The 144,179-nt window shown below is 29.1% G+C and overlaps 9 protein-coding genes across 11 annotated transcripts; 4 read left to right on the top strand and 5 right to left on the bottom strand.

Annotated features, from left to right (window-relative positions):
- Nucleotides 1–7,091: 7,091 nt before the first annotated feature.
- On the top strand, nucleotides 7,092–8,990 carry LOC134834565 (protein fork head). The gene has a single exon (XM_063849289.1). It carries the CDS (start codon nucleotides 7,125–7,127, stop codon nucleotides 8,472–8,474), a length of 1,350 nt encoding a protein of 449 aa, XP_063705359.1. The 5' UTR covers nucleotides 7,092–7,124; the 3' UTR covers nucleotides 8,475–8,990.
- Nucleotides 8,991–41,730: 32,740 nt separating this feature from the next.
- LOC134835689 (translation initiation factor IF-2, mitochondrial) lies at nucleotides 41,731–44,678 on the top strand. 2 transcript variants are annotated; one of them, XM_063850609.1, is made up of 4 exons: nucleotides 41,731–41,789; nucleotides 41,845–41,974; nucleotides 42,037–42,148; nucleotides 42,212–44,678. In XM_063850609.1, the coding sequence occupies exons 1-4, from the start codon at nucleotides 41,755–41,757 to the stop codon at nucleotides 44,029–44,031; spliced, it is 2,097 nt and encodes a 698-aa protein (XP_063706679.1). In that variant the 5' UTR covers nucleotides 41,731–41,754; the 3' UTR covers nucleotides 44,032–44,678. The 2 variants fall into 2 exon arrangements, with proteins under 2 accessions (XP_063706679.1, XP_063706680.1); XM_063850610.1 differs by lacking the exons at nucleotides 41,731–41,789; nucleotides 42,037–42,148 and having other exon boundaries at nucleotides 41,889–41,974.
- Nucleotides 44,679–46,194: 1,516 nt separating this feature from the next.
- On the top strand, nucleotides 46,195–62,173 carry LOC134835688 (papilin). The gene is made up of 16 exons (XM_063850608.1): nucleotides 46,195–46,527; nucleotides 52,718–52,778; nucleotides 52,913–53,758; nucleotides 53,821–54,179; nucleotides 54,344–54,464; nucleotides 54,530–57,710; nucleotides 57,770–57,949; nucleotides 58,213–58,383; nucleotides 58,463–58,885; nucleotides 58,942–59,127; nucleotides 59,836–60,368; nucleotides 60,434–60,584; nucleotides 60,721–61,137; nucleotides 61,243–61,404; nucleotides 61,470–61,580; nucleotides 61,652–62,173. Exons 1-16 carry the CDS (start codon nucleotides 46,505–46,507, stop codon nucleotides 61,807–61,809), a joined length of 7,083 nt encoding a protein of 2,360 aa, XP_063706678.1. The 5' UTR covers nucleotides 46,195–46,504; the 3' UTR covers nucleotides 61,810–62,173.
- A 14-nt stretch (nucleotides 62,174–62,187) lies between these two features.
- On the bottom strand, nucleotides 62,188–63,757 carry LOC134835690 (uncharacterized). Its single transcript, XM_063850611.1, has 4 exons — nucleotides 63,617–63,757; nucleotides 63,318–63,560; nucleotides 63,057–63,248; nucleotides 62,188–62,996 (listed from the first exon to the last, which is right to left on the bottom strand). Exons 1-4 carry the CDS (start codon nucleotides 63,662–63,664, stop codon nucleotides 62,877–62,879), a joined length of 603 nt encoding a protein of 200 aa, XP_063706681.1. The 5' UTR covers nucleotides 63,665–63,757; the 3' UTR covers nucleotides 62,188–62,876.
- A 184-nt stretch (nucleotides 63,758–63,941) lies between these two features.
- LOC134835295 (dynein axonemal heavy chain 10) lies at nucleotides 63,942–92,673 on the bottom strand. Its single transcript, XM_063850166.1, has 56 exons — nucleotides 92,387–92,673; nucleotides 92,014–92,328; nucleotides 90,619–90,829; nucleotides 90,309–90,554; nucleotides 89,371–89,561; nucleotides 89,034–89,319; nucleotides 88,776–88,936; nucleotides 88,527–88,671; nucleotides 87,935–88,048; nucleotides 87,288–87,765; nucleotides 87,119–87,226; nucleotides 86,888–87,060; nucleotides 86,638–86,751; nucleotides 85,711–86,186; nucleotides 85,264–85,425; nucleotides 84,701–84,794; nucleotides 83,993–84,075; nucleotides 83,563–83,857; nucleotides 83,293–83,451; nucleotides 82,643–82,795; nucleotides 82,088–82,217; nucleotides 81,941–82,026; nucleotides 81,414–81,548; nucleotides 80,727–81,148; nucleotides 80,474–80,669; nucleotides 80,264–80,415; nucleotides 79,989–80,070; nucleotides 79,681–79,789; nucleotides 79,265–79,385; nucleotides 78,628–79,115; nucleotides 78,325–78,578; nucleotides 76,660–77,082; nucleotides 76,399–76,588; nucleotides 76,200–76,273; nucleotides 75,656–75,766; nucleotides 75,094–75,237; nucleotides 74,637–75,023; nucleotides 74,272–74,580; nucleotides 74,109–74,201; nucleotides 73,776–74,040; nucleotides 73,134–73,702; nucleotides 72,674–73,075; nucleotides 72,208–72,350; nucleotides 71,001–71,365; nucleotides 70,635–70,808; nucleotides 70,177–70,394; nucleotides 69,748–69,909; nucleotides 69,329–69,626; nucleotides 67,747–69,275; nucleotides 67,078–67,689; nucleotides 66,707–66,868; nucleotides 65,982–66,153; nucleotides 65,674–65,805; nucleotides 64,566–64,918; nucleotides 64,302–64,508; nucleotides 63,942–64,235 (listed from the first exon to the last, which is right to left on the bottom strand). The coding sequence occupies exons 1-56, from the start codon at nucleotides 92,671–92,673 to the stop codon at nucleotides 63,942–63,944; spliced, it is 14,214 nt and encodes a 4,737-aa protein (XP_063706236.1).
- A 5,285-nt stretch (nucleotides 92,674–97,958) lies between these two features.
- On the bottom strand, nucleotides 97,959–111,931 carry LOC134835041 (uncharacterized). The gene is made up of 6 exons (XM_063849892.1): nucleotides 111,415–111,931; nucleotides 99,463–99,735; nucleotides 99,141–99,232; nucleotides 98,969–99,079; nucleotides 98,643–98,912; nucleotides 97,959–98,580 (listed from the first exon to the last, which is right to left on the bottom strand). The coding sequence occupies exons 2-6, from the start codon at nucleotides 99,545–99,547 to the stop codon at nucleotides 98,221–98,223; spliced, it is 918 nt and encodes a 305-aa protein (XP_063705962.1). The 5' UTR covers nucleotides 99,548–99,735; nucleotides 111,415–111,931; the 3' UTR covers nucleotides 97,959–98,220.
- Nucleotides 111,932–112,800: 869 nt separating this feature from the next.
- On the bottom strand, nucleotides 112,801–117,589 carry LOC134834650 (zinc finger C2HC domain-containing protein 1C). The gene is made up of 5 exons (XM_063849387.1): nucleotides 117,283–117,589; nucleotides 114,115–114,750; nucleotides 113,736–113,978; nucleotides 113,548–113,677; nucleotides 112,801–113,338 (listed from the first exon to the last, which is right to left on the bottom strand). The coding sequence occupies exons 1-5, from the start codon at nucleotides 117,331–117,333 to the stop codon at nucleotides 113,136–113,138; spliced, it is 1,263 nt and encodes a 420-aa protein (XP_063705457.1). The 5' UTR covers nucleotides 117,334–117,589; the 3' UTR covers nucleotides 112,801–113,135.
- A 4,575-nt stretch (nucleotides 117,590–122,164) lies between these two features.
- LOC134835065 (uncharacterized) lies at nucleotides 122,165–125,591 on the bottom strand. The gene is made up of 7 exons (XM_063849916.1): nucleotides 125,183–125,591; nucleotides 123,673–123,720; nucleotides 123,235–123,308; nucleotides 122,904–123,134; nucleotides 122,764–122,848; nucleotides 122,469–122,678; nucleotides 122,165–122,388 (listed from the first exon to the last, which is right to left on the bottom strand). The coding sequence occupies exons 1-7, from the start codon at nucleotides 125,244–125,246 to the stop codon at nucleotides 122,165–122,167; spliced, it is 936 nt and encodes a 311-aa protein (XP_063705986.1). The 5' UTR covers nucleotides 125,247–125,591.
- A 1,665-nt stretch (nucleotides 125,592–127,256) lies between these two features.
- LOC134834274 (neurexin 1) lies at nucleotides 127,257–142,095 on the top strand. 2 transcript variants are annotated; one of them, XM_063848869.1, is made up of 19 exons: nucleotides 127,257–127,436; nucleotides 127,709–127,872; nucleotides 128,171–128,693; nucleotides 131,290–131,625; nucleotides 131,690–131,825; nucleotides 131,886–132,035; nucleotides 132,104–132,291; nucleotides 132,731–132,889; nucleotides 132,956–133,216; nucleotides 133,291–133,675; nucleotides 133,744–134,120; nucleotides 134,206–134,317; nucleotides 137,087–137,234; nucleotides 137,300–138,057; nucleotides 138,112–138,290; nucleotides 138,352–138,523; nucleotides 138,668–138,903; nucleotides 139,918–140,227; nucleotides 140,300–142,095. In XM_063848869.1, exons 3-19 carry the CDS (start codon nucleotides 128,247–128,249, stop codon nucleotides 141,283–141,285), a joined length of 5,340 nt encoding a protein of 1,779 aa, XP_063704939.1. In that variant the 5' UTR covers nucleotides 127,257–127,436; nucleotides 127,709–127,872; nucleotides 128,171–128,246; the 3' UTR covers nucleotides 141,286–142,095. The 2 variants fall into 2 exon arrangements, with proteins under 2 accessions (XP_063704939.1, XP_063704938.1); XM_063848868.1 differs by having other exon boundaries at nucleotides 134,206–134,326.
- Nucleotides 142,096–144,179: the final 2,084 nt, after the last annotated feature.

The following is a 144,179-nucleotide window of genomic DNA, read 5'->3' as shown; positions in this document are numbered from 1 at the left end:
TCATGAGTGACACATTAAAAATATGGATCAAATTACATCCATATCCTCTTCTTATATTACGCTAATATACAGAGATATGTGAATTTTTTGTGTTTGCTTAGATTGTATATATAAATTCATGTATATCTGTGTGGCATTTGGGGACGATAAATTTACCTACAATTGTGATGGCGAAGCACTTTGACAAACCTAGCAGTATAACGATGATAAAAATGGCTGATCAAACATTTATCACATTCATATTAACACATCATGGGAAACAAAATAAGTAAAATACACAATCTTAAGTGGATTGTCCAATCATAAAGATCATATTTCTATCAGTTATTTTATATGCAATTTAGGTGGTAATCTTAAAGAAAATTTATTAATTATACTAATCGGTACCAATCAAAACGAACCGTCGTAGAAAAAAAACTAACATACCTATATTTTTCTTCAATAGAAGTAATAAAAATTATCTATCATCTAAACAAATGTCAAACAGAGAGCTACTGTGTTTACATTTGAATCGGTTTTACCTTTCAATATATATTTTTTTATGTCTTTGCCGCTCTTCTGATATCTGATAAAAAAAACAATAGTTTTATGATTAATCATATTGTGAATAAGATTTATTTATTGATAATCGAGTAATCATATTATTGACTAACACTTTTGGACATCTACAAAAAATATTTGATTGCTATGATTTTTATATTAATTGTTCATGTGTCGGCAACTTTTTAGAGTATAAACTGATAAAATTAATAAACTTTACACTGATAAGACTTTTTGATTGATTTTATAATTTTTTTTTATTTTTATGTAATTTAAATTTCAATGCTCAAAAAATAAATATGTCACAAAAATCTACCACCAAATATTTCAATAAATCTACTTTCTAAAAAAAACAATTTTTTTCCTTAAAAATTAAAATGTAGGACAAAAAGTGCTAGTCATTCTCGTCGCCACCAGTAAATTGAATGTACCTATGTACGAACGAAAAATAAATGCATTCGTTGAATAACTTAACTGCATTTTAATGTTCATTTAATATATTTTTCTGATTTTCGTATAATATTTCACTTTTCATGTTGTTCACGAGACTTCCATGAAGATTTTCAGGTTTCGAATATTAAAACTTAAAAATTATAAAATATAAAGATTTTAAATATGTGAAAAGACACATTGGAACAGACGGACGAAACAAAAATTTTATCAAAATTAGTTTTTGAAATGCCATAGAAATTTCAAATGACAAAAGCGTAAGTAAATGACGCGCGTGTCTAACCAACGATCTGATGAGTGACTACTTGAACTACCGCTGTCTATAAATTTTTTTAGTTAATTATGTACTGGACAACAAAACATGTTTTACCTTTAAAAACTATAATTTGTTTAGAACAAAAAAGAAATAATATTATGCTCAATAAAATTCAGACACGTGACATTTGATTGAGATGATCAATTGTCATGCATTATATAGTAGAGTGATATAATTTGTCTTTAATGCATGACGATGAACAAAAATGACTATTGATATAAAAATGTAGTTTTTACATTTTTGTTTATTTTTCTTTTCTGTCCAGGTGTGTTTAAAAAAGTTTAAATTCTATCTCTCTATTCAAAATTCGACTATGAAGGATGACGGTGATGATTATGCAATTACTTAACTACCTTTGTGTATTTTTATTTTGACATGATTAGTAATTATATATTTTTTTGTTCGTTCTTATGTAGCAAGAAAAACAACAGGATTGAGTTTCAAATCTCAAGTTTATTAATAATTTTTTTTTACAAATAAGTTATTTATTCTACTTTATTTCTAATTTTACTATTTTTACTCATAAAATTTATTAAATGTTATTTTTATGTCACTGACTTAAAAATAACATTTAATAAATTTTATTTTTTAATGTTTGCAATTGAGGCCGCTCCAAATGAAAGTAAATAGTTTTGTCCAACATTTTTTAAATAAAAATGGGGGGGGGGGGGGGGGGGGGGGGGGGGGGGGGGGGGGGGGGTTAAAAATAACGGTCAATTTTTTTTTGAAAAAAAAATCAGTAATTTTTATGAAGATGGTTTTTAAAGGCAAATTCATGTCGAAATACGATTTTCAATGCAAATATTACTTAAAATTGAAAAATTTTCTTGAAAATTTCTTGAAAAAATAGGGTCAGGGCATTACTTACCGGTATGCACTACTTACCGTGATTTTTTAACTTTTATTCAAATTTTCTCGAATTTTCTATTGCAAAACCTGATGATGTTTTTATCAAAAATTGAACTTTATACCTTAATAAATAACAATGATAAAAATTTGATACATTTTATTTCAAAAAGTCTAGAGAATTTAATTTTCTTAAAATAAAATTTTCAAGAAGGCAGATTTTGACATAAAATTTTCAAAGATCAAAAAATCCCAAATTTTAATGATTTTTGTGCAAATCTTTGTATCAGATGGCTAAAAAAGCCCTTAAATTTTGTTACTCAGTAAACTAAAAACTATTGTTTAACCATGGTTTTTTTCAAGCCAAACTAAATCACGGTAAGTCAACTTCATATTGCTGGGTAGGATGACTTACCGTGATGAACATTTTTGTTCGTGATTTTCAATTTTTGTTAAATATAAGAAGTTTTAAAGCAGAAATTTTTATGCAAAATGGCATAAATTTATTGAATAATCAAAAACTAGTTTAAAAAATGGTGATTTGAATCTAATAACCCTAAAACATTGAAATTTTAAAATCACTTCAGGCTTCTTAGATCATCAAATCGATAAAAACTAAAAAATCGTAAATATTAATTGTTTTGATAAAGGTCCGTGACTAACAAGAATGGGCAATAGGTTCTTTTAACGTATTTTTGAAGGACTAATGTAATTAATCTTACATATGCACTATTATCTATTGGCTATAAGGTTCACAAGAAGAAAAATATCAAACACAGTACTAAATATTGAGTACTCATAATGCTTAACAAATCGCGGAAGAACAAAAACTCCATATGTAGTGCCTTTGACAGGCAAAGTATTTTTTTAACATGGCTATGGCTTGCTTGCAAGCCTCAAATTCAGTAGCAACTTTAGCCAGATCGCTTGCATTTGTAATCTCATTGTTAAGAAATGCATTCAAATGCTCGAGTATAATATTTTTTAATTTCTGAGCATCTGAAACGCGTATCTGGTAATGGGTTCTCTGATCTATTATATTTGGTACGACTTGCTCAGATAGCAAGACTTGCACGATATTTCTGGGCAAGGAGTAAATAGAAGCCATCTGATACAAAGATTTACACAAAAATCATTAAAATTTGGAATTTTTTGATCTTTGAAAATTTTATGTCAAAATCTGCCTTATTAAAAATTTTATTAAAAAAATTAAATTTTCTAGACTTTTTGAAATAAAATGTATCAAATTTTTATTATTGTTTAAATAATTGCAAAACCAATAATTGTATCGTAATCAGAAAGGTTTAAAGTTCAATTTTTGATGAAAACATCATCAGGTTTGCAATAGAAAGTTCGAGAAAATTTGAATATAAAAGTTAAAAAATCACGGTAAGTAGTGCATACCGGTAAGTAATGCCCTGACCCTAATGCCTTGACCCTATCGAAATTTTTAACTTTGTTTTTTATTTTGCCTTTTTGGATTTTCAACTTTTAAAATGGGGTATCGGACAAAACTATTGAGTTTCATTTGGGGCGGCCTAACAAAAAACCACGATAAATAATCATCAATTTTTTTTAAATATTAATTTAAACTCCTATTAAAGTTTTTTTTCATTTTTTTAAATATTTTAAACTATATTTCAATATAATTCATAACTAAAACAAGAGCCATAATTGAATTCTTTTTATATTTTTTCAGAATAATTTTTAAAATTAAAAAATGAAGATTTATAAAAACTTTGCATGCAAGATGCAAGTATTCACTGTGTAAATTTTGTTCAAACTAAGCTCAAACATATATTCTTAAAAAAGGTTTGTAGAAAGTTTTACATTTATCACTTTTTATATTTATTTTTGTGTTGAACTTTTAAAAATCACTTATTTTTGATATACTCGTCAATGTATCACTATTTATTAAAAATAAAATTAATTTTGCCAAAATACTTGATTCTTGTACATTAAATATTAAAAAAAATTATTTCTTTATTTAATTCTACGAAAAAGACACAAAAAAACTGGAAGATCTTTTTAGTTCGACTGTAGTTAGACAACAGTTAGTTCGATAAATTCCTTGTCTTACCACAGAATACAATCTCCTCTAAAATACGCTTCAATTTAGGTGTCACAGGGAAATTTGTTTTTTTTTTATTCATTGATTTCGTACAACGTACAGTTGTCACACAAAAGTAAGAAGGATGTCTGATGGTGCACTGGTTTAGAACGCATGTATCGGTAGGAAGGCATTGAAAAATACTCATGTCGAGATATCAGAAAATAAAATCTAACTGTCTTCTTTCTATTTCCACTCTTTTGTCTGTTTTCATATTGTTTTTTTAAACATCAACTAGAGTGAACAAAACATGTACTTTGATTCGGAAGAAACTAACACACGGAACTTTGTCATTTGTCATTTATGCGATAGTCATGCAGGGATTCACACATCACAAGCACATCACAGGGAAAATAAAATAAGAACAGAAAATCATTTATCAGTTTTTAAACAGTAAGTATGAATTTACAGTCAGATAAGAGAACCGAGGGAAAATAGAAAGCTACGTGAGAAAAAAAGAGATAGAAAATGCAGCCGCTTGATAAACAGACATCGTTGAACATCATTTATCGATTTATTCACTTAGTACCGCCTTTGAGACTGCTTGCCACCTATTGGTTAGATTTGTTTCATTCACAATCCTACATATTTCATTCATACGTATTGTCAAAAATGTTACCATCTCGCTTGAAATGGAGAAAATTGTGATATTTTCCGAACTATTTTTTTACTTTTTACTTTCTTTACTTTTTGCTCCTGCAGCCAGGGCTCATCTCCTGCACTTCGACGCCAACCGGATCCTTTGTGATCACTTTGAATGAGACCGCCATGTCCCTGTACGATGGTTTGGGGCCTGTTCTTTTTGGGAGGGCAACTGAGCTTGTCTTGGCCCATTTATCAGCACGCGGGGTAATTGAGGAATCTGGGCGACTCCTTTTGCTTCCCTGCCTATCTGGCATCTCAGACGGCCTTTCGTTGACTTTATAGGGCGCAGTGCACTTTTCCCTAGTTTCTTTGGCACTAAAACCTAGGGCCCAAAACGCTTGTAGCGTTTCTTCGCTGCCCCAGAGCTGCCGGTCAGGGTTTCTTTCCTGAAGTTGAATTCCGGACCTAGGCAGTTGCCCGCCTTTGATCCTCCGGCATTACCTTCTGAACCTAGACAGACGTCCGCCTTTGGCTTTTCAGTGTCCATCGGTTGTTCTTCTCGCTCGAATTCGGACCATCTGCTGCACAGTCCTTTCCTGTCCTTGTAAGTTGGGCTGCAAGGGGTTTAACAAAGGATCCCCGCAGAGGCTTCCCCCGACCTCCGCGGTTCAGGTGGTTACGACTCGAGGTCCCCTGGTATCGTTAGGCTCCGTTGAGATAGGTTTTAGTGACCTACCATTCAGCCATCAGCACGGATCGCTTAACATCTTGGCTTAAACACGTTAGTAGTCGCCACTGACACTTCTCCTATCATTAGACTGCGAGTTTTACATTGAAAAAAGTCGCCAGGCACCCTTGAGCTTCTCACATCCTGAGGAAGAAGCCACTCTTTGTCCGCGACTGCTTATTCAATGTATTCGCAGCTAGCCCACATATCTGTGGGCCGTTCCCCTATCCGCAACCTGTGGCCGCGTCCGGTTCCAGTGGAGCTCTGGCTTTGCTGTTGAACTCGACAACCGGAATATTTTGAAGATAATTCAAATAAATTGACTTTTGAATATTTTTTTCCTCTCTTCTCAAGATTTTCACAAAATCTTTCTCTGTGCAAACAGCAGTCATGGTAACCTTTCGAGTACAAATACCGGTACGCTATACGTTTCATTCCATTTTGTTGTCCCCTTTAATTTTCAAATTCATGGCACTGCTTCTATTCGTTGAGCCAACAAACATCATATTTGAGTGTGCTTGTGTTTGTATGACACAGAAAGTGTTGTGAATTTCAGTATGGAACAACTTTTGAGATGGCACTTGAACATGTAGTTTTTAAAAACCAAATAGTATTTATTCCCCTCTGCAAACAGTCACATCTTATTATTGAACGCTGCAGACAAAAAAGCGAATTTTTTGTTGGTCTTGTTTTATAATATTGTCATACTAACAATAATGATGATAATAAATATATAAATATTAAAAATAACAAAAGTAAAGAAAACATATTACAGTAAAAAAAAAAATAATAAATAATAAAAGTGTGAGTACGTGAAAAATAATATAAAAAAGTGATATTCTTTTTCGTTAAAAAATATTTGCGAAAATTAAATATACATATTTTCAACATTTATCAAGAAAGTCGCTTGAGAGTAATATTTTTATAGAATTTACGAAAGCTGCGAAAGCGCGCGCACATTTATCTACGTCACACATTTACCGTATGACAGGATAAAATTATATTAGTGTAGAACATCATTTTCCACATAGAAAAACCCACACAAGCTACAGGCACATCGATAAATGGAGAGCCTACGAGTGAAGAGTGGATCGTCCTTTTATACGTAGTCACACGGTATAAAGAGAAAATTTTGGATCTTCGCCATCGCCATCGAGCTACACACTAGTAGATACAACATATTTGTTTTTTCAATCAGCAAAACAACATCATTGTTTGAGTTGCCTGCAACGAGTCAATATTAACAATATCTAGTACTACACCATAATAATATAAAAAAAAGTGAAGAGTGTATCCTTTTAACAAAACAATAATAATTATCTAACAAAATATTGATATAAGAACATTGATATAGAAAATATTGAATTAAGATATTTATGCTAACTTTTAAAACTGCATAATTTATTTTTACTTACGGTAAAGAAAAATTTACAAGAACAATGAAAATATTAAAGTGACATAAAAATTAAAAAAAAAATCAATTTAAAAAAAATAAACAACATCAAAAAAATAATTGAAAAAAAAAATAAAAAGAGATATTTCGGAAAAAAATGACAATGAATGATCATAATATAAAAATGCAAAAATTATATCCTGAAACTTCAATTTCTGCTTCAAGTGCGGCAGTATCAATGGCAGGTGCAGGTAATATAAGTCCAATGACGCCTACATATAGCATGAATTCAATGGGAATGTCCGCCATGGCTTCCGTTTCACCGCAGTCAAATAACTTTGGCTCACTTAGTGCAGTATCAGCTGCGGGAATGGGCAGCATGAGTGCTGCTGCTGCCATGAATTCCATGTCGAATAATTGCATGTCATCTACTCCAATCGGTTATGGATCGATGGGATCTCCTCTGGGAAATATGGGATCATGTATGGGTGGCAGTATGGGTGCTAATTTGACATCCATGGGTGGATATTCGTCGATGGCTAATAGTAGGGAGTTGGGAGACGGCGGTTCACCAAATTCGGCCGTCATGCAACGGGTACGTGCCGAAAAACCCACAACATATCGACGTAGTTATACACATGCGAAACCACCATACTCATATATATCATTAATTACAATGGCAATTCAAAATAATCCACATAAAATGTTAACATTGGCGGAGATTTATCAATTTATCATGGATCTGTTTCCCTTCTATCGTCAAAATCAACAACGGTGGCAGAATTCCATTAGGCACTCTCTAAGTTTCAATGATTGTTTCGTAAAGGTTCCTCGTACGCCAGACAAGCCTGGAAAGGGTTCCTTTTGGACTCTGCATCCCGATTCGGGAAACATGTTTGAAAATGGATGTTACTTGAGACGCCAAAAACGATTCAAGGATGAGAAAAAAGAAGTAATACGTTCATTGCATAAAAGTCCATCACACAGTATGGATGCCATAAGTCCTGGAAAAAAGGATCATATGCATGACGATCATCATAGAGATCACAAGAATGGACATGATACACATGGCATGCTGAATTCGCACGGTAAGGATGCAGATACACTAGCAATGTTACATGCTACTGCAGACTTATGTTTAGCTCAACAATCTCATACACAGCATGGTGGTGGCTCACACCATCATCATCACCATCAGCAATTGCAACAAGCAGAGGAATTATCGGCTATGGTCAATAGATGTCATCCGTCGTTGCTAAGTGAGTATCACTCAATGCACCAACATTTAAAGCAGGAGCCATCCGGTTACACACCATCTAGTCATCCATTTTCCATAACTCGTCTATTGCCCACCGAATCAAAAGCAGACCTTAAAATGTACGATATGAGTCAATATGCCAGCTACAATGCCCTCAGTCCTCTGCCTAACTCGCATCCTGCACTCAATCAGGAGTCATACTATCAGAGTATAGGTTATCATGCGCCAGCAGGTACGACCAGCTTGTGACATCAATATCCATTAGCATAAAATAAATATAATAAAAACTACAATTATAACTAACGAGACAAGAAGAAGCGGCTGTCAAAGTATAATGCACGCTATGTTTTTTACACAACAATTCTATTCATCATCTTTCGAATAAAATATGAAAAAAAGATACAAAAAAAAAAAATAATTAACTGTAAGTACATTTTACCAACAAAAATAACACGTTACTTGACCATCTTTTTAATTCAGTTAGACCATTCATCATCAAGCAAGTGTGAAAAATACCTTTTAAAGCTATAAAAAATATTTATTCTCTATAAAAAAAAACAATAAGATGCAATGTTTTCTCCAATAAACTATCACAATTTGCTACCGCATGTATGCAGTCACGAAGTACATAAAATAAATTCATAAAATTCAATTCAAGAAGCAGCGGTACTACAACTATCGTGATCATTATTAAACGCGTGTATATTTGAATGTACTTTAACTTACAAATTTATAAAATTTTAACAAAGAAATCCACTCACAAAGTGACACTGAGTAAAATTTTGTTTTAAATTATCAAAAAAATCTGATGAAAACCATGAATCTTAAATTTTAAAACCAAATTTCACATTGAATGACGAATAATAAGTAAATCACTTCCTTGTTTATCACTTTTTTTTTTATTGTAGATAAGATTAAAAATTGACTTACATCTAAAAATGTACCTATGTGACTAAATATTTATTATCTTTAATATTATCGATTTTATCGTCAATTGTTTTTATTCATAATTTGATTTCGACCTACCCTAATTTATGAAAGATAATTTAGATCAAAAGTAGGTAAAGTTGTTTTTTTTTAATAGATACCTTAAATATTTGACTAGTTTTCTTTTTAAGGGATACACGAATAATTCAAGATAAGAAAAGATAAGCCGTCGGCAAATTTTGTCATAAAAAATATCAAGTTTAAAGAGTTTGATCAATCAAATAAATTTAAAGGAAAATTTGATCGTTGGTGCGCTACAGAAATATAATCGATCGTTCATAGAATTATTACTTGTAACATTATTTTAATTTTTTTTATCACCAATGTCACGACTTGGAAAAACTTTATGTAAAAGAATTTTAGACCAAATGCGCTAAAATACAGATAACATTTGTGATGAGTTAAAGCTACATTGCATCTTCTTGATTTTAATGTTTTACTTGTTCCAACTTCATTTAAAAATTATACTTTCATGTTTTATTAAAAAGTTGCGCTCTTCAAACGTAAAAAGCATCTTAAAAAATATTATTTCAATTATTCAATTAACATGTAACAAAACTGTCAAAAAGGTGTAAACAACTAATTTTTTAGTTTTTTAGTTTCAAAAAATAATGTGAAAGTGGTTTTAGTAATCATACGAAAAAGTCTGTTCTACTTTGGTGTTAAAATTCTAAAGTGTCCATTATATTCATTCACGTGTTCTTATTTGATTTATTTTGAAATTTAAAAAAAAAATTACAGTAGTCCAACAGTTATTCTTAATTAATACAGACAAGCAAAATTCATTGATGATATGAACATAGGTAAATAAATAATACGTATGTAGATAAATATATAAACAAAAAATTTAAATAGACTCACTTGATATAATTTTATTTAGTTTGTAAATAATAAATATTTGATTAATAATTTTATAAGTGCGAAAAGAAATACAACATTGTTTATATATTTTGTGTGTATATAATATTATTGTAATTAGGGTTTGATTTTATATATATAGTCTGATTTTTAAAAATAATACCGTTGAGTAATAACGTAACAGTAATTTCATATGAAATTCATCACTAGAATAAAACTATCAAACAGTGTAACACATTGTAAAAATGTTTTATTCACAATGGATTTGTGCAATTTTAATTTTTAATTGGCTGCTGCTTTCAAATGTTTTACCACTATAATAATTTCATTTTGAAAAAATATTAGAAACCCTATACGACATAAGTGATATTAATATTACTTGTATATAAACAATATTAGGTATTGTTTAATAATGATTGTTGACAAAGATGATCGACATTTTCTTACAAATTTTCTATAAATGTAGCGAAAAATCAAACTTTCATTAATATAATACACGTTGTAAGATACAAATTCTATAAGTAATATGAAATAATATAAATTTCATTTTGAAAATTATTAACAAAAGATCATTTAGATATACATATTAATGCTTCAAAATCCCAAATTGCAACCGAAATGGAACTCATATTATTATTTTTTTATTATAATATAAATATGTAGAGTATAATAATAGACTATAATTAAAAATATAGATTTAAAAACTAGTTGATACAAATTTATAAAATTAATATGTTTAAATATTCTTTTATTAATAAAACAAAAGATGCACAAAAAACGTTATTGTAATAATGATTGATGTAATTAATAACTGAAATTAAAGAAGGAAAGAGATTCCAAAATATTTGCACAGATTCATTAAAAATTAAGCAAAATGGTAGAAAGTATATTAGAATACATTAAAATTAATATTACTAAGAAAATTAAAACTTCACCGTTTTGTCACAAGTTTAAACAGTAATAAAATAAAAATAAAAGATTAATTATAATCTTTTAATTCAAGAAATTTATTATATTACTATTATTACATTATATTGATAAAATTGAAAAGAAAAAAATAAATGTTGAAAAAATCAATTAAAGTTCTCTTATTCAATGAAAAAAATAATGGTTTCCTATCTGAAAACTTTGAAAATAAAGCATTCTTCTTAGAGCATTTTTACAGACACTGTACTTACAACGATACTTGCTAAGCAAAAATTATAAATTGTGATTGTTCCGAACATCATATGTTACATATTTCTATGTGCCTGTATCAAATGGAATCCATTATAATAATGATAATTTATAAAAAGGTCTGATCTGTACAAAGTACCTAGATGTCATACATGTTTGTATTCGCGTATCTGGTTTCATATTGTAGGTTTATTCTATCATCATCATATCATATTTTCAAATCAAAAATGGAGGCTCATACAGGATTTGAATTTTTTTTTTGTTTTTCTGAAAGTGTGTTTGTTCCCTTTAATGTGGCATAAAAACATGCATACCTGGATTTTTGTACTATTTAGATGGATATTTTATTCAACTTCAATTTGTAAAGCTTCGGTAAAGTTTTAAAATATGCAATGTTGGAAAACATAAAATGCATAAAATAATTATTATTAAACTGTCGTAAATTTTGTATTGTTGTTAAAAATCATAGAAGTGAACTAAAACAATGGCCGACTGTAGATGCACTATTTCACCTACCAACCAACATATATTGAATTATATATATGTTTTATATTATATTTTTCGCTCTTCAAATGTTTAATGATGTTACATAGTATGCATTGTGATGTGTGTTTTTTCTGTTTCCACTTATATATATATATATATATATATGCGGTACACTCATGTTAATACAGACAAAAATAACAACAACAATATTACACATATCTTATACATAATGTTAAGTATGTATGTATATATATTTTAGCCAAACAAAAGGGCCATGCGCAAGGATATAGTACATATATGGCTGTTTTATTTTCAAGTAACTATATTTTTTAGTTGATTTTACATTAATTTTAAATTAAAATATAAATCTTATTTTTTAAATTTATTATTAAGATGATTACTTTGAAGTTGAAAGACATATTAAGAGAATTAGCACAAAATTTGTTATCATTTTTCTAAAAGCAAATGCATCACCCTGGCGTCTTAAATCTTGTGTGAACCTTTGATGATTACAAATTTTAAGTTTTTCTGTAAATAAAATTATGACGTCATTTGATAAGAGAAATCTTTGTTTAACATATCTCTTACTGAAAATGAATTTCGCTCCTTGAAAAACTTCAATATTTTGTTCTAATTGCTCTACAATTAAATAGAAGAAAACATTTTAAAGATAAACATTTTTTAAAATAAACACTGCTAAATTGGTTATTAAGTCCTAAGTAAATTCTTCCTGATACTAACACAAGCTTCTATTAATTAGTGTTTGCCTGTATTACTTTAATGCGAGACCGTCAGCCATATAATTGAATTTATTATCAGTCAAGATATATGTTTACACAAATGCATCGTAATTTATTACAACTTGAGTTATCATTTGACTTTATCATGAATATATTTCAAGGGTTTAGCGTTATTAAGGTGAGATATAAAAGTATACAGTACATGTACTCGAATCAAAGTCGCATGATATTTTATCTTTTCTTTATCTACAATAAAAAGCAGACTGACAGATAAACAGAACGAAACGCACAATATCGAAATAGTTATCGCACTTTTTCCTTAGTGGTGCATACAATGGAGAGGTATTATCTTTTATGATTTTTGTCACTTTTCTGTAAATTTTATATAGTCATATCATTTTTAACACATTTGGTCGATTTTATGACTTGAGACACACCTAAGCATTTAAATATAAATTTTTTATATGATAAATTTCAACAGGATGATTTTAGTGTATAATTTCATTTTTTTTAATTTCCGGTATGAAATTTTTACCGCATTTCGAAGAAAAAATGCGGTATTAAACTCGACTTGTCGTCCGTGTGTGTGTGTGTGTGTTCCGGTGTGCCCCAAAATTTTTTTTTGTAATTTTCAGTTTTTTGAGGACTCTAAAGGTCTGTGGGCAGCTTCTTGGACTGTGAGGTGTATAAAATTGCGAAGGGGTCATGAAGAGTAAGAAAATGTGAAGTGAGGAGTACAAAATTGTAAAATGAGGAGTATGAAACTGTGAAGTGAAGAGTATATAAAAGCGTAGGTATGTAACATCGAAATGCGGTATAGCAGGTCGTTCTTTAGACGACTACTTTCTCTATTTTTTCTTTTAATGTACCTATTTATTTTTTGTTAAAAAAATAAAAAAAAGTACTTATTTGAGATCGATTTTTTTTACTATATTATAAAAATTTACAGTCAAAAATTAAACCGAATTTATTATATAGAGATCATTGTGCTGTTTTATGACAACAAACCAATCCTTTGTTTCTTAAAACGAGTACAGACTTTCATTAATATTTAGGTACTTGTAAAAAACAAACATTTTCAATTCAAGTATATTTTAACCTATTAATGATAGGAAATTAATGATAGTAAAGTGTTAATTGTAAATATATGTGATTTTTGCAAACCAAAGATGTAGAAATGAATAAAAAATTTGTTTTTTATGAAATAATGAATACATGTAATGTGTTTCCCTTAGAATATGCAGCATAACTGTTGCAGTGGTTGAACAATAACTAGTAATAATACACGTTAAATCCTTGCACATGTTCACACTTCTGAAGGGATTTTTTTCGAAAACAAATCTCTGTTCTTGTACATACTCTATACATGATTTCATGCATAAATAAATAAACCATGATAAGGCATTCACACACATAAACCATTGAACTAGATGTGCTGACGACAATATTTATTCAAAGTATTATAATCAATTACAAATTTTATCCTTTTTTGAGTTTTAACGTTTATTCCTCGAATACATAAACATTTGCCTACGCGTGTTCACAGAAAAAGAAATGAATCGTCCTCCCCCAAAGTTATGTTGGTTCAACGTTCACAAGATTTGATACAAACCTTAGCAATTCATTAATAATAATAATACGCAACAATATAAAATGTTTGGAAAATATTTTTGAACCATTGCACATCATATCGTTTGAGATAGGGGACAAATTTGTAACATTGTGAATTGGGCAGGATTATCACCCACTCCCATTTGCCATTATTATTATTTTATTACTATTTATATTGGTGCACGCGTTAAAATTTTTGGTAGATATCTTGATTAAAGTTTTTATGAACTTTGCCGTAGCTTATAATACTATTGTATATACTATTACTGTAAATATCGTTCTGTTGTTCATTTAAGTATGTTTTGTTTGTAGCGTTTTTTTTTCAAAATAAGCAGCACATGCATTTCAATTTGTCTCTCGACAGTGATATCACAGGAACGTGTGAATTTCATTTAATGTTTGGGATTAACTAGGATCAGGATGTTTGGTGCGCACGTTCTTTGTTGTTCTTTTTGCATATTTTGTGTCACTAAGACTTTTGTGTCAGTAGAAATGCGATTCCAAAGGATTTACCTTCTGTACATTGTGTTGAATGCAGGAAAAATTAGTTAGCTTTATTAAATGTGTTAATTAAATCAAATTATTCAGCATGAAAGTCGGAAAAAGGTTAACCAGAGTAATTCTTACACAAAAAGTCTTCCTGATTTTTCAGAAGGATATTAAATTTTTGCTTGTAAGTATTTACAAACGATTATCCTGTATTTCCGTTTAAATCTTATCTTTGAGGTATTTTCGATCATTCTTGTTTTTCACTAAATTTCACATGAATGAGAATCTTGATGTTCTTAAGTGGTATTATAAAAAGAATAGGTAGTTTATCTTTTAGAAAAAAAAACTAAGGTAAGTTTATTCACTTAACAACACTAGTCATTTTTTTGTAGATAAGGTTAATATAGAAATAATAAATATTTTCTATTCATCATAAAGTACAAATTTGCTTAGAATTTTTTAGGATTTCATTTGTTTTCGTATATTTTCATTATTTCGAAAATATATGATCATTTTAAATTGGTTATACAACTCCAACAATTCAAAAAATTATTAGGAATCGTAAACATTTTTGGGTTCTCTCCTGCACATGTCGACATGCATATGTCGATTTATATGTCAACATATATGCTGCATGGAAATTCCCATGTCGACATGTAATAGTAGAAAAGGAAAAAATAATAGGTAGTTGATTTTAAGAAAAATTTAACCCAAAAATTTAGGATTTTCATGAACGCGGTTTGTTCTAATACGTGCAATTTTATTCAAATTTGTATTTTTTACTTTAATTTGGAGATCGAGAATTCACTTTTTTCTTAAATTAAATTAAATTAAATTTATTGGAATTCTTTTATATCATCAATATAAAAATTATTTTTTATTGGAAAAAATGAAGATTTTCGAAAAGAACAATGTTAAAATAAATAACAACTTCAAACAAATTTAATTTGTAAATATATTTAATAATATTATGCTGTTTTGACCAAAAAATATACGTTTTTTAAAAAACGTTGAAATTTTTAAAATCTAATCTGCATGCATATTGGCATATGTCGACATTTATGCATGTCGACCTGCATGGTTTTTTTCCATGCAGCATATTCCGAACACTAATTTTTTTATTATTGTATTATAGTTTTTTACAATTATTTGGCAATTGTGCAATTTATTATTGATTAAGCTAGTTCGAGTCAATTTGAATAAGCCTTGCATTAAGATATTTTGGTAAGAGTATTATAAAAAAATTTGTTTCTTATGTCATTAATCCATTAAAATAAACAAAAAATAAATAAATAAATAAAAAAATGCAAATTCTAAGTATTTTTCTACTGTAAAGGTATCGTTTAACTACTGTAAAATAAACAACAAAAACACAAATAGCCTGATTTTGTACAAATGAAATTATTATAAACGAGACAATAAAGTGTTGAGCATTAAATATTTGCTTGATACATATTTATATGACATATTTTGTTAAATGAAAATTCATGTTATAATAAAGTATTTAGAAGTAGTTGAGAAAATATTTGTATTTGTAGCAAAAAAAGTAAATGCGTAAATATTTAAATTTGAATTCCTATATGATAGTTTCAAAAATTTAAAGCAAAACAAAAAAAATAAATATACAGAAGGCTGGCCATTCGTAAAGTTTTTGGTAGACATAAAAAATACTAAGAAACTTATAGCAGCTTGAAATTCACCATCTTTGATTTTTGCTGTGAATCCACATAATAAAAATATTTCAAATCATACAACATATCAAGCATAAACGTGTGACGAGAATATAAGAGCGTGACCCCTAGCTTTACTTTTGGATTATACCACCCTCATCGCTTCTCCAAATTCTCCTCAAGCCAAAAATGAATATGAACAGATAAACGAAATCAAATATTAAATACATACAATGATTACCGTTACCTAATATAATTCACCCACTGCAATATGAAGCAAATCTCAGCGATGATGATGATGATGAAACGAAATATAAAAGAGGGGTTAGTACAAACATATACAAAATCTAGCCAATTACGAAAGATTTAATTAATTCTGCAATGCAAGTTATAAAGAATTGTTTTTTCTTTCTTATGAATATACAGAGGCTCCTCAAATTTACTTAAAACTTTTACTTTTTTCAAACTTTAATTTAGTAAATTAAAAGTTTTTTGTTTGTTAATAGATTCCACTTTTCAAAATATTTTATTATAAGACCTGAAAATTTTTAATAATTGTAAGTAGGTATTGTCATTATTGCTATACAAAAAAAAAAAAACTAATACAAACCTAAGCCTGACCTGTAATAAGGATTGTTGAGCCATAATTTCTGTGAAAGGTGTATAAACATTCTAAATGGCACAATTTTGATCGTGAAATACAAATGTTTGACAGTAAAACATTTTCAATCATTCTTATTTCTAATTCAGTGAAGATCAAAGAACACATTTGTAGTAAATGCGGGATCTTACATTAAATTTGTGTGAATTAAAGTTGAGACAATTAAATCAAAACCTTTAAATTGAATTTATTTGTTATTTTATTTTACAATACTAATTGTTTCGCTTTGATATCAAACGCAGGATGCCTGAATAATAAAGAGGGTGAAAAAATCATCGGTCTATTCACGCTCATTTTTCATTCTAGCTTTAGAGTTAATGTGTTAATTAAATGTATCATATATATGTATTCCAAATAACTCGTTTTTTGTCTGAAATATCACTAGCGGAAGTTTGTACAAAATTTCAAAATATTCACATATGTTGTTAATTCGGTAGTACACATCTACCTTGCTCATCGAATAAAATCCTTGCTTACAGGTTCACAATTTGCATGTTCGAGTTACTACCACAAAATCGTTTCATGCACGATCAGTTTTTTTTTATTGCCTCATATGTCACAGTTTATTTTTTTTATTTTCATCAAATTGTACATGTTTATTGTTATATAAATTATTTATAAATCAACAAACATTAACCCCTGAAAATTGTGGGCAATGAAGGTCGTGTTTTTGTTTTTCGCACATATGGATTCAATTATAACATTATTTGTGCTTAGCACGCACAAAATAAATCCACCCTCTCTTCTACACAACTTTTGAAATAGTGAAAATAAAATAATTGTCACAAATATAAGCACAGGCAATTTATTAATAATAATATTATATCGTAGGACGTTTTTTTACAAGTTCTTCTCTCTCTTCGCTAAAAACAGGGAACCCTTGAGCTAAAATATTTTTATTATATTAATCATCTACTTAAGCTACATCAAATGCATATATTTTATTGTGTACAATTTAGTTTTATACACCAAAGAATAGAATTATATTTGCGCATGATAATGAATAGCAATAATGTGCCACTTGTAATCTCAAAATAAAAGCTTGTAAAAATGTCACTCAAGATTATCTTTTCCGTTATGATTAAGGGAAAAGGCTTAAATGTATGTGAACATTTGTTCATTTTTTTTTTTTGATTCAGCATCAGGTGAATTTTACAAATTATTGTGATCATTTTCTGAAAAGTTTATAGCTTTTAAAGTTTATTTTAGATTCTTAAGAATTTATTTTAAATGATGACACAATTTTCCACACCTATAAATTTGGTAAAGAATAAATAATTATTGCATTTTCAAAACATGAAATATAGGTACAATACTTGAAGTTGAGTTGAAAAACCATCATTTTAAACAGAAAAGATATATTAATAAGCAAATATATTCAAACATTATGATCCATGTGTACCTTTTTAAAACAAATATCATTACACGAAAAAAATCTAAAAATGTTTATTTTGAGTCCATTATTTCAACCATAATCATGTACATTATTTCAGTTTTATTTCGTTTTACATTATTTTTATTTTAAAAACCTTATAAATATAAACCACAAATTATACTGTAATTTTTAAACAAATAGAAATAGAAATCCTTAATATTTATTTCAGTTTTTTGAATTGACCATCGTAAAAAGCAAATACTTGAATAAGAGAACAAAACTTAATTTTTAGTTTTAATTATTTTAATCATTTAGTCATTTTGTAAAAAAAAAAATACAATCGGTTGAGAAATTTTCAGAACAAAAAGATATTCAATACAAAATACAAATATTATACATTTGTTCAAATTAAATACACTTATAGAACAGATCAGACTTAAACATCAACTGAGCCGGCAATCGAATTTCAAAATCAGCTGCTAGGCATTTGCAGACATTGACAAATATATATAGTAGTACATATATATTTTTGTACGTAGTTGCCTTTGTAGCATTTTCTCTAGTCAATGATCCAGTTTTTGACGTCAAATTGAGAGCGATATATGCTGCATTTAAAACACAAACATGTACACTAAATGCCATTGCAACAGTTGGTTTTAAACAAAATTTTCGAGTCAGCAAATAAACCCAATTTTTTGTTTGTTATTATTATTACAGTATCTGATGTGACATAGTGGTATGTGCTATTTCATCACCAACCAAACTCAAATTCCTATCGTTCTCACTTAGGTACACCTATAGAAAAATATTTGTTCTACTACTTTTTTTCATATTATTATTTTTTGTTGTTTGTGTTTGCAAAAAATAAATAATTACACATTTAATATCATTCCTCTACAAATATACACATGTATACAAATTTATTTATGCAGCCAGACGTCGCTCGTGTTATGTTTGAAAATGAATGAAATAAAGTCATTCACTTGTTCTTCTGGTGTATTTGATTTTCAAATAACAAATAATATATAACTCGTTCGGCACACAAACGTATACACATGCACAAATAAAGTTAAACGTTTTAATAGAGAAAGCCTTATAAAAATGTAGATACCCCAAGCTAATACTTGTATTATTATTACAATGCTAAAAGTAATAAGTACACAAACACACAGTCATGTATACTTTTATTTTAAAACAGTAAAAAAAATCTCTGTTTATATACATTATTTGTGGCAGGAAAAAAATTAGAGTAACAATTTTTTCATTTTATAGACTTATACGAGGCGTACGCAGTGTATATCCTTATTCAAATAATTGGAGGATTTGTTTGGTGAAAAAGTAAATGTTTGCGTAAAACATTGAACTTGTTTTCCCAGCAAATAAAGGTCAGGAAATTTTTCAATCTAGACATCATCACTAAAGCAGCAGGTTTGTGTATAGATGTTGCCCGTACAGATATGAGTGTGATGATGATTGTTTGCTAGTGTTTTTCTTCCTTTGTGTATGCAAGCAACCGTTTTTTTAGCAAAAATCAGACAAGAAGTAGACATAATGTCAAACAAAAGCGAGAATGAGAAAATACGAAAAATATGATAATGTTGGATGCTTTAAGGTGTTTTTAGCATTTAATAAATGTACAAAAACTTACTTTGTATACTAAGGCAAAAATAAATATTCGATTATATTAACATTGTAAGTAAATTAAGAATAAGATAGATTTGAAAATTTTACATAAAATTATTGCACTTTTTCAATGTAATCCAATTTTCCACATCAAGATTAGGTAATTTTTTGATTCTCTTTAATTGACTCATCATTATTAAATAAATGAATTATTTACATTTCGTTTTGCTATGAAAACTGGTAAAAAGTTTGACGCTACATATGGTAATAATCTCGTAACTAAATAATAAAATCAAAACAAATTGATGCGAACACGCTGCATTGAACGAACCTCACAATAACAATACAAGATTAAAATTGCCATTGTTCAAGGTTTTGCCCTGACTATAAATCCCTCTTTCTTTTTATACAGTTATGCCCTTTTAAAACTATTAAATAAATACAGTTTATAGCGGAACAATGTAAAAGAGTCGGAAAAATACAGCATACAATATGCTGTAACATTTTATTATTGAATGGTGAAAAGGGATATAATACAAGGGGCCGAGACAGACAAAATAAACCATGAATAAAATCGACAATTTAAATTTTTATATGTATAATTGATATGGTGCGGTAAATTTGGTTCGTACGTCTTATTTGTGGGGATGTTCCTTTTTCTAAGGTAAAAATCAAATCGAAGCTGAAAGTCTTTGAAAGACTGACAAATAGGGAAAATAATAATAAATCAAACATTTTCCGAAATTGCATGAAAGAACATTGATTTCAGTATAAGGACTCTAGGGATTTAAACTCATGAATAGAAAATCGTAGCAGTATTAATAAAGTGAATATTCTGGTACAACAAATAGAATATACGAAAAAACTCATCAAATGAAATAAAACATTTTGCCTTTGGCTAGTAATAATCTTGGTTCTGAAGTTCGACAATTGATGAATTTTTCATTGTTGCAGCTAAAAACCAGTTATATGACTTTGATTTGTTTTGATTTTTTAGAGATGATTATTAAATAAAAACAAAGGATTAACATAAGGGATGTTAAATATTTTCTTTTGTTTTTTATTTGTGGTTTTTCTTTTATATAATTAAGCTGAAATCACCGTCGCATTTTTTTTTTTTGTTATCGAAAAATGTACTTAAACGACACTCTTGAGCCGAAATAAATAAATTTTTGCAATATAGCGCTGTATATTATAAACAACAATATAAAAATTAATTGCATATAAATAATTGATTGAGCATACATAAAATATGACCAATTAACAAAAAATTATTCAGAAAATGGTTTTACAAGCAACAAAAATTCACATTTAATAAACTGGTAGGTAAATAATATTTGTATAGAAAATTAATAATTAATTATTATGCTGAAATTATGCGTAAAAATAAAATATTTTTTTGTCGCTGTGATCTGACATAATTTATATAAATAAAAAAAAACATATAGCTATTTTATGTCAAATAAAATGACTTTAGCGAATAAATTTAATACATCCATTTTTTGTCGCCCCCTCCGATTTTGTCGAAAAAAATCAGGGGGAAAAATAAAAATTAAATTAAAAATGGAAATATTTTTGACATATTTTAATTGAAAAATTTCTGTTTACGATAAAATCATACAAAAAACAAAAGAAACTCAAAAAAGACTCTTTAAAAAGACATTTCCTAGTGAAATGTAGAAAAATTTTTTTTTAAGTCACGTACTCAAAATGATTTTTTTTTCAAAAATTTTTACTGTGGGAGATTTTGTTTAATTTTTCTTGACTTTTGAGTTCAAATTTGAAAATAATATTAACCAAAAATTAATTAATTTTAAGAACTAACGTTTAACGTCTAAAAACGTTAAAATTGCAAACAAAAATATTTTTATTTTTTTTATTTAAACCACCCTCATGGGACAAAAAAAAGAAAACATTAAATTTATTCGCGTTATCATAAAACAGGAAGGAAAAAATAACTTAATTATATCCAATCAAATTAACTGTAAAGAGGTGAAAAGTAAAAAATAAGAATACTGAAACAAAATAAAACGTGACAAATGTAACAAAAAAGTATGCCTAATTAATTAGAGCTATATCGTTTTTCTTGTCGAGTTTCCTTTTTTTAAATTAATATTCAGTCAAGAACTCAACAGAATTGGTGTGCCTTTTTCCGTAAATAAATGCTTTTTAATAAATTGATAATTGAAATTGATTTGAGAAGTTTTTTTTATAATAAAAAGTTTTTTTCTTTTTTGTCTTTAAATGTACGAAAGAAGAAGTCGATTCACCATTTATATATTAAATACGTACTTGTTTGTTCATGATAGAAATATTTTTCGTAATCTTTGGACCATAAATGTGTACAACAAAGAACTGTGATTATAATTTAAATTAACGAAATACTGACAATTCATATATGTAAGATGAGCACTATCTGACCTAAAGAAAAAAAAAATAAAGTAACAAAGAACGTTATTTTAAATAAAAGTAAAATGCTTTTATCAAAATTTAAATATTTGTCAAATGGTGATAAGATGTTGGACATCTTATCAGTAAGCTAAGATGAAAAATTTAATTAACGCTGAAATACAAAACAACTATGAGTCAAATGACAACAAATGTTAGGACAAAAAAGTTAAGTATAAATCTTATAGTATTTTAATTAAATACTTTTTTTAAATTATAATACTGAATATTATATAATAAATTATAATTAAATGAATAATCAATAACATTGGTTTCGTATTTTTATGAAATCCTCGTTAAAATGGGTTGACATTTTTTCCGAAAAAACAAAATCTTTCATTTTTGTACACTTTTAAATTTGTTAGCGCGACGAAGCACTTTGGCATAGTTAAAAACTTTTTTAATTATCATTCAAGCAAAAAATTATTTAATGCTCCACCTCTTTGTCGTTGTTATACCATTGATATACGTTCAAATAAGATTGGTTAGGAGCGCGTTGAATCATTTTGAAAAAAAATATGGTTGAATATATTTACACAATCATCGCTTAAAAATCGTATTTGAAAGAACCTAGCTTTAAAAAAATTAACTAAAAATTTATAATTAAGTAATACAAATAAAACCCTTTTACCCATTCCCTAAATATTAAAATTATTATATTATGAAATGTATGAATGGCAAGCATTTTATACTGCGCGCCTATATCAAAGTTTTCTATCGCACAGACATCCAATCCATTATAATTATTTTATGTAAACGAGAGTAGACAGATTTTTAAAGTTACACTCGAACGTGTATTTTTGTTTAAATGAATTTCCCGGACAGCCTATTCATTTTTATCGTCACACAACGGATGTCTTCTCATTCCATCCAACATACATACAAACTCATTTTAATTTAATTTTCTACTTGATATTTGTTCCGGTCTATAATTTTCATTTTGAAACTTTTTTAAAGCAATATATTTACTCGTGATGTACCTTTGCATAAGAATATCAAGCTTTCAAACATAGGAGAGTGGCAATGATGATCATGATAAAATATTTAAAATTATTCCATAAGGACGCTCTGAATTTATTTTGAACTTTCTGTCCTAAATTTTTTTTCGAAACTAAAAAGAAAGTTTCGAAATTCTTTTTCATATGAAGACTAAATTTAAAATGTTTTGAATAAAAAAAAAAATATCTTGAAAATTACATGCCGGTATTAAGTTCAGTAATTTCGTGATAAACATATTTAGAGAAGGATATCGTAAAAAAAGGAAATAATGGGTGTATTCAAGAATGCTCATCGATGGACATCAATGATTTTTTTTTCAAAAAATTTTTCATCGAACGTGTTCAAGTTAAATAAGAAGGATTTTTCGATTTATCAAAAAACATCATAAATCGTTGAAATACAATATCAAAAAAAGTCAAAAATATTCACCAAAAAACACATTTATGATGAATTTTTATTAAAAGTGTGTTGTTTTGAATATTCTAGATCTATATTACATCACATGCAACAAAAAATTCAGTTTCAACCTATTTTATACAACAAAAAATAAGATTTTTATTAAAAGTATCAAACTACTTCGTTAAATGTTTAATTAACATTTTTAAGATTTTTTTTGTAAATGATTAATAAAAAACTTAAAAAATATTATATAAAAAAATCATGATGGAAGCGATTAGTGATCTTGAATGTAAACAATAAATTTCATTTAAAAATTATAAAAAGGTAAATTTTCATGAAATATTTAATTTTTTTCTGTCCTTTAGATTTTCGACTTTTCCAATACTCGAGCCTCTTACACATAAAGATATACCTAATGTATGAATTCATTTGCAAACAATAGGCATTTTTTAAAATTAGATTTTTCAGAGATTTTTTTTTGTTTTACAAATTATTTATAATAAAAATAATACTTATTAACTAACGGTAATGCTGCAAAGTCTATGTATGAGTAAATAAAACGTTTTTTTATCTTACTCGACAACAATGCATCGTATAATTTTTTTTCAAAACGAATAACATCATTGAAAGATAGATGAAGTGAAAAGGTTCATCTAGTCATCTAGAGCATTCTGTTTTTGCTTTCGTCTATAGTTCTTTGTCAAACATAAATATTTGCATGAATGTTGAACGACTTGTATCAATCTGCATTATTTCTCTTATTCGAATGTAGGTTAGGATTCTTGTACATTTTTTTGCATTTAGCAAATCAATAGTACACTCATTTGAACCTTTTTTAAACACATTATCTGTGAATTATTTTTTTTTTATCTTCAAAGTCTAAAAAAGTTTGAGTGTTAAAAGTTTTTATGCAATTTTCAATAGGTCTATAAAAATACTTGATCAAAAAATATTTTATAATAATAGATATCTGTTAATTAAATAAATTGATCAAAAATCTAAATCTAGAACAAAAGTACACTCGCAATGTATTTATTTTTTCGGAAAAATATTCGGCAACCCAAGTCTCAAAAATTATGTATATTATATCCTCTTTTTTATTTTATTATTAGGATTTGAATACGACGGTGGTAAAAACGACAAAAACTGTCGACTATTTTCTCTTATGATATATTTTATTTGATTAAATGCGAAATTCAACTATTTTCAGTGTGTCCGCTTGATGCATCCGCAAATAGATATGCAATGCAACATTTTATTATTTGATATTGCCTACAAACATAAAGCACACTATAATGTGTGCTATTTCCGATTCAACTCGAATACAACTAGTTTTTTAGAGAGCTTGTCGTAGCTAGATAATGTTTGATTTGCTTTGCAACGTTGCTTTTCATCAGATCAAATGCAAATAATAACATAGACTCCATGCTGTGTGTGTTGTCGTCGCACTTATTCCCCAACACAGATAGAAAAGTACATGTTATCAGTGCAAAAGTGGAATAAAATAGTTTTGTATCGCGAATGAATGTAGTTTGGAACGCAAGCACACAGATGAAACTAAACAAAACTGAGCAAATAAGTGAATCTATGCAAATGTTCATAAAATAAAACGGAAAAAGTTGGGCAAAAGTTTGCTAAAAAATAAATGAACGAAGCTTGTTGAAATTTCAAATTCAGCTACACACCAGTTTTCAAAAGTTATAGAAATCTGAAAAAAACTACAACATAATACATGTTAAAAAATAAAGTTTTTGTTTTTTTTATTTTCCATTATTTAGATTGTCTGTTTCCGTTTGCGAATCTAAATATATCTCTTGTACAAAAAAATGAAACATGATGATTTTCAAACAATAAAAAAATCAAACAAATAAGCAAAAAATATTCATCTGCAACAAAAATAAAATTACAATATTCCCTGTACTCAGTGTATATGCATATTTTTATTTATGTTATCAATACAGTATTTTGAGCACCCAGTTTAATTCTTATTAAGAATATTAGGTAATATTAAAGAATTAGCAACTATTGTCTATTCAATTATATTTTGGATATTAATTCAAGGTGCTGTAACAACCATTTTTCCATAAAATAAAATAAGCACAGGAACTCTTTTCAAAATCAATAAGTTTCTTTACTCTCGTCAATAAGCAATTGGAAAGTTGGTTCGTTATTTGCCACTATTTTGTTTGTTGTAACAAATTATGTACACAAACTGAGGTGTTTATTATTATCATTATGATTATTATTTCATTTTTGTTGGTATTGTATGTCCCTTTGTAAATATTTATCCTAAACATTTCTTTTAGTTTAATAGCACAGGAAATTGCAGACAATATTAACTGCAGTGTATGTATCCCAAGTAATTAAAATCTTTCAGTCAATATGCGTGAGTATTTTATTGATAATTTCATGATTATTTTGTCCAAAAATTAACTAAAACTGTGCAAACATTGTTCTTTTTTACGCGACTTTGTAATTAAATAATTTTTGTTTTATTGTTTTGTCGTTGTTTGATCAATATTGTCCCTAAATATATATTGAAAAAAATATACTAATGTTTCTGTCAATATTTGAACAAAATGTTGATCATTATTTTGTTTATCTCACATACTTATTTTTTCTTTGAACATAATTACATTCATTTTCTATTCTTAAATAAAGGCTGAAAAAGCCGAATTTTATGTATTTTATCATTACTGATTCAAAATCACCAGGTTATAAACAAAATTTGCCAAATTAAATTATCATTCAGTATAAACGTCATTTACGAATTGCGCATCATTTGTATTGTTTGCAATATTCACAAGCAATTCTTCTTATTAAGTATATTATTTCATACATAAAATATTTACCTAATCTTCATAATCTAACAATGCTGTTATTTGCTATAATGATTAAAATATGTATCATAGATTTTCTTATTATAATTAATAATTATTTGGGAAAAAAATCGGTTTATATTACAAATTCACGATGTGTACACGATAATTACAAATTTTGGCAGATGTAAATATGTGCTTACCAATTTATCAAAAAAATACAGCAAAATAATAATTAGTACTATTAACATAATTGTTGTGATAAAGGTTTTTATATAAATGATAAATTCCTTAAATACAAGTATTTGCGACTGCGATGACGAGCATTTAAGAAAATATTGATTTAGACTTCCTTTTTTTACCACGCGCTGCCTGCTTCTGTAAGTGGATGTATGTCTTTCACGTTATCAACATCATCATGGTTGCTCTCTTTTTATGTTTACGTGCGCAGAAGAAGATAGCATGCAGTGATTTTTTTTTTCTTTTTTCACATTAGCAACATTCGTAAACTAATATTTGTATTGAATTTAGTGAGAAAGATTTCTTTAGTCATTAATTTTCCTACATAGGGTAGTACTTGCAGTTTAATACATAATAAAATTGTGTCTTATTCAGATCTACTTTCATCAAGTTTGAGAACTATTATTATTGAACCTACAAATAATATTTCCTTCAGAAAATACACACACACATGGGAGATTTATTTTGAAATGTTTGAGTAAACATTCTAAGCGACAGGCAATTTCTATTCACTTCAGAGTTCGTATCAAGTCTTAATAGAAGTGTACCTAAAACAAATTTTAAACAACATTGCTTCCCAAAATTTCAAAATGTACTTGATAAATGTTGTTTTTAATCAAATTTGCACAGATTTTCAAACTACTAAACTATAACATACTATCTAGTATTGGAATTTGTTGGTTCTCTAAATTTTAGTTAAACAAAATCGTCGTTTTCCTCATATATCATTGTCACAATCATCTAGCATGTTAGTGAACGAGGTGACAATAGATGTTTAATGTGTTGCCTGCATAAACGAAACTCTTGTGAAACGACTAACTCACCATAAAACTATTTCAAGGGCTTTAACTCTTGCGAGAATGCAAATACATACCTACAGTAGTTTTCCTCTCTGTACATTTTCGTTTTATTGCTATTATTGTTATATCAGCAAAATATAAGGAAAATTATGTTGTGCTAATAAATATTTTATACATCACAGAATATTTCATGTAATGTACATTATGTTAGTTTCTACGTTAGGTGCATAACATTCCAATGAAAATGCTTTGCTAAGGTTTTATTTGTTCAATACAAATAACAGACATTAATGTTAATGTTTAAAGAAGACGAAAGAAAGTTAATTTTATTACTGAAAATTAAGTTCAATTTTTTAATTAAAATCATAAAAATATCCTAAAATTATACTTATTTTTACTGTTTGTTCAGAGTGAAATAAAATGTCTTTAAAATTGTCGAAAAATATAATTACGTGAGGCGTTATTCGTTTCCGTAAAACATATTTCATATTTAATTGTCATTTAATTTTATATGATTAAACAAGGACCTCTTTTATTTTTTTTTTGTTTTCTTTTCATTTAATTTTTATTTATTATGAATTATTTGGTTGAAAGCAGCCCAGTTTTCGATCAGTTTTCAAATAGAAACTCGCAATTTAGATGCAAAAATCTTTTTGCAAAAATTCGAGTGTAAAAAATATTTTAAAATCGAAATTATTTACTTGTCATATAACTTGTTAATATTTTATAAGATTTACTCATTTTTTTTGCCTTCACTTTATGTCCACCAAAACGAAACCAAAGCGATATTACAATATTCAATACACATACCTATTGATTTCTATATTATTTCATTATATAAAAAGGGGTTCCGACAAAATTCACATATAGAATATATTTTAGATAAAAAATGGCTGACTTGAGTAAAATTGATGTAAAATCCTTTTTGTGTAATATAGAATCAATACAAAAGTTTAATAAAATATATGGAAAAAGCAAAGATCTGCAAACTCTTGACAAGTCATGTACATAGCAAAAAAAGATGATGCATTGCAGGAAACTTTTGCTTTTGATAATAAAATGCTGGTTCGCTATTTTGCAGGCTTATGTAGTTTGAAATTTAACGTGATTTATCATATTTTATATCCATTATTATTATTATTATTACATATCTTCACATATAATATTATTTTCTTGTGCAAACAATGTGAAATTGGAATTTTTCTTTGCAGCTATAGTGTTTCTATACACAATGATTAAATTTATCAAAGCACTTTTATACATGTTAAATTTCATTTTTGACCGCACCTTCCCTTTCAAAATTGAACCTTAAGCTCAAAGTTTTGACTTTTTTCAAAATCTTTTATGCTGTTTTAGGAACCATTGTATTGTATTAATAAGTTCATTTAATAGCACCTTTTTTCAGTAAAAAAATTAAAATTTATTATTTTTATTTTCTTTAAACGAAAGACACAGAGGAACTGTTTGTTTGTGCAGTTGTACAAACATAGAGCAAGTAAAGTTGTGACATATTCGACGGATAACATAATGAGTATATTTTACCGTAAAACTTAAAAAATTCTCAAGAAAACATTATTTTACATATATTCCATTGTTTTTGTAATGACGTCCTGGTATAAACAATACTATTATTACGTTGTTGTATGTGTAAAAGACTTTTAATTAATATAATAATATGTAATAACAATTATAGTAGTTAATGATAACAAATTTTATCAAAAATTAGCTGATGATGGAGGATATAGGATGATTGATATCTTATATTATTATAACCAACGATAAAATTTTTATTATTGTGATGCTGAGCCAAAGTGACTTTTACCTGTAAATAATGAATGATTAATAATATACATTTAATTTAATGAAATAGCAAATCGTTTCTCGGAAAAATAAAAAAAAACTAATATTTTTCGTATAAACAAACAAACTTTAAAGGCAACTGTGTCAACATTCCTTTGTCCAAGGATTCTGCTGCAAAAACATTTGAATCTTATTATTGATCTATAAAAATTCAAGTAGCGTAGAAATTGTCTTGACCAAAAAAATTTATCAATTTTATCTTTTGTGGCCTAAAAACACGCGTCGTTTATTTACCAGACAATTTCCTTCCTGTTTTAGTTTCTTTTCAAACATCGGACAATGGTTTCATCTTCCGAAAATATTCTTTTAAAAATTGAACAATTCTTCTCGGAGGCAGGTAGTGCAGAATAATAAACAGATACGGCGTGACAAATACAACGTAAATAAATGTTTTATTTTCGATTCTTTGTTGTTTCTTCTCTCTGAAAAAAAAATCAATAACAAAAGTATGAATATCATCACATATTTTGGATATATATTTAAAGACATAAAAGTTCTTCTGTTGCTATATTGAACAACGATATATTTTTACTTTTCATAAATTTTGTTATTTATTTTATTTGTCAAAAAAAAAAATACAATTGATTTATTGTTATCTTAAACTTCCCGAAATATATGATCTTGTTATATTTTGTGTAACACAACACAGAATGCAATGTTTTCAGAGGTTAATATCACTAAAGTTATTTTACGAATCATAATTTTTCTATGGTAAAAGTATCATATAAATGAATACAACTACAATTTAAGTTATAATTAGGATATTTCATGCATTGACACTTTAAATACATAATAAAATATAATGTCTTCAAGTAGTAAATAATCGTCTTTATTGTCCAGAAAGTTTTTGTTAATTAATAAGTTTCTGAATTATTATATCAGAAATTACAAGCTCGGATAACACCAAAGTTATGATTTTTATTTTTATTTTTTTATTAAAATACTTCATTCTTTGGCAACAGATGTTGAAGTGTTCTTATGTTTCACCAACAGATCTATTATTATTATTATTTTTACTCACTTATTGTTTTCATTGTATTGGATGCACTTATCGAAAGTGACGAACCCATTTAAAATATTGATATGACATTGAGGAGTCGCGAAAAACAACAAAAATTCTTTTTTTGTCATAAATAAAATGTTTAATAAAATAAACATGGAGGAAAGAAATAAAAGGGACACAAGTATTCTAGTGCAAGTTTCGTTTCCCCGTAGGCCTACCCTTTTGAAGCAAACAAACTTTCGAGCAAAAATCTTTCAAATGTATTTTTGTGTAGCATGAGATATTTTTGTAGACATAGGTACAATAAGTAACAATAAAAACGTTGTCTTGTTTGCTGCGTAAAAATAAATTAAGTATGCATAAATTTTCGTTTGAAACTTCATATATGTACTTTCCTTTAATTAATTAAATTATTTGATATTCATACATTTTTGATAAAAATAATAATGAAACATTTTGTTTCACTCTGTTTTTCATGTTATTTGTTTTTCTTGCCTTTACAGACAAACTTAGTTTACATTACATTGTCAATATACATATCTACGATATGAAAAAAGGATGATACTATATTTTATATCTTAGTAGCAGTTAGATTTAGAACTGCAAATTACTTTCAGTAAACTCTTACCAAGATCCTGTTTTCTTACCAAAAATATTACTTGTTTTAGAGTCACCCTAATTAAAATAGGTTTTACTTTCATAATACAGCATATGTACAATGTCTGCAAGCAATGTATACATAGGAATTTTTCCTTTTGTTTTTCTTTTATTTCCCTACAGAAATTTATTTTTGCATTGTTGATTTAAGTAAAAATACTTTAGATGATTGTTATTATTGTTGCTATTACAATGCTTTCTTTTCTGAAGTTGATATTTTATTTAATTGCTAATATAATTTATCTCATAAATTTTAATTTCTAATTTCACTTATCAGCTATGTCTTAAATTACGAAAGCAAGAGGTTTTTTTGGGTTTTATACTTAGAGGAGAACTCAGAAATGGAATCTATGAAATGAAAAATAATCTGATTAGTTTCATTAAGTAAAGTTTATATAAATTTCATATTAATTTTTTTTACAATTTTTATTTTAAAAACTTTATGAGTTTCATAAAATATTATTTTATGAGAATTTATATTTCTGGAAATAAAAAAAATTAACAAAAAGGCGTTCACTTAGATTTAACACTAAATAAAATTTATTTATTTATTTTTTCAAAAATATTGAAAAACCTTAAATTACAAAATTTCTATTTTATTTCTTATCACTGTGGAACAAAAAAAAAAGTACCCTCCGGAGCAGTCCGTTTTAGGGCAGTCTTAAAGTAGGTCCCGAGCTGTTAACAAATCTATATCGACCTTTTCCAAAAGTGCCTAGGTTTAGGAAGTTATGACCATTTGAAGTTTTTAAGGGTTTTCATTGACATTCTCCAAGGTAACTTCCATAAGTTGCACTACAACTTCAAAATTTCTTGTACGAGAAGATTCAGCGGAAAATTTTACGCATATTAAAAAAAAATTTATTGATTTTGGTGAATTTTTAAGGGAGTTATGGTAGTTTAAAGTCAGAAAAATGGGAATTTTTCCCAAAAAATTGAGATTTTTTGGACTTTTGAGGTCTGATGCGCAAGACAAATCAAAAAATCATGTAGCGTATTTGAAAGGGCATAAAATTTACTACAATTTCAAAAAAACAACCAAGCGGTTTGGTTGATTTTTACGGATTTTATGATAGAAAAACGAATGAAAGGTCAACAATTTTTTTCATCAAAAATGTACATTTCTTCAAATTTTGAGGTCCGATTCGTTGTTTAATGTACCAAGTGTTATATATCGTTGGAAAGGGCATAAAATTTGCAACATTTTAGAAAAAATCCGATTCAAGTTTGACTTATTTTTTCGGGAGGCAAGACTAAAAATGTTCAAATTTTCACAAAAAATCGGGGTTTTTTGGCATTTTCACCCAAAAGTTCTTGTCAAACTGCCTGAATGTTGTATGTTTTTGAAAAATGGACAACATTTTCTATCTAATAGAAAAAATCACAATGAGATTTCGTTGGTATTTTGGGATAATGTTGTACAAAAACGCGCAAAATTGGCTTAAAATGCCCCTATTTGCATGTAAAAGAGCCAAATATACATTTAAAAGTTTAAAAAAACGTTATATCAATTGAAAATGTAGATTTCAGGTTCATATAACTCATTTTAGTGCGTTTTTGTACAACATTTACCCAAAAAATCAATCTAATCTCATCTGGGTTTTTTAAATGAGATAGTAAATTTTATAAAATTTTCAAAAATTACAAATTTCAGGAAGTTTGACAAGAACTTTTGGGTGAAAATGCCAAAAAACCCCGATTTTTTGTGAAAATTTGAACATTTTTAGTCTTGCCTCCCGAAAAAATAAGTCAAACTTGAATCGGATTTTTTCTAAAATGTGGCAAATTTTATGCCCTTTCCAACGATATATAACACTTGGTACATTAAACAACGAATCTGACCTCAAATTTTGAAAAAATGTACATTTTTGATGAAAAATATTGCTGACCTTACATTGGTTTTTCTATCATAAAATCCGTAAAAATCAACCAAACCGCTTGGTTGTTTTTTTGAAATTGTAGTAAATTTTATGCCCTTTCAAATACGCTACATGATTTTTTGATTTGTCTTGCGCATCAGACCTCAAAAGTCCAAAAAATCTCAATTTTTTGGGAAAAATTCCCATTTTTCTGACTTTAAACTACCATAACTCCCTTAAAAATTCACCAAAATCAATAAATTTTTTTTTAAATATGCGTAAAATTTTCCGCTGAATCTTCTCGTACAAGAAATTTTGAAGTTGTAGTGCAACTTATGGAAGTTACCTTGGAGAATGTCAATGAAAACCCTTAAAAACTTCAAATGGTCATACCTTCCTAAACCTAGGCACTTTTGGAAAAGGTCGATATAGATTTGTTAACAGCTCGGGACCTACTTTAAGACTGCCCTAAAACGGACTGCTCCGGAGGGTACTTTTTTTTTTTGTTCCACAGTGTTATCTAGTCTGCTTTTTCGACGCCTAGCTGCAGCTTTTCGGAATAATTAGGGATGTTCTTTTAGGTCTTCTTTAATTTTATGTATAACACGGTCAACATTCAACAAATTATTTCAAAAAATTCTTAACAATTCTGAAACCTATTGGAGTTGATAGAGGACTAAAAAATATTCGATACGTATTTTTTTGTTTGGCTGAAACAGGTCAAATTATTTTTTATGATTTTTTTAAATTTTGAAAAAGAGTCATTTTGCTCCTCATGGCATCTCTTGTTTGTGTTTTTAATTATTTGAACCACTTCAGGCACTTTTGGAAAAGAAATTAGTGAGATTTAGAGAAAAGCTAAAAATTGTCAAAATTAATTAATTAAATAATAAAAATTAAAATAAACGTTTTTTGAAAAGCTTCGAATTTCTTATAAAAAATTATCAAAAACAACTTAAATAATTATTAGAAGCATAAATGAAGGGCTGAAAGGATAAATCGCACATACGCAGTTTTTGGCAAAATTGAGTTAAGAATGAGAAAATATGCTGAAAGACGAGTACTTTCAGATACATTAAGAAAATTTCAAATTTTTTTCGAAAATGTGTGTTTTATTGCAATATGCCAGATCGCACATATGCAAAGTGAAAGGATAAATCGCACATAGCCATACAAACGGGTAAAAAGTCAAATTTTCAAATTGCTCCAAATTAATTTTTTTCAACTTTTTTGTGTTCTTTATACTTTTTTAAGGCATAAAAAGTCATTTTGAACCAAACATTTCGAGAAAACATTGAAATTAGAAGACCTTAAAAATCAAATTTTTGTTGCATATGTGCGATTTATCCTTTTTTTCGATAAAAATTGCCCAAAACGCCTCCTCATTGTTGAGGTTGGAAATTTTTAAGTATGAAAATCGTTTTTATTGACCATTTTTCAGTAAACTTAAGCTAAATCCTCAAGAAAATATGTAAAAATCAAATTTTACAGCTGAAAAACAGATAAAAACTTAAAATTGCTTTTTCATTTATCAAAAAGTGCAACTTGTATTTATTTTCAGCCATAAATAAACACATTCTAATCAAAAAATTTGAAAAATTTGACAAAAATCGAGATAAAACGAGATAAAACTTTTCATTATATTCATGAAAAAATAATTTGACTTGCTACAGCCAAATAAGAAAATACGTATCGGATATTTTTTAGTCCTTTATCAACTCCAATAGGTTTCAGAATTGTTAAGAATTTTTTGAAATAAAATGTTGGAACGTATAATTTTTCGTTTTTTTTAAATCCTTAGAAAGAAAAAATTAAAAAAAAACTCATTATTACCATAAAATTTAATACACATGAATAACATAAAATTGTACCTTGAATTAGTAAAGCAAATTCGAATTGTAGTATATGTTTGCTACATAAGTCCTTTTGTGTTCCGAGTCGATGTTTAGTTCACTTAGGCGTAACAAGGGTGCGGCGAGTACAGCAAGCCGCCGCAGGCGCCAAAATGAAAAAGGCGCAATTTCGGGGAGAAAAAGCAATTTTTGTTTTTTTAAATTAAAAATTTATTTTTTGAAACATTTCTGTTGATATTTTTATTCAATTTTAACTATTTTTTTTTTGTTTTTTTAGAACTCCAAGTTCTTTTAATTGTACATTTTTTAATTTTGATAAAAAAGGCGCCTTTGAAACCCCAGAAATTGGCATTCCAATAATTGTAAATTTTATGAATTTTCTACGAAAAAATTTTTATTGGGGGCCCTTTTTGTGCGGTAAAAACAAAGTAGTATATCAAACATATACTACAAAAATGGCGCTATTCGCTTCCGTTCCTTATTTCTACTTTATTTCGCAATATTTTATTTCCTTAAAAGATTCTTTCTTTATTAGAGTAACTAGCAAAAAGTTTTCCCCTATTCTTTTGAACGATCATAAAAACCAATCATTTAAACTTACCACGTACTTTATGTGCTGGTACAGAATAATACTTGCAAAAAGGATGGATGATTGTTGTGTTTTTTGATACACTTAAAACTCAGCATTGTAGATCGAAGCATCATAGGTACGGATTAAATTAATTTTATTTTATTAAATTTCATAGCCTTTAGCATTTTTTTATTCCGGTGAATTTTGTAAAGCACGATTAATCTTCCTTTTATATTTGTATGAAAAAAGATTGTGCTCTTTTCACAAATATATATTTTTTAGTGATTCGGATTCAACAATATTGTGGACCAAGAAATTAAAATTTATAAATAGTTTTGATGTAGAAAAAATTTTCGTGCAATTACCTATCGTATGAATTTAAACGATAAAAAATAATAATAAAACAGGTGTCTCTAACTTAGTCTCATTTAACATTTTATCTCAAGTATCCGAAGAGACTTTGACCAACAATAATAAGGAAAATATTTACTTTTAGCGGCATTTTTACTTTTTTTAAAGAAACTAGGAAAATGAAATATTACTTAAAATATCTCTTCTTTAAACATCATGTTAAACCAAAAGACAAAAGTTATTGACACAGCCAACAAGAACTAAAGTGCTTTTTTAAAGCATTACCTCAATGATCGTATGTTTTACTGGTCACAGTTTATGATATTTGAATGGAATGCATTTGAAGGTTAAAAGAAAAAGATGGTTGCGGCACTTAACTTGTGGTTTATTTTTTTTTGTCATCATTGTTTGAAAAGGTGGAGAATTCTAAATGTACCAAAAAGTGTACCTGTGTCTCTTGGATTTTTTTACATAATAATATAATATTAATGGCATCATCACATGTGTGTTGTTTTTATGTTTCAGCACACATATTTAGACATTATGATAAAAATAACAGAGAAGTTGAATAAATAAGCAAAGTTTAGGTAAAAAGACCACCCATTTTTGTTTTGACATGAAGAAGAATAAAATCTACAAAAGTGAGTAATATCAAAGTCTTCTTGATAAACTTTTTGTTTAGAATTTGTTTGTAAAATTGAACATATTGACTTTTAATTAAAATTATGTTATTGTTTAATATCAACACATATGTACATATAGTAAAAATGTTTTCACCTGTGCTAAATTTTAATATGCAATACAAGTGTAATGTCCACCATTGGTAAACAAAAAACAATTTCTAATACAACGGTTGACTCGGCGACTTGAACATATGAGCGCATTTTCCTCTAGTGTTTTACATGTACAGTGTACATACATCTCACAAATACCTGAAATTATTGTACGTGAAAACTAATATAATTTTAACTTTGCGTGTAACAATAAAATAAATTAACTTTTATGCAAACAAAATATTGAATTTAATCACACTATTAAAACATGTGTATTAGATAAACAACAAAGGAGCGCTGTTTTCGCAGTATTATTATTATTTTAGTGTATGTTGTGCATTTATTACATTTTTAGTATAGCATGGTACATAATACGTTTAATTGTGCCCATGGAAAAAGCTAATAAAATGTTAGATGGACACAAATTTATATTTGTGTGCTTTGACGGAAACATAATATTCCAAGCAATATGGTGAAAATTGTTAGCCTACAGGATTTAATTTAAAATCATAATGAATAGCAATAATGATGTTAAACAATGAACAGAAGAAAAGATGTGTGAAACTTTAATTCTAACAGCTATAACATTCCGCTTTGTGTTGTGAAATGGTCCCTGTCCATTTCAGGTAAAAAAATAATGTTTATTTAAATTTTATGATAAATAAAAAAAAATCTTAAGGACATGCTAAAATTCGTTTCAAATCAAGCGCGCTATGCCGGTTATCCATGTGAAGAACACCCAAGAAGCATTGATAAAAGTCTTCAAACATTCTGATGATTTAAAATTCAAAAAATAATGATGTATGAAATAATAAGCCCAATAACGTTTTCCCAATATGTAATGTTGCAGTATTTTCACGCAATTCATATTTTTGTAATCTTCAAATACACTTTTGAATTGTACTTGCGGCAAACAAAAATTGACGCAATATTGTTTATATCAAACCATTTTAACAATGATTTGGCTGCAACATACATTTCAAGCACTTTCAAACACAAACACATTTTCCTGTAAGTATTGTAATAGCAATTGTGAAATGTCGCTCGCACGCATTTTTTATATACCACTTCAAATAACTTCCTGTAAGTGAGGGTTTCTCAAATAAATTGCAACAATTATTAATAACAATAATAATAAGTAAATATTTAAATACAAAGTATAAAAAGAAGGATTATAATTGTAATGTTTTTATTATATGCGATATATGTATAGACAAAAAAAAATAATTATAAGAGAAAATTTCTCAAATAAATTCTTAAATATTTCTTAATAATGCCACTCCAAATTCAATTAGATATTTTTTCTAAAAATGTATTTCTATATATAAATAATATACTTAAAAATAAATTTTGACCGTTTACAAATATTTTTATTTTTTTAAATTTTAACTAAGCAAAATTAAAATTCGTTATTTTAAATTTTACTCCAGAACTTAACTTAAAAAAACAAAATATTGGTGACTTCGTTAATGTTATCCTTAAGTAATTTAATTTTTAATGTATTGTAAATTGTGTCCGATCAAAATTAAAATAAAGATGGCGTAAACAAATATGTCAATATATTTAACAAATTATGATTGATGTATTTTTTTTCATGAATACCTACATCATCTCATCTCATATATTGCATAAATGTTCCATCTCTATGGATTTCTCTTTAGATATGATTATTTTAACGTTCCGGATGTTATTAGCAATAAAAAAATAAATAAAATTCCATAAAAAAGTCAAATTTTCAATAGGAAATCCTGAGAAACTCATTTCAAAATTATTAAATGAAATTTGAAAAACGCATGAGCAAAATTTTTATTGGTAAACTAAAATAAATTTCAAATAATCTTTTTTTTTTGTGTAATTTTTAATTTTCATTCACAAAAACTATTAATTTTTGTTTAGTCAAAGAAGTGTTTTGGACATTTTATTGAATATAATGTATTCTACGAGTTATTTTTTAATATCAAAATACGGAAATAGTTTTCGAATTGACCATGATTGTTTTTCATTTTCTGTCACGATTTTGAGTCATCGTCATGAATAAAATTAAAATTATTATCATTATTGAATATACATATATTATATAGAATAAAAAAATAAAACATGTCCTTTCAGCTGATACGACCACCACTTGAACCGACACGTGACGCAAGTAATGTGGAATGCACGCTCCGTGTACTCGTATTAATTTAATTTTGATCTATTTTTGATGCGACGAACGACAGGCGACCGCAATCATTAAATAATAATATTTTATTATATATTTTAAATCATGCTCTAAATCGAGTTCAAGAAAATTATTGCATGATTGTTGCATGATAAGAAATCAAAGTACATGTTTAGTTTTAAGTGAAGAGGATCAAATATAATGATTTTTTGAAGAAGTGGTAAACTTTTGTTATTATCGAAAATTCTAAAAAAAATTTCTCCTCTACGAGAAAATTCTTCGTTTTACTCCTTTTTTTTGCACAAAATAATTTAGGGGAGCTTGGGAACCACAATTAAATGCGCATTAAAAAGTAAAAGGTACCAGTAAAACCACTACATATTAAGTACAAAAGAAAAGAAGACTTTTATTAAAATTCAACCCCTCATCAAAATATGTATATAATATGTTTTGCGTTCAAGCTTGTGGCGATAATGCTTTAATACTTGTGAATATATGCGGCTTCAAGTGTATTATAGATAAAGGAGTATTGTCGTTCATGTTTTATCAGTTGATCTTGGTATGAAAAGATTTTTTTGCATCATTATGATTTTTCTAAATACGTACCCGAGCTGAAAAATTATTTATAGTTTGAAACAATATTTATTGTGTCAAAAAAAGTTTCCATACCTTTTCTGCAATATCCCTAACAACACTCACACCTCTCACATCAATAAAAACTTCAACAACAAAAAGACCATTCAATAAATTAAATACGTGTATCATTTTTCTTTCATTGACAAATTAAACGGAAGTTATAGAACATTTGTATTTTTATTTTGTTCCGCTATATTATTGTTGATGGTTTGTCTTTTGTTAATTTTTTTTTCTCAAATAAATAGGTAGGCAGGCGACGAACAAACAAAAGTCAATTCACCAATTTAAATCGGATCAAAAATATTTTAAAATGTACTGTTTTTCGGTAAAACGATAGCATGCTGTGACAAACAATACCAGAATTACATGCCATTTAAACGCATATTAACAAAACTAAATGGTTTGACAGGGGATTGGCATACCAGAGAGGGTCGAAAGATCTAATTCATGATTTGATATGAAAGTTGTCTCCTTTTCACCTTTTCTCACACTTTCATGAAGCATGATGTTCAGATCCGGTAATGAGTCGCAAATCAGACCTAGAATTGTTTTAAAGTTGCTTGTGAACTTAAGAAAAAATACCTAAAGGCATCCGCCAAGCAGCGCAAAATCTAACGTATTTGCGTATAAAGGATAGCTCCTATTTTGTTTACTTTCTGACGAAGTTCGAACGAATATTATGTTTGCATAAAAATTTTAATTTTGAAAATTAGAGACGAATGCAGGAACAGTCGTCTGTTTTTATTATTGTTGGTGCGCGGCTGCTTTTATTATTATTTTTGGCATAAGTTCCTCCTTTCTTTTATTATATGTGCTACTCTGTATTCGTCCGACTTGAAATATGTGAATAATACTGTTTTCTTTTGGGATTTGATTGTACATGCCTTACAATTTCACATATTATGTGTGTATTTGATATTAATTGAAATGAAGTACACGTGCTTTTCAATGATTTTCAAAGATTTATGTCAACAAAAAAGAGTGATTGGTGGTTGTTTTTCTATGTATCCCTCTGTCATACGCATGTGTATTTTAGTCCTTTATTTATTCAAAACTCGATCAAAATGCTCATTAATTAACATCAAACGTTGTCCATTTGACGAATCAGCGGTAATTAGTTATTATTCGTTTATTAACACATACAGCAAACTACAAATGATGATGATTTTTTGTCATTATCTGTATTGTCGCTGTATTTACTCTGTGATGAGTTTCACAGACCAAAGCTTACGAAAGACGAAGACTCCTTATTACTTTGTGATTTGGAAAACATGCAACATACGATGAGTAAGCCATTTATTTTTTATCAAAATATCAGTTACATTATTTGAAAAACAGAAAATAATTAAGATCAAGTCAAGGTTAAGATTAAGAAGAATTTTTATCTTTAAACATTATTATTTTTTTGTTGTCTAGTATTAGAAGTATAAGTATGAAATAAGCAATCCTTTCTTTGTGGTTTTCAAACATAAAACTTGAATTCGCATTTATATGTATTTCAAGGAGAAATTTCAAAAAAGTTTCAAATTTACTCTCTACCCTTAAAAGTTTGGACTATCGTGATGCGAGCGACCCCTTCAATAGATTAAAATATAAGAAGAAAACAAACATATTTTTTGTTGTTTTTCACTGAAAAAAATAAAGTTGAAAAATCATTGGTTTTGAAATACAAAATTGATATTTTCGACTTGCACCTGACAAAAAGATTTGCTCGAAAATCAATTCGAGAAATTTCGAATCAAAGTTGAAAATCACGGCATAAAGCGGTTCTATCCTATAAGTTGAATATATATAAGTGAAAAACATTAAAAATACATAAATATTTATGTTCAACTTTTGAAATATAACGTTCAAACAAAATTTAACGGCCAGAAATTTTGAATTCTATTTTTCCCAGCTGGCCAAAATTATTAAAAGAGTCGAATAAAAGTGATAAACTTTGAATTATAGCTATGGCAAATTTCTACCAAGCAGACTAAATTATGATAATCAGGTTATGTAATTAAATAGCATTTAATTATTTATTAACGTAGTAACCTTTCACTAATGAATTTGAATTTTATATAAGTGTGCGATATCGCTTCATAACGTGGGTGATAAAACGTAAAACGGTCACAATATTAGAACGACGAGAATTTTGAATGAGACGAGACCAAAACAAAGACAGCTGATAAAGCCAAAACAATAATAGAAAATGTTTTCAATTTCCCCCTACCTTTTTTACCAATTTTGTACGTTCTTCACTATTGATTTTTAATTGTTTTTTTTTACAAAACTATAAATAAATTCTTAAAAATATTAAATATAAGTAGTTCTTATCGCTATTTGATTGACAATATAGGTACCTAAATATTTTCTCCATGTACCTATTTTTTTATGTTTATTGCATTGGCCTATGTAGGTAAATAAAGATTTGAAAACGAAATGTATGGAACCAGCAGATTATTTTTGTTGCGAAGGTAAGAAGAACTGTTTTTTGCAATTGTTTATTAATTAATGTCATTGCTTTTTTAGATGTTTTCCATATACTCAAAGACTTTTAAAACAAACAGCTATGACGATATCTTCAGAAGGTGCAGGTGTAAAAAGGTTTGTCCATGTGACAGCAGCAAACTTCAAGAAGCGAAAAACTAAAGAAGAAAAGGTTTAACGATATCTTACCTCTCTTTAAAAAAAATTATTAAATTTAAAAAATGCTTATGATAGAAATCAGCCAATGTGATTGATTATGGTCCAAAGAAGAAGGACAAAAAAGCTCTTGATGTATGGAGAAATATAACTGTTCAAGAATTGGCCGATCAAATGAACAAACCAATTGGTTTGTAACATTTCATACAAATACAAATCAATATTAATTTATTTTTTTCATTTATAATTTCAGAGCATGTGCAGGAGGTGATGCTTTACGTGAAAAATGTCACTGATTTTGAGTCTCATACGATCATTGAAGACATGAAGGTTCTAAAGGAGATTGTAGAAAAATGTGGACATAAAATGAGACTAGTTGCGAGCCCTTTTGACGAGATCCAGGAGCCAGAAGAGAAAGACGTCAAACCACGACCACCGGCGCCTGAAGCAAATTTGAAGCCGCGTTCTGCTGTCGTCACAGTAATGGGACATGTGGATCATGGCAAGACTACTTTGCTTGATACACTGCGTGGCACTGCAGTAGCTGCTGGCGAAGCTGGTGGAATTACACAACATATAGGAGCCTTCACAATATCGTTGGACACCGGTGAAGAAGTAACTTTCCTTGACACACCGGGACATGCGGCATTCAGTGCGATGCGTGCTCGTGGTGCTCATCTAACAGACATAATTGTACTAGTTGTTGCTGCTGACGATGGCGTAATGGAGCAAACTAAGGAAGTAATTAAACTCGCTTTGAGTGAAAATGTTCCTATTATTGTTGCAATTAACAAAATCGACAAGCCCGAAGCTAATATTGAAAAAACTATCAAGGGATTGGCGCAGATGGGAATTGCATTGGAAGGCCATGGAGGAGACACACAGTATGTGGGCATATCAGCTTTGAAAGGCACTAACCTTAAGCAACTTGTGGAAGCGATTAGCACACAAGCAACACTGATGAGCCTAAGAGCAGAATTTACAGGACCAGTAGAGGGAGTTGTTGTTGAATCAAAAACAGATGCAAGACGCGGAAAACTTTCAACTGCTATTGTAACTAGAGGTACTTTGAGAAGAGGCTCTGTGCTTGTAAGTGGTTTAGCACATGCAAAAGTCCGATCAATGTTCGATCACAATGGAAAGGTAGTAGAAAGTACACCACCTGGTAAGCCGGTTGAAATTCTTGGGTGGAGAGAACTTCCAATTTCCGGGGATTTGATATTAGAAGTAGATTCGGAGAAAACTGCGCATGCAATATTGAAATGGCGTCAAAGTAAATCGTTAGAAGAAAAAAGCTTGAGTGAGCTTGATGCAATCCGCAAGAAACAACAAGAACACGATGAAAAATATAGAAATGCGCGAAAAGAGAGATTACTTTTAGGATACATGAAAGCCCGTACTTTCGGCGTACGTAATAAAGAAAGTGCTCCTGAAGACCCAACACCACGGGTTTCAGTTATCATCAAAGCTGATGTCCATGGCAGTCTCGAGACAATTTTAGATGTGCTTGATTCATATCACTCTCATGAAAAGTGTAAATTAGATATTGTTCATTATGGCGTGGGTGACGTGTCTGAAGGTGACATTGAGCTTGCAAAGTTATTTAATGCCATAATCTACGCTTTTTCAGTTAAACTTCCGAAATCAACGACAAAATCTGTTGCAATCAAAGAGGTTAATATTATATACCGGCTAGTAGATGACTTGAAACAAGCAATAAATGAGAAGCTTCCACCCTTACCTGAGGAAAAAATTGTGGGTGAAGCAAACGTTCTTCAACTTTTCAAGGTTACAGACAATAAAAAAGAAGTTACTGTATTGGGCTGTCGTTGCACAAAAGGCGTTCTGAAAAAGAACTTGAAATACAAAGTAATACGAGAAAGTGAAGTCGTTTACGAAGGAGAACTTTCTTCTATGAGACATTTGAAAAACGAAGTAGACAGCATTAAAAAGGATGTAGAATGTGGCTTATGTTTTAAGGATTTTAACTTTGAGATAATGGTAGGCGACACTATCATTTGTTATGAAGTATTGATGAAACCACAAATTAGTGACTGGGATCCTGGATTCTAAAAAAAAAAAATAGTTAACAAATTAGAAAATTTTTCATAAAATATGTAAAAATTATAGCATTCAACAAACACTAGACTTGTTTCTAACCGGTACATTATGTTTTATTTGATAAATTTTGGCGTACGACCTTGGTGATAAAAAATAACCGCAAAAGAACATACATATGTACATCAAAAAGAAGAAATTTAAACAAAAAATTATGAATGAATAAATTTTGTATCGCGTTATTACTACAAATAATGTGTACCTATAAGAATGTTATATAACAGATTCCCTTCTGTTCGGTAAGGCTAAAGAAATAATTTACCACAACGTTATTTACTGCCTACACTCGTAATGTGTTACTTGACTCATAAAAAGATGAACGAGAAAATAAATAGGTCTTGTAATTTTTTTCGCTAAAGACTTGAGAGAATTTATTTACGTTGTTTCACATTTCATTCAGAATCATGTGTTCAGTTCAATATTGTATAATTTTTATGAATGTTTGTTGATAAGAAATAATTTTTATCTTGAAGGGTTTCCGTTTTCGGATGAAAATGTGCTTATTAGTTTTAACTAACATATAAATAACTATATGTTATAAATAAATATATAGTATATATTTATAATTTGAGTAACAATAACTTATTCCATCAAAGTTGACAAGGATTTTGCACAAAATTAAACTAAAATTCAACATAAGTACATAAAATTATCTTTTTTCTTATATTGCCATCATATTGATTATTTCAGAATTTTGTAAACTTAATTTAACTTTATAATGAAACATCGAAAAAATTAATATTAATGTTATTTGAAGATGATTAAATTGAACTTCTAAAATATTAGTAAATTATTAATACGAGATTTTTGCTCATGAAATTCCATTTTCCAAAATATTGTGCTCCATCATTTAATTTGGTCGTGTATAGTCTATAACAGGAAGTGGTCAAACATTTTGTCATCGGCTTTGTTTAGAAACTTAGGAGCCTCTCAAAGAAAGTCCCGAAAAAGTTTGTTACTGATAAAAAACAAAATTAAAAAGATTAAGGATAAAAATCATTTTTTAAAATTGTTTTTATTTATTCAAAAGAAGTATTATTCCTTTTTTGTTTGTTTTTAATTTTTCAAATCCAAAAAATAAATAAACTTTTATTTTTTTATCGAACTCGTAGTTGTTTTCGTAATGTTCTTCTAATCATTTTATAACTGCCTGTATTTGTGTTGACCGTGTTAAAGAATTGTTATGAGTTAAACATATAAATAGTCCAAAATACACTGTTTTAAATAGTTTATCAATTGAATTTTTATAATTAGGTATATTCTAAAAAGTCAACATTTGCTTTACCCTTTTGCTTACCCTTTCAACGTTTTTTTTTTGTATTTCACTAAATGGTTCATCCACCGTAAATTAAAAATAATTAAGCGGTTCTTTCTTCTCATAAAAGTTTAATTGGTTTTTCTTTAATTTTAATTTAATTTTTAGCTTCTAGAGGTCAAAAAATAAAATAATATTCTTATAAAATTATATTTAACTTCCTAACTAGCGTATAATTTACAAATGGATTTTCTTATCAAAAATTAGTAGTTCCGGTAGACCTGACTCTGTTAGAACTTTTGGCTGTTATAATCGTACAAAATTAAACTGAAATAGCGGGAAGTGGGTTAGAATAACCATATTTAGAATAATGTAAAACAAATGATAAAGTCATGAAATAAAATGATATTTAGGAAGAACTATTAATAATTTTAAGTTTGCATTTTTTTAGATATACAAGGATTTTTAAATAAATAGTTTTCATAAAAAAAGAGTATGATTTTAATTACGGAGTTTCCGTAAAGACAAAGTTAAAAAAAATTATGCTTCCAATAAGATTAAACATATAAGTAGATTCTACGTTCATTTTTAAGTATACTTATCTAAAGAATACGTTCATTTTTAAGATCTAAAGAGAATCAAGAGAGAAACGTTCTTTCCTTTAAAAAAAAACTTTCCGTATAGTGAATAATAACCACACATGACAAAACTTTTATCCTACAGATTTCTGTGTACCATCGTGAAGCATACATATTTTCTTTTGAAAACATCAATGTTCAAGTTATATTGTTCTTCTGTTTTGATTCATTCATCGTTTGACTTGTGTCGGATGTTGTTCACATGTTCTGCGCGAATAGATTAAAAACGGATATTTAAAACGAATAGTTTAATCAGAGAAAACATAAGCAGTCAGTTGCTGATCGTCTGCCCTCAGGGTAAGACATATTTATAAAAAAAATCTTGGGATAACTAAAAAAAAATATTGAAGTTTTGCAATATATTCAATTTACAGCATATATATATTATATGTAATACTCTGCTTATATAAATATTTAAAAAAAAAGTGCAAAACACAAATTTTTAAGTTCGCTAAAAAAGTGTTTCTAAAGGATTTAAAAAATATTACGAATGCAGTTGCTTAAAGTGTAAACGTACCAAGAATAATTTAAAAAAATGAGTTATTCAAGATACACAAGGTAAGTTCATGTTCATTGTTTTAAGTGTCTCGCTAAAAAAAAATTGGTAAATAAATGTGAAAAAGAAGGAGAAAAAGGAAGAAAAATTCGCAAAGAATATATAAATCTTGTAAATGTCTATAATTTTCGGCGAATTCTGACATACAACATATATTACCATATAAATTTGGTTTCTGTGATATTTCGCCAAAAGTTGTGCTCGTACAGAAACAATAAAAGGAAAAAATGAATGTGGAGTTGATTTTTTTATAATATTGTATGAAAGTTAGAACAATACATCGAAAAAGATACAAATTTAATTTTAGAGAATATTAAAAAGTATTAAAAATATTTTAAAAAATATTTTTCAAAGTTTTCTGGATATTGTCATTCATATAAAATGCACTTGAATCATAACTAATTTTGTTTAAATAAAAAGGTCAATGATTTATGAAGCGTGTTTCTTCATTTTCGGCTATGTAATAAAAAAATATGTTGTCTGGTTTTAAAATATATATTACGTTACATATGATATTAATTAAGCATATCATCTAGAGTTTAATATTTCTTAGAATAAATTATCATTCAAATGTCCTTTTTATTATTAGTATTTTAAATGGTAAGGAACTTTTTGAACTGTCAACATATGTTTTTCATGAATGGCGCCTTCGAACTTAAGTATGTCAAATACTTATAAGAAAGGATAACTTTTATTTACAAATCAATATAACAAAAATATATTTTTTGTTTTAAAGTTTACAACAACTTCAATTCATATGTGCAGCAAATTGAAATTACAAAAAAAAAATAAATAAAATAAAATAAACAAATCTACAAAGATAAAAATTCTTTTGTACATTTCAGGGAATTTTCAACGCCAAATTTAACCATTATAATATTAGTACGCATATGTTTTAAATTTTTTGTTTTTTTTTATATTCGGTATTTTTTAAAGAAAGAAAAAAAATTATCATACATAATTTTAAAAAAGTAAAAAAATAAAACAAAAGATTCTGGGCAGTGATTTTTATAACAAATGTATTTTACAAAAATATTCATTTAAAGCATAATTTTTTTTTTCATTTGTTAGATTAAGAAAATTGAGATTTTCTACTTATTTTTTAACTTAATTTTCATTATAAAAACATTTTTTTAACCAGGTAGGCTTTTAATAGAAATTTTTATCTTGTGTATTAACAATAGCTCGTCAAGTTATATTTTTATTCCGTAGAAATGCCACAGGCTCTTTAATGTTTGACCACTCCTAATGCATTCTCTAATGATATAAACTATTTATGTAATTATGGTTTCAACTTTTCAGTCAGGATCACAGACAACAGTATCAGCTGATCTAGCTATGTATGTCTGAATTTTGCACTGTAGTATAAATGAATTAAACGTCTGATTAACAAATGTTTCTTTCTCTTATTCTCTTTCAACATAATTCTTCCTTTCAATAAATTTTTATTTTAAGAATGCAAAACTTTCGATACTTTTTCTTTCACTTCACCATACGCATCACAAAGCATGTCGATTTAATTTTATGTTCTGACCACCGTTTATAATAATTTATTGTTCTGCTCTTTTTTATCTTTTTTTATAATTGTGTCTCAAATTCTCATCACTCTACAAGTGCACACCAAAAATTTGTACGATACAGATCATTGACCAGACCAGACGCAGGAACGAATATTAAGAACAAAAAGAAGACATATGCACCTTTTATGTTATAATATTATGTATGAACAGTCTGATGATTATGTATTTTATTTTGCAAGAATACACACGTGTATTCTGGAACAATTCAATGATAAAAGTTTCAGGCGAATTATATTTAGAAATGACGAAATGGAGAGATTTTTCATTATTTTAATAATAATGTAATAACAACAATAATAAAAAAAATCGATTTTATGACATGTTAATGATGATATGCTTTAATATGCTTTTTATTTTATTTAATGTTCTATCTTATCGTACCGAGTTGTATTTTCTACTGCAGAAAAACATTGAAGATATTATTATATTAATTGTTTTATTTATTTGTACGAGATTTCTTTATGAAATGCATTATAGATAAACTAAAAATTGTTATATCTTAAAAGAAAAAATGTTGAATAAGAATGAATTTGATTGAAATCTTGTTTGATTTTTTAAAAACTTTAGATTTTTTAGAAGATAAATTTATCAGCAAAAATGATAAATGTGCACTTCTAACTTCTAGACGTATAAACAAACATATTGATTTAGATTTAAAAAATTTAGATTTTATAAACTAGATCACCTGGAATATTTCACTTTAGCATAAATGTTGATACTCCATAAATTGCATAACACTTATCTCATAAAGCAATAATGGGCTTCGGACATTCCAGTTTTAAATATTCTCTCCCTATGGTTTATTTTAAAAGTTATATGTTTATGGCATCTAAGAAGAAATAAGTCAGTAAGAGTTATATAATGTACATATTATGAAAATTCTCATAAAAAAAATTGAATAAACAAGCAATTACACATCAATGTATTTTCTATTATTATTTCGTTTTTTTTCTGTTTTGTTATTCTTATTCATTCATAAACTTTCTTCCAATGAGTTTTGAAAATAATAATAATTAACTTAATATTTATTTTAATATCTGGAGTTTCAATAAATTTATCGAGGCATCGTATTAGTTTGTTTATATATTTCTTGATATACCATTCACTTTTAAAAGAAGTTTTTGAAAAATGAAGTTTTTCTTTAATAAAAAAAAAGTATACATATAGGTAAATAGTTGTCAGAAGAACGACCGTTTTGATAAAAAAAAAAACTTTAACACATGACACACACGATGGAAATTCAAATATTGCATTGTGAAAAAATTTAAACCATTTTTTTACGTGAAGGTTCGAAAATTTCTTAATGATTCGAAAATCATTAAGTGGAAAACAATAATTTGGCATTTTCCTAGAGTATTTTAAGTTTTCATACAGTAGAACGGCATGTTAAAATACAACACTATGTTAAGTAGTGAACTTCGTATGAAATCTTAGAATTAAAAGTAAGTAGGTTATGTCATCATAAAAATTGCAAACTATTGAAATTTCATAGAAAAACAGGGGAAAATAATTATTTATGTTAAGTTATTCTCTGTTTTTCTGAAACGTGTAACACAAAAAGAAGGCCCCCAACATCAAAAAATCGTATTTCAAATCGTTTCAAATATTGTTTATAGTTAAATATCCACTAAACTCGAACATTAAAAAATGTTTTAAATCATTCATGTATTTCCTGTAGTAGTCAATCTGTTTTGAAAATTAAAGGTTTTACATTAAAAGCATATTTGGTCGATCATAATATTTATTTCATTCAAGCTGCTCTTTTCTTGTGCTTGCAAAATGATTGTAAATGATGTTTACGTGATATAACGCATTATATTAGAATCATCGTCGTAAACTGTAACAATAACATAAAATATTTTCTTTTCTTTCGAATAAAACAAAACACACTTGTTTTGCGATTTTGTTCTTCGTGTAAGATATTTATAAAAACTAAAAAATTGAATGAAAAGCACCAAAAGCATTTGTTGAATGTTTTTTATGATTTCCTGGAAGATTTTCATTATATGCAAAATGATATGCCTAAATGTAAAAAGCTATTCAAAAATTTTGCACCTAATCACTTGAGTGCAGTGCAACTTTCACATACAAGCCTAAAGTTAACAGTAGTAAATATTAAAAAAAAAACTTGTAGTAAATATATTTGATGTATACATACAAATTATTAAATATTAATTATGATATCATTTTTTGTTTTAACAAATATTTATAAATATTTAACAAAAGTTTTATTCTGTCATTATACGGATAGCGTCGAATAACAAAGCAATCTATAAATTATTTATAATTAAATGTTTTTATTTAATATTTAAATAAATAAGATAACAGATTCTTGTGTTTATTATCTAAAGCAATTCGTAGTTTTGCTATGTGACAAAGGTGTCGAAAAATTGGTCATTATCATAATTTTTATGATAATTTTTATAACGTCTACGTCGAATATTCTTCGATCAGACGGTGTTAATACGAAAATTGTGTTTTAAGATACGTATGCCAATATTTATCTTAGTTTTTTATTTAGTTCTTATGTGCGTGTTTATCAAAGGATTATTATTATTATTTACATAACTATTCATCTAAAGTAGATGATTTTTCTGACAAAATTATACTTTTCATTAAAATTTATATAATCTGTTCAACCAAATATTTATAAAAAAAATAAGCTTAAGTCATTGTTTTATTTATGTATCGTATTAAAAAATTATTTGGGCAACCATGGTGAATTTTTATAGCTATTAAAATCCATAAACTAAATACAAGGATGTGTCATCATTTAAAAGACATAGAATTATCTTTATAATCAAAAGATGTTTTTAACACACTTCAATGACTGTCTGTGCTTTTTCTGTCGATGATGCCACTATATTTATAAAAATTCAACAAGTGCAACATTAAAGAAATAATAAAATATAGATCTAAAAATTATTTACCTTCTGCTAAACTGAATCATCATAATATAAAAAGTGTAACTATGAACACTATCCATTTTTTTAATCATCTCGCTTTTTATGACCTCCTGCAATGTTGCATTCTGTAAAATTCCAGAACCACAGACACATTATAGTAATATTTTACAACAGCATCATCTTCTCATGTTCCATCGTCGCTTTTTTTCTTTCGTCTAGTGTTTAGTTTGTCGGACAAATACAAAACACATGGTTAAAAACATATGATAATAAAAAATCTAAAAAAAATGAATAATGCAAAACGGGAACATAAAAGTAAAATATTTAAAAAAAAATCATCAATAGTAAAATATACGTTTTGAAATGAATTACTTCATCTTTGTACAGTAAATGAGTTGTGTTATGCAAACGTAGCTTTGAAACAGGATCCAAATAATATATAGGTATTAACTATTTCAAAACAGCAATGAAATCAATAACCACAAACAAATAGTGCCTTATCTAGAAAAAGTATTAAAACAAATTAAAGAACACATTAACAGCCACTTCAATTTTGCCAGTTATTAGATTAGTTAGCGTTTGCGGTAGCGTGGAAAGATAAACAAAAATGAACAGTTCCATTTAGGCATAAAAGATATATTTACAAGAGTTTATGTTATTATATTTTCTTTTTCGCACCGTACACACGGTTAGTAAATTATTAATATTGTAACTTTTTATTTGAGATTACAATGAGTGTCTTCTATATTACGTATTTTTCTTTTCGATTATTAGCAGAGTGGCATTTATTACTTATTCAAGTTATTCACACGTCTGAGTTTTTGAACAACTGTTCTCATGTTGTACGTATTAATTGCAATGATTTGCGAATAGTAAATGGAGCCATAGTTACTTATAGTTACAATTTGTTAAAACATCGTTGGTTACATTGTGTTTTTTTTTTATTATTTAAGAAGTTTCCGTTTTCTTTTCTTATTAGATTCTTTTTTATCTGTTGATAAAACAGTGTCAAAGAAAATATCGGCAAACTTTTATTGTTTTTTTTTATTTATAAATAATTTCAAAATCATGTATTCAAAATAACTTTTCTGAAGATTTTATTATTTTTTATCACTATTATCTAATTTTAGCCTTTAATATTAACTCCCAAAATTATATTTACCCCTAGATTATGAAAAAAAAAAATAAATAAATTAAGTCAATTATATACATTTTTAAGTAATTCTACAATTTCTTATTTTAAAATTATAAAATTTCTCCATTTTTCTCTTAAAAATTCAAAATTTCTTTATGATTTTTGTAAATTTCCCGGAAACGAGGTTTTCAGGTTTCTGCACTTTTTCCAAGGGCCAATTATCCTTATGAAAAATAAAACAAAATTAATTTACTGTACATAACATGAGGTGGTAGCTTCATATCACTCAAAAATTAACTTAAATAAATTTTTATGCAATATAAGTTTAAAAGAAGCCGTACAAATAAGCACAGCAAAAAAAATATATAAATTGAATCAATCTAACGTTTTATCATGAATATATTATAATTAATGAGTCCAATTTATTAATTTGTTAAGCGATAATAGTTTTTACAATACAAATTTTAAAAAAATTATTTGAATATTATTTTCAATTTTAAATTTCTTTATTTTTTTTAAACATTATGTCTATAAAATCATTATAATCTATTTTTTGTGTTTTTTGTTTTAGTTCAATTGTATGGCTGCTTATAGTACTCTCAGTACATATTAATGTTACACAAGGAAGAAATGTGAGTATTATTTGTTTGTATGTTTTCATGGAATATCTATTGTTATGCAACAAATCTAAATATTTATGACTAAAACAGTTTTTAATTAAAATTCTTTGAACGCATATTCTTTTTCCGTTTTTCTCTCATGATAGCACCGACTACGACATAAACGACAACATGGTAGTAGATTATATGTGCCAGATAGCTACATTATACCAGAAGGAGAAGGCGACGGAAATTGGGGACCATGGGGATCTCCATCTGAGTGTACGAGAACGTGTGGAGGAGGTGTATCCTATCAGACAAGAGAATGTTATGATTTAGATGAACGAGGGAACCCTCGTTGCACCGGAGGCAATAGAAAATACTTTTCTTGTAATACGCAAGATTGTCCAGAAAATGAGCCTGACTTCAGGAAGCAACAATGCTCACATTTCGACTCGTCCCTTTTCGAGGGAGCAAGATACTCATGGGTACCGTACACTAAAGCACCTAACCCTTGTGAGCTGAATTGCATGCCAATAGGTGAACGATTTTATTACAGACACAAGAGCAAAGTGATTGACGGCACTCGGTGCAATGATGAAACATTTGATGTTTGTGTCGATGGAAAATGTGAACATGTTGGTTGTGATTTATTGCTGGGATCTAAGGCTAAAGAAGATAAGTGTAGAAAATGCCAAGGGGATGGCTCAAGTTGTCGGACACTTACAGGATCTTTAGAGCAACCCACATATCAAGTAGGATACAATGATGTCTTATTGATTCCTGAAGGTGCCACAAATATCGAAATTGCAGAGAGAAATTCGTCCAGCAATTATTTCGCAGTTCGCAATCTAAATGGGACATACTACCTAAATGGAAATTACAAAATTGATTTTCCACGAGCTATGACATTTGCTGGAACTGTTTGGCATTACGAACGGAAGGTACAAGGATTTGCGGCACCAGATCGAATTACTGCGATCGGTCCCACTACTGAGGGAGTATACTTAGTTGTAAGTTTTTCTCATTTATGACTAATTCATGAGAATTGGATTAAATTGTCTTTCATTCAAAGCTTTTAGCTCAAGACCGAAACGTTGGTATTGATTATGAGTACAGTATGCCATCAAATGTTGCCCCAGTAGAACAACCAGAATCATATGTCTGGACTTTCACAGACTTTACACCTTGCTCAGTGACTTGTGGCGGAGGAACTCAAACCAGAAATGTGAGTTGTAATGCACGAAACTCAATGGTTGAGGCTGATCCTTCACTGTGTGATGCAAACGAAAGACCCTCCGAAGTTAACAGGTGTATGCATGTGCCATGCCCCCCAAGATGGGTAGAAGGAAAATGGTCAAAGTGCTCTGCTGCATGTGGGGAAAATGGAACCCAAAGTCGCATTGTACAGTGTGAGCGAGCAACTGCTGATGGGTAAGAAATAAAATTAATCTGCTTCACGATTTAAGTCTACGAAAAAATTTTCGCTTCTCAACTGAACTAAAATATTACATTGAATATTATTAAAATAATACACTAGTTGTAAAATAATTTAATTGATTAATCAATAATTTAATTTTATTTAATAATTCAATTAGAATTGTGACTTTGGTCGATGATGATATTTGTCGTGCTCAATTTGGAGATAAGCCAACAGAGTCACGTCCCTGTAATCAAGGGGATACTTGCTCACAATGGTTCACCGGTCCTTGGACACCAGTAAGTTTTAATTATTCAAATTTATGCAGTACATACATGGTACATTAATGACTTTTATAATTTAGTGTTCAAAATTGTGCGGAGAAGGATCTCAGTCACGCAAAGTCACTTGTTATCAAAAAGAAAAGGATGGAAAAATTACCGTTTTAAAGGATGATGAATGTGCTGAGGAAAAACCAGAAACCGAGCAGAAGTGTACATTAAGACCTTGTGAAGGAGTAGAATACATCACGTCACCATGGAGCGGTTGTGAAGAGTGCGGACAAACAGAAGAAACAAGGACGGTCGTATGTGCATCAAAAAAAGGAAAAGTTTATGATGACAAGTTTTGCGTTAATCGTGAGAAACCGGAATTGAAACGTAAATGTGAAGGTACTCCAAAAGCATGTGACTACCAATGGTTTAGTGGTCAATGGACTAAATGCTCTGCCGTTTGCGGAAAAGGAACAAAGTCACGTAAAGTTTTATGCGCACAGTTCGATGGAGATGTCGTGAAAAAAGCAGAAGATGATTCCAAGTGCAATGCAGAAGAGAAACCAGCGGAAAACGAGGACTGTGATGCAGGCGACGATTGCCCTGGTCAATGGTTTACCGGGCCTTGGACAGATTGCAATAAACACTGTGGAGGTGGAGAGCATTCGCGATCAGTTATTTGTATACTTAATGGAACAGTTACGAAGGCATCAGCTTGTGATCCCGAAAAGGTTGAAGACTCTTCAGAGGCTTGTAATACAAAGCCTTGCGAAGATCTTGAAGAATTGTCTATGTCAACAACAGAGAGCAGCACAACCATTGTTGATGACGATTTGGACTATTGTGATGAAGAAGATTACGAAGAAGATGGTGTATTAAAAGTAATGGATGATGACGAAGAGGATGAAAGTACAGAGCTTTCAGAAGGAACTGAATTGACATCGGATGGCACAGACATGACCACAGAAAGTACATACACCGATGATGAACTAATGCTTAGCGACTCCACGCCAGTTGCATTTACCGAGCTAACAGGAAGCACGGATGATGTTACCACAGGAACTGAAGGATCAGGAGACAACGAAGTAACATTGTCAACTGATGCTGGCAGTGGTGATGGTTCAACAGAATCTAGTGTGTCTTCCGAAGATGTTACAAATGTCACAGATGGATCTGATGCTACGGAAAGTTTAGTGTCAACTGATGTACCATCGCAGACTACAGAATCTTCACCTTCAACAGAATCTACTCAAACTTCTTCATCTGAAATGATTGAAACAACTACATTAACAGGTGTTTCAACAGAAGAAAGCACTGCGAAATCTACTGAAGTTGATTCTTCAACAACAACAACATCCGATGAGACAACATCCGAACAACCTACATCAACTGAGGAAACAAGCACAGCTACATCAGAAGAAACGTCTAGCATGGCCAGCTCCACAGAAACATCTTCAGCGCAATTTGAATCGACAACTGAAGCAGATGCAACAACATCAACCGAACCACCTATTGCAGAGAGAATGGATACAGATACAGAGGTTGACGATGAACTCAAAACACAAATTAATCCCGAATTAGCTTCAATTGAAACGACAAGTTCTGACACTACTGAAAGTACTTCCGAAGGTACTACTTCCGAAAACGATATGCCATCTTCAGATGATTCTACTGTTACTTCAGATGAAACATCAGAAATGGTTACACAAGCAACGGATGTCACTGAAACCGGAAGTACCGAAAATGTTGCAACAGATGTCACTAATGAAGCAGCTTCTACCAGTAGCGACGTTGAAACTAGCACTGTCGATATTTGGAGCACCAGTGATACAACAGAAGACCTCGAAGGCTTGACAACTTCTAGTGATGTAATAACAACTATTTTGGATGAACTTAAACCAAAAAAATGTCGTCCAAGACCTAAAGTACCAAAATGCCTTAAGTCTCCATATGGTTGTTGTCCTGATAATTCAACCGCTGCTACTGGTCCCTTCGATGAAGGATGTGCCATTCCCAAGACTTGTGAAGAAACTAAATTTGGATGCTGTGATGATGGTCTTACACCGGCACAAGGACTTAAAAACAAAGGATGTCCCAAATCACAATGTATGGAAACTCTATTTGGATGTTGCAGTGATGGCAAAACTGCAGCTGAAGGAAACGATGGTGAGGGTTGTCCGATTCCAACAACAACAATTAAGACATGCCATTCAAGTAAGTATGGTTGCTGTCCTGATGGGGTTACTGATGCCAAGGGTAAAAAGGGCAAAGGTTGTCCAAAAGTTACTACACCAAAACCTCCAAAAACTACGACACCGAAAGATTGTGCCAAAATTGCAGCTACAGGAAAACAAGATAAAGATTGTGCACCGTGTGCCAAAGAACGATTTGGCTGTTGTCAGGATAACGTTACGCCTGCTCACGGACCAAATGGAGAAGGTTGTTGTTTGGAGACCGCCTTTGGGTGCTGCCCAGACAATGTCAATCCTGCTCGTGGTCCTAATCTCGAGGGTTGTGGATGTGAATATTCTCCATGGGGTTGTTGTCCTGATAATCATACCTCAGCAACTGGACCAGATAATGAGGGATGTGGGTGCCAATACTCCGCATACAAATGTTGTCCTGATCAAGTTACGCCTGCAAAAGGTGAAAACTATTTCGGATGTCCCTGTTCCTCATATCAATTTGGATGTTGTAGTGACGGTATTACTATTGCTACTGGTCCTCAATCAGCAGGATGTCATTGTACTTACTCAGAGTTTAAATGTTGCAAAGATGGTGTAACGGCAGCTAAAGGTCCTGATTATGAAGGATGCACTTGCGCTGAAAGTAAATATCAATGTTGTCCAGATGGCGTAACGGAAGCACAAGGACCAAACTTTGAAGGATGCGAATCGAAACCAAGTGAATCGCCCCAAAAAGCTTGTAGTTTGCCAAAAGACATGGGCTCGTGCAATAACTTTACTGTTAAACACTTCTTTGATACTGAATATGGAGGTTGCTCCAGATTTTGGTATGGAGGATGCGAAGGAAATGATAATCGCTTTGACACGTTGGAGGACTGCAAAGTTGTGTGCGAAGAGCCTGCAAATGAGCAAGATGCATGTCATTTACCTAAAGTTAAAGGCCCTTGCACAGGCTATTACCCATCTTGGTACTATGATTCGGACCGAAATGCTTGTACACAATTTGTATATGGTGGTTGCCTGGGTAATGCTAACCGTTTTGAGACACAAGAAGCTTGTCAAAAGCAATGTTCACACAAGGCATTACGTAAGTATAGTTTTTCACTTTTTTTTTTTTTGGTTTTTAACTTAACAACATTTGAACAGCCCCTTGTGAACAGCCATTGGAGGCTGGACCTTGTTCAGGTTCCTTTGAACGCTGGTACTTCAACAAGGCAACTGATCGGTGTGAACCGTTCATTTATGGTGGATGTAAAGGAAATAAGAATAACTATGCAACAGAAGCTGCATGCCATCATCATTGCAAGAAACCCGGAATTGGAAAAGGTATACTGAATGAATTTGAATTAAATTTCAGCATGGAATTATCTGTATCTTACTGTAGATATGATACTTTTAGTACATATTTAATCTTGAACTATACTTTTGATGTATTTTAACTAATTAATATGTACTTAACTTGATAGTTTATTTTATACTTCATCATTTATTAAAGATTTTTTTTTATTTTAACTTTCATGTATTATGCTAATTACAATTTTTGGTTGTGGTGTGATATTGTTGTTCAATTAATAAAAAAAAAACTGTAGATGTTTGCGACTTACCAAAGGCCCTTGGCTCTTGTGAACGCAAGCTTGCTCGATGGTATTTCTCTAAACAAGATAACAAATGTGTACCTTTCTACTTTGCTGGATGTGACGGAAACGATAACAGCTTTGTATCGTTAGAAGAATGTGAATCCGATTGTCCGAGACAAATCGGTAATGCCCTTTGATTCTAACCATTGATTTATTCGGAAACATAAGCTTCAATTTTTTTTTTTTATTATTTAACGTTTAGCTAAGGATCTTTGTTATTTACCTGCTGAAACTGGAGATTGTGCTGATTACACGGCACAATGGTATTGGGACACAAAAGACTCGCGATGTCGTCAATTCTATTATGGAGGATGTGGTGGAAATGAAAACAGATTTAAAACAGAGGCTGATTGTCAGAGCAGATGCCAACATCATGAGGGAAGTCGCCCTGTTGTGCCAGCTCCAACACATAGACCGCATAGACCATCTCAACCAGAACCACAATTCACCGTAGAAAGCTGTAAGTTGTCATATGAGCCTGGCAATTGTGGGGATCACTTACGTAGATATTATTACAACTACGAATATGGTAGTTGCGAGGAATTCGCTTATACTGGTTGCGATGGAAACGCCAATAACTTTGAAAGTCCTGAAGAATGTGAGAGACATTGCTCAAATGTGCAAGGTAAGATCACTTGATTCAAGCTAAAATAAAGTTGATGCATCATTTTTTTTTACCAGATCGCTGTTCGCTTCGACCTCATCCTGGTCGTTGTTCGAGTAATGAAACCCGTTTTTACTACGATAGTCGAGCTAATGGTTGTTATCCATTTACTTACACCGGATGTCAAGGCAATTCAAATAATTTCTTTGATAAACAAGAGTGCGAACAATCATGTTATAAATCTGAAGTGGAATCACGATTCGGTAAGCTTTTTATAATTTTTTTAAAATTATATGTGCGTTTTATCAACTTGTATTAGCTATCTCCAATGATATATGTTACCTACCCGTGAGTCCTGGTCCTTGTACACATTTTGTTCGTCGGTATTTTTTCAATCCAGCCACACGATCGTGTTCTGATTTTGAATATGGCGGCTGTGGCGGCACAGATAATAGATTTATGTCCATTGAACACTGTCATTCAGTATGTTTAGGCCATATCCATGATCCACTTAGAGATATCACTTGCTCAATGTCTGTCCAAATTGGGAAGTGTCTAGGCAATAGTCAGCAATTAAAACGTTATTACTATAATTACAAAACTGATAGGTGTTATCCCTTTATATACAGTGGATGTAATGGAAATGACAATAATTTTGAAACGTATTGGGAATGTTTAGCATATTGTCGTAAGTTAAATTTTACCGGTATAATTGGGAATGGTTTGAAGATCACTAGTTCATAAGGTGTATGGCCTGTTACTTTATAACGATTTTTACCTTACATAAACCATTTCAATATTTTTTGATATCCATCATATATTTAAAAAGCTTTCATCGTTCAACGGCACTTAAATAAATATTACTCTTTTATGACATTAATGAGGTGTAATACAAGACACATTTATTAATGTACATATAATAGTATTTACATTATTTTGATCTCAATGTCTTTAATTTTAATTTCTACTAGATGTTGACAGAGTTGACTGTAGGCAACACGATGAAGAGTGTCACCGATTGCAATGTCCTTATGGAGTTTCCCGTTCTTACGATTCAGATGGATGTCAACGTTGTGAATGCGAAGATCCTTGTCGAAATTATCAATGCGGTGCAGACCAAGATTGTGCAGTTGACATCCAGTCTTCTGCTCCCTATGGATCAGAATTTGTTCCTGTTTGCCGAGACCGTACAAAGCGCGGTAGATGTCCACACCTTGTGAACGATACTCGTTGTGTATCGGAGTGTTTCTCAGACGCTGATTGTCGTGGAGATACAAAATGTTGTGTCGCTGGTTGTAGTAATGTTTGTGCGGCTCCCGAGTCAGAGTTTAAACCAAGACCACCTCCAAGAGGACCACAAGAAGAACGACCAATTGAATTGGAACAAAACATTCCGGTGGAGGAAACCGAAAAAGCGATCTCCGAGGGCGGCGTTGCAGTACTGCGATGTTTCGCAACTGGCTTCCCACCACCAACTGTGTCGTGGAGAAAGGGAGAAGTTGTTGTAAGAACGAAAAATATATAAAAGCAAAATGACACCGACATTTATTTTTCTATTCCTTGATTTAGCTTAATACACATGAAGGAAGATATGCATTGACTACTGAAGGAGATCTGCAAATCGTTCAACTTCATAGAACAGATAGTGGAACATATGTTTGTGTAGCTGGCAACGGTATTGGAGAACCTGTGTCTCGAGAAGTCAGTCTGACAGTAACTGGTAAGTCGTTTTTCTTAAATTATTGTTTTTGGTATGTGGATTTCAGTAAAGAGTGCTCTTATCTTTTCTCTTTATAATATAATTTAACTTTTCATTGATTAATTTATAATTAACACACTAACTTAAATAAATGTAGATCCTGAGCCAGTTGAAGCTTATATAATGGGTGAAAAGAACTCGACTCAAATTGTGACACTAACGAAACCAGCTGCATTAAGATGCCTTGCTGGTGGTCACCCTAAGCCTTTTGTTTCTTGGTGGCATGGGGATAAAATGATTCCTTTAAATACGGAAAGGTACCAAGTATCGCGTGACTTTACACTTGAATTAAGTAAGGTTGAGTTGAGTGATTTGGGTCCATATGTTTGTCAGGCGTATTCTGGTGGTAAAGCTGCTGTTTCTATTTCAATTACACTTAAAACGTACGGCCCAGTAACAATAACTGATCCCGAAGAGGAAAAATACCGTCAATATGTGATTGAACATAGAGAAGAAGCACCAACCAGACGTCCGCCAACATTCCGCCCAAGACCTTCAGTAGTACCAAGCACCGGTAAGTTTAGTGAATATATAACACTATATTAATGCATGGCTTATTAATATGCAAAAACAAACAATCAAATCATTAGTTACTACTTAACTTTTCATTTTGATGCAGCACCTGTAATGGCGAATATCATATTACCTCGTGGAGAAAAACGATTTGGTGTGGGTGGAAATATCAATATATCTTGCACAACGGATGGATATCCAGTGCCTCAAGTTTCATGGTTCAAAGATAATTCTCAATTAGAAGAATCAAGCCGTGTACAAATCACTGGTAAGAAACATTTTCTTATTACTTTAATTTATTAATTAAAACACCTGATGTTTAAACACCCTTAGAAACCAATTTGATTGTATTTAATGTTGACTCATCTGACTCTGGGTATTATAAATGTTTGGCAAGAAATCAATACAGTGAGGCATTCCACGAAGAATATCTTACAGTTGAAGGTAAAAAGTTTAAGAATCCAATTGATTATTTTTATGTTTTATATTTACATGTATATACATTTTTTTTGTAGGAGCTGTTGTACCAGACAATTGTACTGATAATCCATTCTTTGCCAATTGTGCGTTGATCGTAAAAGCAAATTATTGTAATCACAAATATTATGCCAAATTCTGTTGTAAATCATGTACCTTAGCTGGTCAATTAAATCAACAATCACCGAGACGATAAGAAAAAGTGAATGAAATATTAAATACATTATATATAAAAACAGAATAGGGACTCGTCAAATTATTTAATTGAAAATTTCACTTTAAGGAATATAAATCAACAATGTGCCAACACATGTGCCTTTTATTAAGTAAATTAAGGATAGTTAAAAAAATTATTTCGTGTCAGTTCCGATATTCATCGATTTTATTTAATCCCCGAAATTACTATTTACTTCGTGAGTTAAAAAAGTTTTCTACATATTTACCTAAATTTCATGTACAAAATAACTTTGTTACCCGTCTTTAATAATTAAGTAACAAAAGCTCCTAACAAATACGTATATAAAGTAAAGATAATATACCTAAATAGATTTAAGTAATTTGAAACTGCCATATTTTTCTTTTAATTATTAAATAAACGAAATCATAAAAGGTTCTCGAATAAAGTTGCGCTCTCAATTTCTAAGTATGTAATTTGTAAAATGTATCATTTTTGTTACTCTTCATGGTGTAACTAATAGGTCTAATTAATATAAATAAATATTAAAATTACCAATAAAAGAAAATATAGTTTTGTGTAAATAAGAAAAAAAATCGTTCTCTTTTTTTGTTTTAAGAGTGTTTCAGAGACTTATCTTGTTTTACTTTTCTTTCACCACCTTTGTTGTTAAAAATCATGATGAAGTATATGTGTTATGGAATTTTCAAGTTTTATATACTAGCTATATACGGATTTTTATATACATTAGGTATTTTGAAATCAAGAACGATCGAAACAAATTTACAAAATAGATTTTAGGTCATTCTAAATAATGTTCAAGAGTTTTATCCTAAATTTTTGAAAACAAAATACCCCACATTAAAGACAAAAATAAAAAAAGTTTTAAATACTTTTTTTATTTTAGATTTAAACAATTTTTGACCGTTATTTTTAGTTAATTATAGTTATTTTGACCTTTTTGTCATTGAGATTTGATACTAAGTTTTTCTATAAAAAATTAAAAAAAAATAATATATAAATAACTTTTTTTCCTCTGTCATGTCTTCCACCCCCATATAGAAACAGAAAAGGATTTTTTTATAATCTTATAGACAGCAAGACCATCTTTTGACCTTGTATAACCATCCTTCATTTGGATCAGAAAAGCGTAGTTCTAGATTTTGTGTAGAGTCATCTTCATCTGAATTACTTTCAATTGTCATCTCCTATAATTTATTATAAAGTTATGATTTAGACCGAATTGCCAAAACTAACGTTGCGCTTACCATTTCCTGTAAACTGAATGTATCAGTTATATCTACTTTTTTGTTGTTGTTCAGTTTTACAGGAAAAAAAGGATGATCGTCATCGTCACTTTTTTCGGAATTGTAATCAACTAGTGGTTGAGTTTCTGGACGATTCGGTATATTTAGTCTACTTATCGAAATCAGTGTTGAGGAAGACCGTTTTTCGAGTTCCTACAAATAAAAAAAATAAAATAAAATTAATCCATACAAATACAGAAAGTGAATAAAGTTAAAAATTACGTCAATGTCGTGTACTCTACTAAAATTCTTCTTTGCTTTTTCTGCCTTTATCTCCAATTTTCGTTGTAACACTCTATATGAATTCAATCTGTCATTATTAGGAGTTGTGTTGATTTTTTCGCAGGCAGCTGTCACAGGTTTTTTTGGCTTAAGACAATAATTTTTCTCGATAACGGTGGTACTTGGAAATGTTGTAAGATGATTCATTGACTCATTTGTACTGCATAAAATGTCATTCATATTCTATAATAGAATGAATAATTGTTGTAAAAAAAACACATTACGTCTCATTGTCCTACCTTTGTTCCAAATAATTTTTCATCACTTTCTATTCCACTATCTTCCATGATTTTCTGCTAAATTCAAAAAATCTTTACAAATGTAAACCTTATGCCATTTTTATCGATTTTTTTCAAATGATAATGAAGACAAAAATTGACAGTGGATTCAAGCGTCATGCACAACTTGAAAGAAACGCTTGAAATTGAATAATAAAAAAAAGAGGAGAGAGAAATTCTCTGGAACGCGTCTTTTCTCTCTGGATAAGTTAGTAACGGAAATAACGAATACTTTAATTAAAAATATATCAGAATTTATTATCAAGTATGTTCAACAATTTTAATTTTAGTCTTCATTTAGTATCAAACAAACTCCTTGAAGCACCCAGTGACTCGCATCCTCTTGTGTAAACAGGTCACCCTCAAAGACCAAACCTATTCCCATTTCATTACGACGTAATGTAGTGGTGTAGATTGGAGTTCGAAAAGTGTTTTGCAGTTTCAGTCTGTGGTATTCGATGGGCACAATGGACAAAATTGGTAGTGGTTCAATGAGAACCTTTGGTGATGATCTTGTTAAACATTTATTCTCAATATCCCAACGAGCGCCTTCGAGGAATAAGCCATGAATGTAGCACCCCTAGGGGTAGAACAATTTTAAAATGGAATGTAAAATTTACATTAACAAAATATCAAAACTACATACTGAAGTATGTCGCTCTTCAATGTCATCCGGATCTACAAATTCCGTCACTGATGTAAAAAGAGTCGATTTGTCTAGAGGCCAGTTGTTCTTACGACAGGCCACTTGAATTAGGGCTGTTAAATAGCTTTCAGGTACATGAAGACCAGATATCCACATAACAAGAGGTTCTCCAGAAACTGACCAATATTTGTACTGATGACTTCGGCGCTATAAGTACATTTAAATGTATGTGTATAGTATTTTTGTATGTATTTTTATATTTACCAGTAAGTGGTCAATCCAGCTTCCAAGTTGTTTACAAGTTTGTGGTGCCAATTTTCGCCAAGCCTCCGGAAGTTGTCCATTGAATAAAGAATTAGCTATTTTGTCAAGAAGAGCGTCCATTCCAATTTCACCAGCAAGAGCACGGCGTAATTGTATAAGTGTACGCTCAATAAGGCCTAGTAATTTGTTGAAGCGTTCCAACTCTTGCAAAAGAACAACACCAGTAGGAGTGATAGTCATTTGAAATGCTTTTTTAATTTTCCATATTTCAAATTGTTTCGGCAGTTTTTTGAGAATATCATCAGCTACACTGTCTATTATCTCGTCGCGAGTTAAGCCACCGTCCGATGCTCCTATTTACAGAAAATAATTGAAACTACTATCAATATTTAATTCATCACAATTAAAAGCATATCAACAACTGTGTTTAACTTTAATCATTAATTCTCTATGTTGATATTGATGACCGTAAAATTGTTATTTCGTCCTGGTTTTGAATTTGCATGAACTCAAAATACTCCATAGACTGTTAAAATTTGCATATATGCGTATAATATATATAGAAATGAGGAACATACCAGAATTTTTAATAATCCACTTGAAAGCTTGGAAATTGATATATCAAACATAGTGTTAGTTAAATAAAAACAATAATAAGATCGAAGTGAATGGAGAAAATAAAATATTTACACAGATAAGGGCATCTCAAATGTATCACTTGTATAAAGAATAAGAGTAACTTCATTGTTAGTGTGTTAGAATACATATAGGTAGATAATAAAATAAAGTTTTGTATTGACAATGTACATTAAAGAATGTGTGAATAATACGCTGTTACTGTAACATGGCGTTAGACACGTATTTATCGCCAAAACTCCAAAGTATATAACAAACAAAATTTTCAAACTACTAATGAAATAATGTAATTTTAGCATCATCAGCTTTTTGTTATTTATTTATGATTTACACGTAGAGAAGAGGGTCATTTGAGAAATGTGGCGCGCCAGTAAAAAAAAATAAAATTGTTTTAAAAAAGGTCTGTTCAAATTAGAACACCTTTTTTTGTAAATATATGGCTTTAACTACGTTATATTTGTACACAAATTACCTGTTTGCGGTTGTAATTCTATCAAATGATTTAACATGTCTTTCACTGCTGCAGTATAGTAGCCGATTTCAGCATTCGGATGTAGACCAAAAACTTCAGGCGTGTTAGCGAGAGGAAGTTTCTCCACATATTCTGTATTAATTTAATATACAAATGTTCATAAATTACCCATAATGATGTTAGAAAAATGTTTAACCGAATTTCCAACGATAAATAGAAATGAAAAAAAGCATGGGATAAGTAGCCATATTCCCATCAATTATCTAATTAAAGATGTTCAAATTGTTTGAAGAACTTTTTGTTATTACCAATGAATTCCTGGCGAGTGACTGCCTCTGGTAAAACGTAATCAATGTATTCATTTTGATAGAAATGGAATGGTTGATGAGGATCAAACAAAAAATCTCCCATATATTCGTTCATGTATGTTTGTACAATGCGCCGATCAAAATCGTCAATTACGCGTCCTCCATACATGACCTGTAATTTATATATTATGTGATTAATTCGTTTATTTGTAGCTTCAAAGTAATTGCTATTTGTTTAAATTTTATAAAATTTATGCAATAACGGTGTTACTAAACTTTCATTCAACACAGTTCAATCTCGTCCATTTCTATGGTAAAAACAGTTTTGAAATAATTTTATGTTGCACTGTAAAAATAATTAAAATCACGCAAATTGTTTTGATTATTTAACCATCAAATATTTATGTAAATTTGGGAAAACGAAATCAAACATAATTATCTGATCAAATTAAGTGTGAAAAATACATATTTCCATTATTACTAAACAGCAAAGGTTGATGAGAAAGATAAGGTAAAAAAAATCACAATTAATTAATTTCATTTTAGTTGATTGAAAATCAAAGCGATAATCAGGTCATATTAACAATACCTAATAATGAAAATTGGTGTTTCAAATAACATTTGTTTTGTAAAAAATTTAGTTTACGAAAGGGATTGAGTACAAAATAAAATATGAAACATATGTGAAATAAATATTGTTTTGATATCTTCGAAGATGCACTTACCTCCCCAATTAAATATTTCAAACTATTCCATGGTATGCGTGTTTCCTTAATGCTTATTGCCTTTGACAAATACGTACCAAGAATTTGTATGCAAACTTGATAATCAGATTCATTAAAGTCATATGCAATGTTCCAACCAAGTTTGCCATATTTTCGTCGTTCCTATGGAAGAACAGTAGGTACACGTATAAATGTAATGCAATAATAACTAAGATTCATTACATGTAGATACATATAAGGTGTACATGTTTTGGGAAAATTTTCCCAAACAATGATTGTAAAAGAGTTAAGAAAATACAAATTTTGGGGACATCCTTTTTTTAAGTGATTGTGTTGTAGTCTAAAATATTATGAACAAAAATAATACTCACTTGAACTACTGCATGGAAGAATGTCAGCACATAAACTAATGGTTTAAATGCTAAATGAGTGCATGAGTCTAGAACGCTCTGACTAAGTTTATGCACTGATGCTTTTAAGTTCATCTTTAGCCCATTCGGTGGCTCTGTGACCACTTTTAACGATATTTGCAGGATACCAATGGGGAATACTGGCGTGGGATCTGTTGTTATAAATAAACGGAAGTTGTCATGGATACTTTCGATTTTGTCCAGTTTTTTCTCTAAAGCTCTCAAAAATGGCACAAGTAAATGGCCATTTTGAAGCATTAACCAATATCCATTAATTATAGCGTTGTCTAGTAACTTCATTGCAGAATGCTCTTGACCTTGACCTAATGATATATAAGTAAAATTTTCGTCAGGTACATTGCATCGTCTGGCTAATTTCATTATCTCATTTGTTGGGTCCGAACCGGGGCTTAATATGAAAACTACAGGAGTACTAGAAGTTGTTTGTTCATAAATTTCGTCGAAACTAACAACGGGGGGTGTTATGTATTTTTCAGACATTATTTTGCTAATGTACAATGTAGATGCCCGATAAACACGATCTAGGCGAAAGCAACGAATCAGCATAAGGTGCTGCAAAGTTCATTAAATCGTTATATATATTTAATATGAAAATGTCAAAAAACTTACATCAAAGTCTTTCATTTTATTGGAAAATTCTCCTGGACACGGAACTTCTTCAGGAGCTTCCAAATCATACCACTCTTTCCATTCATAGGCATGTTGTTCAATATGATTTTGAAGGCCACCAAATACTTTGTCGAAATCTCTCGATAATTTTCCTATGTCATCCCATTGTTTATTTGTCAACCATGACAATGGTCCTTTACTGGTTTCTTGTTCCAAACTCATTGAGCCCTTGATGAAAAAGTCCAATTGACTTTGTGACAATTCCCCAATGCTCTGCTGCAACCTTGTGGTAATTTGAAAAGAATAAAGTAGCTTGTGTCTCTCAAATATTCCGGTACAACCGTATTCGTAAATGTTTTTCGTTAATGTGCCGATTATGTTAATGAGCCGTTTGGATAAAATGATGTCAGGCGTAGCTTTTCTTAATGAATACACAAATACCACAAGATACGAACTAAGAGAGTACTGGTACATACTGTTGACAAGAGACATATCAGATAGAACGAAAAATAAAATGGCACCGCGTTTCGAAACACTTCTGAATCCATCTCGCAAAACTTCGATTTCTTTTGATGTTACTTCAGCTAAAGCTAGTTTATCAAGAACTTCTGCTGCTTTTGTCTTTGTGTTCTCTAACGTTGAAACGAGATACGTGTTATCGAGCATATTTCCACTTGTCGTGGTCAGTTCAGACAAAAGTGAATCCTCAAGTTGTTGCAATAAATTTTTGTTGACACTATTTTGGTAAATTAGGTTCTCTCGCATGTCTTCCAAATCTGGCCGCTCCGTACGTACAACGACGCCAAGCAATTGATCTTCAAGACCAGATTCTGTAACAGAATAGTTGATCACCAGAGCTTTTGCATAAACAGCTGCATCGAATGATGGGTTTGCTATTTTTGTTGTGAGATACATCCTGAAATTCGGATCTACATCTATTTCCTTGTCACCTAATAACAAATACGATTGACCCGCTATTACTTTATATTTTTTTTCGAGGACATTATCTATAACAGGATCAATATATTCGTCGACATCTTCAAATAAGACAGGTGATCCATATTTTATGGCCATTTCGAGCTGTTTCAAAAAGTCTGAGTCCGAAAACGATAACACTTTTAGGGCGTTCGATGACTCCTTTTTCTTTATCCAAGAGAGAGCTTGTTGTTGGGGATCTATACAAAGGGGAAATCGTGATGCTCTAGACGTAAGAATGCCATTTTGTACTGAAAATTCATCTGAAGGCAATCCTTGAGAAGTCCAAGTACTGATCTCTACATCATTACTTAAAATATTTTCGAATTGGACACTTTTTGGGATTGGAATATATTTGCTTTTGATGTCTTCAAGCCAGTCAGAGAAAATTATAGTTTTTCGATAATCCCATGAAAATGCTCCGGTATACGTTAAGAAGGAGGCACAAATAAGGCATGTACCGATCAAATTTGATTGATCTACATTGAGGTTTGCTAAATCAATTGTCCATCGATCCTTTTCAGAATATAATCCAGCAATTAATTTATCAGCTGCTTCCTATAATAATCTCGAATAAATATTTAGAATATTTAGAATAGAATCTAACATACTAGTCGTCTTTCTGCTTGTTCCAATAAATTTTGTAGTTCTAATTTTTCTTTGAGAGCTTTCTGCAATTTTTCATTTAAATTAAGAAGCTGTTGCTCAAGACGCTCAATTTCGCCATTTAGCTTGGCAAGCAGTGATATTTGGGACTCGAGTTCTTGTTCAAGATAAGCTACACGCTCCTTTTTCGGTCTAACTTCCTTAAATACATCACAATAACTAAGAACAGCTTTGACAAAAAGTAAAAGTCCATTTCCAGCTTTTGAAATTTCTTTCATTTTGTCCAAATCAGAACATTTCTATAAATAATACAAAATAAAAATACAATTTAACAAATTTAAAAAATTGTTTTTGATTGTTTGTTTGAAAATAGAAATTCAAGACGACATTAATGACAAATATTTGTTTAAACTAGAATACCTTCATATGCGCTTTAATCAAATTCACAGATTTTCCGGGAATTAAATCTGGATTAAGTCCTTTCAAATCTTTTACAAAATTGACGTCAACCAACATTTGTTTTGCCACTTTCCAGTTATAGTCTTTAAATCCTTTCATTATACAGATGCATTCGCAAACAGTCTACATATTTGATGATATTAAAAAAAAAAAAGAAAAATGAGTAAAAATATATCTATGTTGAGTACAGTTGAGATAAAAAAATTTAACCAAAGCGCCTTTTTTAAAAATATAATAATACTATTCATAACTTTATTTCAAAAGATTCCGTGTTTGATATGAAAGCATATAATGCACTAATAAAGTGTACTAATTCAACACTATAAATATTTTAATTAAATTTCCTTTACCTACTGTGCAAAACACCAAGCAAATGAGAATTGTTTATACCTGAACTGCAAGTGGTGGCGTAGTAAATGCCCTAATTTCCGCAAGGTCTGATTTATTCAGTTTATCAAGTGCTTTGCGAGCTTCCTCTAAAGCAGGCAATGCCTCTGAAAGTGCAATTTCCGCTTCAGCTTTTTCCGTTGCAATTTGTTTGCTTTGTACTTCTACTTCGGCAGATTGTGCAGAGGCTTGTTGTTTTTTTTTATTTGCAAACTCAGTTGCTGTTTTATGTAGTCGAGTCAAAGCATTCATAAAATGAAAAAAGAATAAAATGTGATAATTATAAAATGCGATAATGAGACACAAACGTTTTACAAAAGCTTTTAATTATCATCTTTTGTGAACGTTTGTGCATATAGAACAGTGATAAGGCTCAGTTAGTCTCTTTGTGTTAATATAAATTATAACAAAAATATAAATGAGTAAATGAAAATGTATACGAAAGAAAATGGGTAACATACATTGTTCAATGCCTTGAAGCATTTTTTCACATTTAGTTGCTGCTATTAGAACATTTTTACGTTGCTCTTCAACTTGGACTCGAAGCACGTCTATTTGTACAGATGACTCGTCTATTTTGTTAATGCCATCTGATAAGCGCAGGCACTGCTTTGCAATAAATGCATGCCGGTCCTCTGCAACAGAAAAGAAAAATTGAAAGGAGGGAAAAGTTAACAGCCACATTTTGCCTTAATCGTAATAGAAATGCTAGTTAATAAAAATTTTAACTTCCAACAATTAGGCAACGTGTCAGATAAATCTTTATACTTTTTTCTTTTACTGTAAACATGTACCGAAACATGAAAAAGAGCAAACACAAGGCTTACCAATTAACGTAATGTACGTATTAATGTAGTCCAGATAATGTTTAGGTGTAACATAATTTTTGCGACGCAACTTTCGCAAAAATTCAGCACTATAAAATTTAATTGAGTTATGTACGTGTACAACATGGCTAATGATGGGCTCGCGTAGCATTTCAGGAATCTTTGGATGACCAGACAAAAATGTTTTTGCCACTGCAATCAAAGCTTCTTCGGGCCAAGGAAATACCCAATCAATGGTGGTATTGCTTACTAATCCTGGAAAGCTTCGACATCGATTACGAAGGACATCACCAACTGGTGACATACATAAAACAACATGTAAATTTTTCGCACAATTCTCCAAAAAATAACTCCAAACTGCTTCTCTGTAAAAATTTAAAAAATTTCAACTTTAAAAATTCAAAGTCAGCGAGAGCTAAAAAGTCATTTGAATAAAGAAATATAGAAGAAATTTAACTATGGAAGCATGGAAGTAAAATATTGAAAATGTTACACTTTTTTTTATTTTGCTAAAAACTCGAAAAATAGTTATGTATTTGTTAACTTTTTCTATGATAGGCACGACAATTTTGAACCATTGATAAATCTCCAAAGTTTAAAGACTTTAAAAATAATTATTCTTTGGATTGAGGGCTATATTGGTCAAAATTAAAAATATTTTATTAATACAGCAAATATCTAATAATTTTTTTATAATTTTTTCTCTATCTTTCTTTGGCCTTGTTTTTATCTTTATTAAAAACTTTGTGTTGAAACTCTGCATTAATGAAGGTACGTGTCTCCTAAAAGATTATTTTTTCAAATTTTTGAAATGCATTTCTTATCGAAGTGCAGTAAAAATTACAAAGATAGTTCTATCAAATCTAACTTGAAAGCAACAAAAACAAGTTAATATTTATGTCTATGTTTTAATTTATTTAGCGTTTATGTATTTACTTTTTGTTTCATGAACGAAAGCTTTACAAATTTGAATGTAGCTTATTAAGTTTAAAAATTAGTTCTGCAGTCGAAATAAAATTTACGAGAAGGGCTGGTAAGTAGAATAATCATGGAAAAAATAACTTTGAAAATGGTACTTATCAAAATTTACACCTTGCTTTTCTCTTTTTGATTTTTAATGTAATGAATAAAATTTTTGTGTTAATTCATTGATAAACCACCAGCCCTTGTAATTTACTGAAGCAAAAAATAATTTTACTTAACTAACCTTCCAACAGAAAAACCAGCCTCGTTGGCAGCATTTCTACACTGTCCAACGATGACATCTTTCTCATCGTCACTAAATAAAGCTGGCACTACTCCAACCGTCAGAATATTATTTATGAATTCCAAAAATCCTTCTTTAGCAATCTGTTTCAATTAAAAAAGCTTAATTTATACGTACAGAGGCAAATACGTGTTTAAATTTGCAAAACTAATGTATGTGCATCTATCGGCGAATGTGTAAATTTGTGTAAATTAAATTAAAATATTTAATTGTTATATTCAGCTAATAAATTGTATAAATATAATATTTAGAATGAAAATCTATTGCAGTTGCGTTGAAAAACTAATAAGATTAAAATATAGGGTACATGGTTTGGTTTGGATGGTAATTTTTAGCGCATACGTAAAAGTGCCGTTGATTTTTGCACACTTTTTTTTATTATAGAAGTGGATGCTGATTAAATTACCTGTGCAGCGGTGAACATGAAAACAGTTCGTTTATTTTTCACACCAATGTTCGTGTACAATTGCTTGAGATCCTCTTTGAACGAGTTTTCGTTGTAGCCTTTGCTCAACTGAATCTCAAAAACATCACAATTAGCGGCAAATGCAGCTAATCTGGTAACGGATTTTTTTCCAGATCCTCCAACTCCCATTAGAAGAACGTGTCCTCTATGAAGCCGAAGAGTTCGATGAACGCGAGTCAAATGTTCTAGACAATCTTCGAAAAGAACGAGATTCATGTGAGATTTTCGCTCATTATATTCTTCTAAAATCTCTTGAAACAAAAAATACACTGCTTCATAGTCTAACAAATCCTCATAATAACGACCTTCTTCTTCATTTAGAGTATTTCGATAGTCACCAAACTATCAAAGAATAAAAATAGAACGAATTTATCAAAAGATAATTAAGAATGATAATCACCATAATGGGATTCCTCATGATATAATCAAAGTCCGAGAGCTTAGCTATACTTTCAGATGTCATCTTTGCCTTAACTGATATAACTTCTTTTTCTTGTTCTTCTAATTGAGTGTTAAAGTTCTGATATACTTCTGTCTTAATCAAATCATTAAATAAACCTTGATCTTCAGTGCTAGTAAGTCGGTCACAAATGACACGGCTCATTTCATTTCTCCAAACACGAATAAATTGACGGACTTCTTTGAAAAAACTTGTATCAATTTGCAATATCCCAGAAAAAACTCTTGTTAGATCTTTCAAGTTAAATATGTAATGGAACTTAGAAGGTGTGGGTGGCAGCTTATCCACAATAACCTTATAAACATTCAGTGTCATTTGAATTATGGAATTTACCGCTAGTGAAAATTCAATTGGGAATATTGAAACATGTCCCCTTAATATTGACGCATATATATGATGGATTGCCACGTTGGTCGGGAAAGGCATGTAAAATACTGAGAACATTGAGATAAATCGGGGATCAACATCATTTCTCCCACCTCCAGCACGTCCCATTGCTGCCAGGAATTCTAAAAATACAGAAAAGGTAGGCTTTTAACTGAAACAAATAAGGTATATGAAAATGAGACAATGAAAACTAACCAATATCTTTATACGTTTGCCAGGCAAGTGCATGTTGACGGTCATACATGCCTCCGTTTTGAAGAAATAATTTTAAAAGTGCGATAGGTTGTTGTGTCCCGTAGTCATCCAAACATGGCATATTCATATCATCAATAAATATATTCAATCGCTTCCCGACAGGTGGCCCATAAACGTTCTTTGTGCGTTTTTCAACAGCTGCCTCAATCGTAATTTGAACATCCATTGAAGTAGTTTGAGATGAAAAATTTATATTCAATAGTTGCTAAAATATAGCAGACACACATTATTTTAACTACAAGATATGTTTTATTTATATTATCTATTACTTACGTATACTTTTGGATTTAGATTTTTTAAATAATGAGATATAACAGCAGTTTTAGATGTTCCAGCGTCACCAACTAATAAAATAGGTTGAGAAATCTGTTTACCAATGAAAAGGAGATGAAAATTAAAAAAAGCACATCGATTTGTTTCTTATTGTTGAACTTACAGAGTTCATTAATTGCAAAAACCATTCATTTCGTAATGTATCAACAGTTGGAACTAGTATATCATAAATATTTAATTCTCTATTATGAATATAATCAGGCACAAGCCATTCCCACGCTATCCACATCATTTTATCTTTGTCGAACGTGTAGTCGTATAATGTTGGCTTGCCAGTTGGAAATTGATATGCAGCTGCTGGGTTTTCTTTCGTATCTTCTACCAAAGGCAGCCCCGCAATACGTTTTACAAATTCATCAAAACGTATTCTGTCACTATCCAACAATGTTGCACCCAATGACCCATAAAGGCACTATTTAAATATGAGTACAAATTAACAAAAATCTTTGCAAAATAGTTTTAACTTACAAGTAGAAATATAGCAGACACAACATCTGTGTTAGTTGCAACCTCAACCTGTTGTTGTTGGTGCTTTTCATCATCTGAAATTGAATCTGATGATGGAAGCAGCGCATCGTACATATGGCATAACTGTGTAATCATATTTAGTGTAGTTTGGGGTATAACTGTTTGCAAAGGCTCATCTTGATTTGATCCATCAACACCTTCATGTATAAACTCCAACAGAGACACAATAAATTGTGTGTATAATTGTGCTAATGTTTCTTGTTCGTCTGGATGGCGGTTGCTCAGCCATCGCTCCCAATACGGTTGATATCCTAAATTTTTTGGATCAACATACACCATTCCTGCACGACTTACTGTGGCAGGAGAAGCATACGCCAAATCACCCACCTAAAAACAATAGAGAAAAAAAAAACCAAATGTGAATAATATACATAAATTATAATTATAAACATTTTACCTCAAATAACAACGAACAGTAACTATTCAATCGAATTCTTTCGCCATTTGCTAAAGTAAGAAGCTTGTTATCATCCATAACCGAATTCATATTTTCAACCCATAATGCATCGACGTCTCCATCAAAGCAAACATAACGTCTCTCCTACATTTAATTATTTATATTATTACCATATATATTGTATATTATTTATATTTTAAATGTTCCGCGTCATTCGAAAAGCAAAGGTTGAAAAGGAATAAATCTTGTTTTATAGTCAAATACTTTGGCCCAAAACCTAACCTATTTTATTCCGAACCTAACTACATCGTTTATAGCGTCCTTTTTTCAGTGGTCCAATTGTGGGCAAAAGAAGTCGTTCGGGTTTTTAAAACAGTGTAATTATTTGAAACACACTTTAAATATTGAACGAATTTAAAAAGGGGGAGTTCTGGTTGTTTGACATTCAAACGAACAAACAGATATATACTTTTTGATTAAATTATTGATAAATGGAACAATTATTCAAAATTTTCATTAAAGTTTCATTAAAAATATTATTATAATTTTAAAATATACTCACATCAATAGTTGTTGGTTTGTTCATGTCACGAAAAATGCTTGAAAAAAGTCCATCAATCCAATCTCGTGTATCGGGATCCAAAAAACCATATAACTCAACAACTGAACATGCCTTTATATGTGAATTTCGATAAAATGTATATTTTAGAGAAAAAAAAGTTTGTGAAAAAAAGTTTTACTACAATAACGATGATGAAAAGTTTTTTTTTCATCAAATGTATAGAAATATAATGGAGTGTCAGATACATTTCTACGATTAGGATGGAACACTAGTTAGAGATAATCGTTAACTAAAATTAAAATTGCAAAGCAAAGTAAAAATTATTCTTTGATTTAATTTTTTTGGGTAACATATAGCTTTTTGTTTGGAAGAATATAAAGTATGTAGTATATTTTTTATCCCTATCATATGAAAAATAAAAGTTTTTCAGTTGTTTTTTTTTAGTTTGTAAAATAGAAAGAATTGAAACGTTTTATATGTGATTGAAAGTTTTCGATTGGAGTCATGTGAAAACACAAGTGAAGTCAATTAAAATTGTTAATACCTTTGGGTTCAAAGTTGTACATTTGGTCGGCAATCCCATAAGAATTTGTGCTTTGATCAAAGTGTGTAGAACAACTAAAAAGAAACTCAATTGCATTATGTGTGTTAAAAAGAACAGATGATTTAAAAGCGCATGGATGATTTTTTTAAAATATCTTTATATATTTATAATTTTTTTTTGTATAAAATGACATTTTTACCTGATTTACCGCCGCAAGTCGGTCCTACTATCATTGTGCAATGCCTTGTCATCATAGTCTCGTATAGTTGCAGAATTTTGTCCATTTGATCTGGCAACAGTATCATGTTTTCTGCTTCAAGTGCTTGTTTGACTGCCACATTAAACTCAGGATAGCCGATACGTGGACAATCGACACCCGGGAATAAATCCTATTTGTGTGCACCGCACATAATGAATGATATTTAAGATTTTATAATAGCAGTGAAACGTATAACTCTACCTTTAGCAATCCGAGAAACAATGGGACATCATCAAAGACAAATTTTGGCAAATTCATGTCGCGAAGTACACGCATAAGCACCACATTTTCGGGTATGTCGCATGAAGCACGTTTTACCAGACCTGCCATTCGTAAAACAGAGTTGAGAGAACGCAGGCCCCAGTCGTAATGAGATTGTTTGGATAATTGTTCTCGTGCTAGCTTGTAAAGAACAGTCATTTTTTTCGCTAATACTTTTGCTGTAGCAAATCCATCCGAAAACAAAGATATGAGACAAATTAACTCTAAATCTGGCATTATGCATGTCACTGGTCTGAAAAGCGCTTTCACGGACTCTGGAAGTTCAGTACGTCCAGCATATCCTGGATTCATTGTTATAAAAACACCTATTTTTCGATCAATTTTGATAACATCCCTTTCGAACTGTGAATTGAATTTGTATTAAGTTAGCTGCGCCAAAGTTTTTCACAACATTTTTTCAATCAGCCAAAAAAAATAAATAAATTTGAAGCTAAGGTTATTTTTTACAATTTTTTGAATTCAAAATTTTTGACAAGAGATATTGAAGATAATGGCGTGTTATAATATATTATTATAAGAATTTTCTGTTTCAATTTTTTTCTAAAAATGTATGAGACGAATTCTACGTGAGATGAACGATGTTCAAAAATCATGTCTTCCGATTTTGATGAAACTTTGGGGGATGAAAGACCTATAAAAAATAAGAACTTTTGCGTTTTTAGATTTTCCGATTTCCCCCCCTATCGGGTGTGGGGGGGAAATAAAGGTTTTTCGTTTTTCAGCCATAACTTCCCAATGGAGTACAGTAGATTCTTTTTTTTAAATTTCGATGATTTTTGAGCCATTTTTTACCAAAATTTGAGTTTTCCGGCTATAACTTGGAAAATATTCGTTTGCGAGCATATGTTTCATAGAGAAAAATAATGTGCTTGAGACGACAAATCATATGGGTGAAAAAACATTTTCAAAAATTTTCCGAAAATTTTTGGGAGGGAAAATTTTGAAATTTTTTTTTTCTCCAAAAATGTTAGTTGTCTCGTGTACATTACTTTTCTTCATGTAACATATGCTCGTAAACGAATATTTTCCAAGTTATAGCCGGAAAACTCAAATTTTGGTAAAAAATTTGTTCGAGGGACCTCCAAAATTTGAAAATCTAAATATGCAGTCTTATAGTACGTAAAAAGACCTGTCTATGGACGCACATGGACGCCCCGAGTTCCCCCCTTACCCCCCTTTCAAAACTGTTTTTCAAAAATTTTCCAACATTTTCCGAGAAAAGTTTCTTCCATGATTTGTAGTCCTTGCCAAGACCTTTCCAACAAGCCCACTCTTTTGAATCTACTGTACTCCATTGGGAAGTTATGGCTGAAAAACGAAAAACCTTTATTTCCCCCCCACACCCGATAGGGGGGAAAATCGGAAAATCTAAAAACGCAAAAGTTCTTATTTTTTATAGGTCTTTCATCCCCCAAAGTTTCATCAAAATCGGAAGACATGATTTTTGAACATCGTTCATCTCATGTAGAATTCGTCATGAATATATAGACTCAATATCGAATCAGTTCAAAATTATCTTATTTTTTTGGGACGAAAAATTTGAGAATATTTGGAGAGAATTTTATAAATTAGTCAATATATTACCATAAATGTTTCTACTTTAGATACTAATGCATTGCGGATAGTTTGTAGTTGTGTCGAGATAACGCTCAAAACCGAAATATCTATTCTATTAAATTCGTCAAAGCAACCCCAAGCTCCACACTGAGCAAGACCCGATAATACAGTGCCAATTGCCCGATAATCCATTCCTTCGCCACAGTTAGTAACAATACAAAGAAGAGCCATAGCTTTAGCTAAATCCTTCGTAGTCTCAGTTTTTCCAGTTCCAGCCGGTCCTATAAACATACAATAATAAAAAAAAACTATGAAAGAGATTATACGTACCAGCTGGAGCACCTCCCAGATTCATTGTTAAGGCCTGGGTTATCGTTAAATATATGCGGTCAGTTAAGGGGGTAATGACAAGTCGGCCATTCAACCCCATATATTCGTATCCGTAGTCGAATCTTCCAGTACATTGAAAAACTTGTAAATTGTCTGTCTCTTTTACCCAATAAAACCGTAGTTGGCTTTCCCAACCGAAATCTTGTGCATCCAACACACTATTCCTGACAAATGCTTCAATTATATCGCGAGCATGCACATCAATTGTAGCGATTGTTTTGAATTTTAAACGGTCATTGTTTGATAAATCGGAGCGCACTTTGTTCACCAAATCATCTAGTTGTCGGTTTTGCGATTCAAGGTACTCTTTCATAGCACGTTTATTACCTTGCTTTATTTTTCGAAAAACTTCTTCTACTTCGGCTGTCCACCATGTCTGATTACCAGCGAGACAAATCATTCCTTGGTATAACATTATCCATTCGGACCTAAATCAAAATATTTGTTTGTGTATTTTTGTTTGAATTCCAATTTCAATAAAATTTAATTTGCTTAAATAACCAATTCGAGTAAAAGTGCCGAAGGCAAGTTATTTATACGGCATAAATCTGTATGGCTAGGTTGTATATGTGCATACCGTGGTCTTTGGCGTTCCTTTCCGTAGTCATAAATTGCTTTTTTCGTTATAAAACAATTTGTTTTTCTCATTTCTTGTAGAACGTCATTCATCCAATATTCAACACGACCTTCAGTGAGCACTGTGCAAAATAAATAAAATTAAGAGATAGAATAATAATAATAATATTTTTTTTTTATTGAAAAGAAAAGAAAATATTTTAATAAAGTAATATTATAAAGTTTTCATTTATTGCTTAGAGAACATTCTACTATCACAGTGATGGACTCAAACATTTTTAAGAAAGGATCGTACCTATTTTATTTGCCTACTGTTCATAAATTTATTTTTTGTCCATTTATGTAAATAATAGAAGAAAAAATGGTATGCCACTGCGATGTTGTTTTTTATTATATTAAAAAAATAAGTTAATTTACCCGCATTTCTGAATGTCATTATCTCGCCTTCACTTGATATCATTGCTATTGCTGTTGGCCGATTTGAGGTATCTTGAGCAAGGCGTAACGCTTTGATGTTGTCAAACATCTGGGCAAATAGTCATTTATTATTTTAATTAGGTTTACACGTTTTAAACCAACGAGAAATTTTCATTGGATTGGAATTTGAAAAACATGGAAGAACAAAATGAATCAATTAATTAAAATTGGAACAGGAAAAAATTAGAACTAACAAGCAAATAGTTGATATAGGACAATTGCTTAAAAATGTTTTTTTCATTTCTTACTTTTATCATGTGTTCTTGTACAGCGTCGGGTTCTGTGTTTCCCAGAATCGTAAGCAATTCTTCAGTCGAAATAAAGTAAAACCTTTAAGATACAAAGCAGATAATTTGAGGTTAATTTATTTTTTAGTAAAAAATCAGTGTTAATTCTAGAATGCAAAAAAAGTTTGAAATATTAAAGACAACAAAAATAAAAAAAAAAAACATCAAAATAACACATTTTGGTCGACATTCTTAAACGAATGTCAAGTTTTGTACAACAAAGGTTTTGTTTTTACCGAGGAAATATTTTTCTTTTTGATGTTAAGTAGTTGTTTAACGATTTTTGGCACATGTCCAATCCATTGCTTAACTCCTTAAATTCTTGTAATCGATTTTCAAATAAACACACGTCAATGACTTTTGGATTAGAAGCAGCTTCTTGCATTAACTAATTGATTGGAAAAATAATAAAATGTTATCTTTTTCATTAATTGCATAAATTTTACCTTTTTGAAACATGTATCGATTAAGTCGAATTTTGATGCTTCATCTGGCAACTGTGCTCGCATGTCACTACCAATAAAAACTCCCTCAAGATACATCCATTTGCGTTGTGTTGCAATTATTTCGTCAATAGTTTCTGAAACAAGTGCAAGACGCTTTTCCCACGTTTGGACAAGGTTCAAAAAAGGACCAACAAACCTATCAAAATATTAATAGTTTAAATGATTAAAAGTTTGGACAGAATATTAAACGTACTGAGATGCTGCCATCGATTGTAAAGTCATCAAGTTATCGTCTAGTGTTGTGTTTATTTCATCCACGCTTCCTAGAATGTAACCTCGATCATCACCTGCTTTTATATGTTTGATGACAGTGAAGAAAATATCATCCCATGCAGCAATGACTTCTTTTAATCCCTTATCCAACATTAATTCTTTGACGGCATTGTTAATAATTTCGTCAGTGATGTCCGAAAATCTGTGCAACTCCATCGAAAACATATTTTCTAATGTAAATCGTTCCGGTGCCATGTCAAAGTACTGTCCTGTTTTCTCCATCAACATTTTCCAATGTCGTTCACGTAATGCTTCGTTCTTTAAGCTAACCATCAACGGAATCGTGTTTTTAAATTGCTTCATTTTTAGGTCTAGTACTTGACCGATAGCTAGTTCACGTATCTTTGAGAAGAGTCTTAATTTTTAATCAAAATAAAAAATACACATGCAAACATAAAGCGATTGCACAAAAAAACTAAAATAATTTAAATGAATGATTAGAAAGTTTTTACAGTGGGTGTATCTCTACAGTTATATGAGGAAAAAATCATTCTTGGAATAAAAATTTTACATTTTGGATTGTGGTCTTTTTGTCACATTCACTTTTAATAAATCTCTACGTTTCTCGAAAAAGTTTTCCATTGATAAAATACTTTTAAAAACTCACCACTTTAGGAAATTTTCTAAACTCTTTTATGAAATTCTCGATACCATCAATTAAAGCTTGAGGATTTAAATTAATCCATAAAGTTTTTGACCAAGTTTCTCTAGCTTGTTTTTGCTTTCTGTACAAGTCGTATATCTGGGTGTGTTATAAAAAATATTAATAGAAAAAAATGCAAAACATATCCGGAAAATAGACAAAAAAAAATACAGAATACAAAAAACCCGTTGAAAAACCGAGCCACTAACAGTGAAAATGAAATCACAACAAGAAAAAAAAATAAATATCCAACTAAAAAACAGAACAGTGAAAAAAGTTAAACGCAAATAGAAAATAAGTAGAAAAGTTATTCTATTCCGTTTTTCACGTTGCGTAGCCCTTGTATATACAAAAGCCAAACTAGTGAAACAACGCGACGTTTAGAGTGACAAAAAACATTACAGGGGAAAACATTAAATTAAAGCAAGATTTTTAGGCAATATAATTTAATTTTGTTAAAGAAAACGATAGAAAAACAGATAAAAACTTACATGATGCATTCCTTCAAATTCAGATTTACATCGTAAAAAGTCACTATAATCGGCTATCGGTATATCGAATAACTTTTCATCAATTACTGTAAAATTAAATTTTTTAGTTAATTTATTTCTAAGAAATAGTTAGAGTAAAATTATTACCTAGCTGAACTCGACGTTTTTCAAGAAGCTCAAAATCAGTTACATATTTTTTCATCAACACTGTGCCTACATCCATGTCCTCTACACTCCCAGGACCGTTTTTTTGAAACCCATCCACAAAATCATTTAACTTAAAATAATAAAAACAGTGATTTTTTGTGGTGAGGTATGTATGTGTGTATGATATGAATATATTTTATGTTTTGTATTCTTTATCTGTTCCAAAAACTTATTTTGTTTCTCATTTTCTCCATTATCATTTTGTATCAAAAATGATAAGGAGGAGTTTTTAAATTAAATATGTATATGTTTCGAAATACTTCTAAAGCTTTTTCATATCAAATGACTGATTTTTGTAGCCCTTTAATGTTATTTTAGTTGTCTTTATACAATTTGATATATTGAAGTGTTTTGATGAAAACATACCTCAAATTAAAAAAAAAATGTTTCTAAAACTTAAATAACGCAACACGAAACAGAACAAGCTGCTGGAACTATCATAACATATTCTATATAAATAATAAAATTTCTTATGCAGATTTTAAATTCTCTTACTTCATCGCAAAACATATTGATTTCATTGAATGTCATTTCAGCAAACTTCATTTTAGTTGGTTCCAATGTTGTTTGTCGATAAAATGCTGAATTAAACAGATTTTTCCATCGACGTTCCAAATGGTAAGACATAAGAATATCACCGTATGGAAACTATGTTCATATTTTGGTGACAGGATATTCAACAAAAAAAAATGGGAAAAAATAGATTGAGTTGTTGATAATTGATAAATCAATACTACTAGAAACATTTGTCAGTTAGATGAAATGCACCTAGGTATATGTACATAAGCATAGCAAAAGGAAGATGGAATAGGTATGCGAAAAAGATTTTTATGTGCAAAACATTTTAATTGTTTCAAATTGAACAAAAAACTGCACCATTAATCAAATATAAAAGGATTTATGGTACACATTTTCACTGATCAAAACATTTTAAAAGACAATAAATCTGACAATAATTTAGAAAAATCATTTAAGCAAAACTTGTGATAAATGGTTGGAATAACAGAGAAAATCAAATATTTGCCTTCTCATCACGAAATTCCTTGTACACTATGCTTTTGTTATATTGTCGATATTTCTACTCTAAAATATTTCTTCATTTTCCATTCTAGGTACAATCAGCCTTTAGATAAACATTCATGCACCTTTATAGAATGCTCCTCGAGTACATTATACGTCTCTTGTATTTCCTTAATTCTTAGTTCCATTGTCATTGTTGTTGTTTGTATTGTGCTAATTGTTTGCATAACTATTTTAAAATCCGACAATCCTTTAATATTGCGATCCAGGTCGTCTCGTAATGTCTAAAAGGAAATTAATATGCATTTACTAATTGTACTAAATCAAACGGTATCTTCCGTGGATCTAATTTCTGAATTATAAAAATTGATATTATTTGTCAGTTCAATATTTACCTTTATATAATCCTTTATGTCCATCATATTTTTCCTTGTTTTGTCAGCTAAAATATTTCCTAGTATATTACGCCATTCGACAGCATGGTTAATAATGCTTTTAATTAACGGTTGCAAATTAATTCGAATTGATTTTATGTCATAATATGGTTTTTGCTGTTCCAAATCATTGACAATTTGCGTATAAAATATAAATTTTTCATCTGTCTCTGCAAGGGGAACACTCTTTTGTGTTATAAACTTTTCACAAATTGTTACTTTATTATATAGCCAAAGGCTTTTGTACTTTTGCCATCTGTTTACAAAAATTAAAAATGAGAAAGATATTCACATAATTTAAATGGACAAAATATATAGATAGTAAAATAACACTGACTCATTAAACGAACAAATATATATTTAAAATGTATTAAAATGTTACAACACTTACTTAGATAAATAAATTCTGATTTCACTAATTAAATTTTGAATGGTGCGCTGCAATGAAGATATTAATTCAGCAATTTTGGGTATCTGTAAAATAAATTTTTAATGAAGACGGAAGGTGTGAGTAAACTTTTCTCTGATACATCAGTTAAATGTAGAATTAAGTTATTGCTGTTGTTCTGAAAAAACATGTTTTTTGTTTATTAAAATACATTTTTCGCCAACGATATGAATTGCTAATCCTGTTGTTGTTGTGATACACCACAATAAATGTTTAAATCAAAATTATTGTTAAAAACTCCCAGATGTAAAATTAAATAATAATGACTATTTATGTATATTAACAATTTAAAGAGCGGACTATTTTTTTCAGATCAATTCACAGATCAAACTCAACATTTAAATATTTTTAAAAAGAATTTTAATGTTTTTCTCAAACACGATTGTAGATGAATTCAAGATGAATTGTTTGGTAAATAGTTTCTAACTCTATGTACCTGTTTTTAGTTCAAGATATAGGTTTAAGATACACACAGCAAAATGCAACTTCAAAAATGTTTCACATTACGTCTATCCTTACTTTTTCCAAAAATCAAATGGTAATTATGATTATGATTGATTGATCATGATTATTTGTTTATTATTTATGTGAAACGTTTTTCAAATTACACTTTACCTTAATAAAAAAGTAACAAATTAAAATCATCTGTACCTGTACTATATCTTCGTAGAAGGTAAATACGTAATTATTTTTAATTGGGCATGGAAGGCATGTGTCTGACATCCATCGTCGGAAGCATTTGATTCTTTGTTGTTGAAGTGATGATATGAAACAAAAAAAAACAGAAAAGGTTTTAAACAAATTGCAGTTTAAATAGAATTATCTTGATTTGTTAACGATCAATATTTTTTTTTTTATAAATGGATAAGTAACAAATAATGCAAGTTACTGTTTAATGGGTGTAATTATTTGAACATTGTATCCTTATTAAAATTTTTTAAAAGTAGTCAATAAAAAATTGCAAAAATTTACAAACAACGAACAAAAAAACATTGAATATTAATAGTATTTTTAGTTTCTCTGACAAATCTTAATAATATGATTTGCTTTTTTTTCTTTTTTTTTTTTGAAACCACAATTTTTGTTTTATATTTATACACTTTTCATACCATTAGGAGCACATTTACACTTAGAAAACAGCCAAAACAAAACCTAAGAGTTTTCACGGTTCTCTTTTGTTGTATTTATTCACACAATAAATCGTTGGTTATTACCTCTCAAGAAAATCTTTCACTGAATGAATGACAATATTATACACTTCTGTTTCTGTTGGTTTCATTACGATTTCAGGTGCTGATAAAATGGCATCCACTTGAAACATGGGTTTATTTTGATTAATGGATCCAATGAATTCCTCTAGATTTCGTGTGATGAATCTTAAATTGTAATCACATAAAAAGCCATCAATGAGAAAGTAAACATAATAAAATGATAAAAAAAGGTGGAAGAGAAAAAAATCCATTTCAATTTAAGTATGTACATTGTATTTTGTATTCAAATATTTTCATCGCCATGGTCAATGTCAATGTATTTATAAAATTGTAAGTAACTAAATTTTCTCTTTCTCGTGATGAAAATATTTTATGTAAGAAAAACAAAAAGATAATAACTGAAATACATACATTATATATATGTAGGTAACTTGGTTTAGTTCAACATACCTTACTATACAACTAAATGCTTCCTTTTCCCAAAATTTATAATAATATTTCATTTTATCAGATAAACCAGTATTGGTGCCCAAAACTAAGCTCTCCAATTTTATTAATAGTGGACCAACAGAGTCATACAATTTTTGTATTTGTGCCATTTTACCAGTACGCTTTCTCTCAATCGTCTTAAAGTACTCAATACATGACTTGACTTGGTCCCGAACTCGCACTTTTGTGTGATGTTGTTGAATCCGTTCATTACAACCATCCACAGCATTTTCTAATGGACTTTCCAAATCAATGACTCGCTGGGGAGGCTTTAGAATGGATTTCCTTTTTTCCACTTGACCACCAAATAATGGAAGCAATAACTCATCTTGCTCAAAGACAAACAATGAAGATTTTCTAAGGCGTTCAATGCGATTTGTTATATCACGACTTATATTATTTATTTGTACAACCATTGATGTGAGCTGCTTCAGTAACTAAAAAAAAACAAAAAAGATATATACTTTGTGGTTTTTTCTACAATGCCATTATCTAAAGAAAATATGTAAAGCAAAGACTTTAACAACTGTAGCGTATTTAGGGGAAGATGGGGGTACATTCAGACAGAAAACAGACACATTTTCCTAATTTTCTCAAAATTTGAAAAAAATTTCCGAAATTTGTTTTTGGGAGCTCAGTTGGTCTTAAGATGCCGTCGTTTTGGCATATTTAGATTTTGGATCCGGAACATGGAGATAATGGCTGTTTAAACATTGCCCCATGTCTGAAACTACCCCATCTTCCCCTAAGTAATTTTTCTTTTTTTTTTAATAGTAGGATTCTTGCCAATGTGAAGAAAATAAACATAAACGGATGGACTTCCAAATGTGTAAAATATTTTCACCGAAAAACATAAAATGTGCTAGAAAAGAAAGAAAAAATTATCACCGCTTGACATTTTTTTGCGAAATTCCGTATATTTAGTGCCTGCCAAGTATAGCGACCTAGACCAGCTTGAATAATTGATTCTACTTTGTATAGATGTTCTCGCAGAAAATGGACCTTAAAAATGAAGAAGATATAAAACAGTTGTTTAGAAAGATCAAAAATACAGAAACAGAAGAAAAACGAGACAAAATTACTCATTTAGATATATGTTACACAGAGTTTAGTTTATGATGATTTAAAGTTTTCATACCTCAGCAACACTCAAGCCCATCACAATGTTATTATATTTGTCAATCATGTCGGAAACAGCTTCTACATCGGAAAAAAGAAGATTTTTACGCATAATTGCTAGTCGTATTATTGGATTTACAACAAATCCTAAATACTCAAATTGCTGCCCTTCAGTAATGACATCAAAAATTGCTAATGTAAAGAAAATAAATTATCTTATGTAAATTTGTGTGGACAGTGAAAATATCACCATAGGAAAAGTTCACAGCAAATTGTAGTTTGAATTCAATTAAAACACTTTCACCAATTACTTCTTTCCACGTCGGTACATTTTCTTGACGCATTGCTTTGACCATTACTAAAAAAGAAGAAAAATGAAACTCAAAATCTAAATTAAATCGGAGTCTAGGTAGTTTTACGCCTTGCTTGCTGCATCGTAAACTCTGCACTAGAATCCACTGTTTTGACACTTGAAATTGATTTATTAGCTTTCAAATATTTTTCCGCAAATGCTAAATGTTGGTTTTGATCTTCTTTCTTGTTAGACATCCAGCCAACAACTTTGATCAATCTATCTAGTTTTCCTGTTTTTTTCATTTGTAATGCAGAACCAAGCCCGGATGGACGTCTATTTGTTTTACTTTGCTGTACACTCAAAACTGAGGGAGATGGTGTTGTTTCACTAATACTCTCTTTATTAGTGTTGTACAAAAACTCTAATTTTAAAATATTCCGCTTCATTACACTGTTAATGATAAATGTTGCCTTTGTAGAAAACTTTTCAAAGTGTTCCTTTTCGTAGTCACGCATATCTTGTACCAATGAAAAATATTGACTAAATGCCGTGCGTTTCAAATAGCTTTTTTCTAACGCTGGATCTGTCCCACTAGTTTCAATCTAATATACGGTGAAAGAAACAGTGTATTAACAAATTATGTGTGAAAATTCATAACGAAGCTTGCATAATCTAATTAATACTCAAAATTTATTTTATCTGACATTTACATCATTTTGTTTACTGAATAATACAAATTGGATTTGAATTCAACATGAATAATGTACTTACACGTCGGAAAGCAATGACAGATTTTTTTAGCTTTTCGTAAAGAAAACGTTCCCAAAAAATAGATCCTTGGTGACATGGTTGATTTCGCAAAAGAGGCGGGTTGTTTTTGCTTTTCTAAGTTAAAGAATATTACAAAAAAAATTAGTTGACATGTCAGAAGAGATGGCATTAGCTATGTCACGTTTCGACTTAGTGACAAAAAGTTTAATAGTGATAAAGCTGACGGACCGCAACAAAATAAGAAATAGGTATCTAATTATTATAACTGTAGAAATCGAATAATTTTTCATTTTGGCCTACACAGGAAAAAAATATTATTGTTCAATTTTTAATGATTTTCCTATTTTACTTATTATATATTATATTATATTATATATATATTGTATATTATTATTATAGTATCCAATTTTTAAATTTATTCATTTATTTTTAGTTTGAAATATCAAAATTATTAACAAGCAAGGGTTATAAAAAGTAAAAAATCATTTATTTCATATAATTTATAATGAAAAAGTATTTCAAAACCTATAGATAGTTTTCAATCAAAGAAACAATAATGAAAAAACTACGTAAAAGTCGAAATTAAAATTACCATAAATTCATGCTCAACTGCACCAACTTCAGATACAAACTGTTTCATAATACTTTCATGCTTTGTCGATAAATACTCAGCCAATTTATTTTGAGGAGCATATTTAGCAACTACACCCAAGTATTCAATACCTTGATCAGCAGATCTTAAAAAAGCAACAAAACAAAATAATTAATTTGTATCAACTATAACTTATTTCTTGGAACAAATGCATGAACGTAAGTAATTTAAATTCTATTTATTGTTTACCTAAAATGTTGTATACAATGATCCAACACCATTTTCGCATCATGTTCCATTTGCTCGACACTCTTGTAGAAATAATCCAATGTTGCTTCCCAGTTGTCAACGTTTCCACGACGAAATACGTCATAATCAACTGTGACTATATTATTAATAAGTTGATACACCTTTGAAGTGGAAAAAAGTAATTTAAGTTATGCTTCTTCTCTTCGATCATACAAAGGCATGCAAATAAATTATACAAGAGGGGAGAAATTAAATTACTTTCTTGAGCATACTATCCACCTCTTCGGGGTGGGTAACTATTGAGCGTAAATTGTTGTTAAAAACCGTTTCAAAAATAATAAAAGTTGAGGCAATTTTTGCAATATCACGGCAGATTCGAGCAATATGATCTAATTCGCTGAATATTTTGACTTTGTCAAACTCCCATCTTGATCCAACACCAGAGTTCTCGATGTAAGTTCTTGTTTCTACATATGATTGTTTCCATCGATCAAGAAGCTCAGCACAATAGTTAGCAGTTTTAAGAATTGTTTTTGAATTAGCTCTAAGAGAATTGTGATCAGTTTCTTAAAAAACAAACAGTTTTAATACTTACTTAAAAATGAGTTCTAAATTAGCAATTCTTTTGATTTTTGTATTAAAAACATTAGATATTTTCGCAAGCAAATTCAGCATATTTTCGTCACGGCAATAATAATTCGACATGGTCCATATATGACGGAGACCAACCATCATATTGGGTATAATGGACATAATAAAATCAAAATCCTCGTCATCTCTTATTTTCTAAAATGCAAAAGAATCGTTTATCGTTTCATGAACATACATATTAAGATTCTATAGTAAGTTTTGTGTGTTGTTAGCTACCTAGTGAAAAACTTTGCATATAAAAATCTACGATGTGAACACCAATGAATTGTATGTTTGACATGAAAAATCACGTGTTTCTTTGTGTCGCGAATTACAATTTTTCACACGTTCACTCAAAAAAAATATATGGTGAATCAAGTAGGTTTGAAATTGAGAAACTTCAGAATTATATAAATTTTTTTTTTTATATAAATTTTGAGCATTTAAAACAAAAAACTACTTTTCTATATGTTTAATTAATTTTTTAACGTTTTTTATTCATGTAAGGATATATTTCATGTTTTTATTGTATTTTTGTCATTATAAAGAATTTTAATCATAATAAATAATTGGTTGGCTTTTAACAATTCAACTATTTGACGTGAAAGTGAAATCAGTTGATCTGATTTATTTAAGTGAAGAAAAATTCGAAACAAGTGAACACAATTTAAGGGATTTAATCAAGTATTTTCTTCCACTTATAGCTCAATATGTGGCAAATTAGTAGAATGAAAAAGATATACATTTGAGTTTGGCAGGCATTTGTAACAAATAAACATGTTCTGAATCAGGATACAAATCACTTAACAAAGGTTTCAAAATTGTTTAGTTGATTGCATTGTTGAAGTAAATGTTTTGTTAATTCGTTGCATTCCAAAGATTAAAAACAAACATTATACTTACAACTAAGTACTCTTGTAAGGTTGATAGATATTCGGCATTCTCTTTGGCAAGTTTGTATTGCTCATGTAATTTATCTTCAATTATTTGAAGTTCTTCGATAAGAGATTGACCTATTACAGAATGCTTTATCTTGTCGATCATTGTTTTTGCGAAGCTGCTATTAATTTGCTCGAGTAGATTGTTCGACTCTTGTTCCCATTCAATCCAACGTGTGTATTCGGCAAGAGGAGAATATTCCTCTGGTTCCTTTTTCAATACAAGATGATAAGGTTAAGGCAAACATAGTATCTCTGTTATTATATTTTGTTACCTTATCGGTATTTGTTGAGAGAACTTTATTCAAATACTTCACCCAACCTGTCACTACTTCTTCGACTTGTAATTGCGTTAGCTCATCGATTTGTACCTTTTTCGGATCCAGCTTAATTTTCACCTTTTCCTCATCATCCTTGATATATTCTTGACCGGGTGCGTTATATTGCGTTGGTAAATTGAAGGCACATAACACATGATCAATTGTCCTTTAGTGGTTATATTCATTTTCGGCATATGTATTGTTGTTCCAAAATCGTGTGTGTGTGTGTGTGTGAAAAGCCGCACATAAACAAGGAAAATCAATTGAGAAGAAAAAATATTTATCATACTGTACGTATTTGTAGAGGTATAGAGAAAAGGAGGTACAAATAAAAGAAACACGTAAAATTAATCTTAAATACTTTCATGTCAATTTGTCTTAATATAAAAATAATTTTTTTCTTGAACTGGGATTTTTCGACTAGAAACGACGAATCTCGTTTTCTCAATAAAAAAATTCTAGAATGGATTGTACTAATTAACCAATTAGCGCTTAAATTAACTTTATTGATATTTTTAACTATTTGCGACGTTGAATTTAGGTTTTTTTTTTAATTAGGAATGAAAATGGGAAAAAATACTTTTTTCCTTTTTTAATTCGGCTAGGAAACATATTTGGCCAAAATTTTTTCTTGATTTCTCAAGGAATTCAACTAGGAAAAAAATTTCGTCTCCTACTGGAATATCACAAGGAGACCTCAAATTTTTTTCCTAAAATTTTCCTTGTACTCCCTAGTGTATCCTAGTTATGCTATTCCTAGCCTACCTAGTTGCCCTATTACTCCCTTGTAGCCCCTCGTGGTTTCCTATTGGAAACTTCCTAGTGCAAAACTCTCCTAGTGGTTTTGGGCTCTGTGTGTATCTTTTAAATATTTTTTTAGGTTTTTGAGAAAAAAACTATATCTAAATAAGAATTAAATAAATAAAAAGACCTCAAAAAATTATATTATTAATGTTATTTATGTTAGAGCGGACGATTGATAATAGGTATTATTGGTTAGAAAGATCAAATAGAGTAAAATAAACTCACGTCGCGTGATTCGATTTATTACTTTTTGTTTGTTGTGTGTGAGTATTGAATTAAATGTCTTATGTGAATTTAGCTAATAAAGACAAAAAGATAGACATAAAATTCTCACCTACATATGTAGAACAAGTTATTGAAAGGAAAAGACATATTTCTTTAATTGTGTAAGTTTTCGGAAGTTTGTTATAATGCAAAATTCTCAAAATAAAGAACATAAGCGTGTTATACGTTTTTCAAAATTAATATAGATAAAAAACATTCTTACTTTAGGTGAATTTAGATAGAAAATATTTTGTAAAATAAAAATCAAAACATGTAACATACCATTCAATACACGAAACAAATTTATCTAGGTTAGTCAGAAAGCTTTCTTTGATTGCGGACTTTTTAACATCAACATCCATCATTTTGTTACGGTCGATTTCGGCCTTATCTGTTACTATTTTTAGTAACTTTTCCCATTTTTCTGATACAGTTTCGCGTATAGAGTACGTAGATGATGTAGTTGTCGCAACACGAGAAACTTGTGAGACTAAATCTGCAAAATCAGTTTTTACAGACTCACCACTGGGAGTTAGGGACATCGAAGGACGACGAACTCGAGAGCCTAAATGAGAATCATCACCAGTTGCATGAAATCTATAAAATGTACGTTAATATTTGCTTTCCTAAATGAAAAAAAAAACAACAAATCTACCCGGTCTTTTTTGCTTTAACCGCTATCAGTCTAAAATCTGAAGGTCGCGAGTAGTCAATTAAACAAGTATTTGACCTGGCTCTCTTTAATTCCGCTTCTTCATCCTTTTCAGATCCGTTTTTCAATAAATTTCCATCGAATGGTGTCATTGTCGTTGATGTGGCACCGTCAATCTTTGGAACGCGGTATTGAATGTTTACCATTGGTTGATAAATTTTTTCCAGATACTGTTTAATATTGTATATCATGGATCCACGAACGGTTCCAAAGAGTACTCTGTTTGGCATTTCCGAAAAGCAGTCATCGTTGCAGTCATAAATGTCTATTGGCATATCGTACCGTCTTAGCATGTAAAAATAGTTAGTAGCTGCGTCAAAATCTTCTAGTCTCTTACAACCAAACTGGATGTGAAGGACTGGAGTTTTGATAAAAGCAGGAATTTTTTTCTATAAAGTAATGAAACTTGTATCTAACACTATGAAAAAAATTAAATATATCATACAATAACTGGGATCATTTTTGGTTCGTTATCCAATTGAATATCTTGTTCTGCTTCAGCTTCTGTAAATAAACCATTGAATCATATTTCATATATAGAAATTGGCAGAAAAAATTTCACCTCGACGTCTTCCTTTCGTTTTTTTCTCTTTAACTTTTTTACCTGTGATTTTAAAAACAGAAAATTGTATGAAACTGTGCATTACATTTTAAGAAAATTTCACATTACAAACATAAAATTTATATTAAGGAGTGATACAAACCAGCGTCTTCCGCTTCCTCGGCTGCATGCATTATATATTAAATGAAACATATTTTTTTATTGGTAGCAGTCAACTTATATAATATTATAAGGAATAAGGAGTATATAAGAATTACAGTTAGCATATTTTAACGCAATACATGCGTGTATATGTTTGTCTGCTTAATTCTAAAAACTCACCAATTCTGGTTATTGGATCTGAAGCAATTTCACTGAAATATTCAAGATCTAATTTTGCATCTAAGTCTTCTTCCTTTATATCCTTACTTTTTTTTACTGGTGTTATTTCATTCGATACAAGCAGCAATAAAAAAATGAAAATCAAAAAAACTTCAGGTAAAGTGGAAATTAAATAAACAATTCAAACAAAAATTAAACACATGTCGTACGTTTTGTATCTGATGCTAATGGATGCACTTTAAACGAAACTGAATTTTTGAAAGTTTTGCTTAATAATAAGCACAAATTAAAGGCACTAAGCGGGTATGCAATATCATTACAAGATGTTGCTAAATTACAAATAAACAAGTCTTCACAAATCATTGTATAAATGATATTTTGCTTTATAAAACACTAAACTTATTTTATGGAGTTTGTGTTGTGTCTCTTAATGTTTGTGAATTAAAAAGTTTCATTTAAGAGAATTTTTGATAGCTCCTTATATGTTTTGAAGATTTCTTGTCTATACACATCTATTCTGTTTATAATAACTGAGTTTCCAATTTGACGATAAAATAGGAACTTACTAATTTTGTTGAAAAAAAAACAGGGTAGTAAATAAAAATAATATTTCAACTGTGGAAATCTTTTATAGCGTTTTTGATAAAAGTTTAAAAAATCACTCAAAAATTAAAATCTCTATTGAAATTTAGATGAAAGAAAATTACGGTCACTTAAAATCATAAAAATCATAAGGCTTTTTTTGCAAAAATTTCTATTTTTGTAAAATTTAAGTTCAAATAGTTTTAATTTTTGAGCTCAAATTTAAAAAAAATATATGAATTAAAATTAATTCAATGGTATACAATAATATCATACATATAGCTCTGAACATATTTAACACTTTTCGCCTAAATTCAAATAATAAATGTATAGAACTTTAAAATATAATTACAAAATAGTACTACATTTGAGAAAAATATAAATGAATATGAAGAAACTTGGAGCTATATGGAAATAAATATACAATAAAATTATCTATCGCTCTTTCTGCATTTTAATTAAGATAAATTAAACGAAGTGCAATCAATATCACTGAATGTTACAGGAAATAATAATCTCTTAAAAGAGGAAAAATATCCATGACATTCTCAAGTAATGATAATGAATGACATTTAATAAAAGTTAAATAATGTCACTCTTGATTGCTTGATTTATCACATAATACAAATGTATGTACGTAAATTACTTTGCGGAATAAAACAAACAAAAATACCTTTTCCTTTCTTTCCCCGTTTGTCCTTGACCCCGTCAATTTCCGGCGGAGGCGTTGCTGGGGTAGGCGCTTCATGAAAATAAATAAACAAAAATGTGTTTTGTTATTGTTATAGTAACATTGATAAATAGTGGTCGGTTATTAATTTACTAGAATAATTATCAAAATGTGAAAATTGGTGGATCGTAATTTTTCTTACCTAGTTCCATAACAATGATTTCCTTTTCCACCATACGGTCGTAGAATGTGCGATGTATAAAGAAGATCCGACGTTCCAAATCTTGCACGCCTTGCAGCGAATCATCCAAAAAGTTTTTGATCTGGTCATGGTATTGTATTATAACTGGCTCAGTGTACTCTCGTTCTGGCACGCCTAAAAGATTGGATAATCGATGACGAAGCCACTCGATTCGGTCATCCATCTTTTTATCAATATTTATTTATTCTAATTTTTTATTTGAAATCCACTTTTTTTCAAAGCGTCTCTAAATTGCATTTAAGCAAGTTAAATGAAGCGTCAAACTACACAGAAGATGTTTGCTCAACTGACAACTTCTGTTTGTTTGGTTGCTAGCAACTTACTTTGATTTATTTTCCGGCAAATACAAATACATGTATGGCACAATCAAGGCAAAAAAATAAAAGTATCATCATAGCAACCAAGTGTATGGAAAATTTTGCAAAAGAAGGAGATACAAAATGCAATTGCTTGTTTGTATAAAGAACAAATATTTTATTTCTCTTCCAGAATTTTTGGTGCACATTTATGTACGTATTCTTTTTGTGCATGGGAATGACATTAAATTATATAGGTACCTACGGTTAGTTAGGAACACTTAATTGTGTTTACTTCACGTTTTAAACATGTGGGAAAATGTTTCTATCGCTAGTTTTCTCTGTTGAAAATTTTATTAATAATAATAGAAGTATTCCTTGTTAAACTTTATTTTGTATATTTCTGGATGTTAAAAAGTTTATTTTCAACAAATATTCCCAAACCATAGAGAAGGACATCTCTCTCGAAAGAAGGTTGTTGGTGGTGTAATAAGTTTATGCAAACAATTGTAAAGAACATAAATAATCTTTTGTCGAGTATCTGTTGTTGTATGGCACTTGACTCCCATTCACCTAGAAGTACGAATATATGAAGCACAAACAATTATTTGGTCAATTTGTTTTTGTTATGCTTTACTTAACTCTAATAATTTTTAGTATTAAAAAGAGTTTACACACATATGAACGTACCGAAACAAGCCCAACGATCGTCTGACACATCCGGAAACTCATATTTACATGAACAAATTTTGTGATCCTTACAGAATGCTTTTGGAATACAATGGTTATCATACATACATTGTGTACCAATTGCACCGATGCAGGTTTCATTCTTTGAATCTGGTCTAAAGCCGTAACTGCATTCACAAAGATTTGACCTACCACAAAAGTATGCATGACTTCGGCAATCGTTTGTGCTGCGACAAAATTCTTTGTATTCTGAACGTAGTAGATCAATTTATGCAAATCAAGAAAAAAATAAGGTGGTAAGTAAGAAACGAAAATACTTCAACCATTAAATTACCTCCAGGTAACCCAAAGCTATCAATTTTGGCTGAAATTGTCACCTGTCTTACGCAAGCCATCACAAACCACATTATTCTAAATTTAAGACACATTTTAGGATCAGCTAACTAAAAAAAACTATGTTGTGCTTCAGCAATAAAGGAATAACTAAAAATTGTTTCGTTTCTTACGAAAATTTATTCTTGAAAAATAACAAAATTTGTTATGAGTAAACGTACATTTGTGGTAGTGTGTCTAAATACTGGCTAAAGCTCTGTATTAAAAGTGCAATTTTGTGCTTGTCAACTATATCACCTATTGTACTGATATAACAAGAAAAACTTAGGCGTGACGAAATATTTGATACGTGTAAATCTGCATAAAATATTAGGGTATTCCAAAAACTAGTCTTGTTCACATTTCCTCCATCAAAAAAAAAAAAAAATGAGGTAATATTAAACATAAAATACTAGGCATAATTGTCCCAGTTATGGCGCTTAAGCGGTTTTTAGGCTCTAAACGGACTTAAAGCTGTATCTCTGTAACGCTTTATATCTAATCTGATTACATAGTAATTCAAACGATCGAGCGAGGAGTTGTTTCAACCTAACATTAAAAAAAAAACAAAAAAAAGCAATTAAGGCAATTCAGGAAGAAACATTATTTAGTTAAATTCGAAATGTTGATATTATCCAACATTATTTGCAAAACCGTGGTTGGTTGGAGAAAGTTCTTCTCCATATAGCTAATACGGAGTCCAATTATTTTTGGCTATTATCAAAAGCGGAGGATGGAAATGACTCTGAACATAAAATTTTGTCAATTCTTGTGGCCAACTATTCCGCAAACTTAGTTTTTACTACACCACGTTTGCGGTTTTCAAATAAAAAGGAATATTCATTGTAGAATTGCACAGAGTTAGGGTTCAAAAAGGACTTTTTCTTAAAAGGATGCTTTCGATGTGTAACAAAATCGCAATTTAGTTCATTTGAAATAAATACCCCAAGAGCATTTGTATTGAAAAAAGGAGTTGACAAAACGGATTTTAAAGACAATACCTTTTAACTGTTTGTACAAGTTTATTTTACTATGTATTTAGGAACATTCGTTGATACTACAACAAAGAAGAGTGTCAAATAAATAATGAACATAAAAATACATACTGGAAAAAAAAGAAACAGCTGAAAAAGCTTTTCTAATTTGGCCATCAACTAAAGATGGTGGATTTGGATTGTGAAACCTTCAAAATTATCCTGAGGATTTGGCATTGAAATTTTTTCAGCAATTTTTTCTTTTTGGTTTGATAAAGTTGACACAACAAAACAAAAGCAAAAAATATCATGCATAAAAAATTGTTATTCACCGAATTTGTTTCAAATTGTTCAAACTAATTTTTAACTTACCTTTCGCCTGAAATTCAAAAAGCATTAGGTATATGAAATACATTTTATTTTTTTATAACCATTTATTTGTATATATTTTTATTTAAATTTTCTTGATGTAAATTAAATTACAAATTTTCTTATTTAAGATTTTCATTTTCTTTTTTTTTATGAAATTTTTAATATTAATACACTCTAAGGTATTTTCTATCGTAAAACTTATCTTTCATTTTGTTTGCTTTTTAAATGAATTCAAATATTTTGCCTTGCACAACTTATAAAATTTCATTATATACAACAGAATACTTAGAAGAAGAGATTTATCTTATATATTTTTTTTTAAATTTAATTTCAAGAGAGTAGATTTAGTACTTGGATTCAGTATTTTATGCGTGATTTTCTTTAAAATATTGAAATGAGTATGGAATACAGGCGTAATGGTATGTATTTTAATTTTCGATTAAAAATTATTTTAACAAATCATTTATTAACGATAATATTGTTTACAATGTATTGCTAATAATTGGAAGGTTTTTGTCACTCACCTATTAGAAATTTTTTTATTTTTAAGAACAACAAATGATTTGTGGTTGACACAAAAAAATGTACAAGATAACTTTCTTGTTAATTGAATTCCGATTCATTCTTTGAACATTTTATTTGTTATTCTTGATTATTGACACAATTTTTGAAAACGTCACAAAATAGGCATAGTACAAACATTCTTGATGATCTGGATAACAAGTAAAATCGGTAAAATATTAGAAATAATAAGTTTACTGCCATTGCGTAGGGGATGTGTTGCATCTTCCCAATTCAATAAATTTGGAGAGACAGATGCCGATGGATCACCAACGAATATACGTTCCATTGCATTTTTGTTGTAAATGTGAAAAATAGATACCTCACACAATATATCAAAACTGGTTTGATAGGTTGTGGTAGATTGAAAAATGTCTTGCAAAATTTGTGAAAGTGGAAAAATCTCCAAACTGGAAGTTACTCCTTTGTTTTCATATATTTGAATTGATATACGTTGATGCGGGGTTTTGTAGACCTTACAACATGAATAAACATATACATTTTAAAGTTTAATACGACGAAAAAAGATGATATTACCTTTCGTCCATTAATATACCATGTTATATTGGCAGTGGGATATGAGGTGCCAACTGTACAATAAGCCTTTAATGTTTCTGACGGAATCAAAAAGCGTTTCACCAGTGTTATAGCTGGATTTGCATCTGGTAATTCAACAACCTGCATTTTTGCACTTCTTATATCTGTATGGAAAAGTGGCGCGTCCTCAGACACTTCACACTGATACAAACCAGCAACTTCTCTCGTTACATCTTTGATAGTGACTGAAGTCGCATCGGACTTTTCCAACTTTTAAATGAATAAGTTAAAAATATTGAAAAAAAAAATACAACTTGGATACTTACATCAATAACCAAACCAGGCACAAAGAATTTTCGACCAGGTGGTTTTTCTGTTGGGACGTATCTAAAAAATTCTTCAGACTCGAAATACCAACGCACTGAATACAAAGATGCCTGCAAAATAAACGACTTTGATTTACTATTTTTCTTTAATTATCATACGTAATTCACTTACTTGTTCTAAATCGTATTGACAAGCTAATGTAACATTACTGTGAACAATAACGGCTTCAGGCACAAATATTTTTAAGCCTTGGAGTCCAATAACTATTGAAAGGCATTTTATTATTGAAAGAATGTACATTAAAAAAGGGACGAAGAAACAGAGAAAATATTCTGTTAGACCTTTTCTGAATGATTCACGCTAAGTATGTATTTTATTATAAGTGTATGTTGACGGAATGATTAATTACGAAATATCCTTCGTTCGTTTTTCATACATCATTTTGAAAACAAAAAGTTGAATATGAACAAATGACAACAAAATTAGGACTTACCACTAACAATTTGTAAAACAAAAACTATACAATATACACTAAAAATATTGAGCTGTCCGTATACAAATTTCCGCTTTTTTGTCATTACATTGCCGTCCACTGTAGTCAATGTCTATAAGAAAGTTTTACTCTTTTGTTTTTGTGTTAACAGTACAACAATATAAATGAATGTATCTATTTTCCAATGGTTTCAATTTGCTTTTGCTTATTTTCTATTTTTTGTTGACTAAATCAAGATTTTTCTTTTTTCTAGCTCTGAAGTCGTTGACAAAACTAAAATAAAGGAGAAAGATACAAGAAATAGTTAAAGAACTTCGTATATGTTTTATTTTTAAGAAATGTGTGTATCTTTATTGACAAGATAAAACCGCATTTTGATTTATTTGGTAGAGATTATGCAATATGCTAAAGATTTTATAAAAATGTTAATTAATTTCATATTTTTGCTTTCACTTGTTTTGTACAATATTATCTAATTATTACAGACGGAAAGAAGGTTAATTTTTAAATATTGAGGAAAATGCAAAATATAGTAATGAAAAAAATTGATAAAGTAGACAACTGAAAATACATTTTGGAAGGATTAATCGTTATAAGTAAAGCTTTGTTATGGTCTAAAAAAATAGATAAATGTGGGCTCAAAGATTACTTTATGTTGACACACCCACCGGATAACAAAAATATTTGCTAATCCATTAAGTGCATCATTGTTTTTTTTCTTTTGACTTCGAAAAATGTGAATAAGAATGTTCATTTATTTATCATTATCAGTTAAAAAAAAAAACAAACAGGATATGTATTTGTATAAAAATCATTAAATTATAAAAACTGAAATTAAAGAGTTTGAGTTTTGCTCAACGTGTACGGAATTTTAATTTTATTTCTCTAAAGCATTTTTAATCTCTATAATGTAGCTGTTGATTTCCTGCAAGATGATTAACATTGTGACATGTAAAAAAAATGTAATATTTTTATATAAATTTTTACTGCATCGAGAAAAACACAAGCAGAATATATAAGAGCGGCGTACCTACAGGAATATTGTCACCGTGCTCTAATATATTGAGCACAAGATAATAATTTTGCAGACATAAATTTAATACACTCTCAAAATAAAAATACAAAAGTATCACGCATAAATACAGATAGGTACACTTATGTATAATATTGTTGTTTATAATAATAATAATGTTAAAATATAAAAGATAATGTGCATGTACACTGAGCTTTGTGAACTTTTAAAGCGTAATGATAATAAAAGAAACTGGGTGTTAAGGTTCATACGTGCATGTATATCCAAAAAGAGTGTATGTTTCTATATCTTAAACACAACATAAAATCTTCTTTTATACCCTTTTGTTTATCGTAGGTTCTGCTGATGCGACATGAAAATGTGAAAATTATTCAGATTACATAATTTACTTCTGTTTTTAGTCTTCTATATTAACAAGAAGTTAGTTAGCTCAAGTGAGAGCGAATAATGGATAAAACAAGTAAACATTAGTTTGTTGGTATTGTACGCATAAGGACTGTCACATTTTTAGAAGAGTTAAACTGTAACCACTTTTTAGATAAAGAGAAATATCTTGCCCGGATTTTAGTTTCATTGCAATTTTGGTTTGGGGCACAATAAATGAATGAATGGATTTAATTTGTGCCTTGTATATGTTGTTGCTTCTTGTTATTATAATATTTTGGGTTTATATAATGTTGATCGGATTTTCTAGACAATAAATGGTAAACTAAGCTATTCTTATTGAAAAAGGGAGAGTAGAATAATCGGGCACTGGACAGACAGGTTTCGTAATTTATTGAAAAGGATTATGGGAGAATTTATTTTAGGATGCAAAGATGGGTGGTTGAACATGTAAAACTGACCGTAATACACATTGAGTTAAGGTGATTGGATACATTACATATTATTGGATTAAATATCTTAAAAATGTGTACAAAATCCGATTTTTATAAATTATTCTGTATAGGAAATCGTTTTTTTTATTTTTGTTGAACTTTTGAATCATGAACTTTAAAAGTTCTTGTGTTTAAATCTTCTTTAAATATTGTCTTCAAAAAATTTAAAATGTATGGTTTAATTTTTAATGGTTTACCAGAGAGTTTTTTTATCAATCTACCATTAAAAGTATCCTTACATTATTTCAACATGTAAAATTGAAATAAGTTTTTTACCATTTTAACATTACAAAATATACCTATGTTCAATTGGTTACAAAAAATATTAAATTTCACATATAAAGATATGGAAGAAAAGTTTTACGGAGAAATTTTTTGAATTGTATAATTAGTGAATAACAGAAGTTATTAACTGATGAGTTACATATATAATATAATGTAAATATTTTTGAAGAAAAGTTCTTTCTTAGAAAAAAAAATATATATTTTATAAATTCTGATATTGTCATTTTTTTGCACTTGTATGAAATATCTTTGAATTTATCTGCTCAACAATATAAAAATACAATACATTTAAGGGTTGTATTTTTTGTAAATTGTGACATAAATTTAGCAATAAAATTTAAAGGTTGCCAAAGTGAGCATACAAGCAAAAAAGAAAAAAAGCTAAAACTTTGTCTTTATTTATTTTTCCTTTTTCTTCGTTTTATTTTCGCTTTAATAAGTACTAACAACCAACGTAAATCCAAAGACAGTTGCCATCGTTCAAAACTGTTCAAGCGTAATCCATATGTTCTTGTTATTTAATATGGATCCAGTGTACCAGTTAATAATATTGCTACGGCCAAAATATATTGCTACTACTTATACCAATATTTTCTATATCGAACTATAAGGTTGACCTTTTTTATTACTTTCCAAAATTTTATTCTAGAAGGTATACATATTTTAAAGCCGTTTGAAACGCGTAGTGAATCACAAATGAAGCAATAACATGCATATGGATAACTTTATATTTATAACAATCAACATTTCTACGATTTTTCACTGAACCCGTCGTCTCCACTAGTTTCTCATTAAAATAGAAAATATAGAAAAAAATATTTACAAAAATCTTAAAGCAAAAATACATAAGAACAATTACTTTCATATCTTATCACGAAACTAGTACACATATACATAAAATAAACACAACCATCAAAGCGCAATTTTTTGTTTCAAAACAAATTTAAAAATCTATTACTCACAAACTAAATGCATTTTGTTATTTATTCGTATAAATTAGTAGTATAACCAAGTTGCATGTACCTATGTATGTTAAAGTGAAAGAGATAAACACCAGGAATAAATGCATGTAGGCGACATGTCACACACTCACACATTAAAAAAAATAAGTGTAATGTATGTCAACAATGGAGCCACATTGTCTGAACTTTTCACATTTATTTTTAAAAAATTATATTTTATTTCGAAAACTTAAAAGTCTATCTATATATCTAGGAAACCAAATCTGGATGAATTTTAACAGCCTTATTGGTTATATGTGAACGAAACTTCTTTATGGACGGGAAAAAAACAAATATGTAACTGTTTGAACAGAAAAGGTAAACTGTTGTCTGCCAAGGTGTTTTTGGTGCATAAAATTTAAATTTTTTATATCTTTTTCGAAAGCACGTTGTTTTTTAAGTACTAATTTAGAAAAAAAATATTTATCAAGAAAGAGCTAGAACGACAATAAATGTTTTATTTTACCGAAATATTTACATGAATCGATGATTACAAATGATAGAACATTGAAGTTAATACGATTAAAAATTATTGTAAAATATCAATGTTCCATTGAATATTTTTGATGATATATGTCTCAAAAGATTTTCATATGTTACTTTTTGTAGTTTATGATTAATACAAACAATTATATACATTGGTTTAAAAGCATCGAAAATTTGTAATAGTGTACTAAATTTAAATAAATTTGTAATAAATTTTTTCATTACTATTTGAATAAATATTATGTAAAAAAATCAAACATAATGATAAAAAAGTGAAAATGCATTAATGGTAGAGCCTTTGATACTTTTTCATGTGTTATGTCGATTTTCTGGATATTTTAAAAACGGCTTCTCTTACTTGATTAGTGTTGTCATAAGAAACACGTACTTCGTCGAGAGTAGAAGTAAATTAAGTTTAAAAACAAAGAATAATACAAAGAAGAAAAAAAGAAACATAATAAAAATCAAATTTTGTTTTATTTCAATTTATATAAAAAAAAGAAATATATATTATCTATAATTGAGTTATTTTTAAAATTACATTTTTCAAAGCTTTCAAGATTTTTTTCTTTTAAAAATATTTTTATATGTATTTACAAAAAATGTTTTGACATTTGATGCTCACTTAAAGAAAAAAAAGTAAAGAAAATAAATGTCAAGTATATATCAAGTTGTTGTATGTAGAAGTTGTAGAAAAAGCAAATATGGTAAAAACAAAAGGAAACTATATCTAAAGACAACATTACATTCGAGGATTCCATCAAAAAGTAATCAGAAAAAAACTAGCTATAAATTAAACTCGATTTTACTGGTAAATATTTTGTACACACGTTTTACTCAGTGGCGGATGTACAATTTTTCCTTCTTTTGGTTTCTTTTTAAATAGCAAGTATGTATATTTATATCGAAGCCTTATCACTATGAAAATAAATACGCCACTGGTATACTCCATGCTATTATAACAATAGTTTCATGAAGAAATAATAAATAATTGTAATAATAAATGCAGGTCATGTACTGCGATATAATATATTGGTCATATGGTTTTGGCAATTTCACGTCCAAAACAAATATATTCCAAAAGGTTTTTTTTTCTTTTGTACAAATTGGTTTCAAGTTATATCAGAAATCTTAAACTCATTATATTTGAAAGAAAAAACATAATTTCTCTGGTTTTATCTTATTTAGTGCAGAAAATAGTATAGACTTGTACTGAAACTTTTTTAAATACAAGTCAAACCAACTATAAGAGTAAAAACACATTATATTTTATTTGATTAGATATTACAAAATACACATGAAAATCAATTAATAATAATATTTATATTGCTCAATAACAATACTTTTTTCAGGCATTATCTGTAATGCGAACTCCGAATCATGTCACTTATCTTTTTTTTAGTATAACTGTTACATTTACAAAGAAACTTTTTAACAAAGCAACTCATGTTCAGTTTTCCAAAAAAAATAGAATTGATTGCAACAATGTGGTAATAGGAGACACCTGTGTTGTCAGTAAGAGTGTGTATATATATAGAGTAAAAAAAAGGCAATCTAGGATCAATTCCAAAATGTTACGATTATTATACATTAACAACTACACCATATATGTTTACATAAATATAGAAAGAAAATATATGGAAGTTTGACCAATTTTATCTAGCAAAGGTCTTATTTTCATTTCCTCTTGTAAATTATCTGTCTATCTTGTGTTCTGTTAAAGGTACCATATTATTTGTTATCTGGAAGGTATTGACTGTGAACAGGGAACCACTTTTAATAATGATATCTGATTCAAGAGGGATTTTTTGAAAATAAATACAGGATTTTATTCTATTACCTAACAACAAAGTCAATCAACAAAGTATCGTTTTTAGTTCGAGAAAATAAATTTGACAACAAAGATCAACGACACCATAAAAATTGTATTGCAAAATATCTTCCTCGAGATCCAAACTTTAAAGATCTAATTTTGCAGATAAATTATATGTATTCCTTATCTTGATGCCATTAATATCTCCTTTTGTTTAGTAAAATTACATACTAAACCTTCATATATTTTTATTGTATAGTATTTTTCTTGTTAGATTTAGATTTGCTTCCTTTTCTTCTTTTTCAGATTATTCTTTCTTATGCGACGTTTTTTCTAACCTTACAATTGTTGGTTGTATCCATAAATATAAACATAAACAACAGACAGATGCTTAAGTCCCAAAAGAACATACATGTGTGTGCAATAATATTGTCTCTTTTCCTAACCGAAAGGGATATCACTATATATTGAGTTTATTTAACTAAAAAGAGCAGATACATGCATACAAGAACAAGATGTTGTATCTTGAGTTGAGAATGTTAATTTTCTCTGCCGTCTTATCTTTTTTTTTTGTCTCAACGGACATTGCGTGATATTCCATTCAATTGATTTTTTATTTTCACAAATGTAGAAATATATTCAAACATAAACTAATACAAATTTTATTTATAATCAGATTTAAACGAATATTTTTTTTATCTAACTTTTAAAAGTTGGTATCTATATTATATTTTGACAGAAAAACATTCAGGTTTTCGCGATATATTTAACTGATGTCAAACAAACATAATATATTTTTCTCGAAGCGGGTAAGAAAAAAAACAACTGTTTTATGTATAAAAGGGCAAGACATTGGGAAAATTAATGTGTCAGTCTCAGGTGGAAGAAGATGTTTTATTTTATTTTTTTCCTTAATGTAATATTAAATTTATTTGTTTATTGCACTGATCACCATTCATATGTTGACTAACAAATGGTGATCGTTATGTACATGCAGAATGAACATTATTTTTTACTCATAGTTCTGCATATTTATACTCAATTATAAAAATTAATTTTATTAAATTCATTCAATCATTCAATTCAACTTGTTTAGTTTCATTTTGCAGATCACAATACGTATTTTAGATAAATATTTATTATTTATTATATTGCTTTATTTTGGGGTTCCTAATATACATACTTCTTTCTTTCGATTCTGAATTAAATACTAATCATGATGACTCGTCGCTGTATTTCAGCATGCCAATAAACGATATATCAGATTAGTAAGAAAGAAGGAGTAAATTGAGGAAGAAAATGAAAATTGGAAAAACCGTTTATCGCAATCATGTATATTTGGCAAATATGTATAATATACACAATGAAAGATTATAAGTGTATATGGTTGAAAGCCCAGTAATTACATTGTATCAGGATTCTCAAACGATATTTTCAGAAAAGAGCAAATGATAAAATCAAATGTAGGTATTAATGAAAAGAAATCGCGCCAATGAAGGATTGAAATAAATGAAAAAATCCTTCTTTTATGTGTCAGGTTACGTGAAAGAAGAAAAATGTAACAATCACTGAAGCTTACTATGAATAAAAGCTTTGACTGTTAGCGACAGCGGGTGTATTAGTAAAAAATTGATGGAATTATAGGAAGCAAAAGGTATTTCGTACATAAATATGTAGCTTGTAAAGACTTTTACTGTAGTAAAAAAATAAATGGAATTTCATCGTGTTACTCAGTGTATGTCAGATTAATAGCAATTTATTTTTATTTTAATGGCTTTGATTCGATGATAAGATTACGACGACAAAAAAGTGAGATCAATTCTTCGCTTTATTTTGTCTCAAATACTTATTTAATAGACAGTAAATTATTATATGTAGCAGGATACGTTTTATAACAGTATTAAGTGTGTATATAAAAAGTGTATCAAGTAGAAATCGAATGTAAGATCACTGTTACTTTACAGTATCATTTTTCTATAACATTTTTTTTTATTTTATTATACATACTATGTAAAATGCTGCTTTTCCAAATATTATATTATTTTAATAATTTTTTTTTTCATAAAAATGTCGGTATTAGATTTAATGCAAATTTTTGACCTACCTATCAATATAAAATAAAATTTAAATAAATTAAGATCAAATAAATAGAAAGCTTATTTACTTATTGTAAAGTATACCTATAAAATATTAATTTAACTTTGAAAGAATTTCTATAAAAAGCTTATATCAATAAATAATAATAACTTTTAAATCAATTTCACATACCTACTTTCAATTAATGTTTCTGGTAGATATTTTTTATAAAGTTGTTTAGAAATCAGGCTCAGAAATAAAGGTGAAAAGCAGTAACAGGAAAATAAAATATAAAAATATGCTTTTGCCTAAAAGCTTTTTTCTAAACTCAATTCACATTATTATTATTATTATTATTATTATTTATTCTTGAGATAGTTTTTTTTCTCAAGTTTTGTAAGACGAAACATTAGTTTGCACTTCCTGCTGACAATCGAATGGTATTTATTATATTTTCAATCAAATGACGTATTTACTTTTTATGCATAAAATTGAAAATATTTTAGAGTATGCATTTTTGGTTCACGCAGAAAAAGGGCAGAATAATATTTGAACTCACCTTATGCATTTGACTTCAAAATGATTCTAAGAAATAAAATAAAATATTGATACGCGTGATTGCACTGAACTAAGTACAAACACCATATCGTTTCGTATCCGAATAAAACTGATTCTTTTAAAGACTTTCTCCATATGAAAAGTATATTTTCCATGTCGAAAACATATTTTTGAGAAATGTATTTTTCCCGAGAATAAGAAGACATCCTAGCTTCAGATAACTCAACATATTTGCAGCAACAAAAAATGAAATGCATATTTAACATAAAATATATGCTTTCACTTTGATTGCCTATTCTTTTCACGCATATGATGTCCCATGTCAATTGTTTAGTCAAAGCATTATAGAAAAACATATTTCCATGATGTTGGAGAATAACGTAGATAAAATGTATGTTAAATGATTTGATCAAGAATACACAAGTTGCTTTCGTGTCATAGACATAAATGTGTTTACATATGTAAGATTAACATACATATATAAAACTACTCATACTTTTTTCATCTCAAAAACATGTTACATATACAAAAAATACTTTAAAAAAAAGCATCGGATGCATCATAATTTTTAAAAGCTTTTAGGAATTCGCTTAAATGCACCATAAAAATGACTCAAAATGACAAAACACCCAAATTATCAAGTTGATAAACGTAGAAAAAACTAGTCAAGTTCACAGAATAATAAAAAGCGACCAACATAGCGACAGTTTTTTAAACGGAAAAAATACTAGTTTTTGATGGAAAAATACACATTAATATACTTAGCTACTTAGGTTCTGAAAATTCTTAAAATGCTCAATATATATTTAGCACAAAAACAAGCGTATCAAAGTATTCAATTTGATTTTATGTTAAAAAAATATTAAACTACTTCATTTTTTTACTTGATTACCTAATTTTATTTTAAAGCTTAAAAATGAATAAAAAAAATAATTTATTTTTGTTTGTTTTTTGATGTACAATTACTTTAACAACATGTTATCAAGTAATATGCAGGTATGTTTATGGGTCTTTATATAACATTTTTTTTTCTTTAGGAAACTTATTTGTCTTTTAATTTAGATGAATACATAAAAAAGAAGAAAAACAAAAAAGTTAGTTTTATAGTAGGTACTTGCTTGTAAGATGATTTTCTTGAATTGAGTAATAACAGACTGACTGTTTTTCAACATATATAAAAAATAATATGATAAAAAATGAAAAGTTCAAGAGCAATAATAAAAATATATTATGTTATGAGTAAGTACCATAAAGTCAATTGTGAACGAAAATATCAGTGCACTCGTGTAATCATATATGTATGTTTAGGTATAACATTAATTTTTGATTCAATTATTATAATACATGTATGTGTGTGAAGGGAAATATATACTTTTAACATGACAAAGCAAACAATTTCATATTAAATTCTATTATACAACAGTGCGTAAAAAATGACAACATACACACAGGTGCGAAACATTAAAAACAACAAGTTTTGTGATACGATTATTGTTAAAATGATTGTTACTTCTACTGCTGTCGTTACTTCCTGTAAGTTAAGTATTTTTATCTCACTTTAATGTTATGTTCATAATATTATTTTAAAATTACATATCTTTATTCATTATTCCTGTATATCCAGAAAATAAAAACAAATCATTGCATATTTTTTCCTTTTATTAAACTTAATTGTTTTTCATACATAATATCAAAGATTTATTTAGAATATAAATTTTTAGTATAATAACGGAACAACAATAACGCTTGAAAGGTATCTCAGAATATTGAAAAATAAATTTATCATAATAAAAAATGTTGTGTTTTTTTTTAAATAAAAAAATTACTACTTTCGCCACTTTAAAGAAAAGCGCATTTTTGAAAACTGTTTAGTTGTTTTCAGACCGACCAAATCTGCATGTAGATTTTTTTTCACAAAAAAATTATATTGTTCTTCTACTTTTTGCAATACTGCTCTAAATAGGAACCACCGTATATTGGTACACTTCACGCCAAAAATCTTGATTTATTACATGACTTTTTTTTTTAGCAAAAAAGTACAAAATTGTATGTGGTACACACTTGGTTGACACAACAGATATTTGAGATTCGTTGTTTTAAATCATTTTTAGTGGTTCCACGATTATAAAAAATAAAACAACCAACAATATAGAATAATAAAGTAGTGATGATGATGAAAATTTTGCTATATTTGCAATTTGTTTTTTTTTTACAACAATTCTTCCATTTTTTTTTTCGTTTTTCATTTAAAGCATGCTCCACATATTTATTATCTTTGTATGTAAAAGCGATCATTTAATAAATTTCGTATTAGAGATACCTAGCATGTAAAAAGTAATATTTTTTTCAACTATGAAATTACGAGAGACTCGGCCGAAAGTGTCAGAAAAATTATTTCTTGGTAATCTTTTGGCCTAATTTATTTTTACCAAACAATTCAAAAACAGTTTTAATTTTTTTTTTGATTTGAAATTCAAATTACGGCAAGTTCATTTTTTTTAGAAATTTTAAAAAATGTCTAATTTAATTTCCACCCCTGACAAAATCGAAGAGGCGTGGGTGACAAAGTAAGTAATTAAATTTAATGACATTAATACATTGTTATTACAACTAAATAGTATTCATTTGATTAAATAATAATCAGTTGATTCGTGTAAAATGTTCTCAAATTTCGTAGACTCATATCTCTCAATGGTTCCACATTCTTTCAAACTTTTTGTGCCGAAAGTAGGAATAGGGATCAATAATATAAAAATATGTTTTCAGCAAAATATTTTTTAACTTGTCAGTCGACTCTCTCGTACTTTCATAGCTAAAAATAATGTCTAAGACAATAATAATAATTGTAAGATGAGACACTTTTATTCGTTAGACATATATTTTCCATAGACACATAGAGATATGAATGCAAAGCAAAAAAAAAAAAAAATACATGATACATTAGATTTATGGCATCTAATAAAAGCATGTGGTTTGTTTTTTTTCTCCTACGCTTTGCTGTTTTGAAGCGCCGTGCTAAAAAAAAGAAAATATCCCATGTTGAATCTATTTGAAGACTTTTTGTTTTGTGAATTTGGCTTTAAATTATTACAATTTTTTAATAATTCACACGTGATAAAGAGGTAGGACAGAATAAAAAACTTTATTTTCCTCTTTATATATTTTAAAAAATAAAGTTTGATTTTTTAAACAAACTTTCTAAATTTTATCATTTTCATTCTTTAAACCTTGAATTTAACAATAAGGAACATAAACTAAATCGACAAAAATTGTGGTTCAATGTTCCATTAAATTGAATCTTCAATTTTCTAGGTTTTACGTCAGGTGTGCAAAAATTTATTATCATTATCAGAAATAGATTCATTTTCTTGAAAATTAGATTATGCTTCCTTCAAAAATCAGAGCAAACTATGTTCCCGAATATCGTAAAACGATAATATATTGAAAACTTTTCAAGTGTATCAAAAATTTAACTAAAATCATGTTCATGTCATAAAATAAAAGATATTTTGTAATTGATGTGATATTCTTTGACTCTAAAATTTTTTGTAGATTTAAAAATTTCTAGCTTTAGTACATTCAATCTCAACAAACAAAAACCTAAATCAGATATTCAAAAATCAGATAAGATGGTAAGATGGATCATAAATTTAACATTTCAAACATAAAAGTGTTGCAGTTTAGTAAAAAAGTGTCATTTAATAAATTTTCTGCAAACTTTTTTCTCTTGCATCCTCTTATTTGTCGGCTTCAAAATTAATTTCAGTTTATGATAATTATTATAAATTATACAGCTTTCTACTTTGAACTATGAAAACTTACTATAGGTTCCGAGAGACAAAAAGTGTCGACTTTATTGTTTGACAACACGGTTGGTCGATGGTGGTTATAACAATGATGATGAAGAGAAAACTTTTTAATTATCCTATTAAAATTATATACAATTAGTACAAATTTCACTGCTTCTTCCTTCTTTTTTTTTTGTTCTATTTATTATTCTACGTTGTATGCCGGAGTTTTTTAGTTAAAAGTCCGTCATGGACCAAAAAAATGCTAATAGGACATCCGTTTAGCTTATTTTATTCGTTTCAACAAAGCTAACAACGTGTAATATAAACCGCACTTAACTAGCAACTTTTGTTTTCAAGTTTTATTTTTAATTCTATTTAATACTTTTTCATGAAAACTTTATGTTTCGAATTTTTTCGTCAACTTATATATTTGTCAAAATGTTTATTTTATGCAATTTTATACAAAAATGTCTTTTTTAATAATTAACAATATTTCTTATTTATTTGAACATTGTTACCAAGAAATTCAATATTATTTGTATTTTCTAGCAGATTCACATCTTTCTTCGCCGACTGTCTGTTACAGACTGAGATATGTATGTCTAACTAAAATGCAACATGAACACTGTATATGTTCACATTTGCACTAAAGAGTATTTTTGGCTTTGCCGGAACATGTATAAGCGCACACATTATTTAGGTACAATCATCATATTATTATTTGAAATCGGAATACGGGTGTTTTTTCTCCCTCTGTATGAGATTTGAAGACAGATTTAACGTTATCTTGTTTCCATGGAACTGGATTGAATTGAAAGAAATTCTCACCAAAAAATAACAGAGAGGAAAATGAAAATTGTGGAACTCGAGAGAAAATATAGAACAGCTGACTCGCATGCTTTCACTTCTCTGTTTATGTTTTGTGCGCATGCTCGATTTCCAAAATTATATTCCACATAAAACTAACAATTCATTCATAAGAATTAGAAATTTAAAACATCATTTTCTCATTTTCAGGAATGCATTAAAAAAACTTTTCATAAAATTATTCACCTGTTTTTGCATATAAAATATTGTTCATAAATGCTCGTACATTTATGGTTAAAATACTGAAATGTTAACTATAAATCAAAAATTTTGAATATTAAATAAACGTCTTTAACAAAAATATAATGATGCAAAAACAATGACAATATTGCTCTTTTCCGTAATTGCTGACAAATTTTCGCTTCCAATATTTTTGATTTAACGATGTTATCATGAAATGATCAAGATTTCCACTACTTACTTTCAGAGTTTAGAAATAAAATTTCAGTATGATATAAAAGTTACCCACCAACCAAAATAAAAAAAAAAATTAGTAGGCAAAATTTATTTTTTATTTTTACTGGAATAAAAATACATATTTTCAATGGTATAAAAATTACCAAGACAAAAATATTCTTTTGCATTTCAAGTACGATAATATTCAAAAGGCACAATAGTTTCACTGATCTTTGTATTACTATAAACGGATAAGAATGGCTCCAACGTGGACCTATAGTGTAATGTTTCTTTACAATATTATTATTTCAAAGTAGATATCATATTAATGAAAGCTTGAATTTAATTAAAAGCATCAAAACAATAATTTTATGCCCACATGTAGTAGGTACATATACTGAGTTTATAACTTCAATACATTTTTTGTTTTAGTTTTATCGAAATTGAGATTTTAATCCATCTGATCATACGAAAACGCTTTTCATCGAGTTAACGCCTTCCCTTTGCCACGGGTTTTTTTGTTTTGTTGTGTAACATTGTTGCACACTTTGGAATGTGCCGTTCTGCAGCTGACTCGTTAAACTTTCTGGAACAATGTGGACACTGAACGTAATCACTGTAATCACTTGGAGGGGGAGGTGGAAGGTCACGAATATCTTTGCCAGCTTTGATATGCGCTTGAACTTCTTTTGCTATTATGTTTATAAAATTTAATAATTAATAAAATAAAAATAGTTCTTTAAGATTCTAACAAGTGCCTAGGGGTGGGTTGGAATACAAAAACCGACCTAGTAATTTTGGACTAAGGAATTGCCCATATTCAGAAGAAAATCAAAACTTTTGTTAACGGCCATTTTAGTGAAAATCACCAGTGCACCCCTGCAAGTTTCAAATTACTCACCAGCTCTGATAGCATTTATAAAGTCTTCATGCTTTCTTCGCCAATCACCTTTTTTGCTTGCTACCTTTTGTTCGATAGCTTTGGTTTTTGCCTTATTTGCCTTTTTTACGTAAACTTCTGCCTCAGTTCCCTATATATATAAAAAAAATAGAATAGACATTGCAAAAACAAATTAAAGATTCTATTACCGCTACTCTGGCTTTTGTCGAATCGAAAACTTTGCGTTTTTTAGCTGCAGCCTTACTACAGATCGTTTCATGCTTTGCAATCCTTTCTTCAAGGAAATTCCGACCGCATATGCTACATTGTACCATGCCTTCTGGTGGTGGTGCAAATGCCTTCTTAGGAGATTGTTTCTCAGTCAAAGTGGGCTTAGTAGGACTTTGAAGGGGAGAAGATATTTTTGTCTTGTCGTCTTGTCGCCCAATAATCTAAATTATATAAAAAAAACATCAAAGATAAAAGACAAATTTATTGCAAAATTATGTAACGACAACTTGTTGAACATTGAACTCTTCTTCATTCATTTGCAACAATAAATTATGTGTTCTGTGCATGAAAACTTACTTTTCGAGTTTCTACCAATGATGGTTTTTTCTCTTTCAATGGGTAGTTTATTGATGCAGTCGTTGGTGTGATTACCCTATTCATGCCACTAGTTGAATTTGGTTTAAAATTTCGAACAACAGTATTATCGACAACATTTTGACTATTGTTGTTATTAATGGTTGTCTGGTTGCTAGTGACGCTAGTTGTATTATTGTTTTTTAATGATGGCACTCGGTTAGTACTATTGTACCTTGCTTGTATAGACACTGAGTTGTTTAGAGGATCTCTATCTAAATTCTGAAACTCATTATCGGTTTGTTGAGCCGGCGGTTTTTGTCGATTTACATTTCCATTCATTGCTTTGCTTTTCGGAGTTGACTTCGCAATGTTACCAACATTATATACTTTATCACTATTCAAAGGATTTTTTCCTATATTTCCCGAAATGGGCTTCAGGGGATAGGATTTGTCTACACCTGTGCGTCGTTCCTCAAACATCTGACGTACTTTTCCAGCTCCAATAGTACTAGTCATCAGTTTAGTATCATCTTTATCATGACTAGAAGAAATTCGCCCAACACGTACGCTTGAGTTTCCCAATAAATCAATTTTTTTCTGTTCCTTTTCGACTTGCTGCTTTTGCTGGAATCGCATCTAAAAAATAGAAAATAAGTAAGAAAAAGAAAAATCAAAGTAGATATACAACATAAAACCGTGTCTACAAAAACTATTAGCAACGATAAAATCGATAAAATACACATTAGGTATTCGTCATGTTCATTCCACTGTATTATGTATGATATATATCATTAAACATTCAAGTAAATGCATTAACTAACATACATCGTTGTGGCCACTCTTAGTCAAATCAAGCATTAAAAGCATATGAGCACTCATCATGCAGTATTCGAATGAACAGCATTAATATTATTTTTTGAAAAAAAAAAGTTCTTCATAATACTTTTGTCTTTTACCAAACAAATAAATAAATTGATAAATAAAATGTGTTAAATAAAATTTATTTACTTCTAACAAATTTCCCAAACTTAATGACGTAGTTCTAGAATTTGAATGCCCAAGGATTTCCAAGAAACTTTTGCCTGTCCACGTGTCATTTAAGTTCATACTGACCACACCTGGATTTGTTCCTTTATCATCTAATATAAAATTGTGCGACATATTTTTCGTTTTTAATTAAATGTAAAACTACGCTAAAAATAACTAACACGAAAGCTCTATGATGGAGGAAAAATTATCTAAGGTTTCCAAAGGAAAGTACTAAATATCTACTTTTGCTTGTATATCACGACACGAACACATAATAACTGAAGTAAATTTTATTGGAGTCTCTTGTGGTGACTATTAATATGTTTATTGTCCAGCTAACGCCTATATGAAACTACATATGTACACGTAGAGCATAAAAATATCAATATTGGTATTAGATCTATTATTGTTTCATTGAAAATAGTTATGAACAAGCATTAGCACATTTTTGAAACACACCTCAACAAGGAAGTTTCGCGTAAATATAACATGATGAAAAAGTTATTTAAAGTAAAATGATTTTTTAACAAATTCTTTTAAATCTCGTAAAACATAAAATGACATAAAAATAACATAAAATAATATAAACATTTAGGTAAGTTTCAATTAAAAAGTTTGAAAATTTTGCAGAAATCGAAAAATGAAGAAATTTTTAAAAAAGTGACCAGCTACATGTAGAAGAAAAAAAACCGGGTCGAATAATTTTAGTACTCATAGATTCCAATAGATTTAGTATTATTCAATATTGTAACAATTTAAACAATACAACGAAGTGTTGGTTTCTGTGGGCTTTTTGGGCACCTACGCTTTTGAAGCAAAATCGCTCATCCGCTCTCTTTGCCAAACACAACAATTGTCGATATCCACCAATTTTGGGTAAAGCTTAAATTAATTCGATTCCATATTTGGTTGCTGCTTTCCTTGCCCAGTACATTCAAGTTTATTTTAATTTAAAAGTTTGACTATACACCCACTCCATCATATAATTTATACATTTACAGCAGAAAAAACTGCTATATATGGATATCTATTTTAGTAAATTTTAGCAAACCAAATATAATATTTTTATATAAAGAGTGTGTAATAACAAAGTGATTGTGACCTTTAGTTTGATTAACGATTATTATTCTTAAGATTTAAGTTTTATAAAGAAATTTACTTTCATGTGCTGCTAGTTTCTACACAATATCAATTTTTTTTAACTTAAAGCGAAATCAATATTGTTTTGTCGACAAAACCGTTTGTGTAAAATTGTCCATCTGTCGTTTTTCATCGAATTGCGTTTGTTTTAACATAGAAAAGACGGATTAATACATATTCCTTTATTGCATGTAAAAATTAATCAATAAAAGTCCTATTATTACGTTTGTTTAGCTACAAAAATTAAGAGTGTGACAGATAATAACCAAAGTAATGGCACATAAAAGTGTTATGTATGTATCCAGATTTTTAACAAGCAAAATTAATCTACAATACAACAGCAAATATCTAAAGAAAAATTATTGAAGTTGAATTTTGTCACGTTCAGTAATTAAGTTTAAAATGGTTATGTTTAGTATTTCTCTGACAATTAGTAATTATTATTTCCCTTGTAAATATAAATACTTCTTTTGGGGAAAAATATTATACCTAACATAATCTTCATCAAGATTATTATTATGTGGTAATATTAAATATAGTAAGAATGTTTGTATGTTCTCATAATTGTTTCTTTATATAGGTTAAAGGGGCACAATTATTTTATTCAAAGTAAAACTTATAACCTTGTGAACTCTAGCAAAGAGAACTTTATTTATTTTCATCATCGTAATTTCAACTTCACGAATCGATGAACATAAACCGTTGAATAGAGAAAAATATTATTATTTTTGTTAAATTAAGATTTTTTAACAAACGCAGTTATGAAATATTATTTAAGGAAACAATTATAACAATAGACAGTTTCACTTCCGATTAATAATCTTGTCTTGATAGCAACAGTTTGCACATTAACAACATATGTATCTCAATTTTTTTTTAGCAATAAACTCAATAAATATTTGAATATAAAATATTTAATATTCTATCATTTGAAGTCCATTAAAAAAGGAGAAAACAAGCTTAAATAAAGTAAAATAAAATATTATTAGTCATCTGTACCTGCATTTGCGACAACCTTGATGTACGTTGTTGTGAACCTTGCAATGCCATATTTGGTGAACAACAAAACTATTTTATTTTTGCGTTGATCTTATAATATTGGTGAAATTTGTATGTCTTGTAAAAATATTTGATGGTATTTATGACGATTATTTTGTATTTTATATGCACACTTCTAATTTGACTGAATTTGATTCCGCTAAGAAAAAAAAAAGTAAATCTTAAACATTTTTTTTATAGTCTTATTGTAATCATCGTTTTTTTGGGTAGGTTTTGTTGGGTAAACACAAAATTATATCACTAGGATACTGTTGTCAACTAGATTAGATTAGTATTTGTAATTAAAAAAAAGTTATTAATAAAAATTTCCATACACGGAATCGATTTTTAAATTACAGTCAATAATAATTAATAATTGTCACTTATTTAAAATTTGAAAATAAAAAAATGAAATTTACCGTGTTGATCGCACAAAAACAACTGGATGACTAAATTCACTGTATCTACGTAAAGCGACTTCTGGTTGTACTCCAACGCTTAAAGTAAACTACACGATACAAGAACATAGAAGCGTACCCAAAAAGTCGGCACACACACAAAAGTAGCTTTATAAGTTGCTCATTTATTAAAAATATCATATGATGCCAATGAGTCATACAAGTGAATGTACCTATATAGTTTAGTGTATCAATAAGATTTTACGTATACTTACATATTGTCAAAGTAGTCAGACATTTAATGTATAACTCATCACCATGAAGTCATGTTAACCCATTTGGGACCACTTTGAGAAAACGTTGGAATTTTTTAATGAAATTTGGTATAGTGAGAGCCTTTTAGACCACAAACAATACTGCATTAAAAAATTTTTGGTAGCTAAGTAGTCAGACATTTAATGTATAACTCATCACCATGAAGTCATGTTAACTTATTCAGCTCACATTTGGCATTCGCTGTTTTTAAGTATTACCGTATATGATTGATGATTAATATATACTATACACTTTCTTCGATTTTGAAGTAAGTTTTATGTTAATTCCACATGAAGAAATATGTATAACAAAATATTCTTAATTGATATTGCGTGAATATAATAATGTATTTACAAGAAAATTGATCTAACATTGTATTGAAAAGCAGCAGTAATACGGTAATACGTAACAACAATGAACTTATATACAAAAAACTTGATATTTAAGGAAAACAAAATATTTTTCAACACTGTTTCAATTCATTTGTTCATTAATTTATTTTTTTTTGTATATATTAAAATTGCCAATCACAATTACATAATTTATCATTTTTTTTTTTTTTTGATACAATATATAAAACATATGATCAAATTCTAATCACATATAGAGTCTACAGAGCCTTTATTTCTGTATGCAAATCTTGAAAGTTAAAAAAACCCTTACATACAATTGTAAACTTTTGACAAAGAATTCTAACGATGCATTTTGATTTTCACTTAAAAAAAAGTATTTTTACATAAGTAGTTTCGTTTGAAAGTGAACTAAATTTTCATTAAAAACTTCAGGCTGGTTTAATTTTGTGATATTTTCAGTTATAAACGTTTTAGTTTTAGAATATTATTATTATTTTTGTTGATATTTTTATAAATATGATTCTAGACTTTTTTTACACTTTTTGTTTAACTTTTGTGTAAAGTCTACATTTATGCACATTAATTAAATTTTTATGTTAAATAATATTTCAATTATTTTTTAAAATAAAAATTTAATATTATCTCTTCGATCCAAATGAAGTTTTTTGTCATATATATTTAACAACTATGCTCTTTAAAATTTTGTCGCCTGCGACTCATGTTTTTAGTATGTTGTGAATATAATAAATACTTATAGTACAGTAATCAAAATAGACCTAAGTATTTTTCTCATTGAACTGAACTACTCTTAAAAAATTGTGATAAAAATAAGATTTTATTTTTTAAAATAATATATTGTCAAACAATATAAGAGTATGTGTGTAGAGTAAATTGTTTGTTTTTGCTATAACATATTAACATCTATATTGAACAGTAATGACTTATCATACGGTTCATTTATTTTTGGGTGGTTCTGGTGCTCATGTTAGAATATTTTTAAGTATTTTTATGTTTTACTCATCGGTGTACAACACTTTTATTTTTTATTGCATATAACATATATAGGCTAATTGTATTTAGTGATAATAAGTACCTACTGGCTTTAGCAGCATATTTGGTGATTATTTTGTATATTCGTACATGTTCTTATTCTTGTAATTTAAAATCTTTCGCTTACATAAATCAAAAAACCAATGTTTAAATCGGTTATCGATTCAAATGTATTTAATTGATTTAAATTTTAGATTAATGCGTGTTGCTTTTAACAACATTTTTTGTTCTTTTTTTTCATTCTATTAACAAACTACATCACATTAAATGCTTATAAATAGGTATATAACTTTATTTATTTTGCTACATCTTTAGTACCTAAACAAAACTTATCCTTATACTTATAATTTCTAAAAAACATGAAGGTACAATAAGTTTATTAAAGGACTTTTCAAATTAACTTTTAAGGACTACTTTTAACTCTACCCGTAATATTTTAATATATTGGAGTCGCTTTGAACTAAAACACATGGCAAATTTTAAGATTCTGCACTTTTAATATTTTGCTGAATTCTCATTTTTATTTATTGTTAGTTTATGCAAAATAAATGATTGTCATTTATATTTTTGTTATTTTTTGAGAATAATATTGTAATGAAATTCTAGCTGAAACACACTGTTACTAATTAGTTTTTTATGTGATTTATTTGAAACGAGTTCGTTTAAAAAGATTAAAAATAAAAATTAAGATTAAAAAGAGCCCATTTTGTGAAACGCCGGCCTAAAAACATCAAAAAATTGTCAGAATCAAAGGCGGTAAGGTGCTAAACGTCAGTAAACTTTCCAAAGAATTCGAATTCAGGCATAGATTTCCCGGTTTGAACAAAAAAAATCTCGAGCTCAAGCCTCAAAGTTGAGAAAAATGGCGAAAAAATGACAGTTTTTGGGCAAAAAAGTATTCTTTTTTCAAAGCCGAGAATTTTTTGAAAAAAAAAAAAATAAAATTTTTCACTCAAACTATGAGAAAACACTTTTGTGTAAATTGTGGCTTTCAAATATGTATATTTTTTTTATAACTCATTTCTCATAAACTGATCATCGAAACAAGTACACAAATGAACTATGTAACAAACATATACTACAATTCGAATTTGCTTTACTAATTCAAGGTACTTTAGTTTTTGTTTTTTTTTGATATGACAAAAAATCTTTCGTGTTTCGGGTTGTATGTTCATGAAAATGTGTTTCGTTTTTAGTGCTGAAGAGAACATATTTTTTTACTACATTATTATTTGACTACTTTTATCGTTTATTACATGCTAATTTTATAAAAAAGAATAGGGATTATGTAGAATATTTCCTTTTCCTTTGCTTTTACTTTAAGTTTTTTTTATTTCATTATACAAAAATTGGATAAAAAAGGACTGGGAAGGCAATGATCATTTTATTGTTTTAAACGTTTTTTAATTTATTCTATGTTATTATAATTCATATATATATTTTCGTATATTTTATTTTATTCATCAATTTAATTTATATATTTACTTGATATTGTTTTTCATATTTTTTACTGTTTCACGCAAAATTTTCAATTAGTTTTCAAACTATTTTCAAATGTTTTAAAAACCATAATTTAAACAAAAGAATAAAAGAAAAAACTTCACTATCATATGTATAAATATTTTTTCTAAAAATTATAGTACAGCGTTAATTTATGTTGTTTAATAAATTTATTATTATTTTTTGAAAATAAATATAGTTTAAGTATCAAAAATACAAACAAGTATATAAAATATTGATTATATTCATAATTTTAATCATGTTAAGAAATTTTTTTTTAATTGTGATGGTTCTTAAATTGATTGATTTTGAAATATAACACTATAATATAGATAGATAGATATGGATGACTCCACCTTATTGTATAATATAATACAATCTACTAATTAATGAACTATAATTTATATATGAATAAATTCACAATTGATTTATAGGCTGTAAAAAGATAATCTTAAATAATTGACCTAAAATGCTTTTAAAAATCAAGGATAAAGTAGATTCATGTTTGATCCATTATTTAGATCAATATTTAAATATATATTGATTTCAAACAAAAATAGTTACAAAAATAGTTGAACGTGTTCTATCACAAAAACATTTTAATCTTTTGCTTTCTAAATAACATGCAATTAAGTTTTTCTTCATTTAAGCACAAGTTGTAAAACAAGTACCAATTATAAGATATTTCAATAGGAAAAAATTATTATACAGGCAATAGAAAGAAAACTTGTACCGGAAATTTGTCTAATTTGAATATTAGTCCAAAATCAAAATAAAATATCGGTAACATTTCCAATTATAATTGATAATCAATATTTGTTCGAAATTTTAAACCTTGAAAATACATAAACTATTTTTTTTTTTTTTACTTTTAATTTAGGTATTTTTTTTTTCGACAAATATAAACATTAAATACCTATTTCTTAAAATCATACAAATATATTTTAATAAATACACGGTCCAACAAATTATTTAAAAAAAATTCTGAAACCTATTGGAGTTGATAGAGGACTAAAAAATATTCGATACGTATTGGGTAATTCCATACGTAAAATTCATCAAAAATAATTTAATCTGCTACAGTCAAACAATAAAATACGTATCGAATATTTTTTAGTCCTCTATCAACTCCAATAGGTTTCAGAATTTTTAAGATTCAGGATTTTTAAATAATTTGTTGGACCGTGATATCTTCGAGAGAGAGAGAGAATATTCATTAAAATAAATTTAAAACATAAAATCCCCAAAATCCATTGCATAATCGGCATCGTCTACTGTCAAATCATCACAATTGTTATGCCAATCATTACCACCGCTGTAATCAGTATGTGTATTGTGATAGCAATCTGCAACAACGCCATCGACTCCCATTGTATCTGTCAAATTTGAGCAATGGACATGCGGGACTGCATGCAAAGCGAGTGCATCATCAGCTTGAGACCAGGTTAAAGCTGAATAACATGTTTAGATGAGAATAGAAAAGAAAAATCGTTCAACTTTAAAACTTATAGCTTTCCACACTATGGCTTACCCCCACCCCAAATTCCGTTAGATAAAGTTGACCAACCGTATCCAAAACCCCAGGGTAGCGCACACGCTAGTGTTCCCTTTTTATCCGACGTAATACTATTGCGTCGTAGTATTGCAACCGGCGTCTGGGTTTTGACAGCTGATTCAATTGAGTATATATTGTTTTGTGTTGTCACCTTTTTTCGCTCAACATTTTCAGCTGTAGTTGACGCTAAGTTATGCAAATAATCGTACAATGATAAATAAATTTTACTTTAACTTTTCTCAAATATCCTAAGAAATTTAATGGAACTTACGTCGGACCCGCACAATCGGTCGTTTCAGTATACCTAATAAGTGTCTTTTATCAACGATTAATTCTATTGTAGGTGGCGGTGGGAGCTAAAAACAATAATGTTATTCAAAAAAATATAGAGCTCAATATTTTGTAGCTTACGGTTTTTGCAATCGCCGCTATCCATTCTCCAACTTCTGATTCAGATTTAGCTAGCATCCAATACACCTTTGATTTTCTACGACGACATCCCAGTGCAATTAGTTGCGCTAAATGACATCCTTCTGGGAGTGGTGGACGGCATGGAATTTGAGAAGTCCAGTTGGCAATTGCCAACATTTCAGGACTTTCTTTAATTAATACTTTTCCATTAGGGGAAGATTTGCCAGGCTCCTTAAATATGTACGCATAAAGAAAAACATGTTTATAACAGTTAAGACTATATCAATTATAAACGTAGAACGAAGAATATAGTTAATAAAAATTAATTTACCGTGTACCAGGCCATTGTTGAATCATCATATAGGACAACATATTCTTCAGACCATGTATTCCAAAATAGCTGTCCTGAAAATTCAATACAATTTCGTTTAATATATATGGTGCATTCCATTTTAAAAAATACTAAAATCAGGGATTGGATTTTTCCCTAAAACCGTAATAAAAATTTGAAAAAAAAAATAAACTTTTGCTTTGGCTAATTTCAAAATTTTACGATAGTTTTAAAAAATGTTTTCGCAAAATATGGGCAAAATGTAGCATTTGTAGGTCGAAATTTCAAGTTACTTCAAAATGTTTGTTCATCTGGATCATCAGTCGCCTCGAGTACATTAATTTTTACATACGGTTGAAAACGAACCGGGATTTTAGTATTTTTTAAAATGGAATGTTCCATGTAAGTATACGGAATGTATTTTTACTGTATACGAACTTTTATATCTCAGCAAATATCCACCTTTTATTTGTCGTGCCATTGTGCCTGAAATTAAAATAAAATGTCAGTTACAAAAATGAAACCAAAGAATAACAGGACCAAAAATCTATATAACAATAGATGTTGATATAAGTTCACTCAAGCATCTAATGATTTAAAAAATCTATCTAGTAATAGAGAAAATTAATAATATGAAATAAACTTTTCATTTACCAATTTATATTTTTACGTAGAATTCATTAATATGAGAATTAAAAGTATCATAATCAAATACCACGATAGCATGTGTTGCTTTTAATATGACAAAACTTTTCTATTTTTTGGGTTTTATTAATTTTCCAACTACTTAATATCTAACAGCTATGTTTATAAGATAACAACATTTAACACATATTTTTTTTACCATAGATTTATATATCTCTTATTTGTGATTATTACAATATTTTTTTATATCAAAATGGACGTAAAAGTACATTCCTTTTTTAATTTTTTGATTACTTACGAATTAAATATGTATCAATATTTTTTTTCATAAATCTTTTTTAAGAATAAGTGCAATAAAAAACAAAAAATATCTTTGAAAATAAATAAAAATCACAACTATCGACGATCGAAAAAAAGTAAAAAAAAAATATATTTTTATCTGAATAAGTTAAGCTGATATGCGCAAGTTAACTTGTTCACTTTATTTTACAATTAAATTTACAAATTTAAAAATTTAAAAATTTACAAATTCACAAATTTAAAAATTTATAATTTTTTTGAACTTTTTGTCCCATGACCCATTTCAAAAGTCGAAAATCCAATGACCGTGAATGAAAAATTAAAATCAAAATTCAATGTTAAGTTAAAGTAGATACCTTAAAATCCCCATATTGAAAAAAGTTTTTGAGACAAAAAGTTCAAAATAAAAAAAAAAATATTATTGGAAATCAGAGCAAAGTTCTTTCAAAAAGTTTTTGTCTTCCCATTAATAAAATCGAACACTTTGTCTGTAGTAAATTGGGGTAGATAGTACTTTCAATTAAAATAGATTACAATAAAAATTGAAATAAATAAATTTAAATAATAATTTTAATTTTTTTTTTATATCATATACATGTTTAAGTGTAGATCAGTGGTAGTTTTATTTTTATAAATGATCAAATCATTTTAGCCTTTAGAATTATTTAGTTACTTAAACTTTTTAAAATCAAAGGTATTTTGTTTTAAATCTAAATTTAATATGTAGGTATGATTGTATGTATATCAACATTTTTTTTAAATCCACAAAGAAATCCTTGAAGAGAAACTCAGATTCTCACATATTCAAGCGTACCTAGAGTAAGTGAGATGATGCGATATAAAAAGCTTTGAAGGCAATAAAATATTCATAAATCATGCTTGTATGTGATGATAATTTTTAACGAAGAAAAAACAGGCTTAATGTTAAACAAAGCCGTGGATTTGTCTTTTTTTCCTTCTTTGAAAAAATAAGATATTTTAAGTACAAAACTGTGTCACTTACCTGACTGCGAATAATTTGGTTGGTTATTAGTTGACTGCGGTGGTTTTGCACAGAAAGAAAACATTTTTAGATTAACAGAAATGTAATATGTTTGAATTAGATGTTCCACTGTTTCCAATCTCAAACCACTTTAATTGTGATAGCCAGGTTTCTTAGATCAGCTTTATTGAAATGCTCACTAGTTTTCTCTGCTCATTTAAAGATTCGAGATCTTTTACATTAGTTTTATTAAAATTATATTTATCATGTTAATACAATGTACACTGCCTTTTTTATGTGGTTTGCTTTTCCAAGTTTCTTGGTAATGTGGTTCATGCAACAATTAAGATACTTTCTTTATTATTCTCTAATTATATTGAGATTCAATTTTACTATATTATTCAATATTCTTTTTTTAGAACAAATTTTGTAAAATACTAAAATTGCAAAAAATAGTTTTATTAATTATTGATTGATTTTTATTTTTAATTTGCAAGACTTATAAAATCTCTTCCGTTTTCCTCATATTCTGAATCATCATCACATTAATTTTTGGCACCTTTATACTATTTTTTACGCGTTTAATATACAAACTTTTAGTTATATTAGTATTAATATTATAAAAAGAATCCACAATGGTTATTAACAGCTCTGTCAAATGATGTGCTTTTATGTGCGAAACCCGTCACGGTACAAAATTGAATGAAACAATTTTTATCAATGATGGCGATAACAACTTTCGTGTTGGGCTTGCATCATATAGATATAAACAACTTCATACACCAACGTAACACAAGGATGGATTGAGCATGTCTGACACACATTCATAAAATGATATTCACATGGAAAAATGTCGTCGTCTTCAACTTCTGGTGCTATAGAATATATGAAGTGAAATTTATATTAAAGTTCATGTATACGTTTCATTTTTCTCCCAGAAAAAAGCCGAACATTACTTTGAATAGTCCTACAAGATGGTGCTGTACTAAAACAAAAGCTTTCAAAAAATAAACAAGGAGTCACTCGAATGATACAAACTTTAACGGACAAATTTCCTATACTTCATCAGAATCGTTTGATAGTAATGTGATATTTGGAAGTTAAAGGAAGTTATCAATTGTATATTTCCAAATGAACACCTTTCAATATTGAATGAATTGAAGCTATTAGGTGGCGTCTCCATTAAATTTTAACACGAATATTTATGATATTGCTCGATATTTATAGTGAGCGAATTAAGTAAATCAGAGACAATGCCATTCATAAATTTATCTGCTATTAGTAACGTTAATAGATACAATGGGTGCATTCAAAATCACTCATCGCTTACATCATGATTTTTTTCTGTGATATTTTTTCGATCATAAATCTGTTTTTTGATGAATATTTTTGACTTTAATGACATATTTTTACGAGTGTCGATGTGTCCCGATGAATCGAACAATCCATCTTATTTAACTTGAACGCGTTCGATAAAAAAATTTTGGAAAAAATCATTGATGTCCATCGATGAGCAATCTTGAATGCACCCAATGATAATTATAACAGAGATCCCAAAGCAACCTTGTTATAGCTTAGTTGTGACATGAAATCGTTCAAATGTGTGAATTTATGTCTTCTGCAAAAAAAAATTGCACTCTTAGTTCTATAGTCAAACGTTAAACCATATGATCTTAGAGACTTCTGTTCTATATAATGAATTGATAAATTTTAAAATATTAGTAAAAAAAGATGATTAAGTTTGCTTTATATCTGTTTTCATTTTATAGCCGTTATTGAAAAGGTATTTTATGCTAGTGCTTTCGTTCATATACAAAACACACACATTCATATATACCGAAAAATGATTTGATTTTACATGTGATGTAATAGTAAAGCAACAAACATGACATACGAACGACTACTAAGTAAAAGTCGAAGTTTTCGTATAAAATGGAAAATATAGTGGTTTCCTGGAAGCCGAAGTTCAGCTTCGTGCATGACGCAAGCGTATTTGCGAATACTATAACGTAGTAGGACTCAAACCAATATTGCTGATGTTAAATTCCAGTTTATACAAAAAAATATTCCTCAGTCGTGTATAAGAGCTGCAATACATAAGTTTCTCTAAAGATACTTGCTCATTAATTTGAAAATATTTAAAAAAAAAAAATAAAAGAAAACGCGTTACCTACCAAACTAAGATAAAAATAAAATTGAAAAGTAAAAAAAATGTAATATAGTGTTAAGAATGATACATAAGTCCTGTGAGAGCAGTTAACAAAAGTGAATAAATGTAAAAATCTAACATGTACCCATTAAAGATACTCTTTATTTTTCACCAAATCTGATGCCTAGCACCCAAAAGTTAGCACAAAGGTTTAGTGAATGATAAAAGTTATTTAATGATAAGTAAATTGATATGAAAAGTAGAAGAACTATCAACTAAATAGACACAAATAAGTACTCCGAATAAACCTCTAGTTTTAGTCCTGATGCTGAAAAATGTATAGTAGAGTGTAAATTATCGATTTTTCTTTGCACATACATATATGTTTTACACTATAGATTTCGTACTGCTAAAATATACACGGAGTTAAGCTGTTTATAGATACAATTTGTACGATGAGAAGGCATTTTCCATACATAATGTAATTACATTGAAAAAAACACAAGAATAAAAGAAAAGAAAACGTGTGTATATTGTGTCCTCGTGATATGCTGTAAATAAAGTATATGATAAAGAAAAGTATAGTAGTGAAGTAACGAAAAAAATAATACTTTTAGAAAAAATCATAAAATGCATGGAAATTGTATTGCGAATATGTGTTCAACAACAGAAGCAGCAAACATTTGAACATCAAAAATTCAATCAACTCAATGTGTATAAAAAATTTTGAATTTACTTACATCGTACGTGGAAAAAGTACAATTTAATATGAAGATACAAGATGTTTTAAACTTTTGAAATTATAAAATACGTCATGTCTATGTAAATATATATTAGGAAAAGTGATATTATTTTTTTAGGTATCGTTCGATAACTTTGAGTATAAAATAAAATGTATGAAATAAAATAACTAAAGATTTAAAGTGATCAATCAAAATGGAATTAAATATATTCAAAAAAATGCTACATCAAGAATTAACTAGTAAAAATGCTCTGAAATCATCTAAAAAATCATCATCCCTGCTGAAATATCGCCGTTGTAAAGTTAAATCTTCATTTACAATATTAGTTACGGCTTTCCACTTTGTGCTTGTTTTGCTACTTTCAACAGACAGTTGTAATGGTTTTGTGCTAGATGGTACGCAAAACTCCTTTGCACAGTTCCGAAAGTGGTATACGGGCCTTAACGGGACATTAGAGTTAGAATTTAAGACGGAACAACCAAATGGTCTTGTAATGTACACGGACGACGGTGGTACCTATGACTTTTTTGAGTTGAAATTGGTAGAGGGTGCACTTCGTTTGCGCTATAACTTAGGTGGTGGAGCACAAATAATTACAGTGGGACGTGACTTACACGATGGTCACTGGCATAAAGTGCAAGTAAGTTAATATTATTATTATTGTTTTTTTTTTTCATAATTTTCTTCTATACGAAGTTTTAAACATACGACCATAAAGAGAAACACGAAAGAATTTTAAATAGTAATGAAATGTGTAGCTAAATATATGTACATAAATCCTTTTACAATGTCATACTTGTATTTCAAGGTCATCAGTAGCAACGATAATAAAAATCGAATCAAAATAACGAAGAATATTGTTTGATTGTTTGAAAAACGAAATTCGATGGTAATAGGATATAATCAATATACTTCCAATTTCCTTATACTTTCCTTATTTGTGTGAACAAATATGTTTAATAAAAAGAAACAGTAATTGCATATAATGATGATTAACGACCTTGAAGTATTTCGTTGCTTATTTATTAATTATTCAAAAATAATGAATGAACAATTTAGACCCGTGTTTGATAGACGTTTTGTGAATGAAATCGCTTTTTGATATACATACAATTGTGTTCGTACAATGACGCATTCCGTAGATTTGGTATTGTAGGCGGCAATAATGAAGTTCTACGCATGCACCCTACACCAGAAAAGAAATATAAATCTGTATTTTTTTGTTTAGTCGAAAAAGAATTTTACTTTTGCTTTTGTGTTTTCAATGTTTTTTTAAATCCTTATACGTTTATTTTTAAGCTACATCCTTCAATTAGATTTTAGTGATTTGCGAACAAAACTCTGGCTTAAAATTGAATTAATAAACACATCAAGCGTTTAATTTTAGTCTATGTATTAACAACAATAACACTCACAATAGGTCTTCGGACCGCGGTGATGCATTCTCAAACCCAACCTAATAACAATTTGTGTGGCTTTCAAAGCACTTATATGCTTTGAATATCATTCTTGCAAATGGATTTAGATTTTCACGAAGTCAAAGATACAGACATTTCAGTTTTATATGGTTTGGCAATTTGCCAATCAAACAAGCAAGTGAGTTTAAAATCCATTATATGTATCAATTACGTGTTTAAATTAATTAACAATCATAAATAATAACATTAAGATTGTTTTGAGGAAAAAAATTCACCTATGTGGGTAAGATCATAAAGATATTTGTAAAATTTTGAACTGATCTGTAATTTTATGTTCGAAAATAAGATTCTGAGATTATTTTAAAAAGTTATTTATACTTCTAATTTAAATTTGAAAAACTCGTGATTTTTAACTTCAACAAACTGAGTCATTTTTGGACCAGTCTTTCATTGCTCAAACGAAATTATGGATCAATCGAATAATTTACAAAATATTTTGTAATGTTACCAAATTCAAAATTTTTGATTAGGCCATTAAATTTAATTATTTCACTTTATGTCGCCCCCCCTCCAATTTTGCCGAAAAAATTCAGGCGGAAAAATAAAAATAATAAACAAATAAGGAAAAATTTTGACATTTTTTGGTACTTTTTGATTAAAAAACGATAATAATGTCCAGTAAAAATTAAAATTACATTAGATATGAACTTAACTTGCTTTAAAAATGCATTATCTATCGAAAATTTGATGAAAAAATTTTTGAGTCACGTGAAGAAATTTTTTATTTTTTCTTAAATTTTTATTTTGTGAAATTTTATTAAAGTTTTGACTTAAAAACTTAAAATAATAAAAGTAAAAATTATTTTAATATCTTCAATTAACGATTAACGTTCAAAAACGTCAAAAATTTAGTAAAAAAAAAAAATTTTTTTTTTATTTTTTTTCTTTTTTAATGTTGCCTCTTAAATATTTTTGGTGTTTGGCTTATTTTTTTTATTTATTTTTTGTTAGTTCGTGACTTTTCTTTATTTTACCGTGACAATTCACCAGTCACTTTCACTAATTTATCAAGCTTACTTTTGATATTCGTTTTCGTTTACAGTATATTTTAACGAGTTCTAACGAAAAATGTATATTTTTATTGATTGAGATAAATTAGATAATATTATATTATTATTTTGTCAAAAACTCGATTTATGAATTTTATTTTATTAATTTATACAAAGAATTTCTAAGTAAATTTACACAAAAACAGGACTATGAATATGCAACAGGAAAGCCTAGTTTTTCTAGTATCTATAATCGTCTATAAAACTGTTTCGATAATATTCAACTTAAACTTAAAATCAACTGTAGCCGTAATTTCATTGATTAAAGCAGCTGCATGTTTTTTAAGAAACAGTAGGGGATTCATGTTTTGAGTTTATATGTACTTGATTTCATGCTGATCTCGATGATTTTTTATTTAAAATTGGTTTAGACAAATGAATCATTAGACAATTTGTATTTTAACGATGACAGTATTTGTCATTATTGCTCAAATCAGATTGTAAAAAAAGTCAAATTTTACATATACACAGTTACTTACATATGTTTAAAGAATTGATATTTTAATTACATATTCAAATTAGCGAATTTTACTCTAAATATTTTTTTTCTTTTCGTCAAAAATTAAGGTTAATATATGATCGATTCATGTGTGTCTTGTTGCAATTAAACTTATACCTATTAGGTACATTTTGTTAAAATGATGACTGTCTTATATTTTTCATCTATAAAACATGTTTACTAAATACAAACCACTTTTTCCAATTTCAGGTACTTCGTAGTGATGAACGCACAACCCTCACTGTGGACGGCGTGGCACAGTATAAGGATTCACGAGGGAAAGAATTCCAATTTGGTAAATTTGCCACAAATTCCGATGTCTTTGTTGGTGGAATGCCAAATTGGTATAATGCCAAGCTAGCATTGTTAGCATTACCGAGTGTGATATTCGAGCCACGGTTTCGAGGCTCAGTTAGGAATTTAGTGTATGCTGATGCACCGAATGTTGGGCCTCGGAGGCAGGAGCAACGAGCGCAACGTGACATTAAATGTGGCGATATGCCTTGTGATGGAAATGAATTGCCCAACAAAGAAAAGGTGGCACGTGTAAGTAACAACATGAATTGACCTTTGAAAGGGTTCAAAGGGTTTAATTTTTGTAAATTTACAGGGTTTAAGAAGTAATATAACGGATGCCTGCGAAAAAAATGATCCATGCTTACATAACGGAATCTGTATCTCAACCGATAACGGTCCTATATGCGAATGTAGAAATCTAGAATACGAGGGAACTTACTGCGAAAGAGGTGATTAAAGTATTAAAACACACTAAAGAACAATTTGAAAAGTATTTTTTATTCAATCAGATAAAGCACCTTCTGAAGCAACGTTTCGCGGTACAGAATTCTTGTCGTATGATCTGGGACAAACTGGAGGTGAACCTATTGTAAGTGCACAAGATGCCATTTCTCTGTATTTTAGAACACGACAGCCAAATGGTCTACTATTCTATACAGGTACATACATTATTGCTTTGTACTTTGTTCAATTACCTCATTTATACTGAACGATAAAAATTTACTAGGACATGGCACGGACTATTTGAATCTAGCGTTAAGAGATGGTGGTGTAAGTTTAACAATGGGATTGTCAAATGGAAAGCAAGAAATGCATATTAAACCCGCAAGAATTCGTTTCGATGATCATCAATGGCACAAAGTTACAATCCATAGAAGAATACAAGAAATTTCCTCAATTACAAGTTTTTGTCGAGTAAGTTTTTAGTATATTTTTTAACTAGGCCGCTTCAGATAATTTTTAGTATTTTTAGCATTTGTTACTAAATTATTCAAAGAAATTTTCTTTATTTATTCAAATTCTGTATGGGATAAACTATGGAATCTATTGGGAACTATGGGAACTATTGGGAACTATAAGACCTATGGGAACTATTGGGAACTATGAGACCTATGGGAACTTTTGGGAACTATGAGACCTATGGGAACTATTGGGAACAATGAGACCTATGGGAACTACTGGGAACAATGGGATTTATGAGACCTATGGAAACCATTAGACCTATGGGAACTGTATGCAACATCGAAATGGGGTATACTATGTCGTCTTTAGACGACTACTTTCTATTTTTTTAAAATTTCATTTGACATGGCTTACTCATTTTATACTTAAATAATTAATTATCAATTTTTAGCTTGTTGCAGTAGTTGACGACGTCTATACGGATCATTCTCATATCGCTGGGAAATTCACAATGCTTTCATCATCTCGAGTATATGTGGGTGGAGCAGTTAATCCTCGTGCACTTTCTGGAGCTCGTGTTCATAATAATTTTGTCGGATGTCTTCGGAAGGTAATTATCAAATCCGAATTCACAAAAAAAAAAATAAATAAAACCAATAAAATTGGTTCTTTTTAGGTTGAGTTCTCTGCTGATACATTGAGATTAAATTTAATTGACCTAGCGAGAACAGGATCGAAATTAATTCAAGTTGCAGGACGTGTTGACTATACATGTCCAGCTGGCGATCCACAAGACCCTGTTACATTTACCACCCGCGATTCTTACTTAACTTTGCCATCTTGGGAGGTGACAAAACAAGGCGTTATCTCATTTAAGTTCAGAACAAATGAACCAAATGGATTGATTATTTTAAATACAGGAATTAAGGATCAAAAGGTGAGCACTAGATTTTCGTCTGCTTAAAATTAAAAAATATATATATTTATATATATAAATTATGTAAATTTCAGACCGATTTCTTTGCTGTCGAATTGCTCAATGGACATATATACGTCCATCTTGATTTAGGTTCGGGTGCTGTAAAGGTACGAGCTAGTCGAAGACGTGTCGATGAAGGAATTTGGCATGAGCTGAGTCTACGACGCGTTGGAAGAGAAGGACGAGTTGCAATTGACGGACAATGGAGTGACTTTAAGACACCTGGTGACTCTACACAACTTGAATTGGATAGTGCCATGTACGTTGGTGGTATTGGACCACCTTATCTGGATGTTCCGGCACCACCAGCTCTTTGGACTGCCACTTTACGTCAAGGGTATGTCGGATGTCTCAGAGACTTGGTTCTCAACGGAAAACCCGTGGATATTGCAGCATTTGCGAGACAACAAGATTCAGGTATTCTATCTGAAAAAACAGTGATAAAAATCGAATATTTTAATTATGCTTTATGTTGTGTTTTCAAGGAGCTGTAAAGCCATCTTGCCATGTTGTATCAAATCAGTGTTCTGGTGCGATCCCAGCTTGTCAGAACGGAGGCGTATGCACAGAAGGTTGGAATCGTCCACTTTGTGACTGTTCTGCGACATTGTATACAGGTCCTACATGCGGTCGCGAGTCTACTACTTTGGCATTTAATGGATCTCAACATATGACAGTTTGGCTTGGTGGCCAACAAGGTACACGGACTCAAACAGAAGAACTTGTTCTTAGATTTAAGACTCCCAGACCTGTTGGATTACTTTTACTCACGAGTGCAGAATCAAATTCACCTGATAGGTTAGAAATCGCACTTGTGGCAGGTCGAGTAAGAGCTAGTGTAAGATTAGATAACAGAGAAAAGGTATGTTTATTTTATTTTTTTATTAACTAGGTATCCTCATTTTTGACAAATAAAAATTTATGAAAAACATGATTGACAATTACAGAATCTGTTGGCTGGTCAGGGAGTTCTTAATGATAATAACTGGCACACGGTGAGATTTTCAAGAAGAGCTTCAAATTTAAGACTTCAAGTTGACGGGGCCACCCCCGTCAGGGGTACGTTATGTATGTATCAACTGCACTTATTTAAAAGCCCTATACGTGTCGTGACGTGTCGTTTTTCTCTTCAAAAAGTATTGAAAATCAATAATTGGTTCGATAATCGTGAACTTTTATGATAATGAATTATATAACGTATAATTATTATACCAAAAGTAAAAGTATTTGAGAATGAAAAAGTAAAAATGTTCATTTATTTCGAATATAAATATTTACGTTTTATCTAATAATTGGATAATTTTGGATTCGTATTTTAAAATCTGAAAATTTTGTACAGTAATTTATTATTTTTAGTTAAAGCCAATGTCAAAAGAATATTTCTATATTTCATAAAAATCATAATTTTATAATATTAAATTGTCTCGTAAACTTATGATTTCTCATAGCAAAACACATAATTTTAGTTTTACTATCGTTTATTTTTTTAGAGCCATTCTGATTTAAACATATTTACATTCACTTTATAAAAAAGATAACGGCTTTAATATAAATTTCGCTTGTTGTTTGCTCGATATTTCGTTATTTTCTTAATTTACATTCATATATTTCAATTTCTATATGAATTTTAAACTCTAATGTGTCATCTTGCAGTTTTATATATTTTTTCTACAATATTTCAAGAAATTTGAAAATCTGTCATAGTTTTTTGGATTGAAACGTATTTTTTTAATAAAATTTTATTGATGAAAAAAGAAAAAGTGCTAATTGATTTAAATGCATAATAATTGAGATTTTAAAAATTATATTTTTATAATTTCATGGAAACTTGAAGGATGACATAACTATGATCATTTTCAGTCGATTTCTTAATTTTTTGTTGCATTTTACATGATTATTCAAAATACTCTAGTATTTATTTATTCTCTATTCGTATTTTTCTAAAATGCCTTAATGAGTTCAATACTGTAACTTTTTAAATCTCTATGTCTTTTCTTGTAGCTGAATTACTTGTTCGATAATTTTTAAAAAATCTGTGTTTTTTTTTTCTTGTATGATTTTATTTTTTAAGCGTTTCTATTAATTTTTTTAATTTAATTGAGTACCATCCAAAACATACTCACCAAGCTTTTATTTTACAGACAAAATTCAGAAAATTTCAATTAAAACTTAACATCTTATACATACTTAGTTCATTTGGTCTTATCAACATAAATTTATATCGGGTCTATTTGATAGTATAAAATATTTTTTCAAGAAAGACTATTTAACTCATATTAAAGTATAATATTAATTATTTATTTCATCACAAACATATTTTTTTCATTAAATCTGACGTACTTTTTCGCAATACCTATTACCAAAATATATGATTTTCTATTTGTGATTGTTTATACCTATTATGTCAGACAAATTTCAAATTAAAATTTCGTGTTTAATATAATCTTAGTTCATTATACCTATAAACCAATATATATATATATATATATAAATGTATATTCTTCAATTAATATTATATTATTATAACATGATTAATTATTATTAGCAAAAATTGCTTTAACATAAGCGTTTATTACATTTTTTATCAATACAACTAAATTGAATTATTTATAATTTTGCTAAAATAAAAATTTAAAATTTTGAGTAAACTAATTATTAATATCATATATAAAATAAACAGATCAACTTCAAAATATCTTTCAATAATAAATAAATAGCACAAACATGGAATAAATATATTGAAAAGATTAAAAATCTATGAACCTGTAGCTAAATATTGATGGCTGTACATGGCCGTATATGAATATTTAATGACTTTATATATGTATACAAATTATTAATATTATATCTTTGCGAAGAAAAATGACAAAGGTTCTTACCATTATGAATCGAAACGTCAGGGCGTTATTTTATTGCACAAAAATGTTGTTTGAGTGCTTTTCATATAATGAATAATACCAATATCAAAAGCTGAAAAATATGGCAAATTGTAATTGATGTACGAAAGAAGATAATTTTTGCAAGAGTTATGAAAACAACAAAATTTTGAATGCAAAAACTATTTTCTTGAGCCATAATAAATGATAAAGCTTTTATGACAGCAAAAAATAAAAAAAAATATTTCGGAGTTATGCTATCATAAATACTTTATCTGTTAAGAGCATGTTAGAAAAAAAATCAGAATATAAAATATATAAGTAGCTTGATTAGAATTTAAACCAGGCCGTTATAATTTGTAATTATGATTTCAATTTACGAATATGATTTGGTAGTGAACTTTCTTGACCCCTTCACCACTTTTATTATAAATACTTATAGTAAGCACACAAAAAATCGAAGTTGTATTGGCTCCAATTTTTTGTGTCGAGCATAGTTAGTGATAAATATTGTAAATATAATAGCAGATGTCTCTAGCTTTTGTATCGCAAAATGCATATTTGTGGGTTTTGCTTGAAAAATTGCGGCACCTAATTACTTTTAACCATCATTATTTTTTACTGCATTTTCACATTTTTATTTGCTTCCGAGTAAAAAAACTCCACATCTCTAATTTAGTTTAAAGTGAAAATTTATTTAATAAAAAATAAATGAATGAAGATCAATAACAAACATCTTATCCTAGCATGCATATTTATTTATTATTTTGTACGAATGTCAACTTAACGCACGTCATCTTCTCTCTTTAAAAGCACACGATAACGAACAATTATTTTCTTTTGAAAAAGAATTATAAATACATATGCGCTTTCTGTGCATGATTTGGAAAATAAAACAAATCTTTTGCTAAACAACGATGGCTTTTCCTTTCTTTTTGCTATGGAAATGCAGCTGAGACAATTTTGGGAAAACATAGTACCTTGGAGGTTAAATCGATACATTTGGGTGGATTATTTCACGCGGAAGAAGAAATTCAAATGACGTCTACAATGCCAAACTTTATTGGACAAATGCAAGGATTTGTTTACAACGGACAAAGGTGAGTAAACATACATATATAATTTTACGCACATTTAAACATAAATAAAATTTATTGAATTGCAGATACATTGATCTTGTTAAAACACTTGGACCAGAACTTACTTCTCTGCCAACAACAACATTCAAATTGACAGCTCGTTTTGTAAACTCTCCACCTGGAAATCCATACCTTCCTGTAACATTCCGATCGAAGCATTCATATGTCGGACTTACGATGCTCAAAGCATATTCTAATGTGTTTATAGACTTCCGATTTAAAACACTTGAGCCAAATGGTTTGCTGTTCTATAACGGTGGAAAGCGGAACGACTTTATCGCTGTCGAACTTGTAAATGGTCATATTCATTACGTTTTTGATCAAGGTGACGGTCCCGTGACAATTCGAGACAAATCGCGAGTGCACATGAATGACAATCGTTGGCATTCCGTCAGTATTCGTCGACCGGGACCAAGAACACACACTCTCATCGTAGACGACTCAATTGAAGTATACAATACAGCTGGCAATAATGTCTATTTGGAGTTAGAAGGAATCTTGTACGTGGGAGGAGTATTTAAAGATATGTACTCTCGTTTGCCCGTTAGTATCGCATCTCGTAGCGGGTTTGAGGGATGCTTGGCATCTGTGGATTTGGCTGATATCTCTGCTAGTTTAACTGAAGATGCGATAGTTCCAAGTTCATTAGTAGTAGCTGGATGCGAGGGTCCAACCAAGTGCAGTCAAAATGCTTGTTCGAATCGTGGCGTTTGTGTTCAACAATGGAATGCATATGCATGTGAATGCGATATGACTTCTTTTATGGGATCTACTTGCAATGAAGGTGCATAATTGTATGTTGTTTTACTTAGATAAAAACTAATTTTACTTTCTACAGAATCGATTGCCTACGAGTTTGGAGCAAATAAGGGTTTAATTCAATACCAATTCCCACCAGGTCGTCAACCAGACACTGAAGATGATTCAATAGCTTTAGGTTTTGCTACCATGAAGTCAGATGCTGTCTTGTTAAGAATCGAAAGCTCAAATACTCCGGATTATCTTGAAATGGAAATTGTTAGTGTATTAATTGATATTAATTTTGTATGTTGTTAATCATTTTAATTGTTCATCACAGGTTGAGGGTAACGTTTTTGTTGTTTTTAATGTCGGAACAAACGACCTTCCATTGGGTGATATTTCTGTAAAAGTAAACGATGATAATTACCACGTTGTACGATTTGTACGAAATGGAGCAAATGCGACATTACAAATAGATGACTACAATGTCCAAACACTATCAGCGCAAGGTAACAATAGTATATTTTATATGCAATATATTTTATTTAATAATTTGTAAATACTGAATAGTCATTTTAATTAAATGTAATATATTTATTTTTTTTAGTAAATACTCCTACTTAAATTTCTTTTTTTTTTTAATTCTGTTACAGGACATCAATCAACGGCATTTAATTCAATGGCAACTGTGTATGTTGGCGGAAAAGTTAGCCGAAATGGACGGTCTCGCATTGAACGGCCATACGCTGGAGTAATTTCTGGATTGTCCATTAATGGCCTCCGAATACTCGATTTAACATCTGATCGTGATCCACACACCACAATTCGTGGCGATGTGCAACTGGTAACCGGGGTAACAGATAGAAATATTCTTCAAAGAATGCAGCAGGTTAGATTATACCACGAAATCCAAATATTAAATTTTCAAAAAATATTTATATGCAAATACCTATGAAAAGTTGAATGATCAAGCATCGATATTTTTTTATCAATATAATTGTATACATAAATTATTGATTAAGTGGCACATATGAGCTTTCCTCGGTTATGTGTATACAAATATAAATACATATTTTTCACATTTAATGTACTTTTTCTGTGGTCCAAAAAAAGTAAAACTAGTTTTATTAGCAAAAATTATAAAAATTACTCAGTATTTTGCACTGTATTATATGAAGATTATTAATTTATTTTGTTTTAATATTATTATATACATCTGTCAAACATGTTTGTTTTAATTCTAACAAAATTATTGTTATCCTTATTGATTTGAATACTTAACAAGCAGCTTTTCTCTTTCAAAACTTCTCAAACTATTCCTCACTTTCAAATTAATTACTGTTTTTGCATGTTAAAAATTTCTATCTAACACATCAATTTTGTAATTGTTCCATAAATCATCATTTTGATTATTATCTAATGAAAGGAAACAAGAATGCCACTCACATATTTTGTATGTCTAAAATTAGTTGTGAGCTCTAAGTCATATCAAAAAATTAATTAAAATGCTAATCAGAAGCTGTAATCCTTGAAGAACGATTTCAAACCAAGACCTTCGTTTTGAATAGAATAGCTTTTAGATTTTACACATGAAACTCTTGAAACATTAAACAGCTACACTTAATACAACTGTACACAAAAAGTAAACAAATTTATGATGAGTCTTAGTGCTTACAATTTATATTTACTTTCAGTTAATCTAATACAAAATGTTTGATGAAAAATTCAAAATTTTCTTCTTTACATAAATTAAATTTAATTTTATTAGTTTGTTTGAATTAACACGCTCACATACTTTCAATATAAATTATATTGCACAAAAAATATTCACAATTATAGAAAGTTTCAAATAGGTAATTTAATACATATTAATGTTTTTTGTTTTGAAATAATTTTTTTATAGACTCCAGCAAGTGGTTACCCAGGAGTAATGGATGATTTGATATTTTCTGGGGCTGGTTCTGGATGTCGAGGTGACGACGAAGATGAGTGTACGCCGCCATTTAATGAAGGCAGTGGGGATGACCTCATAACACCAGTATATATTCCCCCAACAAAACAACCAAAACAAGAAAAAATACCAAAAACGTCAGAAGATGGTGGTGATACGAGGTTATGTGACGATGAAGATTGCAAATCAGGTTCAGGGTCTGGCGAAGTTACAGAAATATTTACAGTCAGTACCATTGCGGGCGGTAGTACATCAAAATCAGGTAAATTCGGTTCATTATCAACTATCATATTTTCTTATCTACATTTAAATGATTTTTTTTATTAATGTCTAGAAGCAGAATCAGAATCAACACAGTTTACCAAAGAAAGTACACACACTACTGATTCGAAAACAACAGATCAAGAATCCCCGAGCAGTCCTAAAATTTATATTAGTCAAACCGAGGAGCGTACTACTCCAATTGATTCTGGCATATTTAGTGGATCAGGATTCGGATCGTCAACAGCACAACAGCAACAAACGTCACCGTCGTATTCATCCACGTCCTTTGCAACTTATCAAACAACGAAACAATATCAATTCAGTTCAACAGACACGAGTCAAGCGCCAACAATTTATTTATGGCCAAGTAGTAGCACTTCCACAACGCAGGCTGAAACTACGCCTGAACGTCGAACAACTACACCATATCGTCCACCTATTGTTTACACCTCCACGACCATAGTAAACGAGCCTGAAACAGAATCCGGGTCAGAAGATTTGGATACGGATAATATAATTGAGACAAATGAAGATCGCAACGGCCGTAACAATATTAATGATCATAGGAAAGGAGAGCGTAATGGGAAAATTTATGAGCCACGTTCAACACAACGTGCCGATGTGCCACACTCTCGTTCCGAAAACTATCCCACAAACGTATACAATCCGACAATGCGCCCAAAGAAGCCAGGTCGTGTTACGACTGACACTGAGGAGCGAACGGCAATGATAATCGGAATTGTTGCCGGTGTATTAATAGCTGTGATTCTTGTTATTCTCTTAGTCTTATGGTTAAAATCAAACCAAGAACGCTCATATAAAACGGAACAAGACAAGTCATATAATTATGGACCTGGGCCAAATGCTGCTTTGCTAGGAAATGTGGCTGGCGCAAGTAACATGCAGTTCAATGGTAGCGGGTCAGCAGGAATCAATAGTGGGCATCATACGAATGGTGGCGGTTCATTTTCACATAACGGATCAATGCGCAATGGATCAATGTCGGAAAAACCCAAACCTAGAAATAATAAAGACGTTAAAGAATGGTATGTGTAGATTCGTTATTTTCCCTATTCCGCAATTTAAATAAATGTTAAAAGGAATTACTGACACCGAAAAAACTATTGAGAAGATTTCTTGTTATAAATCGTTTATATTTTAAATTATTGAAGCACAAATAATAATTTGATCAATGCATTCCACTTACCGAAAAATGATTCCCTAAAATTATTAAATCACCAAGAAATATCAAGATAACAAAAACAATTTTTGCATCTTCAGTATTACTTTAAGTCCAAAACAATCCATCTTTCTAATTATATATTATACGTACCTAATATAATTATATAAATTATTAAAAGACAAAACTAGAATTTAAATATAAATAAAATAAAACAATAATAAGCATTAAACAACTTACATGAAAAATAGGATCCGATAATTTGATATAAAAAAGTTGTTTCACTAATTATAGACGAAAAAATAAACAATATAATAGACCAAAATACGCCCAATAATATCCAACGAAGTGTTAGAGAATTTGTAAGACAGGAAGATTAGATCAATTTATACGTTAACTTATGGAAAACTCATTTTATTGATATAGAGGTTCCCTCAGTTTATACATTTTGCTTTTCATATTTTTCGGAGTTAATGCTTCTAAAAATTGATTATATTGAATTATTTTAGTCATCAAGTGCGTTTATAAAAATTAAATTTGTTTAAAAAGCCATTAAAAAGAGTTTCAAAAATTAAAAATATATTAATTAGGTACCTAATGTTATAAGAATCATTGCAATATTGATAATCTCGATATGTCGAGCTTGAATTACAAAAAATTTGTAAAAAATAAAAGATTAATATTTATTCCAGAAAACACTATGAGATGGTTTTGTTTTATGTTAAAAGTTATAACCATATTTAAATTAATTCATTTATTCATATTGAAACAAAAATTGAAACGCAAATGTTTAATTTTTTATCAAAAGCAAATTTTATTATTAAAGAACACGACTGCAATGAGCTTTAATAAATGGCGTGTAAAAAATTGTTTAGCAATAAGATATTTAATAATTTAATTTTGTCATTGGATAAATTACAACAAATTATTTAAGTTTTTTTTTTGTTTCAACTATTGCTCACAATACATTTTTGTTATATTCGTAGAAGGCTTATTGATATTTGACTGACATGAAACAAAATATTTAGGTATAAGGTTTTTTTTAAATAAAATTATTTATTATGAAGACGTTGATCCATAAGTTACAGGAATAATGATACGATTGTAATAAATTAATTAATTAAATTTTCTTAATTTAAAAATGTTAAAAGAGCATTTATAAATGTATATACACAAAAAAATGAAGTGAAATTCTAGTCATTATTTAAAATCAATAAACTGTGTAAATATTAAATAATATAAATAACTAAAAAAAGTGAAAAATACACAATATAAAAAATAAACAATAATAAAATAAAAGCGATGTTAGAAATAATTATAGTTTATAATTTAACAGTTATGAACTATAAAATGAAATGTAAGTAATATGAATTAGTTTAAAAATTAAAATATATTATTAATACAACAAAATTGACCCCATAGTTTTTACACATAGCAGTACATAGCGAATAAGAATAATGATGATTAAAGTAAGACATTGACTAGAAAAAAAGGAATGAAATCAAATGAAATTCAACACACTAGGAAAATACGAGCGAAAACTAAAATTGTACATTATTTTCTCTACAATTATTCATAAATGAGTGTCGAGTTGTGATACATGTATAAAGAATTTCGATGAAAATTTACTAGTTAATTATATAACGTTACAAAACGCTGAAGTTTCTTTATACATAACAGAATGTCCCAACACATTTTCTCCACATCATATTTGTAGAGTATTTATGAGATAATAATTAAAATAAGAAGAAATCGGAATCTTGATCTTCTGCCACATGTTCAGCTTTGAAACAATCTTTCAAAAGTAAAGTACACAAAAAATCACGTTTGACTGCAAAATCCGACAAATCAGCTTTTTAATTTTGCTAACTCAACAAATGATGCAAATCATTATGCATCTTTTACTTAGAGTTTGAGCATCTTGTTCGTAGGATGTTTCCTTTTCAATGCATGTTGCTAAACCACGATTAAAATAAAAAAGAGATAATGATGAGCAAACAAACTACTAAAAGCATATCGATGTATCTAAGACTAAAATATTACTAATATATATAATTATATATAAATATACAATTATGATTTAGAAGAACATTCTACATATATCCAAGGCTTTAATAGTTTAAATAATCTTAAAATCAATAAGGATCATCTTTCTAAACTACATTTTTCGATATTTATAAATTTGTTTGATTTGTTTATAAATTTCATATTTAAAACTAAAAACTGTCATGAAATTCAAATATCTTTTTTTTCGAAAACCTACATAAAATATTCATTTTGATCACAATACGTTCTAAAATTATTTAACTCTCTTACAACATAATTGAAACAAAAAAATATTTACATATTTGAACATACATATATCTAACATGTAAAATAAAATCATCAATATTTCATCAGAACATTTACTTAAAACTAAAATGATAAGACACAATTATGAAAAATCCTTAAAAATTAAATTACAACTATTATGCTAGATTTACTTGCAAACAGCCATACATTTTCTAATTATAAGTTTGGTGAATGAGTGACAGAAAATATTGGATGATGTTGATATTGACATACTTTATGATTAAAGAATATTAAAATTATAAAAAGTAAACTGACAAAGATAAAGTCTAACTAATAGAAAGTAAACAAAAATATGAATTATGATGGGAAATAATAAATTGGGCAATAAAAAATCAACTGTTCTGTTAAATAAAAATGAGAATATGATACGAAAAATATTTTAATTGTTTTATTTGCATGTTCTGTTTACAAATTAAAA

The sequence above is a fragment of the Culicoides brevitarsis genome, chromosome 3, assembly GCF_036172545.1.
Source record: "Culicoides brevitarsis isolate CSIRO-B50_1 chromosome 3, AGI_CSIRO_Cbre_v1, whole genome shotgun sequence".
Classification (NCBI taxonomy): Eukaryota; Metazoa; Arthropoda; class Insecta; order Diptera; family Ceratopogonidae; genus Culicoides; species Culicoides brevitarsis.
Note: the sequence above shows the minus strand (reverse complement) of the source record. Positions and strands in the feature narration are given on the sequence as shown.

Bases quoted from the DNA above. Each gene is read 5' to 3' on its own strand.
- LOC134834650 (XM_063849387.1), bottom strand. From the start codon at position 117,333: ATGGCATTGCAAGGTTCACAACAACGTACATCAAGGTTGTCGCAAATG. The intron at 114,751-117,282 runs GTACAGATGACT...TCTATTTTTTAG, and splicing joins CAAGGTTGTCGCAAATGCAG to ATGCGATTCCAGCAAAAGCA. The intron at 113,979-114,114 runs GTAAGTTTTCAT...TATATAATTTAG, and splicing joins CATTGGTAGAAACTCGAAAA to ATTATTGGGCGACAAGACGA.
- LOC134835065 (XM_063849916.1), bottom strand. From the start codon at position 125,246: ATGTTTTCTTTCTGTGCAAAACCACCGCAGTCAACTAATAACCAACCA. The intron at 122,679-122,763 runs GTAAGTTCCATT...TGCATAACTTAG, and splicing joins ACCGATTGTGCGGGTCCGAC to CGTCAACTACAGCTGAAAAT. The intron at 122,389-122,468 runs GTAAGCCATAGT...CATGTTATTCAG, and splicing joins TAACGGAATTTGGGGTGGGG to CTTTAACCTGGTCTCAAGCT.
- LOC134835295 (XM_063850166.1), bottom strand. From the start codon at position 92,673: ATGCCAAACAGAGTACTCTTTGGAACCGTTCGTGGATCCATGATATAC. The intron at 82,218-82,642 runs GTAAGAGAATTT...TATTATTTTAAG, and splicing joins TCAATATGTTTTGCGATGAA to TTAAATGATTTTGTGGATGG. The intron at 80,670-80,726 runs GTACGTTTAATA...ATATTTTGATAG, and splicing joins CAATCGATGGCAGCATCTCA to GTTTGTTGGTCCTTTTTTGA.
- LOC134835690 (XM_063850611.1), bottom strand. From the start codon at position 63,664: ATGGAAGATAGTGGAATAGAAAGTGATGAAAAATTATTTGGAACAAAG. The intron at 63,561-63,616 runs GTAGGACAATGA...ATTCTATTATAG, and splicing joins AAAAATTATTTGGAACAAAG to AATATGAATGACATTTTATG. The intron at 62,997-63,056 runs GTAAGCGCAACG...AATAAATTATAG, and splicing joins CATTCAGTTTACAGGAAATG to GAGATGACAATTGAAAGTAA.
- LOC134834274 (XM_063848868.1), top strand. From the start codon at position 128,247: ATGGAATTAAATATATTCAAAAAAATGCTACATCAAGAATTAACTAGT. The intron at 132,890-132,955 runs GTAATTATCAAA...GGTTCTTTTTAG, and splicing joins TTGTCGGATGTCTTCGGAAG to GTTGAGTTCTCTGCTGATAC. The intron at 138,058-138,111 runs GTGCATAATTGT...TACTTTCTACAG, and splicing joins GGGATCTACTTGCAATGAAG to AATCGATTGCCTACGAGTTT.
- LOC134835689 (XM_063850609.1), top strand. From the start codon at position 41,755: ATGTATGGAACCAGCAGATTATTTTTGTTGCGAAG. The intron at 41,790-41,844 runs GTAAGAAGAACT...TTGCTTTTTTAG, and splicing joins AGATTATTTTTGTTGCGAAG to ATGTTTTCCATATACTCAAA. The intron at 41,975-42,036 runs GTTTAACGATAT...TGCTTATGATAG, and splicing joins GAAAAACTAAAGAAGAAAAG to AAATCAGCCAATGTGATTGA.
- LOC134834565 (XM_063849289.1), top strand. From the start codon at position 7,125: ATGACAATGAATGATCATAATATAAAAATGCAAAAATTATATCCTGAA.
- LOC134835041 (XM_063849892.1), bottom strand. From the start codon at position 99,547: ATGACAAAAAAGCGGAAATTTGTATACGGACAGCTCAATATTTTTAGT. The intron at 99,233-99,462 runs GTAAGTCCTAAT...GCCTTTCAATAG, and splicing joins TGTTTTACAAATTGTTAGTG to TTATTGGACTCCAAGGCTTA. The intron at 98,913-98,968 runs GTAAGTATCCAA...TTCATTTAAAAG, and splicing joins TGCCTGGTTTGGTTATTGAT to TTGGAAAAGTCCGATGCGAC.
- LOC134835688 (XM_063850608.1), top strand. From the start codon at position 46,505: ATGAGTTATTCAAGATACACAAG. The intron at 60,369-60,433 runs GTAAGAACGAAA...TCCTTGATTTAG, and splicing joins GGAGAAAGGGAGAAGTTGTT to CTTAATACACATGAAGGAAG. The intron at 60,585-60,720 runs GTAAGTCGTTTT...AAATAAATGTAG, and splicing joins AGTCAGTCTGACAGTAACTG to ATCCTGAGCCAGTTGAAGCT.